At 37.1% G+C, this 144,179-nt stretch overlaps 3 protein-coding genes and 2 long non-coding RNA genes across 6 annotated transcripts; 1 reads left to right on the top strand and 4 right to left on the bottom strand.

Moving 5' to 3' along the window:
• Positions 1–32,473: 32,473 nt before the first annotated feature.
• LOC115305710 lies at positions 32,474–43,275 on the bottom strand. The gene is made up of 3 exons (XR_003914955.1): positions 43,157–43,275; positions 36,763–36,901; positions 32,474–32,644 (listed from the first exon to the last, which is right to left on the bottom strand). It is a non-coding gene; the product is annotated as an uncharacterized LOC115305710 (long non-coding RNA).
• Positions 43,276–43,887: 612 nt separating this feature from the next.
• CCER1 (coiled-coil glutamate rich protein 1) lies at positions 43,888–45,776 on the bottom strand. Its single transcript, XM_029954961.1, has one exon. It carries the CDS (start codon positions 45,309–45,311, stop codon positions 44,130–44,132), a length of 1,182 nt encoding a protein of 393 aa, XP_029810821.1. The 5' UTR covers positions 45,312–45,776; the 3' UTR covers positions 43,888–44,129.
• A 3,011-nt stretch (positions 45,777–48,787) lies between these two features.
• On the top strand, positions 48,788–86,750 carry LOC115304554. Of its 2 annotated transcripts, none has more exons than XR_003914496.1 (3): positions 48,788–48,875; positions 49,358–49,550; positions 86,690–86,750. It is a non-coding gene; the product is annotated as an uncharacterized LOC115304554 (long non-coding RNA). The 2 variants fall into 2 exon arrangements; XR_003914495.1 differs by lacking the exon at positions 86,690–86,750 and adding an exon at positions 70,573–70,637.
• On the bottom strand, positions 53,171–91,607 carry EPYC (epiphycan). The gene is made up of 7 exons (XM_029954771.1): positions 91,549–91,607; positions 88,714–88,891; positions 66,257–66,428; positions 61,388–61,546; positions 60,329–60,531; positions 58,906–59,001; positions 53,171–53,796 (listed from the first exon to the last, which is right to left on the bottom strand). Exons 2-7 carry the CDS (start codon positions 88,876–88,878, stop codon positions 53,626–53,628), a joined length of 966 nt encoding a protein of 321 aa, XP_029810631.1. The 5' UTR covers positions 88,879–88,891; positions 91,549–91,607; the 3' UTR covers positions 53,171–53,625.
• A 44,221-nt stretch (positions 91,608–135,828) lies between these two features.
• KERA (keratocan) lies at positions 135,829–143,089 on the bottom strand. Its single transcript, XM_029955330.1, has 3 exons — positions 143,012–143,089; positions 140,856–141,749; positions 135,829–136,744 (listed from the first exon to the last, which is right to left on the bottom strand). The coding sequence occupies exons 2-3, from the start codon at positions 141,739–141,741 to the stop codon at positions 136,578–136,580; spliced, it is 1,053 nt and encodes a 350-aa protein (XP_029811190.1). The 5' UTR covers positions 141,742–141,749; positions 143,012–143,089; the 3' UTR covers positions 135,829–136,577.
• Positions 143,090–144,179: the final 1,090 nt, after the last annotated feature.

The following is a 144,179-nucleotide window of genomic DNA, read 5'->3' as shown; positions in this document are numbered from 1 at the left end:
TTCTTCCAAAGCCTTTGGATGGAGTGTAGCTTTATGATATCAAGGTGTCAATAAGTATGGCTTCCAGGGCTGTGAAAAAAAATGTGTCTCTTGTTATAAGTCACCCAGTTTATGCAGAGTTGCTGCAGCTCTAGGGAACTCACATAATAGGTCAACTGAGTCTTCCTAATGATATCTGCTCTCTGCGCTCATGGTTTCCCATGTTTAGGATGCTCACCTTACTTCTTCTCCCACTAAAATGATAGTTAGCATTTTTAAGCACATACAACAGAAGACACACCGTTCTAAGACTTTCAAAATATTAAATTATTTTAAATCTTTCATCATCCTTATAGATGTAAAATACTTTTATGTCTACTTGTGAGTAGGCACACATCCCAGATGAGCTGAAATTGAACAGAACACGTCTTACCCTAGAATTCATGTTCCCAAAGCTTTCAATAACATCAAGACCAAAGCTCAAAATGTGAAATCTTTCCTGATCACCTAATTGGAAGAGGTTATTATGATTTCTTACAGTTATTTTGGTAAGCACCACTCATGAAATATACCATAGACTGTTTCACATATACTTTATTTATTCACTCAGCTAGATTATAAATTGTTTAAAAGAAGTGACTATATCATATAAATATACATCTCTAATTTTCTTCTAAAGAGGCTGGCACAGAGTTCCTCTAGTTTCAAAATAAATGAGTCATTGAATGAGTACAATTCTAGTAGAAGACAAATCAAGTGACCATGCTTAATACAAGTTTAAAAGGATGAAACTATTTGTCTGAGATTGTTTTAAAAAAAAGTAAATTTTTGGATTTCTGTCTCACCAATGCATTATTCTATCACTGTTGGATCTCTTCTTCCTTTATCTAACAAACTTAGAATACAGAAATGTATTTAAAGTATTTGGCTTTGGTAACCTTTATTTGCCATTTCCAAGTAAAAGAATTATAATATAATTAAATTTGATAAAACTGGGGAAATTTTCAAATCTTTAAAAAATAATGTAACAGATAAAGTGAATGTTAAATAATATAATTGGCTCTTTGGTTTTATTTTCAAATGTAAATATAAAAATATGTAAGAAAACCAATGCTTTGGAAACATCAAATCAAGATGCTAGTAAATTCAGTGATTCATTTATTCTCTGCAGGGATAGAGAGAATGACTCACCTTCTTCTTCCCTTTCTAGACTCAGTCATCCTTCTTGAACAATTTGTGTGAAAGCAGAATCCTCCCAAGAAAGACAATTTAAAGCGTCACTTAATGAATTCTAGAGAAGGGTTTTCTCAGCTCTGATGTTATAATCTATAAAATGTTGAAAGATGGTAATTTGTATGTTTCAGTTCTAACAGTTAATCAGTGCTTCATCAATGAAAAAATATCTAATATAAGCATGATGTTTCTTTTTTCTTTGTAGAAATAAACACAAAGGAAGTGTTTGAACAAGTATAATTTTTAAAATTATTAACAACAAAACATCATTAAGTATCAAATCTGAGTATGCATGTAAAGCATAAAGTTAACTGTTTTCCCCTAAGAGTTAGCTCCCCATCACTGAAGAAGAAATTGCTTGATGGAAGTGAGGGCATAAAACCAAGGAGGAATGAATGGAAGTCATCAAGAATGTGATCAAGGTCAGAGAATAGCACCATGCACCTGTATCAGGAATGCTTTAGCTCAAAATAACAAAACATGCATATAATAATATATGAATAAAGGCTTATTTGTTCACACATAATATGAAATCTTTTTTTAATTTTTTAATATATTTTTTAAAATTTATTTTTGAGAGACAAAGAGAGACAGCATGAACAGGGGAGGGTCAGAGAGAGAGGGAGACACAGAATCCGAAGCAAACTCCAGGCTCTGGGCTAGCTTCCAGCACAGAGCCTGGACCCTGGGCTCGAATCCACGAACTGTGAGATCATGACCTGAGCCAAAGCCGGAAGCCGGATGCTTAACCGACTAAGCCACACCGGCGCCCCAATATGAAATCTTAAAGTTGACAAATCATGATGGTTCCTTAGCCTAGCAATTTCAGAATCTCCATGATCACTTGGCTTTTTCTCAGGTTTCTCATTTAAGAACTTGAAGGTTTCCTTATTTGTCTAAAAACGTACAGTGCCAATAAACAAAAGTTATTTACTCAGAAAAACAGAAGGATTCTAAGAAGCCCCATTCAGTTTGCTCTTTTTGATATTCTCTTGGCCAGAGCTGTGTCACATGGTCACTTCCGTGAAGACCATGGAGGGCAGAAGATGTATCATCCAAACATCCAAAACAGTATCTGGTATAAAACTACAGTGGAAAGTGACAGTGATAGGTTTTACTGAGAATTTTTAAATTATAACCTGAGGATACCTTTTTCTTGGAAGATGGAACTAAGGTTAAACATGTCTCTGTATATTCACTTAAATAATTTAAAAGCATTCAAAGCTTCCTCAGTGCAATGATATTGTAACTGCACTCTGTGTCATTTAATTTCTCCATTTTAAAATGATTGTTCCTGGAATCATCCACATGACTGAGTCCTTTTCAACATTTAGCTGTGAATTCAAGTGTTACCTTCTTACAGTACTTCTCTGACCATATTACCTAGTAACATCCTTCCCGCTCTTCACACTTGTGTATATATTTTTTGCTTTTCTTTCTGAGTAGATAAAGCACAGTTCCTGTACTTAGAGCATCCTCACCCTCTAGCCTATAGTAAGTATTCAGTAAATGTTGATACAGTGCATAAATATATGTGTGTATATCTCTGCATACCATCTATGTTTATAGCTAGATGTATCAGTCATCTACATTTAGAGAGTTTTGCTAAAAAGTTAACAACAAGCTATAGAATTTCTATGTCATTGTAATGAACTCTCCTGTGACAACTTCCAACCAGTGCTTATCCAGACAGAGTGACTCTGGCATGAAGTTTTATTGCTAATTGGCTATTTTTGTCCCTGGGCCCTGAGAATCACCAGTGACACACCTGAGTTTAATTTTACAGAAATGACAATTTTAAATGTGATTATGAAGCAGTTCCTTCATAATAATGCATGCAACTTCTTACAAATATAATATTATGCCTTCTTTTAAACATATATTTTTCTTCTTGACAAGCGTACCAGTTAGCAATCAAAGCCCTTACCAATTAGTAATCGAAACATATTTCTATGAATTAGTTTTTTTTAACTTTTAATTAGAATACATGGAGAAATGAGCAATATACAAAAGAAACCATTTTAATGTGTATGATTTAATTAGAGTAACTGGTTTAAAGACGGCCAGCTTCTCTGTGAGCCTGGTAAAAGCAAAGACCCTTGAAACAAATCTTTGGTGTTGAGAAAAATTTCTTGAATGATTTCTTAATTATGATGCTATAAAGCAATTATGCAGCCATTTTTCCTGAAAAAAAATAAAGGAAAGTGTATGGGTACTTGACAAGGGTATATACATATTCATAGAGAACCATGGAAGATCAAGGGAGCCAAACACTGTGGGCCAAAATATGATCAGACTTTTCTTGATGTATGGAGACAACCCTGACCTCAGGAAGTGATGCCCAGTACAGATGCACAGACTTCTGATGCAGTCTTAATCACCTAGGTCTGAATTGTCTTAGGTGGGGTGGTATAATCCTAGAGGCATATCTTGGCAGGTAGCTCTGTTCCAGTAGGCAATGGGAATGAAATAGGTCTATCTGAGGCAATGATAAAAGATTGTCCAGTTCTTTGGCCAGATGCCTGGAGTAATGCTTTTGGAACAGTGACAGGTGCAAGGGACATATTATCATGACTCAGCAGAAGCTGAGATGGTCTTGCACCAAGGTGCATACTTGATGACAAATGTTACCATGGATCTGGAGTAGCCAGGACTAAATCTTTGATATGAACAGCAGTGTTTTAGTCCAGAGGCAAGAACAGAAGTCAAAGCATCGACAAAAGGAGTATCTCTTACACAACTGTGGCTTATGTTACTTCTAGGTATGATTGTGATCTGCTAACCTCAAGAAGATCTAAAGCTTATGCTGATGTGGGATAAATTAAGGCTAAAGTATGTGAGTCTAAACACTGGGAGTTGTAAATACCTTAGGAAAGTTCCCTGAATGGTAGATAACAAATCTGTTTCATACTATGTGCAATTACGTGAGGACTATTTTTATTTTTATGCATATGATCTTTAATTCAATCAATAGAAACAACTAGTTGCTACAAAGCAAAATGCCCTTTCAGCAATCATTTATTGAAAGTTCAGTAGCCGAGTAACTGCAGGGTTCTTGGAGCAGGGCAAGGTGCTGAAGATGTATTCTTTACTACTGCTCTCATTTTGCTCGGAGCATGAAGGTTTCTTGCCATTCCTCAAGCTCAAGGATGCTTCTGTCTTACAGTCTAGACCCTTCACCTGGAGCACTCTGCCTCAGGTAGATGGCTCACTGCTTCAACTCATTCAAGTCTTTGCTCATGTGTCACCCTGCAATGAGCTAAACCATCTTCATGAATTACCTCTTTAAATTTTTTTTAACATTTATTTATTTTTGAGAGAGAGAGATACAGGGTGTGAGTGGGAGAGGGTCAAACAGAGAGAGATACACAGAATCAGAAGCAGGCTCCAAGCTCTGAGCTGTCAGCACAGAGCTTGACATGGGGCTCTAATCCATGAACGGTGAGATCATGACCTGAGCTCAAGTTGGCTGCTTAACCGATTGAGCCACCCAGGCACCCCGTGAATTACCCCTTTTTAAAATTGCAATCTCCCCCTCACATACTCTGGTATTCCCTATACACTCCTCTGTTGTTTTATTTTCCTTCAAACTATGGATTCCCTGAGGTACTATTTAATTAATTTATTTATTGAATGATTATTCCCATTTTCACCAACAAGAATGCAGGCTCTCATAGAGCAAAATTTGTGTATGTTTTGTTTATTGATATATGGCCAACATCTGGCAGTAAATTGGGGAATGAATAAATGAATGAATGAAGTTAAGAATGGGGATAAATAACTGTAGCCTGAAGCTTAAATTAATAAGAGTCAGGAAGAAAATAAGCAATGCATCATTAGGTTATTGCAGAGTGACCGCAATGTGGCAGCGAGAGAAGGCTGAAGGGGAAGGAAACTTCTAAGGTTGACCACAGAAGAAGGAGTGTCAAGATTGAGTAGAATTTCACACATGTAAAAACAAGGGACTGAGGGAATAGCTAAGCAAAAGCAGATGAACATTTAGCTAGACATCTAGAATTTTAATGTGTCTAGAGTCAGGTGTATTGAATTGTGTAGTAGGAAGGGCTATAAAAGTACATGTGTTAGCCAGATTGCTTTTGGCTGTGAAGAATGAAATCATGAATGAAATATCCTTAAGAACACTGGCATAAGCAGTTACACACTTACTCTTTCTCAAAATTACACACCCCTAGTAGGGATGGATGGCTTCGATAGAGATAATTTAGCAGTTAAGTGAGATCACTGAGGACTCAGTTTTTCACTTCTTCACATCCTTCAGTCTTTCCACAGCTCCTTGGGCTGATTCAAAGGTGGCTGAGGCAATCACAAATCACACATTTTCACCTTTTCAACCATATCCAGAAAAAGAAGAGAGAATCTTATCTCTTTCTATGGGTCTGTCATAGGAATGATGAGCCTTCTTTAGATGACACTTAGAGTACTTCCCCCTCATATGTCACTGACCAAATTTGGACCACTTACTGAGTAGCCTATTTAATAAATGCTTAGGGAGCCCATCTAATGTTGCCAAACACTATTCTAGGTATTTTTAAATACTGCAGCATTAAACTAGATGAAACCCTTGCCCACATAGAGTTTGTATTCAAGTTGGGGAAATGAAAAGTACACAAATTATCAAAACATTTAATGCTGGATTATGACAAATTCTAGGGGAAAACATAGTAAAGGAGAAGGAAGAATATGTATATTTTAAAGATGGAATTTCAGGTTGAGAGGGCAGAGAAGGAGTATCTAAGAAAGTGACTTCTAGACAGATACCTGAGTGAACTGAAAGAGGGAGCCAAGTGAATATCTGAGGAAATCTGTTTCTGTACAGAGAGAAGAACAAATCCAAAGCTCTGAGCCAGAAATGAGCTTGGCATGTTCAAGAAACTCTGTGAAAGGCGAAATGGCTAGAACAGAATAAGAAAAATAGGTTATGTAAGGAGCTGAATTAGCAAGTTAGCAAGGAAGGCAGATCATGAAGGGTCTTAAAGGCCTTGGTAAAGTTGCTGGGTTTTGTTCTAAGGAAGGTATTGCATGATTTTGAAGAGAAGAGTGGTGTGATCTGATCTACATTTTGAAAAGGAGCACTGTGCCTGCAGAGAGAGAGTCAATTATAGGGACAAGTGCAGGAGTACAGATAAGATGCTAGGAAAGAAGTGCAGATAAAGAAACTGTGGCTTAGAGAAGGATGGTAGTGGTGAAGATCAGAAGTTATTGGATTCAGAATATACTGTGAAGGTGGTGGAAGGCTGAGTGAACTAACCCTGATTGTTCAAAATGATCTGGGAGGAATGCATATTGAGGAGTAGAGAGTAATGCCCAGTACAGAGCATATTAGCATCAGGAGTAGAGAGTAATGCCCAGTACAGAGCATATTAGCATCAGGAGTAGAGAGTAATGCCCAGTACAAAGCATATTAGCATTAGTTATGTGCATGTCAACAATATTGGTTGAGTAGCTAGGATACCCATAGTGGGTGGGTTGGTCTGAGAGGCAAACACCGAGATTTAGGTGCAGACTGATTATTAGGGCATCCCATGGGCTCTATACACAGGGAGATGGAGTTTCAGCACTGCCTATCTCAGACTTTTCCAAAGCTCTAACACACTGCAGTTTCTAAATTGATCTGCAATTCAATAACTAGCAGTCCTCAACATCATGGGACCACACCAACTCTGTGTGTGTGTGTGTGTGTGTGTGTGTGTGTGTGTGTGTGTGTGTGGTGTGTGTTTTAATGTACAATACATCACCCTGGTCTGGATTAATGATATGTAAGAACTTGTGTTAGTTGTGTATCAAACAATGTATGAGCTTTTGGCTGAGGCTCTGTCACCATCTGCATGGAGATAGGCTATTTTTTATTTACAGTCTTGGAGAGGAGAAATTTCAGAGGGTTCTTCTTGACCTTTCCCACAATGATAGCTCCTACCCCACAGGACTAAATCTTGCTGCGAGAGTTATCCCAATAAGTACATCTGTCCTAATTATAAATTCAAAAAGTGAGAAAATAACCACCCATGTGTTTGTGGACTCAGTGGACCTGCTGTGGGCTGGATCTTGGCCAGAACTCCGTTTATTTCCTGGCCCCATATGCCCACATTCAAACAGGAGGGTCATGACTGGTATGTTCAGAAGTCCTCTAAGTATACGAGCATTGCCCTTTCCTAGTCAGTGCACAGTCACTGACATAAAGAACCATAGTTACTTTTGGGAATAAATGGGGGGAAATCTTTACCATGTTCATTTGTCAAGTACTGCAAGATGTCTCCTTCTGGAAACTCTGCTTTCTTTCAGTCAGTATGATTGGGTCTGAAAATTGGTCTGGATACAGTAATTTGGGCATGTGTGAAAGATAGAAGAAACCCTCAAGTGTCTAAGCTCTAATTCATGGAACTTGTGAATGTGATATGATCAATGGCAAAAGGGACTTGACCAATGTAAGTTACGATGCTGGACCTTAAAATCTTGGACTACCTAGACAGCCGTAATCTAACCACACAAGACCTTTCAAGGAGAGAACATTCTCTAATAGAGTCACAGAGATGTGCATGAAGAAGGAAAGCAAGATGCAGAAAAAGAGAGTTTAAAAGATTACAAATATTATAATGATTCAATGAACTGCTGTTACTGGCTCTGAAGTGTAAGATTCCACATGTAGGAACCAGAGAATGGCCTTTAGGAGCTAAAAGTGACCCCCAACAGACAGCCCACAAACAAATGACAACCTCAGTCCCACAACCATGAAGAACTAGATTTGACCATCAACCTGAGTAAGCTTGGAAGCAGATTCATCCCTGGACTCTCCAGCAGCTAATGCAGTCCTATCAACAATATCTTGATTTGGGTCTGGTTAGATTCTAAGTAAAAGACCTAGCTGAGCCTTGCTGTACCCAGAATTCTGACCTATGGAAGTGTGGAATAACAAATTCATTTTATTTTAAACTGCTAAGCTTGTATTCATTTGTTACTTCTGCAATAAAAACATAATAAAGCAAGGGGTCATTACTTTTTCTGGGACAACTCTCTGCCTCCTGCTTATGTTATAAGTAGTACCACCTATTTTCCCATATTCTATTGACCATCCCCATAACTCTCTGGGGGACAGGCCCCATATCTGACCCTTTGATCTCATCACTCATTACTAAAATTGCATCCCCTGTGGCTTCTGATATTTAAGTGGTACCATCTGGTTTCTATGTTTGGGGTATTATCATTCCCATTTCTGAAAGTGAGCCTCGCTACATATCAAGTTTTCCAACAGTAATGACAGAACTACCATTAAATTTCTGCGTCATTCTGGCACTTGCTACGAAATTACTCTATATGATCATGGTAAAATGTCTATCCTCTGGGCATTGGTAGTCAGTCATCTGTAGGGTGTTTAAGCTGTGCATAGTATTCCCATTCTTCCATGTTCAGTTCTCTGAGCATTTTAACCCCTCCTTACACCATCTGTTATGGAAATTCTAACATTCAACTTCACTTAGTATGGCACTTTGTCATGTGTCCAGGAGCTATCCTAATAGGCAGTTTGTACCATCTCTCTGGGTTTTTCTCTATAATGTTAAATCCTATACCTTGGACAAATGTTTCTAAATCATAAACCCTTCCTTATCAAACTTTATTTTCCAGCTCTCTTGATCAAACACCCAAAAAATTTACTTCTCACATGTACTCTTCACCTTCTATATTTTGAAGCTTCTTCAGAATATACTCTTCTCTTTTGTCAGCCTCAAAATTTCCCTTTCTGGGCTAGTCTATTACCTAACACTAATAACAGACTTAATGGCTAGAAGGGAAGGTTGAATGCAACTAGAAGAATGGTGTGCAAAATCTGTTGAAGAAACTCTGCATTGTCTTCAAGAAAGTGGGAAGATCTAGCTGTTGATAAGGAGTGGTGGATCATTTTTATTGGCTCCAAGATACTAGACAAATTTAGGGATTCAATATTTAGTCAGGGCATCAACACAGATGCCCCTATCCCAATGTTATGATGCCATTATTTCTCAATTAGGGCCCTGACCTTCACAGCAGACCCGTACTGTTTGAAAGCTGAAACTTTCTTTTAGCTCAGTTATTCTAATGATTAAGTCTCTACGCTGGTTTTCAGTGTTCTTTTCCCTTCCCTCTACAGGAAATGAAAGCTTTTATGTATGCTACCAAAATGGCCCTCTGACTTTCATACTAGCTTTCAATTGGTGATTAATCATCTCAGCTTGTTATCATTTTCTAGAAAGTCAATTAAACTGAGAAAGAGCCACTCAATTTCACTGACCTTATAATTAACTGTTTTCCCCATATTTCTCAAACTATTGACAAAATGCATCAGCTAATGTGCTTACTCTCTTCTACTACTACACTAGTATACCATTCCAGTTCACACTGGTGGAAGTTTTAAAAGATGTCAGACTATAACTTTGTGCCAGAGGCTATCTGTGCCCACCAAATACTGGTGTCTGTTGCTAGCTGGGCAGCAAATGATCCAGTTACAAAACCCCTGGGTATCTCCTGCTTCCTTAAATGGCTCCAGATGCCAATTATAGGTTGAATTCCTCAGTCAGTAGAGTCTGAGATGAAATGTTTCATGCAGATCATGAAGCAATGTCTTGATATCAACTCCTGGGAAAGGGAGGGGAAAGAAGAGGGATTAGTGTGAGAGGAAAGTAAAAAAGCATTGCATGTCCAATAACAAGCTTGGGAGATTCTACAGGAAACTCTAAAACTAGACTGGCCTTTAGTTTGTCATGAGTTGACACAAATAACCAGATATTTATGCCTTTTATTAAATATACATTAATGAGGAACCCTTGTAGGGACATGACTTTAACCAAAGTGGCTTTCTAGAGCTGAGTTAGCCCCTGAGAGGGCTGACAGTTAAACACTCTCCTCTCTTCCTCCAGGACAAGTCTGTCAGGGAGGCATAAAGTATGCTGGACACAAAGCTCTGCTGGGGACACAAAGATAAAATATAAAAATTTCAGTTTTGAAGAGGAATACACACATCATTTTGTCACATGAGAATTATAATTATAAAAACCATGGTGTGGAGTTATCCTGAGCTAGGTATTGAGGAATGAAAAGAAATTGTCCAAAGACAACAGGAAAAATATTCCAAACAAAGGATCATCACGAAAAGCAGAGACATGGCAAAACTTCCTTTTTAGTGATGCCTCAGGCAGTTTAGGTTGTGGACAGTTATGTGGGCCTCAGCTTCACTACTCAGTAGGTGCTAGTCATCACTAAAGGCTTACCTTGTATTTTAAAGAGAACCAGTGAGCACAATCTAGAGGATAGATTAATTGAAATGCTTAAAATGACTTTGGATTAATATGATTTTCATGCTTAACAAAAAAGCCACGGTAGGTTTCTGAAAAGGTAACTGACTTGATCTCCTCCATAATTTGGTAACAACCACATATCATGGTGTCAAGTGTATCATGGGACAAGAAAGTGGATGTGAGAAATGAGAGAGCTATTAAAATAGTGTCAGGAGCATTCTTACCAAAAAATCTGTTGCTAAACAAGGAGATTCTATGCCTCAGATTTGCAGATAGTCCAAAGTTCATTTGCTTCTCTAAGCTTAAATTAATATATTTCAAATTACCATTCCTTTTTTAATTAACCCCTGACTTGAGACTTTGCTTATCACGTGGACTATTCTGTATCTCAGCATGAACTTTCTCATATTTTTAACATGGCATACTCTAGCAATTAGATCCCCATTTTTCATCCCATACCATTGATATACTATAGGGCAAATCTGGAGAAAATATAAAGGGCTAAATACACAACATATAGCTCTATCCAAGTATTCAGTGAAAGAGACCCTAAAAAACAGACATGATTACAATCAGGGACCAAGAAGAATAGAATTGTGTAGTAAATTGCAATGGTATTTTACTTTGAAATCTCCATTCATTGAGGAAGATTGAATCTTGTGGGCCTGACCCCTAGAATTACAGATATGGAGAAGTTATGACATACATGTGGGTACGAACTGTCAATGATTTCTCCTTAGTGGAGATCAAAGTGTCTTGAAGAGCACAAGTGACAAATAAAAAGAATGTCCAGGGACTATTCCATCCTGAGCTTAACTAGTATATTCAAAGCTAAGGAATTAGGTATGTAGTGTTAATCTTGAACTGCAGGAACAAGTGAGCTAATTTTTCTTCCTCCAGAAATAAGTTAGGTGAGATGAGAGTCAATAACACTTGACCAACTCAGGAAAGACCCAAGAAGACATATTGTTGATGGACTTCCCAAAACAACCTGGTCTTAAAGAGAAGATTCCCTAGATCTTAATTATCCCAATCACTAAAAAGATGTGATAATTATGTGATGTGTGACAGAAGTATAAATTGTCACTAGGATGGCAGATACTATAATATATAAATGCATCCAATGAAAATGGTGTTTCATATCTTACATTTACACAATGTTATATGTTAGATATATTTCAATTAAAACAATTTCTAATAAAAAAGAAAGAGAGAGAGGAAGACCATTTCAAGAGCCAGAAGCAAAGAGGAAAAGGAACTAAGAGATTCTCAGTTCTCTACTGAGAACTCTCTAAATCACCAGTTAAGGGGATCATCTTGGGATAAATGAATCAAATGCTCTATCTCCATGGTAAAAAGAGTCTTTCAGACTTCTATAGAAAGACGATTGGGTGAGGGTATTCATCATCAGAGTGCTGGGAATGCTGTGCTGTTGCCAGCAATGAGAAAGGGGGCTTCAAAAAGGTTTAGCTCTAATTATTGAGGGAAGGCCTTTGGCAGGATGCAAACGCTGATAAGGTGAATGCTATGAGGAACAAGAGGAACTTGGTACAGAATGACCCAAAAAGGATCAAATGAGTATTTAAAATATATCAAAAAGAAGCTGAATTCTTAAAATCAAAACTGGTTGAGAGTATATATCTTGCTATGTAAAGATACCCTTATACTTACTGTAAATGGAAATTTATAGGAAGCTCTAAGCACTTTTTTCTCCTGTATTCTCCTCCCTCAGGTTGTATCTGCTTCTCTACACCACATCGGCTTCCTCACTGTCTTAGGCTTCCTTGTAACTTCAGTTTGCACATCATGGCTTCTTTTAGGCTTTTTCTATATATCATAACTTTTCACCTTAAATTTCTACCAGTAATTTTATGGATTTCTTATTCCAAACTTAAGTTTATAGAAGCAGAAATTAGACAGGACTGAGTCATCTTTTCAAGTCAGGACACAGAGGCCACTGTTGCCTACTTAGCTTATAGTCAAGGGACCATTTGTTACGTACACATCAAGGAAAAAGGTTTTTTTAGAAGTGACTGTGGTCAGGGAGGGTGCTTCAGCCAATATCTAAATAGCACACTGGCTGAAGTTTTCATAGAGTGCACTCAGAATCCTTTGACAGTACACTCAGGCCATCCATAGCTTTTTTTTGTTCATGCATTGGGCATTGTAAGTAGAAAAGTCCATTGGCTAGATCTCAGGAATAAAGTGTTTCTCCAAATAAAAGAGAAGTTTATACTGCGTCTGGTTCCCTATTCCTGGACACCCTCTTCCTTGCACTTTTTAAAACCTTCTCTAGAATAATATATCTATTATTAGGAAGTCCCATGACCAACCACAGGCTACCAAACAATGGTCTTTAGAAGATTAAGCTTTCACTTCCCTCTGGTGGAGTGGAGGAGGCATTTTGTTGCTAATAATAACTGGAGTTCAAGTTTGAACATATAAACAGGATCTACCTTATTGTCCAAAAAGAACCATGAGACAAAAGAAAAGAAGAGTTTTTTAAATAAAGGAGTAAAAATGGAGTTTGTATGGGAAGCCAAAATAGTCTGCGAAGAAAGGAAAAGCATGGAGGGAAGCCTGAATGCTGAGAGCTCTAAGCTTGGAGAACACATAGGAGTTAAGCTGAGGCCCAGAAGTTTCCAGGGAATGAAGCATTGTCTGAATGACGGGAGCTGTGTGAGAACTAAGTCCTCATCAGAGGTTTGCCTTCATGGTTTTCACCTGATGGGAGTGCCATACACAGCATACCACTTTGAGCACGATCAGACTTCGAAGCACCCACACCCAAGTACATATGGTTTACAGCCAAACTCACTCCAACTCCACATTTTCCCATGGTATGCTCCCCCACTGTGTCCATTCAGCTCTAAAATAAAAAATCTGGAATGTAATTCAGTACTCAAAAGCTGATTTCATGAACTACAATGAACAGGGACCTCTAGACCCCAGGTTCACAGGTGAAAGGAACTTCTGCACAGTTTTTGGAATGATGCAATGAAAACACTGTGACATTCTAGCTAAGACATTGGAAAATGGATTCCTATGTTCTACTTCAATATTCTTCTTGGAGTGACTCAATGGAGAATTATTTGCCATCAAAATCACTGGACCTACGTAGACCTTGTTATATAGATGTAATGTAAATATGTGACTTATGCTTGTCCTTCACAGCAGAAAAGTATAGAACTGCAATAATTTTTGCAACTCATCTACAAATAGGCTATTAAGCTACTTAGCTGAGTAAGTATGGACTGACTCTTAAAACTAGAGAGTAAATGCATATTGAGGCATAACTTCAATCATTACAAAAATATTAACCCTACCTGAATCAATAAGGCTTGCCTGTCTACTATAGGGCTTTGTGGTATATTGAGTCTAATCTGAGTACACTGTATCAATGGAAGAATGTACACTAGTTTTTATGGTGGTGAGCCAAATGGTTGGTGCAAAAACATGACATCTTATTTACTAGGAGATTTCTAGCCTGTGAGCGTCAATCAAGTATTTATGAATAATATCCTAGAGACATGTTGTCAGGGGAAAATGAAGAATAGCGCTTTCACTGGGCATTATTGAAAATTGTCTAGAGTAGTCACCAAAAATGACTCTCAAAAACCTATTCCACTGTTTTAATGTTTATATTTTACATGGGCAGTGCAAGGGAAAGGCTCTGGGACCTTCACCCACTGTGAAATCAAACTTTGAAAAGAATTCCACTGAATATATGGATTGGCCACTGAAACAGACCATAACAGTCCCCAAAGAGATAAACACCTTATACTGTATGCAAGATGCAGGGAACATATAGTATTGATGTCAAATCAGAGTGTGATTGGCAAGCACAGAATAGATAAACCAAGAAATATTTCCCCAATTCTGTTGAAGAGTTGATGATAACATTCTGTGTTTTGAAGAGAATCATATGGGATCCATTGTTAACTCTCTGGCATAAATTTCTTTTTAGATACTAATTAGTAAAGAATGCAGCCCCTTATCACTGAGGTGAGGTAAGGAGGCCCTGCAGAAAGGAGAGAGAAAGTCCCTCTGACAGTGGTTTTTAAGGTCAGTGTACATCAGCATCACCTTGAGGCTCGTTAAAACACTGCTGGGGCCCCATTCCTGGACTTTCTGATTCAGTGAGGGTCAAGCCCCAGACTTTGCATTTCTGAGTGCCCGGGTAAGCGTGATGGTGCTAATTTGGGAAACGACATTTTGTAAACCACTGCCCTTGGCATCACGTTGGATTTACTAATTTTGAAAGCATTGGAAACAAGTATGTGGAGGTGATATACATCCAATTAGAAATTGAAAAGAAATGCTAATGACTGGTTCTTTCTCTACCCATTTCTAATCTAACAGGAAAGAAAAAAAACATACGGATATTTTTCTTATGTTCTAGTTCTTTACATGCATTATCTCATTTAATAAGCATAGCATTCCTGAGCAAACAGAATTCAGTAACCTTTATAGTATATAAATAAAATGTATAAAGCCCAAGCATTTTTGACAAAAGTCTGTTTTTGTGTCATTTTCTACTCAAGTAAACATTAATCTGATGTATAGAGGAATTGAAGAAAAAAAACCTTGAAGTGATTTTAAAGGGATGGATCTCTGCTGGGTAAAGGCTTGTCACGTGACTGAAATCTATCCAATCACAGCACCGTATTTTCTTGGCTGCAGAAATTGGGCTAACCTGCCTACTTTTCCTCCTGGAAATTTTCATGTGGAGGGAAGGGAAAATTTGTATCTTTCCGTTAGTATTGCAGGAGGCCATTTTGCCAAAGTGAGAGAGCACATTAATCAAGCAAAGAAGAGACAAGCAAAGCTAAGAACTGGACAGAAAACAGGATCCTGATGTGAGGCAGAAGAAAGCATCCTTAGAAGAAAAACGTGGTCCACAATGCCAGTATTTGAATTCCAAATTTTCCGCATACCTTGGGCAAGGTACTTGACTTCTTTGAACCTCAGGTTATTCATCTCTAAAATAGGTATCTCCTAGGGTTGTTGTGAAAACTGAATGAACTTATATATATAGAATATATATTTAAAAAATAGGGCACTGTCTGAACACGTAGTAAGTGCTGTATACATGTTGGGTGTTTTTAGCATTCCTTGGTCCCCTGTTCTACCCAGTTAAGGGGTAAATAGGTCAAAATAGCTTATACCCACTACTATCATAATTGACATGTACAACAGATGCCTATATTTCTCAAAATGAAATTTTAGTGCAATAATTATTGGGTGTATTAAATGGCAGACACCTTGAAAAAATATAATACGGTTAGAGTGGCCTTACAGTATATACATTTGTAGAGTTGTGCTTTATTTTCTTAAAAATAATAGCTACTGATCTCTATTTAGTAGTTTAAATATTACATGTTGATGTTATGGATTGGGAAAGTACATATCATGAGTAAAAATCTTGTTCAATCACATACTATATTCTAAACAAATATTAACTTCTTCTTTATAAAGTAGGGAGTTTAACCAGGTTGACTCTTATGTCGGTTTTAGTTATAAAAGTTCTCTAGAATTGCAAATCTTGTTTTTTAAGTTTATTTATTTATTTTCAGAGAGAGAGAATCCCAAGCAGACACCCCACTGTTAATGCAGAGCCCAACACAGGACTTTAACTCATGAAGGGTGAGATCTAGACCTGAGCTGAAATCAAGAGTAGGACACTTAACTGACTGAGCCACCCAGGAGCTCCTGCAAATCTTTAAAAACATAATTTTAGAATTATAGAATTTTATTACAAGATGACATGTAAGGTTTATTACCCTAACTATTTTAGATTAATCATAGATTTGAAATGACTTAGCATAATTTCTTCAAGATTGTCTGACAAACACAGATACTTGACTTAAAAAGTTGCCAGGAAAGGGGCGCCTGGGTGGCTCAGTCGATTAAGTACCCAATGCTTGGATTTGGCTCAGGTCATGATCTCATGGTTTGTGGTTTTGAGCCCTGCATCAGGCTCTGCACTGAGCATGGAAACTGCTTGGCATTCTCTCTCTCTCTCTCTCTCTCTCTCTCTCTCTCTCTCTCTCTCTCTCTCTCTCTGTCTCTATCTCTGCTCCACCTCCACTGGGGCTGTCTCTGTGTCTCTTAAAATAAACAAACTTTAAAAGCAAGTTGGTAGGAGAGAGTTAAAATGGAAGCACAGTCAAGTAAAAATAAAATGACTTTTATTTAAATTTTTTAGAGGGGCAGAGACTAGAGGAAATTGAAGGCAGAAGCTCAGGAATCCACATGTGACTGTTAAAAAGAGCATTGTAAGAACAATGTTCTAGAAGAAAGTAGAAAGATGTGGTTTACTATCCAGGTAGAATAGTTACCTTTATTTTTCTTCATAACATATTGTGCACTTTGCAAATACAAGATTAATTGACTGGCTATTGCAGCCTCAGTTACTAGAGACACAGGACATCCTATACTTCTGATTCATTTTTTTGCTATGAATTGCTTTCCAAGGAGCCTCTCTTGTTGTGCAGAGAGGTTTGGATACTCGAATCCAAGCAAATAGTATCCAGTGTTAATCATCAAACAAAAAGAAGAACTCAGAGAAACAACAGCTATTCTCAGGAGAAGAGCTACTCAAGGACTCTAAATTGAGATGATCTCCCATCCTTGGCCAATGAAGTGACAATATCAGAATAAGTTCTCAGGTGTCTTCCTCTTTGTAATATGACCCTTAAAATACCATATGTGTGGATGACTGAAATCATAATGAGTTAGTGCTGGTGTAAGACCCAGCTCTCAAAGCAGAGAAAATTAAAATATTTAAAGAAATCCTTCATGGACTTTGCAAGCAAAATATCTTGTCTGAAAAGACAATCAAACACAAGTTAGTTTTATTTAGAGGAATTTTCTCTTGTGAATCTGAAGAAGACTTTTAAACAAATACAAATATATGTCGATGCAAAGACATGGGGGGAAGGGGATGAAAAGAGCTGTGCCAAGATGCTCTGTGACTCCATTCTCTTTACTTCTTCATCCTTATTATCATTCCTATTGGCTACCACCACAGGATTATTTCCACTCTTATTGTGGTTCTAGTTCACTCCTTGCATCCTGTGAATAATTTAGCTCTAGGCTCCTGACCTCAGAAGGCCTTATTTGGCATCAAGATCATTCTTGCTTCTGAGGCCTATGTCTCAGGCTATGCTCAATAATGCATTGACTTTCTTTGGAGCTGAGTTCTGAAGCCTCATCTTTTCTGGTCGCTACCCTGTATTCCCTAGATTATATTTCAGATCCCTTTTCTTTGACTTACAGATTCTCACCAAGTCCATCAAGGTGGATCTGTTTTACCCTCCTGAACCTCCTTCCTCAGAATGGTGACCTAGAATACTTCATTCTCTTACTCTTAGACAGGAAAGTTCTCAAACTTTGTCTTCATTGCCTGCACTGGTTACAACCTTCTCTCCCACCATTCTAAAATGTGTTAGAATCTTCTGGTGTGGATTGTTTTTCAGCCCGAGCCTCTTTCTAGTTTCTTAGCATCTCAGGTCTTAGTGTTGACTGCTTATGACAAAAAAATGCATCTCTATAAAATAAATCTAAATGTCAACTATATGGATTGAAGGAACCACAAGATTGAAGACTTCCAGTAACTCTTCAGCAGACTTAGGTTAGGAAGTATGGAAAATTCACTGGGGAATTAATTATACATGAATAATCAGAGCACCAGACAGTGGTGAAGGCCAGCTAAAAATGGGAAGCAAGACTCTAATTGTTCAGTTCCCTGTGGTTCTATATCTTTCCTAAGGATTTCTCTGTGGGCTTGTTAGGGGAACTTAGGCAGTGGTTACTAGCAAGGAATTCTGACTTGGAATTGATATCAGTTGCTAAAAAGTTTCAGGAAGATAGAACTTTGATTGTGCTAGTACTGAAGTAATTGAGCCAAAAGTTTAGGAGAGAAAAAAGGTTACTGCTATAGAAATCTCTGTTATTGTAAGATTCTAAATGCTTTAATTATATTATGGCTTATTAGGTTACAGAACAGCTGAGTAGGAGTATTAAATTGAAAGTAACCTATAGTTCAAGAGAAAGGGTGCTGTGTTGGAGATCTCAGGAGAGATAGGACACCTTCTAATGGTTACTTCCAGCATGGTGAGCCACGAGATGGTAGTTTTGTGCAGGATAAGGAGTCTTAAGGAAATTGGCTGCTTCAGCAGGTGAAATTGATGTAATGAACAAGCTGAAGGAGAAACATGTAAGTGAGGAAATAGGGGCATGAGTGATTCTAAAAGAGTGATACCCAAGAATAAAATGGACTTGATCTGATGAATATATATTATTTAACATGATACTTTAAATGTCTGTCTTTAAAAGTACCTGTGTGGGGGCACCTGGGTGGTTCCATCAGATAATTATCTGACTTCGGCTCAGGTCATAATCTCACGGTTTGTGAGTTCAAGCCCCACATTGGGCTCTGTGCTGACAGCTCAGAGCCTAGAACCTGCTTCAGATTCTGTGTCTCTCTCTCTCTCTGCTCCACCCCGCAACTCTTATGCTGTTTCTGTATCTCAACGATAAATGCTAAAACTTTTTTTTTAAAGTCGCAGTGTGAAGTAAAGAAGAAGCTCACCCTGCCATAACTTTTAATTTGGCATTAGAGAAAAAACAAAGGTGTGGCAGAATAGGAGTATTTATCTATCTGTAATGCAGATAAAGGTAATAAAGGAAAAGGGTTCAAAAATTGTTTTGGGGGAAGTGAGATTTATTTATGTATTTTTATAATTTTACCCATTATGAATGGGAGAGAATAGGAATAAGATAGGATAAATCGGTGCCAAATAGATTCCTTAAGTAGCAAGGATATAGTTGGAGTTGCTTATCTATGTAACAGAAATGACGAAAGAACTGAGGTAGACAAAGGATATAAGACAAAAGCAATAGTTATGATGGGGTTGCCTGGAAACACTTTTACACAAAGCAGGGGATGAGAGCATTTGAATATTGATAAGAACAAAAGATGAAGTAGAATTTCCATTAAGGTCTGAAGTTTCGAATTAATGCAGAAATAAGACATACGTCAAAATTTCCTCAGTATTCAGCAATATTTTAATTACCTTGCTTTTTGGAAAGTTTATTTCCTCAAACCAACTTTATCTAATTTTGCCTAGTTTTGTAACAAAAAGAACAAAACTATCTTGGAAAATTTCTTGGAAAGTACAAGGTACAAATTGTCCCCAGTCATTCAACAATTTTAATACATATTTGCAGTATAATTTGCCTACAGTCTAAAACTCTTGCTTGGTAGCAAAGCCTGGAAAGACATATTGACTCTGCTGTGAGGTGGTAGATGCTGGATCTCATATAAATTTTTCAAAGGACAAAAGTGAAATGTAGTTTTAATGACCTGAAGCTCTGAAGATTTTTCCTGCCTGTGCTGTGTCTTCAGTAATACAGCACCCTTTTATTGGTTTAGAGAATTCAACTGATAGGCAGACAGCTGGCTTTTAGATCACACCCACTGAGTAATAATTAAAGTTGAGTCTGTGCTTCTGAAACTGGATATTGAGTATGTCCCAAAGGAATCAAACTAAGCACTGTTATTTTATAAATTCACATCCATAGAGCTATTTAAATTCAAACATAGCCTTATAGAAAATGTTTATAATCTGATTGCATTTATATATACATATATAATAAAGGATTGACAGATCATCCTTTATAATCTTTTCTGCAATAGGCATACATTAAAGTAGACCCTTGTTTGTAGCAAATCTTTGCTGAAGCCGCCATTCTTCATAACATACTTCATGTCTGAGCAGATCTAGGTTGTACGGAATGCAAAATACCCAGTTACACTTCAGTAGGTTTCATATACACCCAGGCAGTTTTCAATTAAATTAACTTTGATATTAACATAGATAGGGCTTCAAATTTACAAGTCTTAATATTTTAGTTAAAAGCAAGCAAACAGACCTAGACTTATTCCATGTTTGGTTGCTTGATTTTATGCAATTCTTCAAAAGATCAGTCCTGGCAGGCTTCCATGAGCACCAAGAATTAGCTGAAATTATCAGTCCAACGTCAGTCTGGGCTAGCTATTTGGACAACACGGGACCGAACCTTTGCTTGGGATATGGAAATCAGAAAAGCGTCTGAGGGTATTACATTTGATCTGGAACTTGTAGGCTAAATAAGAGTTTGCTAGTATTTGGGAGGGAGGTAGGCTTGTGGGGCAAAAATAGCAACACCAGAAATGTTTTACAGATCTGAACATACATTGCTGGGTCTGAAAAATGCCCAGAGCCTCAGAGGGAGCTTGGAGCCAAGGGTGATGGGAATGAGAACTCAGGGGGGTTTGACATTGTGATAAGAAAGGAGAGACCCTTTATATGAGAGTTACATATATAAGAAAGGAAGTATTTAAGCAGAGGAACAAAACACTATAGAAATGTTTTTAAGACCACTCTATCAGATGAATGGAGTACTGATGACCTGAAAGAAAGAAATACCAGTCAGAATCCTAGTCTAGCAGTCTGCATAAAAAACAAATAATAGGCACCTGGATTAAGGCAAAACAAGGAAAGAGTCTTTTCCACCACATCCACCCCCATTTTCTTCCTTTTCTCCTTTTGTTTGGGGGGAGGTGTTAGTTTTTCCTTCCTGATTTCTAAATCAGAGTTTCCACCCTTTTTCAGCCTATAACTGACCCGCAAAATTACACTGAGAAATCAGTGAGACAACACATTTAAACATATGTATATATGATATATATTTTATGTACACATTTCTACATGTGTGACTTATATTTTGATTGTTTTCACTTTATAGTGAAATAATTTTCACTTTATAGGATTTATGATTGTTTTTTAAGCAGATGCCTTTCAAATAATCAATCTTATTCCAATTTCTCTCATGACCTATACCCAATTTGCCAAGTATCTACTTTTGTAGATTCACTAATGTATCTGTTGGTATTTTAAAACTCAACTTGTATAAAATGGAATCTAGTCAGGTGCTTCTCCTGAATTTCCTATGTCCATGAACCTGTTCTGTTGGTAGGACTCAGTTTTCTAAGACTTAGCTTCCTATGTATGAAGGTGCTAGAAAACGTCTCATGTCTGCCCTCTTTTGGCTACCCTTTTAGCCATCTGTCCATGAACCTCAAAATCTCCTTAAGGGTGTACATCCAGAATGATTTAACTGTTTGCGTGCCTCCTCCAGCACTATCTCATAAGATAATACTTCCAAAGATGAAGTGTTCCTCCTATTTTTCCTTTGCTCAAACACCTTCAAATGCATTTGAGTGCATGCTGGAAGCCACTTCTGAAGTAAGGCGGGTTTGCAAGGTAGGGGCCTCCTGCTGTCAGATGGCAACCGACATCTACATCCACTCAATTTTTGCTTGAGTACCGACCCCCAAGGCACCTGGCTGACTGGTATCAGACCTTGTGAAGGAACATCTAGGAGTTTCTTCTTTTGTGATTGTAGGAGCAAACATTACATTTCCCAAGAACCTGCTTCTCTTCTCCTCAAGAAACAGGCTATTGACCCCTGCTCACAAAAGAACTAACTTTTGCCTTTGCTATGCTAAAAACATTGCCTGGTATTTGAATGCTAAAGCTTCCTTTCCCATGTGATAAGCATCTAGTCACCTACATCAATCACTATTGATAAAGACTATACATGAGTCTTCTGCCAATCTATGTCCTGGGAAATTTTTACATACCAAAGAATTTGTCATCAGGAATCATTGTCTAAGGCAATTGCCACTTCCATTTTGTACCCCATACATTTTTGCAATAAATAAAGCTGACTCTTTGGTCAGTGCAGAGATGCCTGCCTGGTGATCAGAAAGAAACTCGAGGCTCTCTCATTCCCTTTTGCCGACACCATCCATCCTTCAGGGGAGCCCTGGACCTGCTGGAGCTGGACTCTGGCAAGTGCAACCTTGCTTTTCTAGTCACATTTCTTGCTTCTTACCTTCACAGAGTTCACACTCAAAGCAAGTTAGATGCTTTCTCCTCTGAATGCCTCATGTTTACCTGGCTTTCATCTTGTCCTTTCCAAGGTTAGCTCAAACATCATCTCCCTATTGAAGTGTTTTTAGATACTTTTCTCACTACCAAGTAAGTTCTTGATCACCATTAAAACTCCATAACACTTTAATCCTTTCTCTTTATGTCTCCCTAATATTCATTACAGTAAACAATGGCCTTACCCTCAAAAAGTCACTAGATTGTATACCTCCTATGGACAGAGCCTATGTTGTCCATAATTGATCCTAGTACAAAGCCATGTATGAAGAAATAGTTGGCTAAGCATCAGATTGATTTGTTATATTGAACATGCCCTCAAAGCATGTATTTTCCTAGTCTGGGTGCAGCTGCTTCATTTTAGGTGAATGTGCAACATTTGCTCATTTTCGTCATCAACATCACAGCCATGATAGTCATCATCAGTAAAGACTCTCTGAATATCTACAAATACAATTCACGCCCACTTTGGTAGAACTGCGTATAGTTGGCACAGATTCCCTGCAGATACTTTTCACTCGACGACTTCATTGGCAGTGGTGCTCAAAGTCAAGCATGGCTTGGCAATAGTGACAGACAATGCACTTAAATCATGAAATGAGATGACTGCATCCCTTCCTATTGACGAAAAGTAGAAGTTTAGGCACCGCCACGATTTTGTTTGGAGAGAGTTCACGTCCTGTTAGTTTAGCCTTATTGATGGTGAAGCTTATCTAACATCCATATCTTCTCCAGGAAGCACAGCACATACACACCTTTCTTGCACTTTGGAGCACTAATGAACTATACAGACTACACGTTGGGCCCATTTTAAGTAGCAAAGTCACCAAAACACAAATACAGAAAAGCACATGGCACTAAGTAAAAGGATACTTGCTTAGAGTAGGAGAGCCAAAATAAGAAAGTAGAGGAATAATCTTGTTTGACCTCAGCTGAGAATGTTCAGGTTGGTTGACTTAACTTTTCACCAGTCTGCACAGGCTTGTGAATATCCACAAAGCACCTGAATGTTGATTCGGGGGTGACAGGTAAATTTTAGCATATAGGCAAATTCACAAACATGGAATCTGCAAATAATGAGAATCAGTGGTACTCATGGTGATTAACCATTAGCCAGCCAAAACAATTGTAAACTATTTTGTTAGTTCCTTAGCTTGAAATGATATTTATCAAGGTCTTATCATTCATATCATAGCTTGAATTCTATACTAGTGATAGAAGCTTTTTATAGTCTCCCCATACATTTACTATTTCAAGTCTCTTAAACTTGAAGTTATATAGTAAGTACCCTTTTCCTGAAATGCTGGGCTTCTATCTTCTTCATTATTTGATTCCCATTTCATCATTGCAGTTCAAGTTAGCATTACCTCCACCAGGAAGCCATTCCCTCTGAATGCTTGCATTTGTCTATTTCAGCACTTGAAATATTGAGAACCTCTTAATAAGGCCCATGTTTAACAATTCTGTGGCCATAATATCTATCTAGCACATGCCCAGCACATAGTAGGTGCCAAATTGAAATCAACCAGGAAGAGTATAGGGAGAATTGCCAGTTTTTTTGGGAGGCGAATTCAGCTTGAATTTGCAGAGAAAACAACTTTAAAAAACTAGGATTGGATTTAACAAGTTTAAATGAAAGATAGTATAGTGAGGACAAAAAAACCAAATTCAACTGATTTAAGAAAGACTTTGTGTGCTCAAGTACTGAGGGGGAAATGGCCTAAAACTCATCATATAACACAAATCGGATGATTCAGCAGCATAAAGCAATTATTTAAAAAGCTAACATTATGCTGGAGTGTATGAATAGGAGCATGACAAGCTTATCGTGAGTAGTAATCTTTCTCCCATATTTGGCAATAATCAAGCCTTGCCTGAAGTATTTATGAGAGTTGTAGAGAAATTGGAGCTCATTCAAGGAAAATCTACAAAAATGAAAATGAGACAATTATAAAAGATGAAAGGGACTCTGGGCCTCCGAAGAGGTCAGAGAACAGCCAGGAGGACCGTGAATTAGAACTTGTCATCGAGCCCAGTCCAGTATTTGGCACAAGGCTCAGTAAATAACTCATTGATTAATTAGAACACTGTATTTGAGGCGCAAAAGACAGATCGGTGGTCCTGCATTCGTAGAGTAGCCAAAACTGGATGCAATAGATTAACATTAGAGAAACAGATTAAAAGTTATTTGAAGGAGAATTTGATGGTGCTGAGGGATTAAATACTGGAATAAATTTTAGCAAGAAATCATGAAATATTTCTTCATATGTATCTGTTAGAATCATTTAGCGGGCAGGCCTGCAAAGCAGGTCTAACTAAGTCCTGTCTAGAAACAGAGGCCAGAAGTGCCTGGGTAGCTTAGTCAGTTAAGCTGAAGTCCGGCCTCAGCACAGGTCATGATCCTATGGTTTGTAGGTTCAAGCCCCGCATCGGGCTCTGTGCTGACAGCTAGCTCAGAGCCTGGAGCCTGTTTCAGATTCTGTATCGCCCTCTCTCTCTGACCCTCCCCTGCTTGCACTGTCTCTCAAAAATAAATTTAAAAAAAAGAAAGAAACAGAGGCCAGACTAATTGTCCATTTTAACCATCCTAACAGAATTATAATACTTATTGGTGTATTTCATTGTTTTTCTGATCAAGAAATCTGTGACTCTATTTTTATTTAATTTATTTAACCTGTGTCCATAATGACTGTTTTCATATTTCCCACTTTCACTCTCATGTACATTGTCCCAGGGATGATGAAGGTAAGTGTCTTCATTTATTTCTTTCTTCATATTTTCACCTGGTAATAGATTTGAATCAAGCTACAGAAAGAAATAACTCCTGATGTAGGAAGTTGGCCACATTTCTTTCAGAAATAGTAATAATAATAATTATTTTTATAGCATCTATTAAGAACTTAAATGTTCCATTTACTAGCCTTATATGGTTTCTTTCATGTAATATTAACAAAAAGTTTCTGAGAAAGGTGCCAGTATAATGTCTTTCATGGATGAAAAAAATTAATTGTTAAGTTAGTAATTCTAAGTCACAGGAATTAAGAGGCAGAGTGGGGGTTCACATGAAGGATCTTTCTGACTCCATAATACAGGTTTTGAAACATTATCCTAGTTTATTCATTCATTCATTCATTCATTCATTCACTTATTTATTGGAATGATATTTATTGCAGCACCTACTGTTTGGCATGATTTTTGTTGCTGCTGGGCATAGATTGGGTTCCCAAGGAAAGAACGTCTAAAATGGAGATCTGCTTGCAGGAAGTTTATTGGGGTGCCCTCTGAGGAACCACGTTCTGAAAAAACTGAAGGAAGAAGAACTGGGCAACGGGAGAAGATGGATCGTAAATGTATAGTTGTACAAAGGCCTCATCCTGTGTGCTGGGAGCTCTTGAGCTAGTGGCCCTTCAGGGTTGTCGCAGATTGTGGGACGGGGTCTGGCCCTCAGAGCCTCATCCACCGGTCACTGAGTGGGGGCTTCTCCAGGGAAGGCACTCACCTTGGTGAGGCACATCTGCTTCATCCAAGAGCAATTACAAGAAAGGAACTCAGGGGCGCCTGGGTGGCTCAGTCGGTTGAGTGTTGACTTCGACTCAGGTCATGATCTCATGGCTCATGAGTTTGATGCCGGCGTTGAGTTCTGTGCTGACAGCTCAGAGCCTGGAAACTTCTTTGAAGTGTGTCTCCCTCTCTCTCTCTGCCATTTCCCTGCTTGTGCTCTGTCTCTCTCTCAAAATAAACAAACATTAAAAGACAAAACTAAACAAAACAAAACCAAGAAAGGAACTCAGCTCAAGACACTCCCAAAAGGCATACAACAGTGACAACATATCTTCATGATGTTTATCCCTTAGTGGAGGAATGGGAGATGCCATCAAAATAATTTTTTTTCCCTGTGGCAGATGGTGATGTGTTGCAAGGAGAAAAATCAAGCAAGGGAGAGAACAAGTTTGGGAATGAAGCAATTTAGAGAAAGCTTTGTTAAGATGGTGACATTTGAGCAAAGATTTGAAAAAGATGAGGAAGAGACACAGGTGGTTGTCTAAGGACGGAGAATTTCTGTTGGAGAGAACCATCCCAGGCAAAAGCCCCATGAAGGAGCCTGACTGCAGTGTTTGAGGAACAGCAAGGTGAGGAAAGTGTGTGGAGCGTCCCGGAAGTTACCTAAGGTTTCTGAGCAGAGGTGTGAACGATCTGACAAATTTTAAATGGCTCCCTCTTATGTGTTAAGAACAGACTGTAAGGGCGACAAAGGCAAAAGTAGAATAGGAGTTAAGCTACTGCAGTGGCCTAGGCACCGATGGTGGCTTGTGTCAGGGAGAGAGTGGAGGTGGTGAGAAGTGATTGATTCTTGATAGGTGTGAAAGGTGGAGCCCAAGGAATTTGCCAGGTAGGGTTCCTGCAACTTACTTTTTGGCCTTAAACAAATTACTTACTTTCCTAGAGCGTTCCTATCCTGTCCTTAATATGTGGAATAATTGGTCTACTCTATGGAAGAGATTGTGAAGATTAAATGGAAAAATATATGCGATGTGCTTGGGTTGGTGCCTAACACCAAATGAATGACCAATAAACAGAATGAATGACCAATAAATACTGTGTCTCCCTTACCTTGCCTCCCACCCTTTATTCATACGTTGTTACTTTCATTACTTCATCTGGCCTTGAAAATATACTCTAGGGTAACAAGACAAGCATTATTAACTTTGGTTGGTAAATAAAGACATATGATGCCATTAATTTAAATGATTTATATCAAATGGCACCAAAAATTAATGAAAACATCGCTGGACTTAATTCTTGCTGCAATGTACTTTCAAGTGCAGAGTATGGCTTCTGACAAGCTGGTGTTTTTAAATCCTTTACAATATCTCATAAATCTCGCAAGAAGCAAAATTCACCCTACTTTTTGGTGGATTTTAGAAGTGTGTTCTTCAATTTTAAATTTTAAAGGTTTCTTTTAAAGAAACATATGTTATCCCAGCTGTCTCCGTCTAATAAAGCAGCCACTGACATAAGGGAAAAAATGTAACATTTCAGAAGCTCTCCAGATACACTGAATACTATGAATGCAGTGAAATCAGGTGAACCTGCCCGTACAGGAATTGTGGAAAGGTGAAACGCCCTGCAATGTGTGTAGAGTCCCAGACCTTTAACAGCAGTACGGTTCACAGCGTGCAGGTTATTAGCAAGTCAGACAAATCACAGGTTATTGAGGCGCCTGCGTGGCTCAGTGGGTGAAGTGTCCGACCCTTGACTTCAGCTCAGGTCATGGTCTCAGGGGTTGTGAGTTCAAACCCCAGGTCAGGCTCTGCACTGACAGAGTGGAGCCTGCTCAGAATTCTCTTTCTCTGTCCCTCCCGTAGTCTATTCTTTCTCTCTCTGAAAAATAAATAAACATTTAAAGAACTAAAGAAAGAAAGGGACGCTTGGGTGGCTCAGTTGGTTAGGCATCCGACTTCAGCTTGGATCATGATCTCCCAGTTCATGGGTTTGAGCCTCACATGGGGCTCCATGCTGACAGCTCAGAGCCTGGAGGCTGCTCTGGATTCTCTCTCTCTCTCTCTCTCTCTCTCTCTCTCTCTCTCTCTCTTTCTGTCCCTCCCCTGTCTGAGCCCTCTCTTTCGAAGGTAAATAAACATTGAAAAAAATTAAAAATTTTTAAGAAAAAAACCACAAGCTACTAAACAAACTGTCTGTTTCTGCTATTGCTGTATTTAAAACTCATGTGTTTAATAAGATGTTTTTATGTTTCAACAACATGTATCATGTCGCTCCTCTAACATATAATCTTTATGCAAATAATATACAAAGAAGCCAGTACATGTCCCTGCCTGTTTTACTTTCTCATGGCCAGAAATAGAAATGTTGTAACAGTTTATAGATACCATTGAAGAATTTTCTTAAAAGTTGTAATTTTCAAAATCAGAAAATAAAGGAATCCTTACAAAAAGAAAAACCTTTAGATTTGCTAGCGATTAATGCTATGCTTTCGAGTTGTATCAATAACTTGACTAAGACTATTTTTTCTACAATTGACTGACAAAGCTGATATATTACTCATTGTATGATTTATGTTTAAAAGTCAATTTGGTTTTGGACACAGATCTTTCTAATTTCATTTTGCTTGCAAGAGGACAATAATAATAGGACTGTGAGGGTCCAAAAGGGAGAGTGAGGGCTTCCTAAGCTGCCTTCCCTCTCCCCATGTCTTTCTTTTGGGTGAGATCCAAATAAAAATGAAAGAACTATCATGGGAACCTCAACTGAGCCACACGGAATGGCCTGGGAAGCTTGTTAAATATGCGGATTCCTATACCATTTGCAATCTCTCTCAGTCAGAATCTCTGAGGTGGGACCCAGAAACCGGATTTAGTAAGATCTCGGCATGAAATTTGCACCTACTGAAGTTTGGGAACCACACATTCCAACTTCAGAAATAACGTGAACAGGTTACCTCAGCCTTGCCAATCTTCAGTTTCCTTCTCTCTCAATTGAGGATGATTATATTCACCTCATAAGATCATTGTGAGGAGTAAATTAGATAAAACCAAGATGAAATATATGAAGTATGGAGTTCAGCGCTCTTTCTAATCATTGTTAGTGACCCTGAGTTCCTGGTTTTCTGGGCTGATTCAACAGGAAAAAACAAGGGATTTGAGGATATTTTCAAGAAAGCAGGTCAAGTAATAGATCATGAAATTTAGGCAGAGTACTTATTAAAACAAAGCCAGGAAGGATTTGGCAGAGTGAAGGAAAAATGAGTGTTGGTGGGTCTGAGAGTGTCAGCAAAATCAAAGAAACATGTGTAGTGAGCCTCCATGGGGAGCTGGCAGCATGGAGCATGGAGAAGAAAGGGCATGTTCTTTCCTTCTGTTTCTAGAATGGAAATTGTGTGTGTGTGTGTGTGTGTCTGAACATGTGTGTCTAAAACAATGTCTAAAACTATCAAAAGCACATGACATCAACTACAGAAGTAGTAAAACATGAGACACGGGACAATTTGATACGGGACATGTTAAAGCCCTCCAGCCAAAATCAAAACCTTATCTCTACTCCTTCCAAAGCAGCTGTTCCTCTTCCCTAAAAAGTTGTGCTTCTCTTGAAGAGTTTCTCTTTATGGGTTAGAGAACAAAATAAAAAAAAAGAGAGAGTTGCCATAGAAAAGGGAGTTAACATTTAAGATTTTACTGGCCTTGTGGCCCCTGATTATGGCAAGACTGAGCTATGACAACAAAGTGACGTGACATGGTGGACATGGACATGGAGGCCAGTAGGGTTGAGGCCAGGGCCCTGTGAAATAGCTATTATGGCATGGGTTTCCGGAAGACATAGGGAGATAGCAAGGTTTGGGGTGATGAGCAAGACTGGGCTGTGGAGGCAATAAAATGATGCCTGAAAGTCAGAGAATGAATGGGTGCCTGATTGATGAAAAGGAGGAGAAGCCAGGAAGGGCTTTGGTCATGTTCATCGTGTGCAGCTCTCTCACATTAGGCCAAGAGTCATGGATGATAAGTGGGCGGCCTGGCAGAGAAGGAGATCAGCCTCCCATCCTCATGCTGGTCCTCGTGACCTTGAGAGAATGAAATGCTCAGGAGGCTTCAAGGAAAGCCACACTCCTTGGAGGAGCTCCAGATGTAAGATAGAAGGCTCCACGTGAGAAAAGACTGAGATGCTGGGAAGGCTGCCCTGTTGGGGCAGGTGAGCTTCCGGAGTCTGCTCCTAGAGCCCTCAAATGGGGCCTTGCCCTCTAACAGCCTGTGGGCATTGCCTTGAAATTCTTATCAACCTTATCTCTGAATTCGTTTTGTAAATGAAATCTGATGGGGTGATGGAGAATATGTGTGAGCTTAGAACCTCAGCTCACCTCTTGCTCTGCCTCCCCACCGCCTCCCTGCCTCCCCGGACAAGGCCTCAGCCACCTGCTCCCCCCGCCCCCCTACTCCTACTGGTCACTGACTGTTGCTGCCCCCACTGAGGGACTAGGTATGGACTTGGGGATGGATAGAGAGTCAGGAATGCAAGTCCCCCACGGAAGGTGGCATGGCAGGGTCTGGGTTCCTGTGAGCCTCTACACCTCACCCAAGGGAACGTGACACTAAATATTTTCTTAGGGCACCTGGGTGGCTCAGTCCAACTCTTGATTTTGTCTCAGGCCATGATCTCACAGTTCCTGAGTTTGAGCCCCACATCAGGCTCTGTGCTGACTGCAGGGTACTTGCTTGGGATTCTGTATCTCCCTCTTTGTCTGCCCCTCTCCTGCTTGGTCTCTCTCTCTCTCTCTCTCTCTCTCTCTTTCTCTCTCTCTCAAATAAATAAATAAACATTAAAAAATAATTTAAAAAAATTGTGACTGGTTCAGAAAGAGCACAGAATAAAGGAAAAAGCGTTTTCCCTGGCTTTTCCACACAAGAAGCCCTATGTTCACGTTTTGCGCTTGAGCCCTACAATTTCCGTCACTGGCCCTGACTGGAGGTTTCCAGAGGTAAGAGGAAGATCACAGAAGGAGGGCAATGGAGGACAGGACTAGAGAGAGGGCACATCAGTGGGACTCTAGGGGAGGACAGATGGGTAACCAGACCGCAGGCGAGGATGGCCTTTGCCTTTTGGGCAGTGGCCAAGGAGAAGACTGTGAGAGAGATGGAGATCACCTTGTCAAAGATCCAGATGGAACGCTGGCAGAAGTGACAGTGTGAGCACCCTGATCTCCGGCGCTTACCTTTATTGCTCAGGGCCCCTGCTCAGGGCACCCGTTGGAAAGTTGGGAGGTTCTCATAAGTTGGTTCAATAAATCCTCTCCCAGAAGCTCCCTAGACAAAGCACTTCAAACTGAAACAGCTTCTCTTTCTGAATACAGCAGTATGTTCATGGTGTGCAGGGTCAGGTCCAGGCCAAGGAAAGGCACTGGGGACAGAATTTGAGTCTTACTGTAAACAGCTGGATGTAGCCAAAGCTTTCGGGGCTTACAAAGGAAAACCAAACGGCTTTGGGGCCTGGATTTTCAATTACCGATTTTAACCCCAATGAAAGACCTTAACTCTTTTGAGGTTTATCTGTAAAATAAAGATGGTGATCATTTTAGCTTTCTGATGACCCAGGTTTGTTAAAAGTGCCAAAATGTTATATCAAAAATATGAAATTGCCTTTTAAATAGCTACATAAATGTCAATTGGTACTTTAATTCTATATTCTATTTTTTTTAAAGAGGGATTACTAGATCCCTCAAATTACTCTGTGACAGCATTTAGGAGGGAGATACTGGGGTCATGCTTCTGGTCGTGAGCCCCCCGTGCCTGGAAGGTTGAGGACTTTGGATGGAGCTCTGAGATTTTTAAGTCCAAACAAAAGCAAAAGGGGAAGTTCCAAAGCAGAAGAAAGCCCGATTTTTATACACAAATGACAAGTGTGGCTGGGTGAAGGTCCCAAAAGACATGTATTAAATAAAGAAGGTGGGAAAGGAAAAAAAAAAAGTCCTATCTTTCTGAGTTTTAGAATACTTTTCACTCCATACATTTATCTACATTGGAGGCATCTAACTCTTTTTCTGCGTTATTGTCTCTTTCTTTTTTTGGTATTTTATGGAAAAGGCTAAAATGGAAGTGGGCTAAGTACTATTTACCCACTTTTCCTCATTCATCAATGGAATACCCACAATAGGGCAATTGTGGACACTGTGTTAAAAAACAAGTACCAATCTAAAGAGATCAATGAAACAGTTCATTAAATAATAATGTCGGGGTGTTAGAAAAGGAGTTATAGACAGTCCAGAGACTAAAATTTGCATAACATGTTTCCGTCACCTCTTAACAAATCAAAATCTAGCTTAATTCAAACATATGTTTTTGAAACATCTTTTCTCAAATATGTATTTAGAATTTTAAAGTAGATCATATCCATCTCTTCAATTTTGTTAGATTTTTGGAGACAGAATTTGAAATCTTACTGTGTCCACAAATTTTATTTTTTCATCTTGTGGATATTAAAAAATCATAGCTAAGGTAAAGTGTAAAATACGGAGTGCTGATACTGAGTTCTCTTAGGTGGGGGTGTTGGCATGGATTCTTTGAAAATATCGCCACCTAGAGGATATTATGAGTCAAAGCAACATCTGCAATGCACCACACGGATTGCAGAATAGAAGTATGACATCTGTAAGAAGAAAAACAGGTATTTCAGTGCATGACGTGGGCTATCTAGGAAACACATATTAAGCCTTGGGTATTCTAGTGTATTTTTGCATAATTTAATTAGTTTTTATGTCCATTTTTATTCCTAAGTAACATTAAAACTGCATATAGCTTTTATTTATGCATTAGGGCTTGACTTCTAATTTTTTCATCCATATCTGAAATATTTTTAGAAAACAGATATCCTGATATTTGACTACAGGGGTAAAATTTACATTTTGGGGAAATTCTTCAATTTAAAAATAATCAGTAATTTAATTAATATCCTGAAAATGTTTGAGAGGCCAACATACTAAAGAATTTCTATCTCAATTAAGTCTTAGAAATTAACAAACAAAATAATTTAAAATTATTTGTTTCTGAGCATTTATGACTAGGTCTCAAATCACAGCACATAGGACATGAGATAATTTAGTTGGTTGATTTGAATAGAAATGGGCTAATTTTCTTTGCTTCAATTTCTGATGTTTTTCAATCATGGCAATTTCTGAAAGCATATTTAACATGAAGTATGATTCATGCCGTAATCTTTACATGTTTGTTATTTGTTATATAACAAATATGGGACTTTGAAAGCAACAACAGATCTTTAATGTAGGTTTAAATGGATGATTTAGCAGCTATGAGAAATTTATATCCTGTTTAAAAAAGAGAAGCTGCTAACTTCAAAAGTTAACTCTCTTAAGAAGACCCTAAAAATGATTTTACTTTAAATTGTGTTCTGAAGATAACCATTTCTGGTTAATTGGATTCCTCTGAATTATCAACTTTCAATGTGTCAAGAATTATGGAGTAGGTAAGAATATAAAATAGGGAAACAACAACTTCATGGATTATTTGAAGAAGTTTTATTGTCCTGTGTTTACCCTTACTGGATCTGTTGCCTATTAACTCATCCATCTTCCCCAGTGAATGATAAGCCCCCTGGAGGCAGAGACTATTTTTTCTATGCAGTCATCCCTAGAGTGCCATTTTGTCAGTGTCTTTTCTGACTAATCGATACCCATATACCAATGGTTAAAGATCTTGAATGTAGCCCTTAGCTGTATCTATAGCACTTAGAATAGTCTCTGACATTTAGGAAGGACACAGAGCACAATGTGTGAGTGAATGAATGAATGGTGTCCCAAATTGGACCTACATTCTGTTTTAAGTGTATGTTTATTGACTGTACCTCTCTCCACCAACACACACAAAACCCTTAATTAAGTTAATTTGTAGAAGGTATATTAACATTTGTAAGGCGAAGGCAAACATAAATTATTCTTATCCTGTTTTAGATTATCACTAGCCTAACCATCTCTACAGGTAATCAATTAATAATAGCATACTAAAGGGAACTACTTTGTCATATGAAATTATAAATGTGTATAAATGTATACATATACATAATATCTTATTTACATATTATAGTATAGATATTATAGTATACATGTATATATAGTACATATTTGTATACATGCATATAAGTATAATTTTAGGAATAGGTAGTATAATGAAATGGAAATATTCTTAGGCACATTAAGATGAATCATAAATTAATCAACCTGGATAAGTAAATTTGACGTTTAATTATTGCTTAGTAAAACTATTTACCTTTCTTGGAAGCTCACATGTAACGTATCTGTCATATATTAAATTCAGCGAGCCCTGATTATCTTCTGTTTGCAAAATAGCTGTTCTGAGTCTAAACTTTACTGTTCTATAGTTTTTGTTTAAAATCGGCTAAAGAAAAGAAACAACCTAAATGCTGAAAAATTCTGCCTTCTAAAACACACTTGACCTCAAGGATTCTGGTAGCATTTGGGTCACTCTGTCTTGTGTATGTAGTCTAGACCAGTCTGCTTCCTCCCTCCAGCCTCTACCACCAATGCACTGCCACAAATCTGATGCTGTTCCTCGTCCACGGGTCCTCTTTTCCTCCAAGTCAACAACGTTGCTACACTGGACAAACTAACTCATGCTGATATATTCATTGGGCCTTCTTCATTGTCAACTCTCCTGAGAAACGCAGAATCTAATAGCTGATTTATAAATTTAAAAAAGTGTCTTAAAGGAGGAATGAGGCTTAAGGTAAGAAGGTTAAGCTGGAGAAAACATAAACATGCCATTGACCAGTGGAAATTATTTTGAAAAACGAATTTTAACGTACACCAAAATATAAACTCCCTATTTTTTGTCATATTTATGGCTGGGTCTGATGGTAACAAGCGACAGAGGAGCTGTAACATCTTACGTAGTATTATTCCTTGCTAAGTCCTTTTTTTTATGTTTTTTTATTTTTGAAAGAGAGACAGCATAAGCGAGACAGGGATGTGGGCAGAGAAAGAGAAGGAGACACAGAATCTGAAGCAGGCTCCTGGCTCTGAGCTGTCAGCACAATGCCTGACAGGAGCCCACAAACGGTGAGATCATGACCTGAGCCGAAAGAAGTCAGATGCTTAAGCTGCTGAGCGGCCCAGGCTCCCCAAGTCCTTTGTTCCTAGTAAGTTTCATCCACATTTCCTGTTTCGATTCTCGCCTTCTCTCATTCCTGATACTTTTCCTTATGGTGATACTTTCTCAGCTTTTACATTTGGACTCTTCATTATACCCAAAGCTTTCAACTGACCTGATCCTGGCTACCGTTTGTGTTTTTTATACCGTATTCTATATTTTTCCTTAACTGTGACTGCCATGTGGTAGCTCTTGGGTTCCTCCCCTGCCAGCAGCTAGCAATTTTCCATTTCCACCCACTTCCATTAGTGACAGCTGATTCCTAATTTAGAGAATGAAGAATTCTGCCATCAGAATGCGCTTTATACTTTCACCTTTGAAGAAAGGGGAAAGAGGCCAGAAAACAGCTCTAATGATGTGAAGATTCTAGCACAGTTTTGCACGCTGTTTTTTTCTTTTTAAAAACTTCTCCTCCCATAAATAATTTATCCCAGAACGTTTGGACATCAATTACTGAGACTCAGCGTTTTTCCAGGGCAGTATTACAATATGCAGTATGACTGCAGACGTTTGACTTTGAATATCCACTCTGAGTTATGTCCTTGACTAATCGGAGCTGAATTCAAGATTTCATCATGCTCCCTCCATTTCACAGAGTAGATTAATGATACAAGGAACCTGTGTGGCTTCCAACTTCAGTCACTTGTTAGCTTTGAGACCTTGACCAAGCTGTTCGATAGTTGTCAGCTTCAGCTCTCTCCCTGGGAGACTAAACCTGTAGGCAGGACACAGGTCCTGGCACAGGGTAAGGACTCGGCCAGTGTTAGTTGGCTAAATTTAAGTGTTTAAATTTCCAAACCAGGTACGTTAAATTGTAGAATGATAATGAACTTAAAATGTATTTTCAGGTGCTCGTGAAGAGGAGGATCTTCGCTAGGAACATTATCAAGTTTGTTCATATTCATGATTCTATGGCCTAGCAAGCCTGAGGCAAGAGTTTCCTGGTGATATAAAAGGACTTTGTGTTCAGTCCCTATAAAAACCTGTCTGTCCACAAGGACCTGCCTAGAGTATAACATAGAGTTCAGAGGCGAGAGATGTTCTGCAGGCTTCCTGCTGAAAGTGGTGTTAGGGGGCACCAGGGTGGCTCAGTTGATTAAGCATCTGACCTCAGCCTAAGTCATGATCTTGCAGTCCGTGAGTTAGGGTCCCGCGTCAGGCTCTGTGCTGACAGCTCAGAACCTGGAGCTTGCTTCAAATTTTGTGCCCCCTCCCTCTCTGCCCCCCACCCCCACTTGCACTCTCTGTCTCTCATAAATGAATAAATGTTTTAAAAAATTATAAAAAGAGTTTTAGTATACTCATCATGAACAGAGTCACTATGCTACCGTATGAGAGCTACCTAATCACTACAGCTCATTTTATAGGTTTAGTCTTATTTTTCAGAGTAAATGTTTGTAAAATATTAAAAACATTTATTGAGGGCTTTTTAGATATGAGAGTCTGTATTAAAAACAGAAAATCAGTGTCTTGCCCTGTGGGATTTTCTAGGCAGAGGAGAACCACAGAAAACTAGTTATAATCTTCAAAGGATAATGGAATTATCAGTGAATTTAGAGTGAAGGAAGAACAGCGCAAGAGTACCTTCTCTTTCCGGAGGTGCTCGGAGCAACCGATGAATGCATCGGTTGTATATGTGGAAACTGCTTCTCAGGCTAAGGCGGAGCCAAACCTTAGCACTGATTTATGCTCCCAGTAGTAGTGGTTAAGCAGCTGGAAAGAGCTGGAAATGGGACAGTAATAAAATATTAATTATCCTCTGGATGTCAGACAAACAAATAAGCAGGTCTGTGTCTTTCCCTAACAAGTTGCGCTCTAATGAGTGTCGTGATCATCAATAAATTAAATGATGCTCAAGTCCCAGGAGGTAATTGATGATCACAAGTCCTGCATTTAAAACTAGGGCAAAATAATGTAGCACTGTATGTCAGCAAAGTGGAATTAAAATAAAAACTTAAATATTTAAAAAATATACATAAAAGTAAAATAGATAAAACTAGGCCAACGGGCATATATTCTAATTTTTATTTCTCAGGATTAAAGTATGAAATATTATTTACTTTAGCAACTGGGAGTTAAAATTTAAGCATAGAAAAATAAATTCCAAATTTGTTCATTGTCTTCTCTGCTGTTGGTATTAAAGTCAAAACAAATATACTGTCAAAAATTCATTGCTGGTATTAATTAGGGGTATAAATCTCAAAAGGAAATAAAAATGGATTTGTTGTAGTAATATCTTTAGACCAACTTTTTATAAGTATAAATTTATAAGAATAAAAATAATAATGCATGGAAATCCAAGAGTCTTGTGGGTTTGTTTTCCTTCTTTCTTTAACAAAGTTTGATAATTTATCCTTACGGCTTAGTTTCATAGGTCAAAAAGATACTATTATTAAACAGCAAGATAGTTGGCAACACGTTCAAATAAATGATACAAATATCTTAATATGGTCTTTGGGCCAGAGCCTTTAAAATACTCTTTTGCTCTGTATTAATATAGCATATGTCCCCAAAACACGTATCTGTAAATACAGCAGGAACCCCACGATCATTAGTTCACAGCTAAATGTTTAACCTTTGCCACTAGGTGGCGCCTGTATCTTAATAGTTGTAGTGTACAGTCCGCGTATGAAGGCAAAATTGAGAGTATATAAGAGAAAGGAAGTTAGTTAAACTTTGTTTTGTATTTAAATATTTGTGCTGGTATACACTTTGAGGTGATGGGTTTATTCCAGGAAACAATGTGGAAATCACAATGTTTTTAAGAAGAGGAAAACATTATATATATTTTTAAAGAATAAGTAAAAGATGAACGTTGACATTGACTTTGGAAAATCCACCGGGGGTCGGAGGATGTCCTGACCTCAGCTTGTCATTTTATATCATCTCTAAGCTCAAGGGAATGTTATCACTGAAAGAAAGTTAAAACCAAAACATCCAATTATATATAGCAGCGTTATAGTTTTGCTTTTGGTAGTGCTATTAATAGTAAATGGCATATGAAGTCTGATTTAATAGTGATTTTTGTGAGAGCTGGTAAATTAAATTAACATCAGTAAAAAGTCTTGAATTACTAAAAGTGACATGCTAAAAATCTAAATGTGTTCATAGGGGAGAATGCTCACATAGTTTGTGATAATAGAAGTATCAACCATTACAAAAAGCTCAAATGCCACATGAAAACAACAGAAGTTGCTAATATTAATAGTTTCTCTTAAGATGTAACATAAGACAGAACCTTCAATACTATTATAATATTTTGAATGATATCCAGTATCTTACACACCTACAAAATTACCTACAATTCTTGTAAATAGTTTTCTAACATAAAAATTTGATTTTAACTATAGTGGAGAAGCAATACAATATCTAAAACTAAATTATCCCAACGAGGTGTTTTTCCCCCACCAAATGTGTATATTGAAACACACACGTATATATACACTTACTAATCAACAGTTTATAAGGTGGTCATCACATGACTTACATAGCTGTTAAACTAGTACTAAGAATTATAATCAAGACAGGAATATTAGTATCTCTTCCTTAGGTGCCATTATTATCAACCCCACTTTGAAGACAATATGATCTTTTGTACTCTCCTTGAAACTCAGGTCAAGGTTATTAAACAAAATTTGTTCCTACACAAGGTGTCTTAAATAAGACAATAGGGAGATATGTTCCAATAATACAGTGGGCCCATAACTTTAAACTCCAAACGAGCACTTGAGTCCTAAAACAACTGACTCCTTTGCATTTCCGGCCCTTCATCTGTATAAGGAAAATAAGGTATTAGTTCACAGCGTGGCCTTATGTTTCAATGTGATAATGCATCTTAAGAATCTTGCATATGTCTACATGTTTTTTGACATATTAAGATCTCTGTTCTGAATACTGTATGTGTTCCGCATAGGTGGCTTAAAGCAGGTATTTAATATTTATTGGAGTTTTCACTATCTTTAGGTGTAGCCTAAGACAGAAGCTTCTTCGTTAAGCATGACGATGCATGTATTTTCATTTTGAAAAGGTACATTGCCTGTATGAAAACGAGTCATCCTGACTTGGGTCGGTCATTCCTAGCACTAGCCATTAGGGTATTAATGTCAGCCATAAGAAGGAAAAAATATCACTGGCCTCATGTTAGGGGGAGATGATAAAAAACAGAAACTTCTATAGATTTAATTGATTTTCGTAGTCCTGCATTATAGTAAGTACAGCTCAGAGTATGATTACAATTATCCATGCGGAAACGAGGTAGTTAATGAATCATTTTGTTAATTATCTTGTGAGGTTATACAGTTGCTCTAATTACTAACAAGTGACTTTTAGACGCCACAGCATACGTCAATGGCCTCATCTGTGCATTTATTGAATACTTAGTACTATGACTAGTAGGTATTGGATCTCACTGTTCTGAGTGTTGGTATGTATTAGCCCATTTAACCTTCATAATCTTATTTAGTCTCATGATGCAGAGACTACAGATGAGAATGAGAAACCAAAATTTCAGTAGCATGCCTGAGGTCACACAAGCAGTAATAGAAGTTTTGAAGCTACAAACAGCAGTCTTGGTCGTTATATTCCCTTGGGGGCTCTGCAATGGCACAAACCTCTCAACCACAAAGCTTCTAGGTCTTCACTGTGCCTCCACATCATTCAAAGGTCTTGCTACAAAGCAGATTCTAACTCCATAGGTTTGGGGGGAGGCTGGACGTAGATATTTCTAGCAAGACCACAGGTGGCGCCAGTATGTGGCCCATGGACTACACTTTCAATATCAAGGCACCAAACTACTATATTTGCACACTATTTTACCAGGAGCCCAAATTGAATTTCTAGGGCAAATTGGTTCATGCTTAATTTAGTGGTAACAACTAAAATATTTAGTGTCTCAGCCCAGGAGATGACACTTCATAAACCTTGTTAATGAACCTAAACTGATCTCATGTTCCAAAACTGACATGATTTTTATGATTAGATGTAGTTTAACATAGAACAATTAATAGTGATGTAGTCTCTCCTGCACTTCTTAAATATTGGATTGCTTGGTCTTCACAGTAGGCTTGAGCAGTAATGGAGCATGACAAGTACCTTTGAGGAAATAGACCCAAGGAAAGTGGCTGCTGCCATGGGTCTCTTAGGCAGCAGTGACCACACCTAGAGGCCAGACACTTCTCTTCCATCAGCTGACCTTGCTGTCTGGCCATGTTCCTTTAACTGATTAGAAGTAAATAGATGCAAATACAAATAAAAAGTAAATGGATACAGAACAATGATAGTACTGAAGCAGGTAAAATGCAGCCACATTCTGATTTTGCTTTACATACACAGATAACCAAGGCCAAAGGAATTTGAAAACATTAATATCGAGTAATTTTCCATTGGTATTATGTTAATATAAGCCCAGCTAAAAATGAACAACATACCTGCATATATCATTTTATTATGCTGTTAAAATAAAAATTAAAGCTCTTTTCTTAGTCCTATTTACTCCCTCGCCCCAAACCTATGAGATGATTTTCATATTACTTTCTTCCCAGACTCTAGGTTTGGTGTAGCCAGCAAGAAACTGGTTCTTTCACCTCTTGTGTTAATTTTAATGGAACTAAATATGTTGGAATTACTTTTTTCATAAGCAGATGTTAAAAATTTTATGAAACCATACTCAGAATTCAGAGTTGATCTCTAAATGTCAAATGTATTTACCATCCTTAGAAGACTAATATTTCCACAGAAAAAAAATCCCTTTGAATTACTGTGGAGACAAAGTAATGAAGATAAATCAAGAAATGCTGTCAGTCACTAGGGAAAGGAAAAATACCAGAATCTCTATATTTAAAAACACTTGAGAATAGACAGCAAAGATTCTCATCAAAGCTAGGCCTTCTAAGCATATTTGTGATCTATAATGTTATTTTTCTTATCATTGACAAAGGAAAGAATACCTCTACTCTTGAGAGAATTAGCTAAGTGGCACCTCTTTATCGCTGTGTTCACGAATCAGGTTTGAAATGATTTCAAGAATAATAGACTTACTTTGGAAAATTGTGTTTTCTTCATGTGTACACTTAACTCTAAAACTAAAGACTAGGTTTATTCTTAGTTCTTACTGACACTACTAAGTCATCATCAAGTTGTACTGAACAAGCTGTGTAGAGGTTCCCCATGAGAACCGAGAACTACAGTGCTCCAAGCGTGCTAAGCAACACCCCCAGGACTCTGTCCTTCCATGGCAGTGGATGGGGAGAAGCCTGAGAGACGTAATAGTGGGGGTACCGGCAGGACTATCCTTCCCTCCCCCCAGCATGATTTAATTATTTCCTATTAGCCTTTAAGATTAGAAATGGGGCCGTCACAATATCTGGCTAATAAGAGTTCCAATAGAGAGTCATCAGTTACTAATCATTTTCTTCCTTCGTTAGTTTGCTGGTGTGTATTTCAGAAGATATAGGTTACACAGAAATTAATAGATGACATAGCTTCTGCCTACCTCTGTCACTTTTCATGGGGTGCTCCTGCAGGACATTCTTGTGTTTCTGTCCCCAGTTTCTTAAAGGCACCAAGCTCCTCCCAGCTCTCGGCCTTGACACTCATGGTTCCCTCGGCCCACAGTAAATGCCCCCTGGGAGCCCCTGGTGATATATATTTTGTAGTGATGCATTTCCTTGGCTTGCAGAGTGACTAATTTTTCTAACACCCAATTTAATGTGTCTTTTCTACTAAACTATAAGCAACATGAGAATACGAATTTTGCTTATTCACCATTGTATCCTTATCAGGATTTACAGTGTTCGGCCCCTAGGAGTTTTTGAATAAACGTTTGTGAAGCAGAAGAAATTCTCCAGGTTTACATCCTTTACAATGGCTGATGAAGAATGCCTTGTGCCTATGGAAGCAATTAATGTACTAAATTTTTTAATATAAGAGTAGAATTTTTTTGTAATAATAAACTGAGAATTATCCAGATATTAAGATGAAGAAATAAAACCTAAATTCTTACTGAGAACATATTTATGACCCAGTCCCTATGTGAATGTCTTGGACAAAGTATTTTATGAGCTTTGATTTGCAAGGATTTACGGATCAGTATCAGGAACAGGACTCTTGATTTCCCCCTACAAATACATATTAGAATAGCAACAGTAATATGGCTAGTTATTTTCAAACTACTTTTATAGGTTACTCAGAAATTGTATTTTGTGGAAAGTAATGATTTTGAGAGTATTATTTAATGTTTGGTTACTCATTGCTATAGTTTGGAGTGTTCAGTGTCATTTTACGATTCCTATAGTGTGTTGTTTCTTCTGTTTATCCTGTTGACCGCTGAAGTATTGCTTAATAGAGTCCTGATATTAATAATAAGAAGTGAAAAGCCGGGTACTTTCATGTAACGCTTTAATTATTTTATTTTTCAAGAGCTTAAGCTTATTATCCTCAATGTACAGACACTGGGATAAGAGTAAAACTCAACATCCAGGTAAGATATCACCATACCGTCTTCTCTTCACCAAATACTAAATTGTGGTTCAAACTATACTGAGAGGTTTAGTTTGTAAAAAAAAAATGTATTTTTTGAGAAAGAATTCAAATTCTTCATCTAGGGCTATTCTTGACTATGCTATGGATGGAATCTTTTATTAAGTTATTGGAATTAAAGTGCCCAGAAGGAGATGTATTATTACTTCCTAAAAGTGTTTGAATAAAAGCGATTACTTTGAATGATGTATTCTTCGCAGATAATTGCTTAGACACTAAAAAACTAGCTCGCACAGGCTTGCACTTACTCATCTTTGCTTTACTCTCCTTTGTAAGGTAGACAAATGGGGAAATAAAATATTCCACCCCCAATAGGCCAGGCAGCCTTTAAAAAAATCCATTGTGCAAAAACCATTTTTATGGTTCCTGTGAACTTATGACAAGGAATATATCCAGGAACAAGGCTTCAAAACCTAAGCTATGTTCCGTTGCTCCCAGTTACCTTGGATTTTAACTAGATGTACAAGTTGACTTCTGACCATGGGGAATCCTCTCCATGCATGGATTTATGGATTGCTGAGGCCATGGCAGATAACCAGTTCCACAGAAGCAACTCCATGTTCTCCTGAGGAAGATCCATAGAGCTGCAGAACAAGGAATATAAGTGAGCGATGCCACAAGACACTGCAAATGGGGGGGTCGTCAAAATACAGCCCTCAAAAATGAACTATGAACTCTGAAGGTGAGAATCTACAAGGAAAAATATTTTTGGAAATATAAACCTTTTTAAATGGTTGCAATATTATGTTAAGGGCACTGATAGAGGGCCTGGGTGGCTCAGTCGGTTAAGTGGCTGACTTCTGCTCAGGTCATGATCTCAGTTTGTGGGTTTGAGCCCCACTTTCGGCTCTGTGCTGGCAGCTCAGAGCCTGGAGCCTGCTTCGGATTCTGTGTCTCCCTCTCTCTGTGCCCTTCCCCTGGCTTGTGCTCTCTCTCAAAAATAAACATTGAAAAAAAAATTTTTTTTAAAAGAGCACTGATAGACATTCACTAGCAATGGCATGTGCTTCTTAAGCATGTAACAGCCCAAATATCTCTCAATTCCAAGCTCATTAAGTACAGTTGAATAAATTTTGTTAAAAAAAAAAACTTCAGCATTGCCAGAATTAAGAAAAAAACAAAACAAAAATCTCCAGTGTCTAGAGAGGAAACACCAAAAGAAACTATTCAAACTGAAGTAATAAAATATTTGGCCTTTAATCATTTCCAATTACGTTATATATGAAAGCTCCCCCTCCCCCACCCAGTCATACACAAACACACCAATTTTTAAAAGTTTTATAACCGTCAAAGAAGGGGTTTACACAGATATGTTTTATTGATGGAACTCACTTTTTAAGTTAGTTTTTAATAAGTTGCCAATGCATTTTAGCCTCACTGCAGTTCCATCCCATTCCAATCCCTTGCCTGGTGTCTTAACAGTTAATGTCGTCTAACATGAGGAGAGCTTCCTGCGGCATTTTGGGAATGATCTGCTCAGGGCTGAAGTAAGCACAATTTATAAAGTTCTCTCTCTCTTCCTCAGCCCCCACTAGGAATGATAAAGGCATTTCCAGAGGTAAATGATTCTCTTCCTCTCTCTGCTCCTCTTCCTCCACCCCCTCCTCCTCTTCCTCCACCCCCTCCTCCTCTTCCATTTCCTGCTCTTCCTCCTCTTCCCCGCCCCCCTCTTCCTCCTCCTCCTCCCCCTCCTTCTCCCCCTCCTTGTCCCCCTCCTCTTCCCCCTCCTCCTCGCTCTCCTCCTCCTTCCCGTATTCCATCTCATCGCACTCCTCCTCATTTTTCTCCTCGTCCTCCTCTTGCTCCCTCGGCTGTGCGGTCGGGGACTGGTCGGGAGTGAAGACCAGAGAGGGGTTCTGCACAAAGCCGTACAAAGCTTCGGGCAGCTCCGCGTCGTCCTCGCCGCCGCCGGGGGACGCGAGGTTCGCGGAGGCGCCCTCGGGGGAGGCCTGGGCCTGCTGCGCCCGCAGCGCCTCCTGCTGGCGCTCCAGCTTCTCTTGCTGCCGCATGTCCTCGTAGACCTGGTTCATGATGAACTGGGTGGTGTTCCGCGGCGCCCGCATGCCGGGCGCCCGCCACCCGTACAGGTTGACGGGCCGCAGCAGCCCGCTCAGATCCACGGGCGGGCTCCTCGGGAAGGAGCGGCGAGGGTGGCGGCGCAGGCCGCGGCCCCTGCGGCCCCAGCGCTTCTTCCTGCCCGGGGGCCCGGCCCAGCCGGGGATCCAGGGCCCGCGCCAGCAGGAGCAGCAGCAGCAGAGGCAGAGCGGGTGCAGCCAGTACGACCCGATCACTTGCACTTGGCCGGGAGGCTTCCAGAATCCTCCCGGAGGGGGGCGCCAGGGCCCTCCCCAGCAGCCCCAGTTAGAGTACATCTCCCATTGGGGCCATCGGGGTGGTTGGAACCAGGGGCCCGGGCCGTGCTGTTGCTTCGGTTGTTTCCTGGGGGCCTCATACTCAAACTTGCGGTGGCGCGGCTTGTTCACCGGAGCGCCCCTGCGCCTGCGGTGGCAGGAAGACCAGGCGCCTGACGGGGCCGAGGACGCACAGCCGCCGCCCAGGTTCAGAGGGTCCTCCCTTTTGTCGAGCATCTGGGTCATAGTGGAGGGAGCTCCGGGGGGGTCGAAACGGGAGCGTCCTGGAAGCCGTCAAGTTTGGCCACGAAGGTCTGAAGAGCCTCGTTAGTCTGGCAGCACCACGTGCCGGCTCCTGGGCTCACGCCTCGCTCTCTCCACGAGGACCCCTCTCTCTTCTCCCTCTTCTCCGCTTGCTTGTTGGCTCTTCCTTCGTAATGTCTCGTCCTTCGCACCCGAGTTGTCTCCTCTGGGTGGGCTGGGCAGGACTGGGGCTGGGTAAGGATGGTGGGGGAGGAGGGTGCTGGTGGGCGAGGCACAGCGAGGCCTGCTCCCGGGTCCCACGCACACCCGCCTCGGCAGAGGCGCGGGCTGGGAGCCGGGGAGGCCCGGGTTGCGCGGTACCTTTCTGCTCCCTCCCAACCCAGGGGCTTCACCGTCGCAGTCCTGGCGGGACTGGGGGCGCCCGGAGCAGAGGCAGCCTTTAAATACCGGCTGGAGCTGCCGCGTGCCCACCGCGTCCTTGGTTGCCCAGGGTGATAGCCAATTGGGGTCGAGGTGCTACTCGGAGCGGAGGAGGGGGATTCCGGGTGGAACCAGGTGCCACGTGAAGGTTCGCAGGAGGCTTGTGACGCAGGTTTTGAAGGAGGGTTTAGGGGTCCTAGGCTGGGGTCGTGCTCAAGTCAGATACCGGTTGGGGAGGTTTATTTGAGACTTTGGTTCCACCTGGGCGTGAGACCATACGGAAGAAGGACCTTTAGCTGTATCTCTTGAAAGTGGGGCGGAAGTGGGGGGCGGGGCAGGGAGGGGGCTTGTCCTTTGGAAAACCTAGGTCTTATACCTTTGGAAGATAATGAAATAAAGGGAAAATGCTTGGAGTCAGAAAAGTGGACCCCAGGCCTTACCTTATGGCCTGTGCACACTCTTCCAACACTTGGGGGTTGTAGTGCGTCATATGGGAAACACGACCACGAACGTGTAGTGCGTGTGTTTGCAGCAAGCATGGGCTCGTGGCACATAGTCCACACACCTTCCCTGTGAAGTAGGCGTTGTAATCACGCCTCACAGATTAGGAAATTGAGAGATTATTTTACCCAAAGTCATGGAGATGAAGAGCTCGGGGCTGGTATTTAAATCTACCAGCCAGCCACAGAACCCCAGTTCTTAACCACATGACTGGCCACAGAACCCAAATTCTTAACCACATGGCTCTCCTCAACTGCCCAATCACCTTAAAAAGGACTCTTGCGAGGAGTACGTGAAATCCTATGGGAAAGCATTTTGCTAATTGTTACGTAGCATGCAAATATCCGATTAAATAAATAGTACCAGGACGTGTATTCGTGAGAAAACAAATATGCCAGTTGTCTCTTCGTATGTCCTTTTCTCTATACCAGAATACCCACTCATTGGGAGCGTTTATAATGTTACATTCAAAATATGGGCTTTGATTTAAATTATATTGAATGTACTCTGAGTGATACTAAAATGGTGAACATATGTCATTATGCGTTCATCCAAATCCATAGAATGGACAATATCAAGACTAAACCCTAATGTGAACTGTGGACTTTGAGTGGTGATGATGTGTCAGTGTAGGCGGATCAGTTGAGAGTACCATTCTGGTGGAGATGTTGGTAATGGGGAAGCTCTCTATGAGAGGGGTGGGGGTCATATGGGAATTCTCTATATATTGGAAACCTTACTCTCAATTCTCATGTGAACCTACAACTACTAAAAAATTGAAATCTATTAAAAATGTGCTTCAATTTCAATTCACCGATGATTATCCTCTGTAAAGCTCCGGTTCTTATCCATACCAAAAGTATAGTTATAATACCTATTCCACAGGGCTGTGTTAAAGATTACATAACGCACTTCATTAAAACAGCTCATGCGGGTACCCCACGAGCACTCAGTAGCTGTTAACTATCATCATTGTCATCCTTAAACACGTTAGGAGAAAGAAGTTGATACAGTGTATGTAAAGATTAGTAACCCTGTGGGTGATGCCAAAATAGGCATCCCTGCCCTTGTGCCTTTTTCTGGCCCCACTTTTTAGAAACATCAAGGAAATGCTACGGGGCCTGATCCTAGAGAAAACCATCCCAGACTATATGCCTTGATTGCCTTCCTAGGGTGCCCTGACCAGTTGTGGAAAATGGAACATTGCCTGTTGGAAACCGGAGTCTATAAAGCCCCCAGTACATGACAAAGAAGGAAAATGTGGGAGCACCCTGAAGCCTACAGAGGTCACGAATGCTTTCTTGGTTGAAAATTGAGAGCAGCGTGGGGTTCTTGGATCAGGACTTCAGCCGTTGCTGTGGGACCCGCAGGCTCCACAGGCTTCATTCGATTTTGTTTGCTCTGTGGTTTGCTGGAGACTAGCCTGCATGACTCAAAGTGCAGAATGCTGACGCGTGCGGCCTCCAGTGTCCCTTTCTGGATGTAGACTCACAGATTTGGCAGTTACTCTCCCCGTACTCTGCTTAATTCAAATTGGAATGATAATACCCCAGATTTATTTTTCTGAGGACATATGTGGTATACGGTACTGGGTTTTAACTAGGAGGAACTTTAGAAATCGACCATGTTGCCATCGTTGGATTCTCATCAATTTCTTGTTTTAAAAAAGGTTAACTCAGATAATTAAGGACATTGTTTCTGTACAGTTGTTCCACGGTGACACATACATTTCATATTAATTCTCCTTATTAAAGAACATCAACGTGGTATCATTCTTGCCCCATTCCTCCTCTCAGGACAAACAGAAAATTAGGATTTATGAGTTTTAGTTTTATCAATAGATTGGCACTGTAATTCCCACTGTTCACGTTTTACCAATAGTAAATACCACCTGAGAACATTAAGCACAGCTTTCAGAAATGCAGTTGAGGAATTTTTAAAGACATCTTTTAAGGGCCCATATTCTTTAAATACTGCAATATGAGGTGTTCTAATTCATCATTAAAATATAACACACTTGCCATGGCTTAATATGTTGTCTTAGTTGTCGACTGCCGTGTAACAAAGTCTCACAAACGTACTGAGACAAAGTACATTTGTTACTTCAGGGTTTTCAGGTGTGAGCTGGGTCCTCTGCTCAGGATCTCACTAGGCACTTGGCTGGCTTGGTTCTCACCGGGACGCTCCATTTGGGAAAATGCTATTGGCAGAATTTGTTCCCTTGTGAATATGTAAATGAGGGCCCTGCCTTGGAGCTGTCTGTTGGCTGGAGGATGCTCTCAGGTTTGGAGGCCACCCACCAGTCCTAGGGGCCAACATCCATTCTGAGAGACCATTCTCCTGTCCTTGCCATGGGCTTCCTCAATGCAGCTACTCACTCCAATCATGGCAGAAATGCAGATCTCTCTGGTGCTTCGTAGCACAATGATTACACACGTACACGCGCATCATAGTGTGGGCTTGACACTGACGTTTATGACATCCATCATCTTTGTTCTCTTCTGTTGGTTACAAGCAAGAGTCCTACCCGCACTCAAGGGGAAAAGGTTACACAGAGGCATGGCTATCAAGAGATGGGAAGTTAATTGGAGGATTACCTTAAAGTTTGTTCATCGCATATACCAAGTAAAATTTAGTAAAATTTCTACTTCATAGTAGCTAATTATGACTGTATTTGAAAGATAATGACATTTTTCATTTTTGAAATTCCACTAAATGCCATAGGACAGCATAGGTTGTGCTATGCTTAATGTTATCCATGACATTACTGCTGTCTTGGTGGTGTTTTTTTGTGCATTTGTGTGAATTGAAAAACATGAATTCAAACACTTGATGGCAGTAGTAACTCATTCAAAATTCAGTCAGCGAAAGCCCCAGTGTACAAAACAAGTTACGAGAATACAGGCACTTTTTTTTGTATTTATCACGAACAGTATATTTAAACTATTCCAGTTTGCCAATACAAATTACTAGATGTTAGAGTTTTTCAATTGGCTTTTAGAAAGCAAACCTCAGTTAATTAAACATATATAAAATTCATTAGCAACAAGTTGGATATACCTAACACATTTGGTCAGTTAAATAAAATTCAACAATTATTTTTTTAGATCTGTCTTTGTAACCAATTAAGTTCTATGGGAAATGAGAAATGAAATGGAACACATTTTATACTCTGTCAAGAACTTGCCTTTTGCCACCCTGAAGATATCCATGCATACGAAGTCGAAACCACTAGGGTAGGCGCCATCTGCTGGTCATAGAGGTTTACTGCAAATTATTAAGACTCCAGCTTTTGAAAAAGTAAGATAAAAATTACTCATTGCTTTCTCTTAATAATTTGGGAAGATGGGGGAGATAGTTGGAAAATTGGTGAGGTGTGTTGTGCACCAGGGAATATCCCTGTGGTGCTTTTCCATTTATGACTCTTCATGTCATTTAAGTACCATATGAAGAGAAAGTTAACTTTGTAATGAGGTAACTACAAAGGCAGTTTCTGCAGATTTAAAGAGAAGTAAGGATGGGATTTTGTACTCATGATAGCTCTGTGTGTAGGTATTATTCTTTATCGCCCTCTGAAAATATTACTAACGTTGTATTTACTCAAGATTTTCAGAGACTTAACCCAACATAGTGTAATAATAACATCTGAAAAACGTGTAGTCAGTAATGATTAGTTAGGAATTATTAGCATGGATTGGAGTGTCTGGGTGGCTTTGCCAGTTAAGCATCTGATTTCAGCTGAGGTCATGATCTCACGGTTCATGGGTTCGAGCCCTGTGTCGGGCTCTGTGCTGACAGCTCAGACCCTGAAGCCTGCTTGAAATTCTGTGTCTCCCTCTCCCTCTGCTCCTCCCCCGCACACTTCTGTTTCTCTTTCTCAAAAATAAACATTAAAAATATTTTTTAAAAACTTATAAAAAGAGAATTATTAGCATAGAAATGTTTGTTTATGAATAATTTTAAAGTACACTGTATTGTGCAGCAACAGGATGAAGTGCTCCTTGAAAAATGACCTAATATTTGAGGATAAAAACAAAAGAAAACACGTGTAGCTATTGAATAAAGAAAAAGAGTTTACTAAAAAAAAGACGACATTTAATCAGGGGTCAGTTTTAATTAAAGCTTTCAATGAAGAATGTGGGTGTTGGAAATGGCCACTGCAATAGGATGCATTTAGAAGGCATACTGGTTGTCATCATATTTTCAGGGCTATGGTAGCACTTTGTCCTTCTGAAGTTCATGGTGAATGAAGTGTGCACAGTAGCCTTGGGAGTAGGAAGCCATAATGCCTGTGAACAGGTCAGTTGGTTGTACATGTCTGCATAATAATGCCCTTTTCATCCTGGTATTTTATTTCATTTCACATTTTGCTAGAGCTCCCCCACCCCCAGTTTTGTAATAATGGTATAGAGAGAAGGCTGTACGGACAGAGAGATTTCTAGGCCATTTGTGGGGAGATCTAAGATCATCAATATTTTGTAGGCGGAATCCCATTATGACTTATTCATGTACTCCTCCCTCCATAAAAAATAAAAATAAAAATTTTATTTTATGACTTGTTGGAATAAGGAAAAATATAATCCAGGATAGATTCATTACTTCATATTTATTATTATTATCATTATCTTGCTTTTTTTATATTAAAAGAAATGAAGACATTTTTATAGGTCCCTAAAATCATTATGTAATACCCTAAGCTGAGATTGTTGATTCATGTAGAATTTCTGACCATATAAACTGTGAGACAGTAAAATGTTAATTTTGTGCCGATTTTTTAAGGCAGTAATAGAAAACAAATATAGAGTTCCAATGTTAGAATTCTACTTTTAGTCTGATTCATAATCATGTATTGGAGTGTATCTAAAAAGTCAAAACAAAAACTCAATCAATTTCTAAATATCACTGGTTTATAATGATGGCTTGATGGTTATTCTTTTTTAAGCTTTACAACTTGGTGTATACAAATTATGATTCACAGGCTGCGTGATTAGTTTTCCCCATAGGTCTCAAGCAAATTAAGATATATTTTTAATTATTACGGAAATATTGGTATTTATACTTTTAAACTGAAACAAGGAAATGCTTATGCATCTACTGTGGAGAAACAAGAACAATTCTTTTCAACCGCCGCACGACAGAAATTCTGGATTTAGCTATCGTGTCTATAAATAATGGCATATGATGGACGATATGAAATAAAGAGAAAAATTTCAGAAAATATAGATGAAGAAATATATTTGCCTGAAAGAGATAGTTGAAAGTAAAAAAGTATATTTTTAAGTTTTTATTTTTTATTACAAAATTTTAATGTTTATTTTTGAGAGAGAGAGAGAGACAAGAGTGTGAGCAGGTGAGGGGCACGGAGAGAGGGAGACACAGACTCTGAAGCAGACTCCAGGTTCTAGGTTCTGGTCTGTCAGCTCAGAGCCCGACTGCAGGGTTTGAACTCAGGAACCATGAGATCATGACCTGAGCCGAAGTCAGATGCTTAACTCATTGAGCCACGCAGGTGCCCCAACATATGTTTTTAAATATTAAAGGTGTACTATTTCCACTTTTTTAACTTTAATATGTTAATTCAGAAATCATACAATGATGAAGAAGTTTGATATTAAAACATTTTAGTGAGGTTACAGAAAATCATGCACTCTCCCACTCTGTTGGTGAAAGTGTAAATGGGTATGACATCTTTGAAGGCCAATCTAATAATATTTATTAACATTTAAGATAATATGCTTTTGAACCCAGAATTCCACTTCTATGAATTTATCCACAGATGTGCTCTTAACATGTCCACAAAACTATTTTTGTTTACACAAGGCTAGTTTTTCCAATTTTAGTGTAAATAAAAGAACATAAAATGTACATTCATGTAATGAGCTGATACCTGCTTTTCAGAATCAGTAGGGGGACCTGGGTCGCTCAGCAGGTTGAGTGTCCAATTTCAGCTCAGGTCATGGTCTCAACAGTTAGTGAGTTGGAGCCCCATGTCGGGCTTTGTGCAGACAGCTCGGAGCCTGGAGCCTGCTTCGGATTCTATTTCTCTCTCTCTCACCTCTCTCTCTCTCTCTCTCTCTCTCTCTGCCCCTCCCTGCTCATACTCTGTGTCTCTCTGTCCCTCAAATATAAATAAAAATTTAAAAAATTTTTAGAATCAGTAGAGCTATATGGAAAAATCATCAAGAAATATTTTTAAGTTAAAGAAGCAAGGCTTAGAATACTGATTATCTCTTGTATTTAAAAATCCATGTTTACATGTATAAATGTATACATTATGGTGGTATACATGTGTGTATGTGGCACCTATATATGTCTATTTGTATAAAAAGGGGAAATTGCTTATGTACCAAGCTTTCAGAACTTTCACCAAAGTGTGCAAGAAGCTATTGCCTAGTTTTTTTCTTGGCAGTGGAACTTGAGGTTTGTAGCTGGAAGAAAAATCACCTTTTATCATACATTCTTTTGTTATCTTTCATGTTTTAACCATGTGCCTGCATTATGATCATAAATTTCAGAAAGATCAACTTTCTTTAGAAGGTATTCTTTAACTTCTTCCCAAATGTAGCTCTCATATAATTGTCTACATTTTCCATTTTATAAACTTTATTTTGTTCACAGGCACAGAGGTATGCCAATAGAATGATTTGATAGTTATCTAGTTGTGTTCGAGGGATGAGACCAGCCTAAGGTTTTCTTATTACACCACCATCTTATGAGATATACCAATAAATTGGAATTTAAGCAAGGTTCTAAAATGAGTTGGCAGATCTTTAAGTTGATAAAATATTATTATTCAAAAATGGAAGCCATGTGTGTTTTTGTTGTTGTTGTTGTTGTTGGATATGATTATTTGCATGTTGCATTATAATGAATATTTGCCCACAATGCCATTGTAGATTTCAAATATTTTTATTCTCTCGTTGATTATCTTTAATCAATTTGGAAACAGAAACATGCTTTAGTGAAAAAAAAAAGGAATAGAAAAGTTTAATTAAAAACATCTAAATCTTGACAATGCACCTAGAGTGCTCATCTCAAGTTTTTTCTTTATTATGTACTGAACTTGAAATTATATGGGTAGAAATCCTTAAAACCTGCAAGTTACATGTAATTTACAAGAATAGCTGCAAAATATATTTTTTTATCATTTAACTTCTCCCTTTCTGTACCTCATTTGGTTTTATCCCTGACTCATCTGGTGTTTGCTTAAATTACTAAATTGCCATCATATCTTAAAACTTTTAGTTGTATTTCATGAAATTATATCATTTTTAAGAACACAATTTGAAAGTATCAGGCTGAGTTTTTGTTTCCGAAGAGAGCAGTAAGAATTGTTCCATGGTAGTGGCACCATAATGCTAACCATTATCAGCAATTAGACGAGACTTCCAATAGGCAAACGAGGTAGGCACATGTACGCTTGAGGAGTTTTGCTAAGATTGATAGGGTTTCCATCCAATCTAATATCCTCTAGCGCCTTTCGGATGTAAGTCAAATTTTTAACATTGCAGAAGGTATCTTCATGCATCTCGAAAATGTTGTTATTCTAAAACAGATGATAATAAATTAAAAGACAAAATATAAAATATGCTTAGTATTGGTTAATAACATAGTCTATTATGCGTCACCCCCATTTTTATTCTGTTGTTCCTTCTCTTATCCAAAAATGCATGTTATGGGATCATAATACATTGAACACTTAGGCGGTGGGAATTAATTCATTGAAGCACAAAGTAGACATGTGCTTTGCTCTAATGGAGCTTACACTTTAGTAATAGAAATGTAAGATAAGGAAGTGAGAAAACAAATTTAAAGAAAATGTTATTTCTAAAAATGTTGAGTAGTGTGAAAAAGGATGGTCACTGTGGAAAGTTATCTTAAGAGATAGCAGTGGAGCTGAGAACAGAATAAAAACAACACAGGCATGGAAAGAGCCAAGATAGGATTATTGCAGAGACAACACCAATTTCAATATGAGTAATTACCATGGAATGTTCAAGAATGGGGAAAAAAGTCAACATGACGGAAGTAAATAAAATAAGGGAGAGAGTGAGCAAATATTAGGGAGATAAGCAGAGGCCAGAAATACATATTTAAAAATAGCTTTATTAGATGTATTTTGCATAGCATAAAATTCATTCACTTTAAGTATATGGTTGAGTGGGTTTTAAGGTAGTTGGGGACCCATACAAACATCACGATAATTTAACTTAGAACACTTTAAACATCCCCCCAAACACCAAATATATTAGCAATTACTCTCCCCACCCCCACCCCCCACCATTTCTATCTCTAGCTCCTAGTGACTTCTTATCTACTTTCTGTTTCCCTGGGTTTTCCTACTTTGGGTATTTTATGTAAATGGGATCATGTATCATCTTCTGTGACTGGGTTCTCTCATTTACCATTGTATTTTTAAGGTTTATATATTTTGTACCATGTATCAGCACTTGTTTGTTTTTTAGTGCCGATAATATTCCATTGTGTGTATATACCACATTTTTTGTCCATTCATCAGTTATAGAAATTCAGATGGTTTCCACTTTTGGCTTTTATGAATAATGCTTCTGTGAACATTTGCATACAAGTTTTGTGTTGACATATGTTTTCAGGTCTCCTGGATATATGAATGGGAATTGAACTGTGGGTCATATAGTAACTTTATGTTTAACATTTCAAGGAAGTTTGAACTGTTTTCCAAAGTAGTTGCACCATTTTAGAGTTCTACCAACAATGTATGAGTGTTCCAATTTTCTCTGCCTCCTAAACAACAGTTGTAATTATCTGTCTTTTTTATTTTAGCTGACCAAGTGGATGTGAAGTGATATCTCATTGTGGTTGAGTTCATTGCTAGTATATTGAATACAATTGATATTTTATATTGATTTTGTAACCTGCCACACAGGTGAACTCATTTATTAGTTTAGATGGTTTAGTGGATTATTTATGACTTTCTGTATAAAAGGTATGTAGATCAATTTGGAGATTATTTCCATCTTAATATTAAGTCTTCCAAACAATAAATATGGGCCATCTTTCCTTTATTTACATCTATATCTCCTCAGGTAAAATTACACATATTTCAGAGGTACGGCATAATGTTTTGATATATGTATACATTGTGAAGTGATTACTACAATCAAGCTAGTTAACATTTGCATCATCTCATATGGTTACCTTTGTTTAAGAACACACGATCTATTCTCAACAAACTTCAATTTCAAGTTTTCTTAACTATAGTCATCATGCTGTATTACATTATATCTCCAGAACTTAATTCATTTTGAATAACTAAAACTTTATATTCTTTGACTAACTTGTTCCCTTTTCCCTCAGTCCCCAAGCCCTGGAAACCACCATTCTACTCTCTTCTTTGAGTTAGACTTTTTTGGATTCCACATATGAGATCTTATGTGTCTTGCTGTGTCTGGCTTATTTCCCTTAGCATAATGTTCTTATCTATGTTGTTACAAATGGCATATTTTTTTTGAATTTTGTTCTTTTTCTAAAGTTTATTTATTTATTTTGAGAGAGAGAGAGAGAGAGAGCGAGCGAGCAAGTGGGAGGGGCAGAGAGAGAGAGAGGGAAAGAGAATCCCAAGCACTGAGTCCAATGCAGGGCCCAAAGTCTTGAACAGTGAGATCATGACTTGAGCCAAAATCAAGTCAGAGGCTTAACCAACTGAGCCACCTAGGGGTCTGGTGAATTTTTTTTCTTTTATAAAAAATCAATAATTACCCATGGTATATATATAACACAATTGCTTTAACCATTTGTCCACTGAGAGACACCTAGGTTACTTCCATATTTTGGCAATTGTTAATAATCCTGCAGTGAACTAAGAGAGTGCAGATACTTCTTTGAGATACTGATTTCGTTTCCCTTGTATATATACACCCAGAAATGGGATTGATCACTGGATCATATGGTAGTTCTGTTAAACTTTTTCAAGAACCTCCATACTGTTTTCTAGAATGGCTGTACCTCTTACATTTTTACCAACAGTAGACAAGGGTTCCCTTTTTTCCACATCCTTGTCAACACTTGTTATCTTTGGTCTTTTTGATAATAGCCATTCAATGAGGTGGCATCTCACTGTGGCTTTGATTTGCATTTCCCTTATGCTTAGTGATGTTGAGCATCTTTTCATATACCTGTTGGCTATTTGTATGTTTACTTTTAAGAAATGTTGGGGCGCCTGGGTGGCTCAGTCGGTTAAGCCTCTGACTTCGGCTCAGGTCAGATCTCACGTTAGTGGGTTTGAGCCCCATGTCAGGCTCTGTGCTGACAGCTAGCTCAGAGGCTGGAGCCTGCTTCCGGTTCTCTGTCTCCTTCTCTCTCTGACCCTCCCCCTCTCATGCTCTGTCTCCCTCTGTATCAAAAGTAAATAAAACATTAAAAAAAGAAATGTCTATTCAGGTACTTTGCCAATATTTTAATCGATATTCTGTTGAGTTTTTTGAGTTGTGTGTATATTTTGGGTACTGACCCCTTGTCAGAAGAATGGTCTGTAAATATCTTTTTCCATTCTGTGGGCTATTTTTCTTTCTCTATTGATTGTTTCCTTTGCTGTGCAGAAGTCTTTCAACAATATGTTATAGTACTCAGTCTATAAATCTTGTACTTTTTTTGCCAAAATTATTCATAGGTGCTTTGTTATTTTGTAATTAATATAAATAGAATTGTTCTCTTAATTTCATTTTCAAGGTCATTCATAGTATGGACATATACAATTAATATTTGTATATTGACATTTTACCTACTACATTGCTTAAGTCATTTAAAAATTTTTTTGGCTTAAATAATTTATTGAATTTTTAAACTCACTGTTAATTAAGGAAAATGTTGTTAAATATCCATATATTTGTCAATTTTTTAGATTTTTTGGTTATTGATTTCTATTTTAATTTCATTATAATAAGGCTTACTTTGCATGATTTCAATTCTTTTCAATTCATTGTGGCCAGTTTTATGGGCTAGTATATGACCTATCCTGGGAGATGTTCATTGAACAGTTGAGAACTGTGTAAATTTTGCTGGAGTTGGGTGGTGGAATGTTCTGTAGATGACTGTTAAGTCTGGTTGATTTATAGTGTTGCTAAGATCTTCTTGAACTAGTTCCTAGCTGATCTTATGACTAGTGGTCTACCCATTATTAAAAGTGAAGTATTGAAGATCCAAGTTCTTGTTGACTTGTCTATTTCTACCTTCAGTTCTATTTATGCTCCGCATGTTTTGAGGCATATTGTTTACCATCATTATTATGATAAGTAATAATGATTATTAACAATATATATGAGTATAAATTGTGTATTGTTAGGTGCATATATGTTGATAATCCTTATATCTTTCTGATGGATTGACTCTCTTTTCATTAGTAAGTATCCATGAGGAATACCAAACTTTTTGCCTATGTGTGTACTATTTTCTTTGATAGGTAATAAGAACCTGCTGTTAATAATAAAATTATGCCTCACATGTAAGAACTTTTCGTGTTCCAGTAGCTGTGGTGCAGTGAGGTTCAGATATTTTGTCCAATTTTTAGATAGTGTTGGAAGTAGAATTTCAGCCCAAGGAAACTGCTTTTGCCAGAGCCTTCATTCTTAATTACTATATATATATTTTGGCAAACATTCTGAAATGAACCAAAATTGGGGATTTTCATATAAGCATTGAAAACTGTAAATTAAAAACAGCTAGAGGTACCTGGGTGGCTCAGTTGGTTAAGCGTCTGACTTCGGCTCAGGTCAAGTTCTCGTGGTTTGTGGGTTTGAGCCCCCCGGCAGGCTCTGCACTGGTGGTGCAAAGCCTTCTTGGGATTCTCTCTCTCTCTTTCCCTCTCTCTCTCTCTCTGCCCCTTCCTCACTTGCATCTTCTCTCTCAAAAATAAATAAACTTAAAGAAAAGAGGTATATACTGGATGTTGAAGAGGTGGTCATGAGAAGAGAAATGTTTTAATGGGTGCACTTAGTGATGCCCTTTTAAACCTTAGAGCAGGGAATGTGAAGTCAATTACTTTTTATTTTTTAATGTCATAATGTATATACAAATCCATTGTGTTTGACTACAACATTAGAGACCCAGTTACTTTGTAGGGTCAATATGATTACAGACAACAGTAATACAATTTAATTCAGAATTAGAAAACACATTGGAAACACATTTTCTTAATTCAGAGAGATGAAAGTCTGTCCTCCCTCACCAGATAGGAATGCTCTAGGATTGAATTTAATTCAGTACATAAAACCTAAAATCAAAAGTTAAAATTGACATTTTTCCCTAAAAGCCAGAAATTAAATTAAATTTTCTTTCTGCCTTTTTCTTTTCCATTTCTAATTCTTACACATTTCTTCAGGAGAGGAAGGTTTCAATTTTTTAAAAAGTAATTTCAGGCGCCAGCTAGATGCACTAGGATTTGATAAAAACTGAAAATCTTTAGAGATTAAGGTTATCAGAAGTTAATCAGTATAGAAAGAGGCATGAATGTACAAAGACTTTTCATTCAGATACAGAAAGTGAAAAAAGGGAGAAAAAGAAGAGAAATGGTGACCAGGTGTCAATGGGTTATTATAAACAGTTTTTTTATTCCAACTTCCTTCTCTTTGCTTTTGTTTTCCATGGAGCTATTGAGCATACCTTCCTAGTAGAAGCCTACCTGGAGGTGAAGGGCCCGTAGGTTTTCTGGGAGTGGCAGAGGGATGTGGTCCAAATTGTTATCGGTGAGGTAGAGATGATGGAGATCATACATATCCTGTGAAGATTCCAAATGTAGAGACTTAGTGGAAATTAGTGGTGCCTCAGTTGTATTTTCCATTCCCTGTTCATGCAACTACTTGTAAAATAACACATGCTTGTCAACGTCTTGTTTTGCAAAGGTGAAGCAGATTAATTCTCTAGTTACTAGACAATACAAATGACTTTGTAAGAATTAACTGTCAGCAAATATTTCTGGATGAAAATGTAAAGTGTTTCTCAATCTCTAAGAAGAACCTTGCTTTGTGTACTCTCACTTTCTCAGTTTAAGCAAGGCAGTGTCTTCCCATGGAAGACCTTCTGCAATAGGGTTTTGAAGATTTGGAGGGCATAGGAAGAATGTCCTTTCTGTTATATGGATGGAGAAAAGAGGGTTTCTCTCCAACAAAATCCTGTTTTCTCTAGTACAAATACCAGGAAAAGGGCAGTCTAGCAAGATTAAAACAAACAAACAACATTTAGACAATAATAGGTCTACTCTAGGCAAATACTACACAAAAAACTTCAACTCACCACCACCCAAGCCAACAAAAGCTGAATGAGGAGACTGAACTTTGACCCTTGCAGACCACAATTAGGTGTCCTAACTCCTCTGCCTACCAGGATAATGTTACAGGAGAGTGAGCGAAGAAACAGAACTTTCGCCATGGCTTAGTGCCGATGGGTCCACGTAGCTCTCTGTCCTCTCCCTGGGAATATCAAGGTGTCTCTTCAAATAGTACTTTAAATTTGTCTAAATTTGCATAGATTTAGAAGAGCAGCTTGAAGAGAGTAAGAGCTGGTAAGAAAGCTGGTTGGTGAGTGTTCTTATCCTCGAACTCTTACTCTAAGCTAGCCAGTCTGGCCCCAGACTTGCTTCCTTCATTTGGAAAACAAAGTTTCTGAGGTTAGCAGAATCCTTTTTTACCATGCAATTTAGAAGACTTCTATCCTCAAGCCACCTCCCTCACCCTGCACAAGTACTTATGCTCTAATCCATGTGAAATATTTGTGTTGAGTGGAGTTCCTGGGAAATACACATTGTCTGGCTTACATCATTTCCTCGTGTTCCTTGTAGACTGGAGTTCCAGGTAGCCACCAACACCTTATTCCCATTCTGCTTTCTATTCTTGCTGTTCGACTAACCTCAGAACTTACCAGAACACAGTATTTCCCCAAAGCTTGGTACAGGGTGTTTTGTTGTTGTTGTTGATGTTGCTGTTTGTTTGCTTTTAGTAGTTAAAAGTCTCATCAAATTGAATCTCCTTATGGAACTAAAAAGGCTAGTCATTGACAACAAATGAGTAGAAAGATTAAAGTCTTCCTTATCCAAATTTAAAACTCACTTTAAATGCTTCTTGCTTTATTCCTTTCCTCCCCAGCCTATTGTTGCTAATATCAATAAATGTCAAAGTGTTTGGCAATTCTGGGAGCTGCCTTATTTTGTTGTCACGCAGGACAAGCTCTCGAAGTTGAGGTAGCTTTCTGAATGCCTCCTCATCAATCTCAGATATTAGATTGGATGTCAGATCAATTCTTCTTAAATCGTCTAGAAGGAAAAATGAAAGAAGTAGTTAAATACTGTTGAATATGTTGTGCTCATTCATAAATATATGAATATAAAATTTCCGACATATAAGTGGGAAATGTGAATTTAATTAACAATGGACAATTAATAAAATTATTATTTCTAATTACTTTATATACAATTTTAATTGTTTCCACTGAATACTATACATATTTTTGCACTTATAAGAAAGCATAACCTTAACAAAAGTATTGACACGTTATATTTAAAATAACTTGTGTTTTCCCTATATTCTTCATAAGCTTTGTCTAGGTTTTACTGTTATTTAAAAGGTTTTCCTCACTGATGCCAATTGCTGTATTCTCTAATAGTCATAGATACATTAGCATTAAAATACAAAGACATTAAAAAGAAATTTCCAATGATTAAAATACTTTATAAAGACAAGAACCAAAATTCTTCCAAGTTAGCAAAATTATAAAGTCAGAATGTAGGCTTATAAACACTAATAATAAAGAAACTGTGCTTTAATGGAAGTCTATTCAAAGAACCAAAATCCTAGTAAATATATGACCATGACATTTTACTCAATGTCATAACATGATAATGAGTTTTAACCTCTAAAATATACATACTTATGATTCTATTTCTTGAAAATAGCTCATTTGAAAATATCAACTATATAGTTTCATAATGACTTTAATTCATCATTTTTAATATAATTAAAACAAACTTTCAAATATTTAAATAAGAAGATATAGTCATTTACGGGCCAATTTTCATATTCAGGGTTCATTTTTAGTACCAACATTTTATAGTGTCAAAATTTTAGAAAAGGCCATAAAGAAGATAATGATATTAGTGCTATCATCCATACTTAGGCTTGCAAAATCATTTTTGTTGATCTTTTTAATTCTGTTGAAGCGGGAATAGAAATAAGCGGTGTTCTTGGGCAGCGGAGGAATAGCATCAAGTTCATGGTCATCGCAGTATACGGTGGTACTTATACATGTACAGAGAAGGCAGGTTGGAAAGTCTACAAGGTAGAGGCAAATAATTATATGTAAGTAAGTAACAAAAGCAATTTCTACGAAACAATATGATTAGATGTTTGTTAAATAAGATTAGGGCCTCATATAGACTATCCTGGTATATTTCATATTGTCTCAAATGGTTTTCTAAAATGGAAATTAAAATCAAATATACCAATTAAAGCTGCACCAATAATTGGTATATTCGGAGATGCAGTGTGTTTGTTGCTTTTATGCTTATTAGGAATTCTTTTTTCAAATGTAAATATTAGGACTGTGGTTTTCATAAAGTTAAAACATCACACATCATATTTTTATTAGGTCTTCCGTTTAATATTTAAACACCTCACTGAAACACAATCTGCTTCAAGAAAAATGATAGGCTAATGATCATTAATATTAATCCACTCAATATATATTTATTGAATCCTTTCTATATAAATGACACTATGCTAGCTGGTGAAATAGTGAGAAGCACAAGGAGACACTGTTCTATTTTATGATCTTCTATATAAGATAAATGTTAATCACACAAGTAAATAAAATGGTGACTGTGAAAAATGTCATGAAATATATGAGCATAAAAGGGGACTCTGACTTAGTCTGACAGTCATGGTTCTCTGAGGTGATAACTGAGTTGAGATCTGCAAAAATAGGAGTTGACCATGCAAGTGGGAGGAAAGAGGACCCAGAGAGGAAGCAGCCTGTGCAAAGGCCCTTCTCTTTGGAGGGACTAAAAGATGGCCCATGTGGCCATAGCACAGAGAACATTGAAATGTATGAGACAGACCATGCGGAAGCCTTATAGGCTGTGTTATTACAGGTTTTATTCATTATCCTAACAATGAGCAGGTTATTACATGATTAGATTTGCATATTAAGAAAACACTCTGCTGGGAAGGTGTTGTAGAAGACTGAAGGAGGGCAAGTGGACAGAGTGGAGATGAGTTGTGTCCAGATAAAAGATGACAGTTGCTTGGTTGGGGTCTTGGTGACATGTCTGAAAGGGAACAGACCCGAAAGATATTTGTGAGACTGGGTCATATCTCAACATACTGATCTTTTTTTTCTCTATGATGTGCTCACACACACACACACACACGCACGCACACCTCCTTCACTCTGTTTAGTGGTCATGTAGAGGACAGTGAGCTTCAAAGGAGGATAGAAATGCAATGACCAGAAGGAAAGGAACAAAATAGGACGGGGAGATATTATGGAGGCCAAAGGGAGAGAGAGAGTTTAAAGGGAAAGGGAATAGAAATCATCTAAGGCTGCTGAGATGTCAGGTAATTTAAACTGTGTCTTGGATTAGTTATTATGTGGTTCTATACTACTTCAGTGAGAGCTATGGAGTGATTGGGCTGCAAACCAGATTAACAGCCCACTGAGAAGGGAGTTGGGGGTGAGGAAGTAGTTACAGCAGATATAGACAATGCTACTGAGATGTTTAACTGTGAAGGAGGAAAGAGAGATGGTGATACTTATATGTAAATATATTTGCAGTGTGTAAATTGACTGAAGCAGGAAAAACAGGAAGACAGAAATCCAAAGTAGAATTTGAAGATCATCAAAAGGATCCTGAGAAGGCAGTAAAAAATGGACTTAAAGCCACAGTGGAAAGGATCACATCCTATATTTGAGAGGACAGGCAGGCCGTCTGTTGTAAAAGGAGGAGAGGGAGATAAGGTTCATGCATGTCCATGTAGGTAAAGGTTACATCTCAAAACAGATAGACCAAAGAGCTCATGACCAGAAGATTGCATTTTCTCTGTCAAGTAGGAGGCTCACCTCTCTGATGAGCTTGGAGAGTAAAGGGAGGAGGAGGAGAAGGGTGGTAAGATACTAGATGAATGGAGAATGTGAAACAGCCATGAGAGAAACTTGGAAGAAGATGGAAGAACTTCCTGTGATAGCTCAGTTCATCCTACTTTATCTGCGAATTTCCTGGTTTTAGCCTTGAAAATCCCCCATCGTGGGGCCCCTCACTCCCAGGCTAACCAGAATATTTGGTTGCCTTAGTGGAGAAATCCATTTGTGGTTTGTGATCAAGAGTTAGCAGTGTACCTACTAAGTCTTCCTACTGTCATCAAGTAGGGAAATCATTTACAATTACAGCTCCAAGAGTGAAACCTATTTTAGAAATGGAAACCTAGGAAAGAAAATTTAAGGAGAAGCTTGAAGTATTTAACACTTTCTAATTTTTCAACTCATTATAAATTAATATTTGCCACTTGTAATAAAATAAAGTCATTTGATTCTTCTGTATCTTCTTGGCCTTGCTAACTTAGCAATATTTGCTTAAGGTAATTTATATATATTCACACAAGTTGTAATTAATTCTAGTTTTCCTGCTCAAACCTAAGCCTATTGGGAAAATTATTTTTAGAAATGGGTATTCATAGTAAAACATATATGATTTTTTGATTATTAATGCTCTAAATATTTCTTTCCAAGCTATTTAGCGATGGTGAATGTATAAGATTTAAATTTAATTTTAAAGTTTAGAATTTCTGGCTATGCTTTTTGGAAATTAAAATGTGAATTAAAGTTTTGACTTCATTACTCACCCTCAGAGTACTTTAGAGATAACTTTTTTTCCTTAAAGACGTAGATTTTTATATGGTTTCAAAGCTGACATTATTGAGCCATAATTTCAAAAACTAAACACCATTTTCAAAAACTAAAGATTTTGAAAAGATTGGGCATATGTCCTTCTGCTGTTCCTGGCTTGGCTGAAAGACTTGAGTATAGGTAATGATGACAGATCAGTCAACTTTTGATGGATCTGAAATTACTTAAAAGTGAGCAATGTTGTAGATATATTTAATTTCCCTACTGAAAACTTTCTGGTGGATACTTACATTTCCTTCTATTATAAGTGTACCTCCATGTTTTTATTTGTGGAGCGTTCTACTAATCCAAGGAATGTTAACTATGTGGAAAGAATATAATGTATTCATTGGAGATATTGGCTTAAAATACAGGGTCTCTATTTGCATTTCAGCATAGCTATGTACCACCTCCATGATCTTGGACCACTTTTATACCATGCTGGAGTTTTAATTGTCCTATTTGTAAAGTGGAAATAATAATACCTCATACATAGTATCATTCTGACTCTTCAAAGAGTTAATATACATAAAATAGTGGTTGGCATCTCGGAAGCATTTTACAAAAGACAATCTTTTACATCACTTATTGGTGAATAGTTAAAAACTGGTAGATGCCCAGAGTAGATTGGTGGTTCCCAGGGCCTGGGGAGTTGTGGTTCAACACATGTAAAGTTTCACTTATGCAAAATAAGTCAGTTCTAGAGATCGGTACAACACAGTGCCCAAAGTTAACAAACCTGTATTGTACGCTGGAAACATTTGTTGAGAATCAAAAAATAAGCTCTTTTATCAATAAAGGAATAACGAGAATAAAATTTTTATGTTTACTATGGGTCAGAATTCATCCATTTAATTCTTACAACAATTCTAGGAAGATCTATTATTTGTTATCTCATATTTTGGATGAGGAGACTAAGGCAAAAAATAGCAAATGTCTTGCTCAAGTTTGTCTATCCAGCAAGTCCCAAAGCTGGGATTTGAATGCACTCCTGCTTTTGTTCTCTTAGTATGTTCTGTTACAGCCTTTTGTCATATTACCTATTATACATTATTACTTTGACATTTGTTTACATGTCTTCAAAGTATCCAAGAGAACAGTAGTCATTTTAAGATAAGTTTTATATCTCCAGAAGTTATAGCACAGAGAGACTCTAACTCTGTACTAATCAACCTTTGCAATGGGAACTCTACTCATTTTTCTACACCCCCTCACTAGGCTTATTCTCTGTGTGTGAAACTCTTCTGGTGTGAGTCCACTTGAGGGCTTCCACGTATATGACACAGACAAATTCTAGTAAGAAATATAGACAGATCATAGAACCACATTCAGTATCAGGAACTCCTAAAGGCTGTGGTTTAGATCACCCTCAGGCTGTACAAGATGGAGGCCAGGGCTGTGGAATGCCTTCCTCTCTGCTGCTCCCTAGGACTGCCTGAGAGAAGAAGCCTTTGTCCCAGTAAGTACAAGATAAGAATCAGAACAGGCTTTTTTAAAACTCAGTGTGTGATACTAACAGCTGTGTGATCTCTGACAAGTTCCTACCATTTCTGAGCCAGCTTCCTCATTAAAAATGAAAAGATTAATCCTAATACCTTTACACAGAGGTTGTGGTAGTCAAATGAGAGACTATGAAGTGCTGAGCCTTATGGCCCACAGACAGTAAGTTCCCATCATGTAAAATATTAGTACTATTGCCGTCAACCCAATCAATGGCCATTATCTCATCTCCCTGGACTGCTGTGGCCTCATCTGTCAGATGTAGATTCTCATCTTGCTAACATTGTGTTCCTTATTCTAGAAATGCTTTCCACCACAGCGTTTTGAGTAATGATGCTAGACAAATATTTTTGTCCCAGATATTTGATTATTTGATGATTTCTATCATGCCAAAGCTTATTTAATTATTAAATTAATTATAAAAACTGCTTTTTATGAATTATTAAAACTCCTTTATATTTGAATACAAAATACATGTGTATCTGCGGCCTCACATCTAGCCTATAGCAAAACTTTCTCTGTGAGTCATGTGGATTGCCTATGGCATTGGAGCTTGAGAGTATTGAGATGTGTTAATTCACATCAGCTTTGAGGGACCTGACCTTCATTGGTGTGTGGGCCCAGAACCCCAGTGAACTCAGGCTCCTGGGGGGAAGAGCCGTCGGTAAGTCTGGGAGTGGACTCCTCCTCCTCCTCTTCCTCAGCCTCCTCTGGCTGTGGGGGTGGGGTGAGGAGCTCTCTGTTCCCAGAAGGCATCACTGTGGCTATTTCAATCTGAAAAAGAAACAAAATTTCGTCAGGAAACCTTCTCCATCACCCTGTGTGGCAGGGACACAACTTTTAAATATATCCATTTTTGCCACAAGAGGTCACTGGTGTTCTGAAATTCAACAGTACAGGCGTGCTCGCCAGGGAAGGTACATGTGGTTCTAGTTATTGTTACTGTTGGTTTTAATTAATTTCGTTTCTCGAATCTTAGTAATAATTTCCAGTGCCCATGGTTTTTTAAGGGGTTTGATTATCTTGATCCTTCAAACATTCTTATATGATTATTTATTTTTTTAAACTTCATTTATTGTTTTCTAAATACACAGCATTGCAAGAATGCATTATTGTTGTGGAAAATTTGAATCAATCCAGAAGTATGCAGAATAACATCTCAAAGTCCCGGTTCACCCTGAATCCCTGACTCTACTCTTTTTGAAGATAATAACCACTAAGAAATTAATGTGTATGCTCCAATCCTTTTTCATCCTTGGTTTCCTAGATTCAAATATTCTGTTTGTTTACAATTTACACTTCCAACTGTTTTACTGCAAAGTATCCCTTCTAGTAAAATATAAAATATACATGGAGATATGAAAACTGTATGATTTTATCATGATGTGCAATTACTCATACACTTTCAAGTTTAATTTGAATAACAAGTATTGCCAACAATATTTGGGTTTGTTAAAATTGACCTTTGTGAGAGTTTTGACAATAAAGAGCATCCATCAAAATTGAAAACATACTCAAATATTTTTTCTGGAATTATATGTTAGATTATACTTGGTTTTATCTTCTTGCATGTTTTAGATAATGAGTTACTGCTTGTTAGAACACTATTTGCATTTAGAATAACCCCTTACTCTCAAATTCCTTCCTGAGTCTCAATGTCTATTCCTTAGTATTACTTAACAAATATCTACCTTCCTGACAATCTTATAAGCTCAAGCAGGAAATCTGCTCAAGACAGTTCTTGGCAACACACAGGACCCACTTTGGGGGCCTACTTTCCTCCTGGCATCCCCAGAAATCTCAGATTCTCCTTTGACCACCTGACATGGCTGCCTGATTCTTCTTATCTTTCGTCTTTATTTGCATTTATTAAGTAAGGAAAGAAAAACCCACAAATCACCTTTTAACTTATTTAATGTCAAATGGTATGCACAATATTACTTTCATGTATAAAATAAGTAAGTATATAATCAGGCCAGATGTTTTCTGGGTATTTTAGATAGATGTTTTAGGTAATCATTATTTAAAATAAGATACATTTATTATTTAATGTCAATTTTAATAAATTTGAAGACATGCCTTCACAAATGAAAATTAAAAGTACTCTTTTAAAGGAATACTGAACTGTTTTTTGTCAGTTCACACTTCTGATTTGTGTCTCTTTCTGTTTCTGGAGAGTCTGTCCATTTCAGCGCTTCCTCCCAGTTTTGGAATGATTCTGCCAGTTTTCTGCTGTCCAACCCCACTAGAGGATACACTCCGAATTACACATTTAACTTGGTAACTCAGGGCTGTAGCATGATAGGTGATCAACAAGTACAAGATAAAATAATATTTAAATTATTAAATGTTATTTAAAAATTACTTGTCCAAAGTATATATGATTCACAGCTTTATATTTAATTTTAGGGATTTTACTGATAAGAATTGTGAATGTGTTAATGCTCACTTTAATGCATTTTAAAGCATGAAATCAAACCAAAAGCAACTCATACTGTATTTGGTGCATTGGGAAGCCATACAATGAAGATATTATAACACTTGGCCAGAAATCTCCCCTTGAGAAGATTGGGCACACTTCCTTAAGCAGGGAGACATACGGTTTCCATCTGCAGGATCAGAATGAAGCAGATTTAGGAGTCGATCTGCAGAGACCAAAAGGAGGCTCCAGGAAGAGCGGAAATTGAGACAGATGTTTCATGGAATGGAGGCAGCCAAAAGGGAGAAACACATTCCAGACACGTCGCCTTGCATCTTTAGCTTTGTAGGAAAAATGTTTGCACATACTTTCTACAGATAATTGTTTTTCCACTGATTTGATGCGAAGCTGTAAGATCTCACTTGCCATCCAATATAATGAGGCAAAAGCAGCTTTTGTGTTTTGTTCATGCCTACTTGCTAATAAAATGTGAATGTTGAACAATTTTGAAGACCAAGGGAAAGGAATGCCTTTTGAGTTCAGCAAAATTACGGACCTATAAACTCAAAGGGCTGTTCCTGGTAAGTTCTTTGCATTGTAGGCACATTTATTCTCACTATTGAATAGAAATGATTTAAGCTTCTATCTTTTTTCCCTTTCTTTTAACAATTTTCATACTGTGATATGAAGTTGTGAGGCAATGCATGCAAAGAAATGAGGCCTGGGAGGCGTGGCCACCTGGCTCTCCATGTGGCTGACTTTTATGCTTAACCTGCAGAAACCTAAATTTGGGAATAAACACAAATGGCCAGAAAACATCCCTGCCCCTTTTTCTTTGGCTACAACTGGTAATACTCACATGCAAATAACTGAGCCTGTGATATAAGTCTTTATTCTTCCCAAATATTCCTCCATTAGTTTTTCTTTTACCTCCTTGTTTTACTCTGACCTGTTTTCTTTTATTGAATTGTTTTACTTTATTATGTTTACCTGAATTTTATAAGCACAATAAATGCAAAAGGTCACTACTGCATATGACCTTGAATTTAGCCATCGCTGTGCTTGCATATCTTCTTCTTTTTCTTCTTCTTTTTTTAGTTTATTAATTTATTTTAAGGGAGAGAGAGAGGCAGAAAGTGAGAGGAAGAGAGAGAGAATCCCAAGCAGGTTCCATAATGTGAGCACAGAGAACCTGCAGTGGGGCTTGAACCCACAAACCATGAGATCATGATCTTAGCTGAAATCAAGAGGTGGACGCTTGACCAGCTGAGCCACCCAGGCACCCCTATATCTTCTTGACATAATCCCAGCAAGGCACATCTCTGAGTTGGCTGGTTTGCAATAAGCTATTTATTTATTTTTATTTTTTATTATTGAGAGAGAGTGCACACAAGCAAGGGAGAAAGGCAGAGGGAGAGAGAGAGAAAGAGAGAGAGAGAGAGAGAGAGAGAGAGAGAGAGAGAGAGAGAGAATCTTAAGCAGGCTCCATGCTCAGCACAGAGCTGGACATGGGACTTGATCCCACGACCTGGAAGTATGAACTGAGCTGAAATTAAGAGTCAGATGCTCAACTAACTGAACCACTTAGGCACCCCTAGGCCATCCTCTTGTTTTATGGTGGACATAAACTATCTATATAAAAGAGTAAATCTGTACCAGAGATGACAAATGCATAGCCCACAGACAGTGATCTGGGTAGAGTGAAGTGTCAGCAGATGTCAGGTTAGAGTGATAATAGTGCCAAAAAGAGTCATCAGAACGGCCTTGGCCTCTGCACCTTTCACAGCCTTGACTCCATGTAAGCAATCTACCAGTCCAATGCAATCTCAAAGAAAAGGGGTCTGAAATAACCCTCAAATGTCTTAGATGAGGTCTCTGCTCCCTGGAGACCTAAGGACTCACAGTAGAAAATGATTCAGTTACATTTCTTGTACCAGATTATGTGTACTGAGACTTTTATCAGCAATATTTACCTCACTAGCAATAATACGGCAAAAGATTTCAGACCTTCACTCTCCGATAATCAAAAGAGGTATCCACAGAAAAATCTTCCATAAAACTATTCAGCATCATTTTAAGTTATAATATTAGGTTTTAAATACTTTTAATCAAATCTATTTATCTCATCAAAAAGCACATCTAAATGATCTATAGGACCATACTGTTACCGAGTCTACTTAATGTATTTGTCTTTTTAAAAAAATATTTTTTTAGGTTATTTATTTTTGAGACAGAGAGAGAGAGACTGAGCAGAGGAGGGCAGAGAGAGAGGGAGACACAAAATCTGAAAGAGGCTTCAGGCGCTGAGCTGTCAGCACAGATGCCGGTGAGGGGCTTGAACCTACGATTCAGGAGATCATGACCTGAGCTAAAGTCGGATGTTTAAGCGACTGAGCCACCCAGATGCCCCTAATGTATTTGTGTTCGTTTCTAAGTAAACATGTGAAAAAAAAGTAGGGTGTCCGAAACGAAAGCCATGCTTCTCTTCCCAATTGCCAGGGGCCTTGTGAGTGTGGACTTTTGCTGAACATGCTGCTTATACTTGTTTCGGATGATCACGAGCCATTTGCTTCTGCTAAGCATGTGTTTCGAGTAATAAAACATAATGTGTATGTGTTTTTTTAAAATATTTTGATGTCTTTTGATCTCAGCACTTTTAGTGAAGCTAAGTTTCCAAAGAGGAGCTGAATGAATGTCATCTATGTGTGATGGAAAGAATGCTATGAAAGAATTCTGGACTCAGAACCGATTCCTACCTTCATGAGTGAATGGAAAGATCACTGAATGAGTGAATTTGTGAATGATCGAGTTTTGCCAGTCTTTATGGTTATCTAATCAACCAGAATGAATGTCTATGCCAAACATTACACTTAAGTCATGATCATTATATCCATTTTCCCTGTCAGTATTATTTTCTAAACATCTCTCAATACCATTATTTTGTGTGTGTCTACCAGCATCACCATAATCTAAGTCACTACCTGTCTTGCCAGGAATACAGTAATAGTCTACTTACAGGAAGTTGGCATCTCTTTCCTTAGATATTCGCTCTGTAATGAGAATAAGCTCTTTAAAAGACAGAACTGATGATCTCTGCTTAAAATCTTTAAGTGGCTTTTTATTGTTCTTAATAACCACGGGAACAGTGGCCTTGCAGAAGCATGGTAACATTGGTTAAAAGGAAGGATTCTGGCTGGGTGAACTTGACTCTGGCCTACCTGTGAGACTTTGGGTGAGTTACATTGCCTCTTAAACCTCAGTTTCTCTATCTTAAAATCCCGGTACCTACAGTATATAGTACAGCTGTGTTAGGATGAAAATGTTACTACACATAGTAAGTGCCATGCAAATTTATTATTATTATTTGCTCTTTTTATCTTTGCTGTTTTTATTTTCTGTTTGTTATTATTAAAATACATTCAAAACTCTTTGCCTTACAAGGTCTTGCATGGCTTGGCACTTCTATTGTTGCCTTCTTCCATTTTATATCAAACTCTGTTCTTCTTCTGCACTGCCCATCTGTAATTTCTTATGCTCCTTTTTCTAGAAGACATTCACACGTACTAGTTGTTCTGCTTGGTATTCCCTCTATCCCTTAACTTCTTTTTCCTCAATATTATTTAATTTTATTCTTTAACAGCTTTATTGACACTATAGTAAATCTTGAAAGACAAAGAAAGCGAAAGCATGTATACACTGAGATCCTTGTTGACTTATTGATATTCCCTAAAGAAGGAAGATGTAATTGTTCCTATTGGAATACACATACACAAAAATGCATATTTTAGCATAAATACTGATAGGGTCAGGGATAGGGTCACAGTGAGGTCTCCATTCCAAGAAATTGAAGATATAAAACTGCCCTTAAAAATGCACAAGAAGAATAGACAGTTCCACTCAAGCCTTTGGGAGCAGCTTCCTGACTCTCGACTTATTAGTGATAATGGTATACCTGAAGAAAAAGCAAAATGAAGAGAGTGGCACCCTAAAAAAATCAAGTTCAGGAAAGAATGATCTGTTATTGTGTCCAGCTTTGTTTGGAGGAGAGAAATATCAAATTTGTTGACCATAAGCAATAGTTGCTAAAGAGATCATCTCTGGTATGGAGAAGTTTTACTGCATCTCACTCATCATTTGCTACATTAAAATAATCCGTATGGATTGAACATTCACTATAGATGAGATGCTGTCATGTTCTCATTGATTCACATGTAATTATCAGAACAGCTCTTTGTATAAGATGCAGTAATTGTGCACATCCAATAGATTTGTAACAGAATGGAAGGCGGGAGGACTAAATAAATTGTCTCGGTCACACAATTTCTACACAGTAAGACCAGGATCTTAATCTAAGTAGTCCTGCCACAAGACTGCTTGATTTACTTAATTTTGAATCTGTACTCAGCCAAATACGTTTCTCCTAAATAACCTTGTTTATTAGGTACCTTCATTCTGAGAAAGAAGGGACCTGGATCAGGGAAGTGAGCCTTATCATCACTGGGGAATGACTTCACATTATACATTCACAAATGGACTGTCTTGTACAAATTTTAAGCCTCATATAATTCTTGCTTGACATCATTCATCAGCCTACAATCTGATTTGACCATCACTGATTATGTTAGTCAGTTGCTGATCCTGAAGGCGAAAAACCATATGAAGGCCACATTGCCCTGTGAGAGCACTTGACAGTCATTCAATCTCCCCTGAAATTGACAAGTATGAAAAATATCATATGACATCAATATAAGTGGATTGTAAAATTCAAGCAGGGTTTATTATAATTCTAACTTTTGTGAGAAATAAGTATTATGTCAGAATGAAACTTTAGTCTGGCTAAACTTGATGGCTAAGACAATTCCATGCATTCACCACAGTTTCATTTTCCTCCTGGGCATTTAGCTAAAGTACATTTTCCACTTTCCTTGAATCTAGATTGGGTCACGTTGCTCATTTTACCCAATTGAATGGGAAAGGAAGTAATGCACTGCATCTGGTCCAAATTAAGGAAGAACAAGTATACTTTTTCAATCTGTCAACAGAGGATACTAGTGTGACCTTGAAGTCCCAAAGTGAAGATGGCGAAGCTCTAGCATGAAAGGAGTTTGAATCCCTGAATAACTACTTGGAGGACAGTAAGCCTGGTGACCTTCATCCGACAGTCATGTCAGCAAGATACAAATTTTTATAGTATAAAACCACTGGGATTTTGGAGTTGTTTGTTAGAGCTGCTAATGTAACTTGCCTTAGTGTAGATCTCTTAAGTTTTTTGTGTTCTTATTCATATCCTAAACATACTGAGGGAACAATTTTTAATATTGTTATGGGTTGACTTACCTGGCACATATCATTGACATTAGAAAGCATCGATGCATATTATTTTTCTTTTTCATCACTCAATCCTGATTTCTTTTTTACAAACAATTGTTCTTTGTTCTTGCTTATTTAGTGGAGTACTTAATGAAATAATATACTATCATGTTTGAGTGAATTCACAATTATTTCAATTTACTTATTTTTTAAAGCTCCAGTATTTTATTAACTAGATTAGGTCAGAGTTAATAAATATATATAATGAATAAATGTCTACCAGTCCAATATCAAAATTAGCTAATGGTTTTCTATTTACTTTGAAAAAGCAGAAAATCATATTTGATATTGACTTGCTAGGATGTATTTATGAAAACAGGTAAATTATTTCATGCTTTTTAAATAATTGTCCTAATAGATGGTGATTCATCATAAATTTATTACTCTGAATAGTAATATTTCTTTGTATTTAATGCAATGTTTCAGTGAAAATTTTAATGCAAGAGAGATGAGAGCTGATGATTTGAAGGTTTCATTTAATAATATCATCTCTAATCTATGTTTCTTCTGGGACCACAGCTTTTTGCTGTTCCTGTGTTTATTTACTCATTTCCTTTCCTTATTGTCAGAAAGTGGCAATATTCCATTTTTAGGCTCCAGAAAAAAATTTCTACATTAGTTTTATCTCAGTTTATTAAGGATTGCATTTACCACCATTCTATTAGGTCCCAAAAACTTAATAGATTTTCAATATCTTAGTTCTCACAAAATGTATCATCTAGTTCTAATTGAATGTCTCCAAATAATATTGGAAGAGAACTTTGGCAAAGGCTTTAGAAACATTATCTAATAATAAAGTCAGTTCACATTCCCTTTCCCCTTACCTCCCTTGTTCCCCAAGTAAGGATGCCAGAACAATTTAGTGTAGGCTGAAATCAGTAATCTCATGAGTTTAGAGGGGGGAGAGAGAGTCAATCATAGTAATTGAAAACAAAGAAGTTGGACTGAAAACCAAAAGATTTGGAACCTTATAAGCTCTAGTGGGGTTTTTTGGAGTAATTTAGTATTTTTAAAAGTTTTGATCTTTCCTAGCCTAACACGAAGCAAATTGTTCCTTCTAACACAGACTTTATTGATTCACAAAGTATAATAAGCCATCCTTTTACTATGTAGAGCTTACCTGCATAAAACTGCTATTCATTCATGGCAATGATGATGATGATGATGATGTATATATTATCAGAAGGTAATAATAGACATTTTGAATGGGAAAACATGTGCACCAGGGAGGACCAGCTAGCTAGTAGCCAACTACCCTTAAAAGAGATAATTATTATGTTAATTTTTTCTACTGTTTAGTTTCAGTAGTAAATCCTTAAAAAATTTAACAAATTCAGAAACTTTTTATCTTTTAGAGGCCAAATTTGTTTAAACAAATGAAAAAAAACTAAACTAAACCAGAACACTAACCTGAATCCTCTTACTGCCACCAATATATCCTCTATAGCCTCTGTGTCTCACTTGGGAACCTAATTATGATCAGAAGATCATTGTTGACCACAGCACCTGAGCAAAGGATACAGGTAAATCAGCTCTTTAACAGCATAAGGCAGAGGAAGAGCTGTTTTTCAAGAGATCAAAATCTTTAAATTTGTTGATGGCCATAAGTTTTTGCTATTAGTTTCATGATTGAATCATCCTGCCAATAGAAGGCTGCTAAGTAGTAGTTAATTGGCCACAAAAATATTTAATTTTATGATCTTCTTTTCTTCTCAGTAACATAATGTACTGATCCTTTTCAATCTCTTTTATCCTATATTATAGATTCAGTATAGTTTCAGTAGGAGGACTTTTTCAATTTTAAATGTCATGGATTTTATTTCTTCATATTTAATACTTAATCAAAGTTTTTGATATCATAATTCCAAAGATAACTTAATATCATAACATATGAGAATATTTGATCAAGCCTTAATATCTTATACACACACACACACACACACACACACACACACACATATATATATATTCTCTTTGTTCTTCTTCTCATGTTAAGAAATGGAGTGTACCCAGACTTTAGCTTCTACTACAAAGCTTTCATCATCAAGCCAGTATGGTATTGGCACAAGAAACAGACACACAGACCAATGGAACAGAATAGAGAACCCAGAACTGAACCCACAAATGTATGGCCAATTAATCTCTGACTTAGCAGGAAAGAGTATCCAATGGAAAAAAAACAGCCTCTTCAACAGGTGGTGCTGGGAGAGCTGGATAGCAACATGCAGAAGAATGAAACTAGACCACTGTCTTACACCATACACAAAAATAAACTCAAAATGGATTAAGAACCTGAATGTGAGACAGGAAACCATTAAAACCCTAGAGGAGAAAGAAGGAAACAGCTTCCTTGACCTCAGCCACAGCAATTTCCTACTCAACACATCCCCAAAGGCAAGGGAATCAAGAGCAAAAATGAACTATTGGGACCTCATCAAGATAAAAAGCTTCTGCATGGCAAAGGAAACAATCAAGAAAGCTATTAGGCAACCAATGGAATGGGAAAATATAGTTGTAAGGTGGCATATTGGATAAAGGGCTAGTATCCAAAATCTACAAGGAACTCACCAAACTCCACACCTGAAAAATGAATAATCCAGTGAAGAAATGGGCAGAAGACATGAATAGAAACTTCTGAAAAGATGGCCAACAGGCACATGAAATGATACTCAGCATCACTCATCTTCAGCAAAATACAAATCAAAACTGCACTGATACCACCTCATGCCAGTCAGAATGGCTAAAATGAACAAATCAAGAGACTATACATGCTGGCGAGGATTTGGAGAAAAAGGCACTCTCCTACACTGTTGGTGGGAATGTAAACTGGCACAGCCACAATGGAAAACAGTGTGGAGGTTCCTCAAAAAACTATCAATAGAACTCCCCTAAGACCCAGTAAGAGTACTATTGGGGATATACCCACAGGATACAGAAGAGCTGATGCATAGGGGCACATGTACCCCAATGTTAATAGCAGCACTTTCAACAATACCCAAATCATGGAAAGAGCCTAAATGTCCATCACCTGATGAATGGATCAAGAAGATGTGGTTTACATATACAATTGAGTATTACATGGCAATGAGAAAGAATGAAATATGGCCATTTGTAGCAAAGTAGATGGACGTCAAGGGTGTCATGCTAAGTAAAGTACGTCAGGCAGAGAAGGACAGATATCATATGTTTTCACTCATAGGTCAAACAGGAGAAACCTAACAGGGGACCATGGGAAGGGGAAGGGGGGGAAGAGTTAGGGAGAGTGAGGGAGGCAAATCATGAGAGACTCTTGAATAGTGAAAACAAACTGAGGGATGAAGAGGGAGGGGGAAAGGGAAGGGAAGTGATGGCCATGGAGGGGGGCGCTTGTTGGGGAAGAGCACTGGGTGTTCTATGGAAACCAACTTGATAATAAACTATTAAAAAATGGAGTGTATAATATACATTTGCATCCATGTCATTTAGCTCTTTAAACCCCACATTGAATGTGACCAGAGAGACCAGCATGATGTCACTGTAATTATCCTTTATCTCACTTATTTGCATCTCATATTGGCTGAGATGACATCAAAAGCTAGTAATTGTATAATCTGATGAGTGACAACATTACCAAGTACTAATTCTTGAACTATTTCCATGCCTGTGAGTGTGTGTACCTTAACAAACATAGGGGGAGTCTCTCTATTCCTAGCAAACTCAAGACAAGTTTGACCAGAACTTGTCCTAGGAGTATTAAAACATATGAATATATGGAGTTGGGGAAGAGATAGTGAAAATTAGGCACATTAAGAGAGCCAGGCAGAACAATAATAGGTCACTGTCAATCTCAGGTTAGAAATTTGTATGATGGAAAAGCATGGTCAGGGTAGGATTACCCAACTCAGAAATAAAAACTTCCCAAATATTTTTTGAACAATGTGATTTCTGGAAGACTTATAATTTACTATTAAAAAAAAATCTGTCCCTAAATTAGATGCCACAAGACAGCATCTACAGGAGTATATTAGAAAAACACAATGGAGTATTACATGGCAATGAGAAAGAATGAAATCTGGCCATTTGTAGGAAAGTGGATGGACCTTGAGGGTGTCATGCTAAGCGAAATAAGTCAGGCAGAGAAGGACAGATACCATATGTTTGCACTCAGAGGTCTAACAGGAGAACAGGAGAAACCTAATGGAGGACCAGGGGGAGGGGAAGGGGGAAAGAGAGTTGGGGAGAGAGAGGGACACAAAACCTGAGAGACTACTGAATACTGAAAACAAACTGAGGGTTGAAGGGGAAGGGGAAGAGGGAAAGAGAGTTGATGAGAGAGAGAGAGATGCAAAACCTGAGAGACTATTGAATGCTCAAAATGAACTGAGGGTGGAAGGGGGAGGGGGAGGGGGAAGGGAGGTGGTGGTGATGGAGGAGAGCACTTGTGGGGAAGAGCACTGGGTGTTGTATGGAAACCAATTTGACAATAAACTATTTTTTAAAAAAGTTTTGACTGGGAAGAACTGAGAAGGCATACACTGTATGGGCACCAAAAATATATATTAAATTTTTTTTTTAAAAACCCAACACCTGACTCAGACTTACTAGCTCCAGGAAGTCAAACACTGGATCTGGGCCTATCTTGAGGGATTCTGATTTCAGTAGTCCGAGATGTGGCCTAGGTGTTAGGATTTCTAAAAGCTCTAGCAGAGATTCAAATATGTGGCCCAAGTTGAGAACCCCCACACCAAAGGGGAAACATACTGAATAAGATGTAGGAGACAGAAGTACTAATTAAGTCTTGGACGTTTGAAAGTTTAGTAAATTCTTGATAAGAATGTCATAGAAGGATTGTTTTTTTTACTAGGCTCCCAGGGGCCAGAGGCTTCACAAACATCCTTGGCAGTTCCAGTTCAAGAATCTGCTGAGGTTTATTCTCCAGCTGAAAAAAAAAAAAAACCCATGGGGAAGAAGGGAAAGGTCTCTGGGAGGGAAATTTCTTGAATTCCATTGCAGGAAGCCAGGGATAAGCCACTGGCATAGTTTTCAGGCTGGAGAATCCCACTGGCTGAAAATTCTTGCCCACAAGATAATCTGTCACCTGAGTGAATACACAATGCAGAATCAGATGCCAGAAACCCAAGGTTTAGCAGAAAATTAGACATTCAAAGTCTTCGAGTTTGCAAAAAGAGGAGGAAACTTCCCCTGACCTGGTGACTGGGCCGGCCGCCATTGTATGTTTAGAAAGATGCTGGAAAACAAGAATATCTCAAACGCTACTCTGAGAAAAGAGCCATTACGGTAGGGGATGTTTCCTAGTTCAGTGCTGCTCACACCACAGGTGCACCAGAATGACAGAGGAGTTAAATCGCTGATTTCTGGCCCTCTCTCCAGTTTCTGATTCATTAGGTCTGGGTTGGGACCTGAGAATTTGCATTCCTGACCAGCTCCCAGGCGATGCTGATACTGCCAGTTCAGCAACTACATTTTGAGAACAGATACTCGGAGTCTGGTAAAATTGTGCCGTAATCTAACTCCTGATGGAAGATTTCACCAAGTGTTTGAGCTCAAAATTTGCAAACTAGGGGCAATAAACACAAGTTGGCCAACATCTGGAGGAGGCTAAACCATGATTTTTTTTTTCCATCTCCTGATTTTTCTTAGGTAGCTCCAGGTCTCTTCTTGAGTATCTGCCAACACTATGTACTGGTCTGGGGGAATACACTTTTGGTTGGACTAAGTATTTTTGGAGACTCGGGATTAACCTGTTCTTTAAATTTGATGGGAGTTAGGGTCATTTTTGTGATAACACTGCATGAACACTACTGCTTCATTCTTTTAAAATATCAATGTCGTGGGGCACCTGGGTGGTTCAGTCAGTTAAGTGTCCGGCTTCAGCTCAGGTCATGATCTCATGATTTGTGGGTTCGAGCCCCACGTGGGGCTCTGTGCTGACAGCTAGCTGAGAGCCTGGAGCCTCCTTCTGAATCTGAATCTCCCTCTCTCTCTGACTCTCCCCTGCTCGCACTGTCTTTCTCTGTCTCTCAAAAATAAATTAAAAAACATAAAAAAATTTTTAAATATCAAGGTTGTGGGAAACTGTAATGAAGTAATAACAAAGTATGTGCCTCTGAAGGAACTACACCTGTATGTGGAAGAATTCAGTGTGCTGTTACTGAAAGAGTCCAGCCTGACCCAGGCAAGATGAAGATGAAGCAAAACGAATTAGGAAAAGAAAGTTTGGGACTGTATATTCTTTGGATTTTTAAATCAAAGTCAAGCTATTCTTATTTTGTACTGTAATCTCTTCAGATTTAAACAAGTTCAGACTTTAATTTGCAAGAGATGGATGTTAACCTGTAGTCTTTTATTTTTCCACAAACACTTTATAGAGGTAGGGGTAATATATACAGATAAGTGTTATCTTTATGTTTCTAGAATTGTATTTTTTAATGTTTATTTATTTTTTGAGAAAGAGAGAAAGAGAGAGAGAGAGAGAGAGAGAGAGAGAGAGTCTGAAGCAGACTCCAGGTTCTGAGCTGTCAGCACAGAGCCTGACATGGTGCTCAAACACAGGAACTGTGAGATCATGACCCAAGCTGAAGTCAGAGGCTTAACTGACTGAGCCACCCAGGCACCCCTGGAATTGTTTCATTGGAGTATATTTACTCAGCACTTACTTTCATTTCAGAGTCTTTCCTAAACTCTGTTACTAATGTGGCTTGATATAATTTTACACAGAACATATAACGGAGAGTGAGATTTCAATCTCAGGTACAGGAAGGCCTTTGAGATAAATTCATTGATATTCTTGGATTCATTTCAGGGCTTCTGGGATCAAAATCTACATTCTGCCAGAGGATGCCTAGAAGTGTTAACTGTCATAAGAATAGGTCTCATGGAGGTGCAAATGTGAATGTCTCAAAAATAGGATGCTTTCTGTTGAAGGGAAGAGCTATATTGAATTTAATAGATAAGCCTAATGGCTTGAAGGCCGCCATCCTGGGAGGTGGGTACATCTTCTGTTGGCTCTTTCACTCACTCTTCCTGAAGAAAAATGACTAGGCTAATTGGTGGGTGGGAGAAGATAGGACGGAATGGCTCACCCTCCCTTTTGGGGAGAATTGTCTGCCTGTCAAGAACAAGCACTGCTTTGTCCCTCCATGCTCTACAATTTACTGGATCAGGTGCTAATCTGAAGGCTGCGGTTAACCACAGTTTTGGGTTAATACCCAAAGCTAGTGGCTTCTTCCATTATTCTGTGGTTTAATAATTTAAATGCCCAGGCAAAGTCAGATTGGGAAACAAATGTCCCCAACTATATATTCACTTTGATTAAGATCCTCACTCTGCCAGTCAACTTCTAACCATTAAGCCCAGGCCCTTAGCAGATAATATTTAAATTACAGATCTGCCTCTCATTTAAAAAAAATGAAATCTAGAATGTTATTTGGATTTTCATATTAGCACATAATAAGGTTTTTGTTAAACAGAACGGAATTTTAAATTTATCTTTTTCCCAAATTGTCCCACACAGTTGATAACAAATCTTGAAGCTATCCCTTGTTGTTGGCATCATGTCAACAATTTGCTTCCAAAGATGTTAAAAAGCTCTCATATATTTAGTCTGGGTTACTAACGATGTATTCTTAAGGATTTCATAGACTGGCATGTAGATATCTTAAGTGTGATGGAATCCTTCTCTAAACATGAGCCTGGTGTGCAAATTGATTTAGCTGATCCATATTAATTATCTAAAAGAATGTGACCATGAGCATTGGCAATGAAAGCTGTACCTTATTTTCTATTTTATCTTGAAAATAAGTGAAGAAGAAATGTGTTTGGCAAAGATTGCTCAATCCCCACATTTCTCACAAAGCGCTTTCCGTTCACCGGGATTGTCTTACCTCTTGCTCCCTTAAATACTTTGACAGCTTGATGCTTAGATATTGTGTTAATTACAATCACTTGAAAATTCTTACTTTTCCAATTCCCAATAGTCAAATTACTTAATTTCAGAGGAAGGAAACCTCAATATTGGACACAGCTAAAAGAAGTAAAGATTAAAGAGAAGAAGGAAAATAATAAAGGGTTTAATGCCAAAGTTTCTCTGGTTTGGCATTACAACAATCTGGTTTAAATTTTACTCTGAGGCTTACTAGCTGAATAACCTTGGGCAAAATTCTGATCTTCAATTGTTAATAATAATAATAATAATAGAATAACTTATAATTTCAAACATAACTTATGTTTGTGGTCTCATAAATAATGTATAATACAAATACAAATAAGTCACTGGCAAAGACTATCAGTGTTCTTTTGTTTCCTGATGAACCTATATGATTGTATATCTTTGTGGTTTCATTTTCTTAAAGTTTTCAAGTAGTTTTAAAATAAGATTCAAATAGTTTAACACTGTTTTTAAAAAGAGCGTGTGGAAAGTCAATCAGACAACCATATTAAAAACTCATCAGCAAAATTCTTCCCTCCCTTCCTCCAGAGTGACTTTGGTGGGGAGGGAGGGTGAAGAGGGAGATAAGCTTTTATTTTTTGCCAAATTCTGAAAAGAACATTTAATTCAGGCTGAGTCTGAGCTATTTCTTCCAACAAAAAGTGTTTTATATGCAAACCATAAACTTGAAACTTTAAAATATAATGCATAAACTGGCCAAAGTGCAACATTATTTCAAATATAAAGACAAACGTATTCCATGCCTTTATCACCAGAGGAAACAAAGTGTAGCAATATTACTAATTAATCACTTTTTGTTCAGAAAATACAAAGATGGTTTTTGAAATAAGCTGTTAGCGTTACCAAAGCTATACCAATGTATTACATTTAGATAACCTAATTAAACATACTTTTATATATCTTTACCTAAAGTGAACATTGATTCTATGAGTAGCCCAAAGTTAATGTAATTCTACTTAAGCAATTTCTAGTCCTTTTTTTTTTACATTTTTTAAATGATTTTATTCATTTTTGAGAGACAGAGATAGCACGAGCAGGGGAGAGTCAGAGAGAGAGGGAGACCCAGAATCTAAAGCAGGCTTCAGGATCTGAGCTAGCTGTCAGCACAGAGCCCAATGTGGGGCTCAAACCCACGAACCGTGAGATCATGACCTGAGCCGAAGCCGGATGCTTAACCGACTGAGCCACCCAGGCGCCCCAGCAATTTTTAGTTTTACAGGGCATCAACATTTGTTCTAAAATTATTTTCTATGGCACCTTATTACCATAAGGACAACTGAAAAACCATTGTTCAACTATTACTGGGTACAACTACTTTCACTGAGTTCTTGTCCATTTCACAACTCCATTAAATTTAATTTTCATTCCTTTGATGAATCTTATAGCTTCTTCCTCTCTGAAAGCTATTTTTAAAGCTTAATTCATTTCTTTCAATGGCGATTTTCTTTGAGATGATTTTAAGTAATTTTGCTACTTATTCTCTTGATGAAAGAGAAAACAATGCCCTAATTTTAAGATCAATGGAGAGCAATAGCAAGGAAAGCATCTCTCATTCAAAAAAATCCCTATTGATCAATTATTACTGATATCCATTTATTAGTTATTGCCATTTGGTTGTGAATGTGTACCCCATCGGATTCCAGAAAGTGTATGAGGAACTTTTAAAAGCATGTATGCTAATGTTTCAAACAATCTACAGGAAGAAGTTAGGATGATGGGAAATAAAAGTGGGGAAGTAATATAAAATGAAGAAAGAATGAGGGAAATTCAGGGCCCAAATTCCTAAGCCAAATGACAAGCACAATTAGTTACAAGACATAGAGCCTAGAAAATAAGCACATTCCTGAAAATTTGCAACCCATTTGGGTACTGAGGCCAAGAGAAATGTCTACTTCACATCCTCCTGAAGAGCACTGTCTGGCGTCATTGTAAGTGCCTCTCATACTGGCCCTCATGTAATACAACCAAGTGCTACACAGGGCTCTGAGACACAACATTCATCGTGTTTATTAAAGATGCATGGGCACCGCAGGTAAAATTAAGGGAAAGTAATAATATAAGATTAAAGTAAGTCAGTGTAGAGGAGGGTAACTCTGGATGGAGCCAAGGAAAGTTTACTGCAGGAATGGAAGTTCATATCCTCTACAATTATCAACACTGCCACGGGTACTTTTCTGGGCAAAGGAAATAACTCATGGACAGGCCAGTGTTTTTATTAGACCTATGAGAAATGAAAAATCAATAACCCCAAAAGTATACCATGAAAACAGAAACACCAAATACCTATCTTAATCAAAAACAGTCTCCATTTAAATCATTTAAAGAATACCAAATTTTACTATGTTCTTACAAAAACTTTAAGACAAATTGCAAAATGTTTCCTTGGATTCTAACCCACCCAATATTTATTATTTTATGTATCTATCTATATCTGTATCTATATCTATATCATCTATAACTAGATTGGATGGATGGATGGATGGATGGATGGATAGATACATCAATCAATCGATAGATAGAAATAGATAGAGAGATAGCTATAGGCTATTCCCTATAACATAGATATACTGTGTTGGAGGATGCCTATCTACAATTAATTTTTGAAGTAGTTAGTCTTAAGCCATTATTTCTTACAGTGCTTGGGTAAGTCAACTGTCTCTAAAGGTTACTTCTAGTTTACATTATTCATCAACAGAACAATGCTTTCAGCAGTGTTGGAGCACCAGCATTCAGTTCTACTAAAACAAATATCTAGTTAAAAGGACAATTTGGAAAATGGTAGAAAATGGAAGGAAGATAATATAATTTTTTATTAACCTGCTTGAAATTATTTTGTTGTACGAGAAGATAATATCAGTATAATTATATGTCATTAACAACTATAATCTTAGTCATGTTACTTAACTGCTCTTTTCCTTAGCATTCCCATTTATTCAATGAAAATAACAATATTGCTTCCTAGTTTTGTTGTCAGTAATGAAATCATGCATATGACAAGCCTAGAAAAGTACTCAGCAAATAAGGAGTGCTCACTCAAGGTGAACATCAGAAAGCAAAAGTTCTTTTCATGTGCCTGTAGGCCATCTATGTTTTCACTCATAGGTCTAACAGGAGAAATCTAATGGAGGACCAGGGGGACGGGGAGGGGGAAAGAAAGTTGGGGAGAGAGAGAGACTCAAAACCCGAGAGACTAGTGAATACTGAAAAGGAATCAAGGGTTGAAGGGGAAGGGGGAGGGGGAGGGGGAAAGAAGGTGGTGGTAATCGAGGAGGGCACTTGTGGGGAAGAGCACTGGGTATTATATGGAAACCAATTTGACAATAAACTATTAAAATAAAATAAAGTAATTTAAAAAGGAAGCACAAGTTCTTATTTTTGTCTTATAGCTTGTAACCAATTCCCACTTGTACCATTAAATTAAAATAAAAGCTAAGTAAAAGACTGCACAAAATATATGTTATACCAGAAACTTTATCCAGGATCTACTGGGTAACACGGAGCATTATGATGGAATTTCTGAGCCTAACATCTGCTTCTAACATAGAATCCGGAAGATCCTGGATATTTTAAATCATTAGAAATCACCTAAGTCAGCCGTCTGGAATACTATTATTGCATGCCATTTTTAAAACTAGAAATTATTTCATGATCATTTCTTTTTTTTGTTTTTAATTTTTTAATATTTATTTTTGAGAGAGAGACAGAGTGTGAGCAGGGGAGGGGCAGAGAGAGAGGAAGACCAGAAACTGAAGCAGGCTCCAGGCTCTGAGCTGTCAGCACACAGCCCGACAGGAGGCTTGAACCCATGAACCCTGATTTCATGACCTCAGCTGAAGTCGGACACTTAACCAACTGAGCCACTCAGGTGCCCCAGTGACCCTTTCACTCACCAAGGAGGTAATGAATATACTCCCACTAGGAAAAATCGACAAAGCTCTATTGAGATTCGAACTCTGGGGTTGGATGATTGGTTTGGCTCATTGCTAGATAAATCACTGGATTCACAAATACAAGTCTTGCAGCACAATTCAAATTTGATTCTCAGAAAAAAAATTACATTATGACATATTGTATTAGTTTTCTATGGCTGCAAGGCAAATTGTTATACATTTAGCAGTTTAAATCTATACCCATTTTTTAACTAACAGTTTCTGTGGGTCAGAAGTCCAGAGAGGGCCAGACTGGGTTCTCTGCTCGGGGTCTTACAAAGCCAAATTCAAGCTAATGGCCAGGACTGTGATCTCATGTGTGCCTCTAGGTTCCTTATATCTATAGAACCGTGGTTTCCATATGCTCTCTGGCAGCTTCTCTCAAAATTTAGAGACTTCCTGCACTCCTTGCTATGTGGACCCATCCATCTTTAAAGCCAGCAGCAAATAGTTTCCTATTCCCTTGAATTTATCTCATGCTTTAAAATTTGTCCCTGACCTTAATATACTGCTTTAAAGGGCTAATTAGTAAAGATCAAGCCAACCAATAGAATCTTTTTTTTTCCTAAATTTCACTTGTGCCATATAAAATAACCTAATTATAAGAGTGGTATCCCAATATGGTTATGGTGTTGAGAATCATAGAGGACATGGACACACCAGCGCATGGGTCATTTAGGGGACATTGAGATTTCTGCCTACCTCATATGTCTAAGGCCTTAAGGATAAAGCATTCAAAGTCTAGAGGGCCTATTATATTGGCTCAAGAATCCACGTCTTAAAATTTATAAGAAATAAACTGGCATATATTTTAGAAACATTGCTCAGTTATTCTATAAATTTACAATTTTAAAATATAAAGTTGCCTTTTCTGTAGACGAAATAAATTCTAGACTAAGACAGGCAGAACCATGCTCTTGGGATTGAAGACATAAAACAAAAGAACTTTATCCTATCATTCTCCATGTGCTTTATTTACCATGATTTTTTTCTTCAACTGTACCTTATATGGCATGTTACCAGTGTTCACTCACCAAGTTTCATATAGGAATAAGAACATGTAGAACAACTGTTCTTAATTGATAAAGATGAGATAAATAAACTTATCAGGAGTTGTAAGTATCTGAATTTCTAAGACAAAAGTCAAGAAATTCATATCCTGAGTAACTATATTCTAGGATCCATGCAGGCATTACTGGATCGATTGGCTTTATTTCACATCTTCTCATAAGGAATTGAATATTAGTTCGTTGTTTCTAAAGCAATTTACATTATTAAATTGTTAAGATCTGAGCTGAAGTTCTGAGTTTATTCCTCACTTCATTTTATTTATTTTATTACATTATTTTTGTATTTTGTTTTTTCATAGGTGGTAGGTGAGTGGATTGGTGATTGGTGAGTGATTGGTGAATTGATTTTTGCTACTGGACCAACTTGGTAAAGTTAAAAAAAATGCATAGTTTGTTTTCAAATGTGTTATGTTTTCATTATTGCACAGGCTTGTGTACATGTATATATGTATATCACCTATCTATAAACTGGTTTTCTTCATCACAAAAGATTATTGAATCAGGGATGACTTACATATTTTAGTCAGCAACAAGAGATTATTTTGTGGTTTTCTGGATAGAGAGTTGTTAAGGATACTGAATTTGGCTATGCCAATGTGAAAATTAAGGATATTTCAATGAGGTAAGGGGCTACAATGCCACGTATTTGGTACCTTGCAAGAAGGTCTCCCAGAATAAGCAAATACTGAGGAAAGGTTATAAATGAAATCATCTTTATAGAGATACATTTATCAGCTTAAGCTTCTTGATGGCACAAAGTACTTTAGAATCTCTTGAGAATGTGCAGCAAAAAGGGATTCTGACATCAAGCAATGGCTTTAAAGAGGTCTACAGATAAAGCTCATCTCCTTCAAAATTTTATCTAGGGCAGCCTTGAGCAGTTCCTAGAACCCACTCCGTAGGCCTACTCAAACCAGAGGATTCACTGATGGTTCATAACAAACCTCTTTGATCCTATGAGATATCTTTTGGAAAAATGACAAGTACCTTTAAAACTAAAATATTTAGCTTGGTAGATAACTGCAGATGCATATTGAGTCTTTTTCTTTAAATATTTATGCAAGATGGGAAAAGGAGCAGAGCTGAGAGTTAAGCACTGGAAAAGTTTCTCCTTATATTCTACACTGATGCATTAGATTGGAGATCTAGAGATCACATACAGCAAGACTACCATTAACGACTATAAACCCCGCAGAAAATTCCCTTAACATAGCAGAAGTCATACAGCAAAATGAATCAAACAGTATATAAAGACTGGGGAAACAGAGTCACGATCAAAAGTGCAGAAGAAAAGTGGTCTTCTGTCAAGTCTAAAACTTTTCTACAAAGAAGGAAAGAGGGAGACAGAGAAGAAGTGGGGTGGGGAGAGAGTGAAGGCAAAACAGAGGAAGATGAAAAGGAAAATATGGCTGGGAAGAAGATATGAAAACCATCGTACTGCAAAAATCTGGCTCTTGAATTTCATAAGGCAACATAAACAATAATGAGGATGCTTATCCTCTTAATAAAGATATAGTTAAGCTCCATACATCTTAAATATATGCTTTTGTCTAAATATTTTACTTCCCTAGTTATCAAAAGTAATTACGCTAAGAAGACTTACACTTGAATGACTGTCCAAAATATGTTATGATCCTGTAAGGGGTGATGTAACTTCCCTTTGGGTTGATTTATGCTTAATTAGTTTTTGTCAATGTTGTACATTAATTACCCTCCAACATTTCAAGGTCTATTTGTGTTTTGATTCAAAAAGTTAGTCTGTATCCTTTAGTTATGTAAAACTCTAACATTTAATTAGAAACGTCATATCAGATTTATGTAATGGGCTGTAACCTTGCCAATGCCTACATTAGCTGAGAGATAGTCATTTAGGAAAGCACATTCACTCTTGGAACACGGTGGAGTTCCAAATTACCGCCCTTTCTTTGCATTCTCATTTTCTTCTAATTTACTTTCCTCTTTTTCTTATGGCCCAAACTTCCCCAGCTTCCTCATCATTGCATGCACCGTATTTCCACTCTTCCTTACTGATGGCTTTCTCCTCTAATGTTCTCTGTTCTAACTCGATACAAACTCCTTTCTATTATTGTTTTAATTTTGTGAGAAGATATAAAGGAAATGAAGTGAACCATGAGAAATCAAGAGTGTCCCAATGTTAACTTCCAACAGATTGAACAGATTCTGGAGAAAAGGTTCATATAAAATCATTAAGATACAACATCTCTATTAATAAATACACAAAAGTTTATTTGAAGCGAACAAATCTCAATAACTCCCCATACTTATGCTTTTAAAAATCTTAAGAGAGGGAGGAATCAGTTACCTCAGCTTGACCAATAGGTATGTTTTCATAGTTGTATAAATTATCCAGGTCATCCAAAGTGGCCTCGTAAGTTTCTGAGTCATAGTTGATGGTGTCCAGAGTTGGAGCAGTCACAGCGGCATCAAAGATGACAAGTCCCAGAACAAGTCTCGCTAACATTTTCATGTTTCAAGCTTTCCTAGTCAAAAAATACTATAATGTATAAATGTTTAATTGATAATAACTTATGAATAGTTTCCACTACACTGGAAAGATAAATTCACAGTTTTACACTGTGAAACTCAAGCTGATAGCTTTCTTTACATGGGTCATTTATAAACACAATGCATGAAATTTTACAGATTCTGGTAACTATTGATAGCAGATGTTCAAATTAACTCACAAACCTGTCCACATTTTTAGAGTAGATATAGTCATGACTGTGAAATTAAGTTTCTTTCATAGAGGAACACAGGGAAAATGGGATGCAGACATATTGTGACACACTTGTTCACAAAAGCCTTGCATTAGAATTTTACCTTTTACTAAACATTAAGTTTCTTTCATCAACTCTGGGATGTAGGAAGGAGGAGGAGATGGGGGAGGGGGGCTGATACTGTTATTCCATTTTACAGATGAGGAATCTGAGAGTCAACTAGTGATCTAACTAGGACTCATAACTGTTTCTTGCATGGACCTCAAGTATATTGTAGTATAGAGGTGGAATTTAAGGAAAGATATTAGCTTATGGGCAAGTAATAAATTGTATCATGTATCTTGAATGTATCATAGATAAGCTGCTATATTACAATTGCCACTTCAGATAGCTGTGAAATTAGGGGATTAACTAGTTGGTACCTAACCTTCTAATTTCTGTTAAGTCTAATTACACGAAATAGAAGTGGGGGTTTTGATTTTTTACTTTGCTTTTCTGTTTGGAGTGTCATTGTAACTACTGTATTATAAATGATGGAAAATAATTGCATATGTTAAAAAAATAAATTGTGTAAAAAATAAATAAATAAATAAATAAACCTATGGCTTTTCCCAGACAAAATAAGGAAGGTCTTATTTTCTTCTTTTTGACTATCTTGTTGCCTCTGGGTATCATTAATGTATACATAACTTAATATGTGTATAATTTAACATTTCATGCAATAGTTTACTAAACTTATTCTTAACCAAATGGAACAGAAAAGAAAATTATTTTTCCTTAGTCCTTAGTGTTTTATCTCAATTCTTAATAGCTATTTAGGGTTTAAATTCAGAATCAGTCAAAATACCTGCCTAAAGGACACTATATGGCAGGATCTCCTTAGAGGAGGATTTCCATACACATAAGATTAAAACATTTTTGTTTTGTAATTCTTTGTTAAGCACAATTCTTATTTTCCATAATAACATGGTGGGGGGATTCAATCAAGATCTTATCATTTTATTGTTTTAGTTCTGTATGTACTCCTTTGAATACGTTTTAGTTTAGAAAAAAACCCTCTCATGTTTAATTTTAAACATCTAAATTGGGCCTATCAAAGATATTACCTGGTGATCATTTATTGAGGAGGCAAAGCATCTGTAAAACTTTCCTTTTTTATCAAGCACGTCTAGTTCTAGAGGTTTTGTATTTTGGATTCACTGCTTAGGTTTACTTCAAGAACAGAGCATACGGTGTCTGTACCTATGCACACGTATAAAAGGGAATTCATGATAAATATTACTTTTAAACTTGAATGCACTGGCAGACAAACTGACCTTCAGTTCCTTGAAAGAAAGTCTTTATGAAGCAGGTTTAGGCAGAGGCATATGAAATTCCTCTGAGAATAAGAAGCAGTACAAGGGGCTCCTTTTTATTCCCTCTATGATTTCTTCAAGTAATTTTTTTATTCATACTGGATAAACCAAGCCTCTATGTCCCTTGCCTTTGCACGGGTCTTTGCAGGATTGCAGATTCTGAGCTGTTGTACACAATCACCACCAAAGTCCTACTTCATCAAACAGTGTGATTTACAAATTTTCCACAAACCATTCATCCATATTCGAGTGGGAAGCATTAACAGTGGACCCACTAACCTAGAGAAAAATCTTTTCGTTTTACATTTCCTTCTACATTTCTGGAAACTTTCATTGTTTAAAGTAATTATGCATTTCCCCATGATTTTTTCTCACTTCAAACTATAAATTTGATTGTGTGTCTACATTCTTGGACTTTACTTTCTTTGGGCATGTCCCCCCCCCAAATTATCAGCAATGACAATTTTTGCAAACCCCAGAAATACGAAGAACACCTATTTATGCTTAGTTTTAAAAGCACATTTCTTCCTTCAAGTAACTATATTAGTATTTAATGGTGTATCTTTGAATTTGTTGTTCACTTTTACCATTTCATGGTATTTTGAAATTATGCTTATATAAAAGTTTAAAATATATAGCTTATAAAGCCATTCTAAATGCATCATTGCCATATAGTCATCAATATATTTTAAACAGCTGAAATTTCCCTTTTTTCTTCTTTTGCATATTATTTCAATCAATACTAATCAATAGTGCATGTCTATAATAGCAAGACACATGGGCTATGTCAGGGCACTTGATTTAAGGAATATATTGGAAGCCACTATAATTTTATTGGCATCTATCTTATTAAGATCAACCATTTTACTGTGTGTTATTAACTCCTGAGCTAATTAAAAATTTGAGTTTTCCAAGAATAATATAAATATTAACAAACTTAAACCTAAACCATTGAATCAAAGTTCACCATGAAATATTAAAGCAAGTTGAATTATTTTTCAAAAAGTTATTAAAGTAGAAAAAAAAAGTCTCTCACCCAAGAAGAAAGCAATTGTGAAAACTTACCTTTGGCTCCTACTTGGTGAAATGGCACAAAGTGACTGAGGACGCCGAGCCAGTAGTGCGTGCCCCTGACCAATGGTTGTGAATTCTGGTCTGTGGGAGGTGGAATTTATAACACTCAATTTGCTGTTTGGAAAAACTAACCTTGAGAAATGCTTCTGAGTCTTTAAACACCCCAAATTACTTTACAGTCACTCAAAAATAAGCCATAGAATACAAATGACATAGTGTATAGAGCTCCTGAAATATGTTAAAGGAGTTTTAATTGCCAACATGTCGCCTTAAACATTTTAAATGCAAAAGGTTGGTTTTAATATATTTAATCTATAACAAGTTCACCAATTAAAAAAAGTTAATGTATACAGTGATCCTAGAGATGAATATTTTAGAAATGTTCTAATAAGAAATAATTTTCCTTGCAAGTCTAGAATTGCTTTCTTCACATTTCATTAATGTTAAATGAAATTCAGTAAATGTTGCAAAAGGCTTACCTGTTTCATGCTGGATAAGTAAAAAAAAATCCACTTTTTAAAATTGCTTGGAACGTCCTGAGACCAAAGAAACAATAAACCCTTTGCATGCTCATAAAAAAAGATTATGTCCTGAAACAATGCATAAATATGATCTGCGTCTTTTGGGCAAAAAACGTCTCCTTTTCCTCTCTTATCTATCAGAACCAAACAAATCAAATTACATAAAAACTTTTTTCCCACAGAATGCAAGATTTGTTGTAGGCTCCTGGTACCTGACGTGGTTTGTGATACTGAGCCTTCTTACAGGTATGGAGACAAAGTACATTTGTGTTCAATCTCCGTTCTCCATTTCCATGCACCCCACAAAAGTTCTAGAGGAAGATGTAGTCTGGCATGCTTTACATAAACCCGGGAGTCTGATTCTACCCTGTGCATCAGGAATCCTTTTTCCCTTGACCAGAAGTGAATAGCTGTATTGAATTTTGAAAGCATGTGAGGACAAACGGATGGAGGACAAAGTCTGTCTTCAACACTCTCCTCTTTCTGCCTTCACTACTGTTCTTCCTCCCTGCGCCTTCTTTGGGGTTCAGGGCACAGTGGATCATTATCCTCATCATGCACACCTGCTTCCACATGATTTGTTCTCAGGGTGTGTTATTTTTCTTGGGGCCCATTTTATCTGTAATGGAAGCAGTAATACTGGATAAAGTGCAGAATCTCCAAGACCTCTCCAACAGCAGAGAGGCCATCCTGGGGGAGTAGGGACTCCTTCCCTTCATCCTTCAGTTTCACGTTATATGGAGGCTACTTTCAGAAGCATTTCTACGAAGAGGCCTGAAGCAGAGTTTCTATACAGTGCTGTCCCACACTGCGTGTTAGATGAGTTTACATATTGTTAACTCTCCCAACACATTCTCAATCATAGTAGTTCACCATTCCTAGGTGGCTGACACTCAAACATTTAATTATCTGGGTTCACATGTGACACAAAGAGAAAACCAAGTTGGGCCAAGTTCCCTGATGTTACTGAGCTCAAGTGAGGGATAGGGGTGAAGGTAAAAAGCAACATCTCTGTTTCTTAGATTCTAAGGTTTACCTGTCACTAATTTTTAGGTTCTTCTAGGTGCTTTTGGATAAAAATAGATGAGTATAATATCCATGAAAATACCGAATATTTTTTCTTCTTCCTGCACTATTTCATCTGATACTCTGCACACATTATCAGGTGACAAAGGTGGCATCTATGAGTCCTTTGTTTTCTGGAAGTCTCTGACTGAACCCAAAGACTCTAATTTCAGAACTAACACTTTCACACTGTCCTTTGGTGACCTTTTCATTTAAGTGATGCTTCCTTGGGCTTCAGAACACTGTCCACTAACGCAATTGTTTCGTGAGAAGGTAGTAACTAAATCGTCTTAATATAAGATTGAAAGCATAAATAATCATTCCTGAGTATTTTCTTTTTCCAAATAAACAAATGTTTCTCTTTTCCTTTTAAAAAAGGGCAATTTTTAAATCATTTGTCTTGGTATTATTTGGACTCTCTCCAATATTTCAAAATCTATTTTGAACTACGGGAGCTCAAATTTGTAAAAATTCCATGAGGACCTAATCTCTGTTTAATAGTGAGAAGGATTAATTACCAGTTCCAGTATTTCTTATCCTTGGTAAATATCTTTTAGTTTCATGATAATTTTCTTAATAGAGCCTGAGCTTGGTTATCAGAAACCCTCAGGGGATCAGTTATTAAGACTAGTTGCATTATCTAGTAACTCAGGCTTTCTGGCTTTATCTCTTTAAGCCCCCAAACATTTTATAAATTCTTTTGACTATAACTCTTAACAAAATTAATTAAACATCATCCTGCTTGCTCAAATGGAATTAATTTTAAACAGAATGGACTTCTCTTAATGATTCTCATTGCTCTGCAGCAGTAGTGAACAGAAAACAATGCTGAGGACAGCATACTTCTGCCTGTCCTTGTCCTTTGCTCTAGAAGACCACATCAGTAAGAGCTATGTGAGGGTGTAGGCATCCCACCCACCCCACTGATTATAAGGAATAAAATCATTACCTAAAGTGATTAGCTACCTTCCTGAGAATTCCTATATTGCTACTCATTAGTAGAAGTCCTAGAGTTTAAGACACATCCCACACACACTGTGCTGCCCATATCCCCTAATCTGATCTCATCAACTCCTCCAGAATCTTCCAAGGCTGACCTGCAATCTGCAAACTCTCCTTTGTTTTCTGTTTCTTTTGGAGAATTTCCCATTGCTTCTTTTATCTTAAAGGAATCTAAACATCATAAAACCCATATATGAAAGGTCTAGAGCCAATATCTTCCTCAATGGGGAAAAACTGAGAGCATTTCCCTTCCCCCTAAAGTCTGGAACATGACAGGGATGTCCACTCTCACCACTGTTTTTCAACATAGTGCTGGTAGTCCTGGCCTCAGCAACGAGACAACACAAAGAAATAAAAGGCATATAAATTGGCAAAGAAGCAGTCAAACTTTAGCTCTTCACAGATGACATACAAGATACTGTATGAGGAAAAAAATGAGAGTCCACCAACATGTTGGATCTACCCCTGAAAGACTCCACCCCAAAACCGCTAGAACTGATAACATGAATTCAGCAGTCACAGCATATAAAATCAATGTACAAAAGTCATTTGCATTTTTATACACCAATAATGAAGGAGCAGAAAGAGAAATCAAGGACTCAATCACATTTATTACTGCACCAAAAACATAAGATACCTAGGAATAAACCTAATCAAAGAGGTAAAAGGTCTGTACACTGAAAACTACGGAAAGTTTATGAAAGAAACTGAAGAAGACACAAATCAATGGAAAATCATTCCATGCTTATGGATTGGAAGAAAACATATTGTTAAAATATCAATATTACTCAAAGCAATCTGTATAGTCAATGAATCCCTCTCCAAATAACACCAACATTCTTCATAGAGCTACAACAAACAATTCTAAAATTTGTATGGAACCACAAAAGACCCTGAATAGCCAAAGTAATGTTGAAAAAAATCCCAAAGCTGGAAAGCATCACAATTCCGAACTTCAAGTTGTATTACAAAGCTGTAATCATCAAGACAGGGTGGTAATGGCACAGAAACAGACACAGAGATCAATGGAACAGAATAGAGAACCCAGAAATATCCACAAAAGTATGGCCAACTAATCCTCGACAAAGCAGGAAAAGAGTATCCAAAGGAAAAAACACAGTATCTTTAGCAAATGGTGCTGGGAAAATTGGACAGTGACATGCACAAGAATAAACCTGGACCACTTTCTTACACCATACACAAAAATAAATTCAAAATGGATCAAAGACCTAAATGCGAGACAGAAAACGAAACAAAATCCTACAGGAGAAAACAAGCAGCAACCTTTTTGTTTATTTCCAGCCATAGCAACTTCTTACTAAACGTGTCTCGAGCGGCAAGGGAACCAAAAGCAAAAATGAACTATTAGGACCTCATCAAGATAAAAAAACTTCTGCACAGAGAAAAAAAACAATCAACAAAAACTAAAAGGCAACCAACAGAATGGAAGATATTTGCAAATGACATATTGGATAAACTGTTTTATTCAAAATCTATAAAGAACTTGATAGTTCTTATAGAACTTAATAAACTCAACACTCAAAAAAAAAATCCAGTGAAGAAATGGGCAGAAGACATGAATAGACACTTTTCCAAAGAAGACATTTAGTTGGCTATCAGCCTTCTGAAAAGATGCTCAACATTACTCATCATCAGAGAAATAAAAACCAAAGCCACAATGAGATACCACCTCACACTTGTCAGAATAGATAAAATTAACAACTCAGCAAACAGCAGATGTTAGTGAGGATGCAGAGAAAAAGGAAATCTTTTGCATGGTTGATGGGAATGCAATCTGGTGAAGCCACTCTGGAAAGCAGTTTGAAAGTACCTCAAAAAATTAAAAATAGAAATACTCTCTACCTTATGATCCAGCAACTGTACTGCTGGGTATTTATCCAAAGGATACAAAAATTCTGATTTGAAGGAGCACATGCACCCCAATGTTTATAGCAGCACTATCAACAATAGCCAAATTATGGAAATGATAGCCAAATGTTTATCAACTGATGACTAGGTAAAGAATAGGTGGTGTATATATACAATGGAATAGTACTTAAAAATCAAAAAGAATGACATCTTGCCATTTGCTACAATGGGGATTAAACTAGAGTGTATTTTACTAAGCAAAATAAACCAGTCAGAGAAAGACAAATATCACGTGATTTCACTCATATGTGAAATTTAAAAAACAGAAGAGAGAAACATAGGGGTAAGGAAGGAAAAGTAAAATAACAGAGAGGGAAGCAAACTGTAAAAGACTCTTAACTATAGGAACAAACTAAGGATTGCTGGAGGAGAGGTGGCTGGAAGATGGGTTAAATGGTGATGGGCATTAAGGGGGGCACATGTTGGGATGAGCACTGGGTGTTGTATGTCAGTGATTAATCACTGTGTTCTACTTCTGAAACCTATAAAACACTGTATGCTAATGAACTTGAATTTAAATAAGCAAATTTAATAACAACAACAACAATAATAATGATAATAATAGAATTTGGCTGCCTCCTGACAAAGTTTTCTGCTGCTGCCCCTTAAAGTGGTTTTTTTTTTTTTTTCGTAATTCTTACCTAACCCTAAGGTCATGTAAAACTCACATAACACAAAGGTTGAGGGATTTTTCTTGCTTTACATTTTCTTTTTTGAATGATTTTTCCTCTTTATTCTTGCAAAAATCTTGCCCATTCTGGAACTCATGGCATCTTGGCTTAACCATCTGTAACCTCTGTAACCTCTCCCTTGTCATCAACCGCTTGATCTCCTAGCCAAACCTCTTGTTGATGACTTCAACTCCTGGCTTGCTCACACGCTCTATTCATGTCTGGTCATCATTTTCCGTGATGCCAACCTCCATGTACCTGATGATGGTGGCGTGGTAGCTGCTTTATCTCCTCAGGCACCTGCGGTAAAGTTATCACATTCCTACCCAGCCACTCACCATCACTATCATGTCTTTTAGCTCATTATCACCAGGGTTTACCTATTAATTGGGGTACTATTATTATTTTTCTTTTCTGCCTACTGAGGCCTTATTCCATAGCTTCCATCACTTTTCCACAATTAATTAAATCTCCCATCTTTTCTTCTCTCCTTATCTTTAGACTGGATGCACCATTAGCATATGTATACCTTTTCAAGTACTTTTTGCTCTCTTTTTTTCCCTTTTTCTTTCCATCATACATTCCTGGAAAAACCTCATTTTTAGTTGAATACAACTCCCAACTCTCTTCTTTCTTGCATCTGAGTTGTTGTACATTACCAGTGAATATCACATACAAAGATTGACATCACTTTAAATTCTTTAAATCTTCAACTATACTATGTTTCTGATGATAATGATGCTCTTTCTCACAATCTAAGATGACTACTTTATAACATTTTCTTTGTTCTCAGACCTCTTGTATTACTTTTAGAATGAGTGATAGTCAAAGTCATTGGAATAACAATTAACTTTTGCCATCAAATCCACCTGCACATATAAGCATCCCCTGTTTTCCCCTTCTGTGACAGAGCAAGGCATTCAAAGTAAATCTCACAAATGATGCCCAGGATCTTATTCCCTTTCTTCTTTTTAAGGTCTGTGTTTCTCTAATTATCTCTTCCCTCTCAGTATCTCCCTTCCCACAAGGTTAGTTCTATGTACAGACACATATGTTCTGAGCAAAGTTCAGGCTGGGATTTCCTATAACACAAGTGAATGAAATAAATGTCAAAATATGATGGTTATATAGCAGTATCTTTGAGAACACATGTGTAAGTCTAAGGAAATTTAGAATCAACTTATTTTAAAACACTGCAGAGTCCAAAATTGTATCTGTAGATTTGATTCACTCTATAAATCATTCAATTTTGACTTCCGAAATTATGCATCAATTTTCTAAAATAAATTTTCATCTTACTATGGTTTTATTTTCCTGCCTGGCCTCCTCCCCATCCTTTTAGACCCTCTTCCTTTGCATCATACTCTCATGTCTCACTGCCAACTTTTTTTCACAGCACTTGTCACAATATATTATTATATTTTTTGTTGTTTTATATGGATATATATATATATATATGTATATATATATCCCCGAGGTGAATATAAACACCACAATGGATAAAATTTATTGGTCACATTCACAATTGTATCCTTAGTGTCGAAAATTGTCCTTGGCCCACAATCCTTGCTGAGTGTTATTTGAATGAATCAATTAATGATTACTGCCTGCATCAAATGCACAGTAATTCAAACTAATACATAATTACTTAATAAACTATTATGATTTGCTTGGGCTAGTCTAAAATATATACTATAAGATTACTTGCATTTATGATAGTAGTTTTTGGCCTTTCTTTTTCTATCTTTCTTTTTTTCTTTTCTTTTTTTTAATTACATCTTTCTGTTTGGATAACTGCCAGGCTCTCTCTTAACACTTTTCAAGCCACTGCCCATGGGCCTCAGGCAGCAAGGTTTCATGTTTATTTGCTGCTAATACTTTCTTGTGTCACATACAAAGACATACGGTATGGACTTTTGATGAGAATTTGAGAGTGTTTCCATACCAGTAAGGAATCATTCTGAATAGAGGTATAGAAAAGCAAAACTCAAACTGACTTAGGAAACAAGGAATTCATTGACCCAAGAAACTGAGTACATTTCTCTGTTTTCCGAGAACTAGCTTTTGGTTAACTCCATTCTTAGTGGGCTGCCTAGCAAAGGAGGTGACAATTTCTGCTCCATATCTTACATCTTTTGGGTTAAAATCCAGGAGAAAAGAGGAGAATTCTTTAGTAACCTAAGAAAATATTACCTTTAGTGCTATTGATTCTGATCAAATCAATGCACATTACTTAAAAAAATGTATTTGAGAGAATTTGGTGTCTATACAGCTGATCCCTTACCTCATTTGAGGCTCAGCTCAAATGTTATGTCTACCGTCACTCCTTTCCCAACTACCCTGTCTAAAAGAGAACCAACCTTCTTCATAATGCTTCTATTTGGCATTACTGCACAAATGATTGGTTTCTTTATTTTCTTTGCCAGACTGTTATCTTCACAAAACCACAATATATTGGTCTTGTTTATCGCTGCATATGGACTAGAGTCCACAGTCACACAATAGACATTCAATAAATATTTGTTGAATAAGTTAATGAACCAACTTAGACCTCTGGCCAAATGTTTACCCTTGAGTCTGCAATGAACTGAGAAAGGAGTGGTTCCCAGCAGGGACTAGTAAAGGAAGAGCAAATGAATCATGAGAGGAGACAGTCTTTGAACATTAATGCCTGGACTTTCTGAAACCTATTTTGTATGATCTGTGGGTTTTCTGATAAATTTATTATTTTTTTGTGTCTTCTGAGTGAACTGATGTAAGGTATCAACAAATCATTGACAAACAAGATGTAATAGTAGTACCATTAAATCTCTGCTTCATGTATAGCTTACAGTATACTATGTTTTCTATATCATTTTCACATTGCTCATGCCTAATCAGTAATACTTAAAATAACAATTATAGACACTGTTAATGCTTTTTTTAAATCATAATTTGAACTTTGAATTATTACATTTTTTTACTTTTTTACATTGCATCTTTTTTAAGAAGCTTATTATTTTGTTAAAAATTATATATATTTGTCATTATAAAAATTCAAGGACATTTTGAGAAAAAGGAAAGGCAACCATTCAAATGCTCACCATCCAAAATGTTGTTATCTCTGTGTGTCTACAGATAACAATGCTTTTAGCTACATTTGTTTCCAGATTGGTTTTTCCCGAAAAACGTTTTGTATGTGCCAAATTCCCTGAGGCCTTGCATGTTTGAAAATGTCTGTGAACTTTTTCCTCTGAGGACAAATTGTTTGGTAGGATATTCTTAGGTCACATTTTTCTTGGGACATTGAGACATTGCTTCATTGTCTTCTGGCTCTAAAGGTTGCAGTGGAAAAGTCTGTAGCCAGCCTAATTATTTTCCACTGTTTAGGCCATTTTCTTTTCTCCTCTGGAGGCTCATAAGATGTTTTCTACACCTTGAGCCTTGGTAACATCACCAAATGATGTCTTGACATTTATGGTTCCATATCAATCTTTCCAAGAGAAGAAAGTGAATTTTTAACTTGCAGATTAGTTGCTATTCTTAATTTTTAGCACAAATCTCTTTTAGCTTACCTTTAAATTTTGATTTCTGTTTAGTTCATTGGAATCATTTTTCTCAAATAACAAATACATCATATTGAGACTCATTTTGTTTTTTTCTGTCATCGTCTCTTTTCACTCTAGTCAATGTATTATTTTTCTCTTTCCTTATTTATGTCCTTAAACTGGCCACTCTTCTACTGTTTTTAGTAAATATTTTGAAATACGCCCAAAGGAAAATTAACAAAGGCCTGTTGTTCATGGGAAGTTACTCTACCAGAGCCCTCTCTGACTTAATGGAAAAGCAATCAGCCAACACCAGCTCCTGTTAGCCTTTGTCTCACATAAAGGGAGAGAAAGGGAAAAAGCACTAAGGCATACTTCCCAGGGATTAACGTATACTAAAAACCTGAGCTTTAACTATAAAAATATATAATGCTTACCCAGCATCTTACTAGCACATCAACAGGGCTTCAACTTAAAAACAACAGCTAGGAACTGAGAAATTTTCAAGACATGGAATCTACTTAAGAAGGAGTTCTTAGGGGAAACCCCTAGGCAAGGGGGTGGGTGGGTATGTGTGGGGGGAATCTCAAACAAGAAAACTAAAGAAAACTAAAGTTTCTGGCATCTACAGCCATGGCAAACATTAAGCACCACCCAACTCTTGGCCAGAATAACATAAAACTTCACACTAAAAGCCTAATTAACCTGATGCCTCTTATCCAATACTTCATGCCCAGCTTTCATCCAAAAATTACAAAGCATGCTAAAAGACAAGAAAAACATGGTCCAGAGAGAAAACGTAAGTATCAGAACCCAACTCATAGATTTTTGAAATGACCAGACAGTGAATCTTAAACAAATATGATTACTCTGCTAAGAACTCTGCTGGGAAAAGTGGACAACTGACAAGGCTAGATGGATAATGTAGCGCGTGGACTAGTAAAATGAATGATGGCAGCGCTATAAAGAATGGGAGGAAAGGGTTGCGAGCACTCTGTTTATAGCAGTTTTATTCATACTCGCCAAAACCTGGAGCAGTCAAGATATACTTCAAAGGTGAACGGATGCACTGTGATGTACCCATACAAGGGAATCGCATTCAAATATTTTTAAAAATGCATTATCAAACTATAGAAAGATTTGGATTAAAATTGAAGATAGATTGTTAAGTCAAAGAAGCCAGTCTTTAAAGTCAACATACTGTATGATTCCAACCATATGGCATTCTAGAAAAGGTAAAACTAAAGAGACAGTAGAAAGATGGGTGGTTGCCAAGTGTTTAGAGGGACGTGGGTAGGGGTTAACAGGTAAAGCACAGGGAATTTGGGTACAGGAAAACTATTCTGTATGATACTTTAATGATTGATACATGACATTATGCATTTGTCAAAACCCATAGAACTATAGAGCACAAATAGCGATCCTTCATGTCAACTATGGACTTTAGTTAATAACAGTACATTGGTGTGCCTGGGTAGCCCAGTCTTTTAAGTGACCGACTTTGGCTTGGATCATGATTTCACAGCTCCTTATCATAACTCCTGAGTTTGAGCCCGAAATCAGGCTCTGTGATGACAGCTCAGAACCTGGAGCCTGCTTTGAATTCTGTGTCTTTGTCTCTCTCTGTCCCTCCCCTGGTCATGCTCTGTCTCTGTCTCTCAAAAATAAGTAACCATTACAAATTTTAAAAAGAAGAGTGTATTAATATTGGTTTATTAATGGTAAGAAATGTCCCATACTAAGGAAAGATATTAATTATAAGGGGAAAGTATACAGGACATGGGAAGGGATAACTTGGGAAGCCCTGTATCATCTCCTCAATTTGCTTGCAAATCTAAAACCATTTATGAAAAATTCAATTTTAAAAAAATTCAGTCTTTTCATTTCACACACACACACAAAGACTAATGTGCCCTATTTTTGGTGTACATACTGTGGACGAACTTAAGGGTTATTGCAGGTTTTGTTTTGGACCACTGCAATAAGGCAAGTCGAATGAATTTTTTTGTTTCCCAGTGCATGTAAAATTATGTTTACACTACCCTGTAAAGCAAGAAAGAAAGAAAAAGAAAATGCAATAGCTGCAAAGCTCAATGAAGTGAAGGGCAATAAAATGAGGTGTGCCTGTGTACCCAGGCGCTGTACGAGGGGTGTACAACTTTATGGAATTCTCCCTATGTAGTGAGAACCTAAACTAAATATACAGTATTATACTGGATTAAATACAGACCGTATTTTAGAATGTGGTAAATATTATTATGGCTACTACCACTCCCATGGTTCCTACCTTTAAGTATGGATGGACCCCTGCATTAATCTGTGGGGGTAATCCACACACAGTGCACATTTTATATATATATCATATATATGAGAATTTCGTCTCCTTTAGCAAACATTTTCTTCTAAAGGAAAACATTTGAAATCAAAAGAGGCTTTTATCAGAGCAAGAACTGTAGCACACGGTACTTTTATGGTGTTATTACCACAGAATATTGCCTTACTTCTAACTTTATGTCTACACATGGATATAAATGCCAACAGTCTTAACACTTTGCTCTCTAGTTTTCCAACTCTGCTATTTGTTGGCTCTCTTACAGTTAACATCTAGTCTTCTCTTGGCTGAAGTCACTTTAAGTTGTCTAACTTGGTTAAATCCATCATTCCAAACCAAATAAGTTAATTCATGTACTTGTTTACAAGATGATACAGTTTTCGTGTTGGCCTTCACAGCTTGTGTCAATGAATTGGCTTTTGGCTCTGAACTTGACTCTCATCCCAGAACATCAAACAACTTTTACTCTTCTATGCTTTACACATTAATTTTACTCTGATGTTTGCAGCTTGAGATGCATTCAATATAGCTAATAAAAGTTGATGCTATTTTTCTCTCCTTATAGTTTTCCTCAGTTATAAACATATTTTAGAGTTTAGTTTTTAAATATATAATTGCTAAAGACATTAACAAAATGATAAATGATAAAAGGAAAACGTATACCTAAGAAGGAGAGTAAAAATGAAATTTAAGGGGTGTCTTGGTGGCTTAATCTGTTGAGCATCCAACTTCAGCTCAGGTAGTGATCTCATAGTTTGTGGGTTCCAGCCCCGGGTCAGGCTCTGTGCTGACAGCTCAGAGCCTGAAGTCTGCTTCAGATTGTGTCTCCTTCTCTCTCTCTCTGGCTGTCTCCTGCTGGTGTTCTCTCTATCTCTCAAAAATAAATAAATAAGAAAAGAAGATAAAATGGAATTGTAATCAGTTTATTAATAATTGGTGACATATTTGTGAAAGCAACTAAACAGTATTTTGATACTATCAATCCCAAACCTAAAAATTTAGTTCTATCTAATCTCTTCCATTACTTTTTAAAGCTTTTATGTTAGTTCCAGAGTTAACATACAGTGTTATAGTAGTTTCAGGTACACTATATAGAGATTCAACACTTCCATACATCATCCAGTGCTCATCACAAGTGCACTTCTTAATCCCCATCTCTTGTTTAACACATCTCCACACCGACTTCCCCTCTAGTAATCATTGGTCTGTTCTCTACACTTAAGTCTATTTCTTAGTTTCTCTATTTTCCCCTTTGCTCCTTTGTTTCTTTTTCTTTTTTAATTTTTATTTTAGAGAGAGAGAGAGAGAGAGAGAGAGCGTAAGCAGGGAAGAGGGGTGAGGGAGAGAGAGAGAGACTCTTAAGAGGCTCCACACTCAGCATTGAGCCCAATGCAGGGTTCCCCAACCCTGGGATCATGGTCTGAGCTGAAATCAGGAGTCAGATGCTCAACTGACTAGGCCACCAAGATGCCTCTGCTTTGTTTCTTAAGTTCCACATATGAGTGAGATCATACAGTATTTGTCTTTCTCGGATTGATCTACTTAGCTTAGCATTATACTCTCTAGTTCTATCCATGCCATTGCAAATGGCAAGATTTCATTCTTTCTATGGCTGAGTAATAGTCCATTGTATATACATACGACATCTTTTTATCTATCAGTTGATGGACACTTGGGCTGCTTCCATATGTTGGTTATTGTAAATAATTCTGCTATAAAAATGGGGGTGCATGTATCCCTTTGAACTAGTGTTTTTGTATTATTTGGGTAAATACCCAGTAGTGTGATTGCTGGATCATAGGATAGTTCTATTGTTAACTTTTTGAGGAACCATTTTCCCAGCAACAGTGCACAAGTGTTGCTTTTTCTCCACATCCTTGCCAACATCCCTTGTTTCCTGAGTTTTTCTAGTTAAGCCATTCTGACAGTTGTGAGGTGATGTCACGTTGCAGTTTTATTTTTGTATTTCCTAGTCTTTTTATCGTTATTTAAAATACTAAGTAAATGCCTCTAGGAATCAAAAATGCTTCTCTTTTATCAGGGAAATATATAGACAATCAGTTTCTTTAAAATTGCCTATAATATATCATTTTATAGTGTTGTCATTTTTAAAAATCCTGTGATAACATTGTTGATATCTACAACAAAGAAATGACACTTTCTTGTGCTTGGAATTAAATAAAACGTCATCAATGGAGCTGAAATATGCTTTTCTGTTGAAATATGCTTTGCAACTTCATCCTGTCATGTTCCATGCTCACCAAAGATTCAGTGACATTAATCTTTTGCTGCCTCCAATATACCAAGTTCTTTCTACTTCAACTTCTTCACCTCTATCGTTTCCTTTTGTCTCATGAGTAGTTTTCTCCCTCTCTCAAAACACCCCTGTCAATCATTGATGTCTCAGAGAGGCCTTCTTGGTTCCTCCAAACCACAATTCCTCTGGTTATTATTATAGAATCTTCCTTTAATTTTCCATATTTATTCCTACTGAATATTTTGTGTTTATTTATTACCACCTTTAATTCCCACAAAGTGAAGTTCCATAGGGGCAAAAGTCATGTTTTATTTTCCTCTCTTTTGATATCTAGTGTTTAGCTCTGTCTCTGGAACAAAAGAGGACTCCAATCAATGTATGGATAAAGAAAACAGAGTTTCAAAATTTATATTGTGTGGCCATTCAGTTTCATTGAGTCAAATTACTTAGAAATAGGTCAGACTCAAGTAAAATAAAAGAAGACGAACCTGGATGACTATTTCCTCATATGGTTAAAATGTCTATTGGTGGAAACAGTCATTGGTATGGTGATTATTCAGTACGTGTGCCACTTACTGACCACTCGGTTGTATGATCTACTGTTCTAGCCACTCAATGTGTGATTGCTGTTGAGTTTTCCTAACTTTCCTCTTACTCAACATTTCATGAAAGTCTGCTCTTCCTTCAGGCAAGAAGTCTTTATTCCGTCCTGATACACCAGTCACTCATAGGTAGTAAGGGATACAAATTAATAAACCTGACAAACTTCAGAGCTGAAGAGGGCAACAGAAGGGGCCTCTTGAGAATATTCTACCAATTTTTCACTCTGCTTGGGCATATTTATAGACCATGTACGAGTCCATACACATGCACATCCAAGACTAGAGGGAAATACACCAAGATATTGATCATGTTTCTCTATATGTATTAAAATGACAAATATAATATTTTCTTTTTTCAGGTATGCAAGATTGTTTCATTTTTATTTACTTTTTATTAATGTATAGTTGACATACAGTATCATATTCATTTCAGGTATACAATGCAGTGATTTTACAATTCTATACATTACAAAGTGGTCATCCTGCTAAAACTATCTATGATCTGTCACAGACAAAGGTGTGCAATATTATTAACTGTATTTCCTATGTTGTACATCTCATCCTTGTGACTTATTTATTTTGTAACTGGACGTTTGTACCTTTTTCTTTATTTTGTATATAATTTTTTAGTTTTTGAAATTATTATCTCTCAAGTTAAGAAGTGTTATCTCATTAACCCTCACCATCTCTGGGTAAAATGTCTTTTGAACTATGCTATCTGAAAACACCAAAGCTCTTTAAGTCAGCTTTTGTCATTATAATTTATTAGTGCATTCTTATCAACATTAAGGTAAAACAGCTAGCAATTATGAAGTATTTTATCAATATTATTTATCATTATATCAATAGCAAATGTGATCTTTTACCCTTTTGTTTGATTTACTCTGTAATTGTAACTCTCATTTACTAGCAAGTATTGTGAGATTTAAGAAATAAAAATATAGCAACAATGAAACTTGAATTTCAAATGAATGACACTTTTTTATGTCTCATATAATATTTGGAACATTTTTATACTAAAAACTTGCTCATTGTTTGCCTAAAATTTGAATTAGCTGAGTGCTGTGTATCTCATAGTCAACTCTAGTTAGTTTATAGAGTTTGAGAAGTAAAAAGGAAGAATGGATCTCTTCAAATTCCTACAAGTCATTGCAAAGATTCCTCATTGGGCCTCAGAATCTGCAGAATGACAGGAAACTTAAAGGTAATGAAGGAAAGTAAAATGTGTGATACTTAAATACCTCTCATGGGGTGTTCAGATGAAGTTTCATTGAAGGCAACTGAATCTACCCTACTCAAGAATTTGGGAGTATGTGTGTGGAGCTGTGGGCCAGTGGGAATGCACCAGGGCAGGTTTATTTATCCTTTAAAATCTAAGGTGATAACCTTGAAGTTCCCTGAAATCTTAAAGGCATATGTAGTTTCAAAGCAGAGCTAGGATTTTTGAAAGTATGCATGAGAATTTTCTTTGGTTTACAATGGTCAGCACATAAGAAGATGTCATGCATAGGAGCTTTATAGCAGTCTATTTTAAGCAAGTTCTTGACCAATACCTTACCTGAAGCATTAGCTACGCACATAACGTAAGCTAGGGCAGGTGTCGGTACCCTCAGTATTAGTCAGGGTTCTCCAGGGAGACAGAACCAATAAACTATGTGCATATATTCCATAAAGATTTAGCTCACACAATTGTGGGGGTTGGCAAGGCCAAAATTCTTAGGACTAACCATCAAGCTGGAAATTCAGGTGGCCGTTAATGTTGTAGCCTTGAGTCTGAAATGTGTATGGCAGGACGGTAAACAAAGCCCATGCTAGATTTCTGTATTCAGTCTTGAGGCTGAATTTCTTCTTCCCTTGGAAATCTGTTTTTCCTCTAAGGACCTTTAACTGATTGGATAAGCCCCACTCATAGAATCTGAGACAGGCTGTAAGCTCTAAGCTGTCAGCACAGAGCCAGATGCTGAGCTTGAACCCACAGATCGTGAGATCATGACCTGAGCAGAAGTAAGATGCTTAACTGACTGAGTCACCCAGGTGCCTCTTCCTAGTAGATTTTCTTAAGGGACCTTCACATACAAAGTATTTTAAGACATAAATATATTAATTACAATTTTATTTTAAAAACAATGTTTATTTACTTTTGAGAGAGAGTGCATGTGCATGCACACAGGCAGGGAGGCGCAGAAAGAGAGACAGAGACAAAAAGAGAAAGAGAATCCCAAGCAGGCTTCATGCTGCCAGGAGGGAGCCCAATGCAGAGCTTGAACTCACGAACAATGAGATCATAACCTGAACCGAAGTTTGACGTTTAACCCACTGAGCCACCCAGGCGCCCCCAATTCTATTTTCAACCAGTCCTCTTCCTGACATATTAAGGCAGAATTCTTTGGTAAGCCTTTTAGATAATCCCAGTCCTCATCCCAAAATGTGACTATTTAGATTAATAATTGATAGCTTGTAGGGAAAGAGAAGTGTGGAATAAAGTGTGTGAGAAGTGTCAGATGCACTTTCTTAGCAGAAATGTCTGAATGCAGGTCTCATCAGGAGAAAGAATTTGTGCCTGAAGGGAAAATGTGGAAAAAAAAAATTAGAAACATTCAAAATCCAACTCAACTCTGCTGACCTTTCTCAAATCTGCCACTTCTTGAAAGGAAACCAAACTTGATGAAAGCAAACACAATAGGGGCCCCTTCCAACTGCATATCTTTTTTTGGTCAACAATGTGAGGCTGCCTCAGAAGCCCAAGTGAGTTCACATCCTCCATGGCATGGCTGGGGTGGGGGGGATGGGGGGTGGCACTGGGTAAGCAAGGAGCAGGACAGAGACTCATCAGAGATCTTTGGAGAGAGAAACCATGGGAAGAGGCTGTCTGGACAGGTAGCAGATTGAAGTCAGTGCAATTTGAATGGTTAAGAAAAGTCACCTGATTTCTAGCCCCAGGCTGGCAGGGCCTAGTAATTACTGTCTTGTTTAAACATATGAATCAATGTAGTGTTTTCCAAACTTCCATTAATACCAGGCCGCTTCGATGAGTTTTGTCATATCCTTATAAACTCATTCCATTACTTAGTATTCTTATTAAATCAAACGCAACTTGATTCCTTTAAACACAGTATCATGATTTCTGTGAAATTTCAGAATGTCACAGAAGTTTTACAGAAATCATGAGTGTTTTTGTTTTTATCATGTGTATCACATTAAAAATAAATTTTAAAACTACCTGAGTAAAATTGCTGAGATCTGTGTCTCATACAACCACTTGGAAGTATATCATGCTTTCAAGAAAAATTAGTTTTATGTGGGTGAAAATATAGATTTTAAGCAAATATTTCCTAAACTCCTACTGTCTCAGCAAATATTTGTCAATTATAATGTCAGGAGCTGTTCCACACACTGCAGATGCGGAAATAGTTGAGGCAGATGCTTTCAGTGAACTCACTTCTAAGTGGCGGTGCCAGACAAATCAGAAGGAAAAATTACATTCGAAATAATGATGCATGTTAGGATTCCTGTGTGGCTGTTGCCTGAGCCTCTGGCTCTTGATTTTGGCTCAGGTCATGATCCCAGGATTGCAGGATTGAACCCCATGTTTGGCTCCACGCTGAGCACAGAGCCTGCCTAAGATTCTTTCTCTCTTTCCTCTCTCTCCCTCTGCCCCTCTCATGCACTCTCTCTCTCTCTCTAAAATAATAAAAAAATAAATAAATACCTACATACACATGTTACAAAGACAACAAAATAGGTTAAGAGGAACAAAATTACTTAGAGGGTGAACTTTTATTTTTATTTATTTTTATTTTATTTACTTTTTAATGTTTATCTTTGAGATAGAGAGAGACAGAGAATGAGTAGAGAAAGGGCAGCGAGTGAGACACAGAATCTGAAACAGGCTCCAGGCTCTGAGCTGTCAGCACAGAGCCCAGTGCAGGGCATGAACTCAAACCAGGAGATCATGACCTGAGCCGAAGTTGGACACTTAATTGATGAACCACCCAGGTGCCCCCAGAGGGTGCATTTTTATTTATTTTTTTTTATGACTGAGTATAATCAGTGTCCCCTTCTTTTCCAGCAACAAGGAGGATAGGAAACAAATACATAAAGTTCATTGTATAATAAATAAAAATAAATGCATAAAATCCGGGAGGTTATAGTAAGTAATGCTGAACTATTAAATAAGAGAGAGGATTGTCCAAATAATGAAGACCAATGGAGGATAGAGAAAGGATCTTTGTGGTTGCAGAACTCAATTCCAAGGCCATAAACACTGCTTTGCAATAAGAGATTCAAAAGCAAGTTCCTTGTTTGAAAAAATGGCAATAGTGTGCCTGGGCTGATGGGAGAGCTTCCTTGAGCCCGGCTCTGTTTTGAGGGAAAAATTACACAGAAAACCTCCCTGGAGTTCAGTCCAAGGAGAGGAGAGAGGTCTTTCATGCCATTGGGAACTGCCTGCCAGTTGCTAACCTCAATATTCTGGGGATAAGTAAAAGCTAATAAACTTCTCACACACATCAACATAGGGCATAGAAGTATTTCTCACCATCCTGAAATATACCACTAGCCCGTCCTTCAGGAAAACCTCATCCAAGTTATTTGGCCAGAAAAAATCATCTTATTCAAACACGAATTGTCAAAATGGAACCAGCTACAATGTAAAATCTAAACAAAGAAAACTCCAGTAAGCATATTGTAATCCCTAAAAATATACCTAAAAGAGACATACAACTAACAAGTAAATATGTGTAGAATATTAGTAGAATTTTAATAGAAAAATAATAAAAACAAAAAACAGAAAAGGGGTTACTACACTTGCTGTGGTGAGCATTTCATAGGGCATATTCACTTTAACTCATTGTGTTGTATATCTGAAACTAATATAATATTGTACATAAACTATACTTAAATTAAAACAACAACAACAGTAGGACACCTGGGTGGCTCAGTTGGTTGAGCATCTGACTTCAGCTCAGGTCAAAATCTTATGGTTTGTCCATAAGAGACTCTTAAATACTGAGAATAAACTGAGGGTTGATGGGAGTGGGGGAGAGAGGACAATGGGTGATGGGCATGGAGGAGGGCACTTGGGATGAGCACTGGGTGTTAAATGGAAACCAACTTGACAGTAAACTATTAAAAAAGAAGAAAAGAAAAGAAAAGAAAAACAAATTAAAAAAAATCTTATGGTTTGTAAGTTTGAGCCCGGAGTCAAGCTCTATGCTGACAGCTCAGAGCCTGGAGCTGCTTCAGATTCTGTGTTTCCCTCTCTCTGCACTTTTCCCACTCACACTCTCTCAATCTCTCTTTCTCTCTCTTTCAAAAATATAATTATTAAAAATTTTTTAAAAATAACAAAACAACAACAAGAAAGAACAATAGCACCAAGAAGAAAAGTTAATAATGTGACAGGATAGAAGTGTTAGCTAATGCTATGGCAGTAATCATATTATGATATGTAAATGTATCAAATCAACTTGTTGTACACATTAAACTTACATGGTGTTATATGTGAATTATATTTCAATAAAAGTCCTTTTTTTAAAAAAGCTGAAAAATGGAACAGAAAATAAAAGAGTATGAACAAAAAGCAAATAGAAAAATGATGCAGATGAGAAAGGAAATAGAAGAGCCAGTTCAGCAGGAAGGCCTACTGAAAAGGCTGCTGAGGCACTGTCAACACTAGCCAAATCATGGAAAGAGCCTAAATGTCCATCACCTGATGAGTGGATCAAGAAGATGTGGTATATATACACAATGGAGTATTACATGTCAATGAGAAAGAATGAAATCTGGCCATTTGTGGCAAAGTGGATGGACCTCAAGGGTGTCATGCTAAGTGAAATAAGTCAGGTGGTGAAGGACAGATATCATATATTTGCACTCATAGCTCTAACAGGAGAAACCTAATGGAGGACCATGGGGAGAGGAAGGGGGAAAGAGAGTTGGGGGGAAAGAGGGATGCAAAACCTGAGAGACTATTGAATACTGAAAGCAAACCGAGGGTTGAAGGGGGAGGGAAAGAAGGAAGGGAGGTGGTGGTGATGGAGGAGGGCACTTGTGGGGAAGAGCACTGGGTGTTACATGGAAACCAATTTGACAATAAACTATTAAAATAAAGAATTGGAAAAAAATAAAAGTTTGTTTTAAGAACCCCGCCCCCCAAAAAAGAAAGGCTGCTGAGGCATCAGGTGAAGAGACAACTTCTGAAGGCAGGACGGCATGTCCTCCCACTGGCTGTGGTGGGTTCTAGAATCAGTTACTTTGAAGTCTTGATCCCCATCTTCCTGAAGACCACTTCCATTTTTACCTAGTATCATAATCCTCATGCTGTACATGCAAATAAATGTGCTTTGCGTTATGAAAATAAGTAAACAAATTATTTAAAAGAGATCAATCATTGCCAATAGATGTAGCTCTTTAGACACTTTCTGCCTTTTGCAGTTACTGTTCTGGTACAGTTCACTTTGTGGGGGTGTGGGCGTGGGTTTAAAGGCACAGATAGCACTTCAGAACTAAAAAGTAAGATACTGGACATATTAAGGAATCACTCATTGTTTTATGTATTTAATCATCATGGTCAAGTACTGTTCTGGCTTTTAGTCACAACAAGTACTTCAAACCAAGACTTGTCCTCTAACACATCATTGAAGTTACGAAGCTTAAACCACAGATGGTTAAGATTTTTGTAAAATGGGTGGCTCAGTCGGTTAAGCCTCCAACTTTGGCTCAGGTCAGATCTCACATTCGTGGGTTCGAGCCCCGCATCAGGCTCTGTGCTGACAGCCAGCTCAGAGCCTGGAGCCTGCTTCCGGTTCTGTGGCTCCTCCTTTCTCTGCCCCTCCCCCTCTCATGCTCTGTCTCTCTTTGTATAAAAAATTAAAAAAAAAATTTAAAAAAAAAGATTTTTGTAAATAATAATCACAGAACAGGACACAGAGCTGGAATAATGGATTTTGGGATATAAAATATTTCCCTACCATCACTATTTATATTGTTCTTTGAATCTTCATTAAAATCAAATCTATGTCCCTGTTCATACAGTTAATGAAATCATTCATGCAGCATAGGTTATTTGTGAAATGAGTCTTTGCTCTTTCATAGAGGGTTTTTTTTAATTATTAAAAACAAATGCACCTCTTAAGTAAAATTCCCTGTTCTGCAAAACATTCCTTCGAAAAATGCTTATGGTTTCCAATTAAAAACAAACAAACAAACAAGCAAACAAACAAACCTCTCAAGAATTTGGCAACTTAAAATATCAGTTATTTATTCTCCTGGATCTGAGCTTGCCAAGGCATCTCGGCCTCAGTTTGTTGTTACTGGCGAGGTGTGAAGGGATGCAAAGAAGGGCAGAGAATTGGGCTTATTTCCAGAATATGCTACTGTGGAGGGCTGCCAGAGGAGCTGCCTGAAGACAAGATATATGCCTTGACCAAACATCCATCACCCACAGGGCAGAACCGCATTATCACTCCCAAAATTAGGGCCGGAGACAGCCAGTCTGGGATTTCTTATCAGGCCCCCAGGTGCTGGGCTGAAACTGCAGTTTTGGTTCCTCCCCTACCCTAAACCATTTGTTATAATCACTTGACCCTGTTTCCTTAGCAACTGACCTACATCAACCACCTTGTTTCTGGCCTTGTACCCTTTATAAGATGTGTGTGTTCTCTCAATAAATGAGGCTTGATCAGAGATTTTTGTCTTGCCTCCCTTCTCTGTGCTCCCTGCCCTACTCCATTCTCACCCCCTCCCTCAGGACCTGCTTTGACTGACCTGCGGGCCGGGTCATGCTACAAACACAGCAAATGTGCCACTTGGCCTTCTCTATCTGCAGAATACACTCTATGTGTTGTTTCCTTCATTGTGTTTATGAAAATGAGTTGTATGCCAAGCTATCAGGTATGACCCAACATGTTTCTAAGGACTAAAGGCAGTGGGATGTGATCTCTGACCAAAGGAAGAAGCTACAAATTGGTAACAAGACAATCACTAAGGCAGGAAGGAAGTCACCAATGAAGGAAGACATTAGGATGAATCAGTGAATTCTACACCTGAAACTGACATTATGCTGTATGTTAACTAGTTAGATTTTAAATTAAAACCTGAAGGGAAAAAAATTCACTTCTAAATAATCCATAGATCAAAAAAAGAAATCACAATGAAAATGAGGAAATATTTTCAACTCAATGACAACAAAAATACTGCATTTCACAATGCATCTACGTTATTTCATAGGAGGAAATTTGTGGCCTAAAGAAAAGATAGAATTTGAATGGTTTAAATATTCATTTTAAGAATTTAGATAACAAGACAGAAACTTAAGCAAAAGAAATAAAATAATGGAGAAGTGAATTTAAAATAATAACATAGAAAACAAAAGTAATAGAGAAAGCCAAACTTTGTTATTTGACAAAGCTCTCAAAGTTGATAAATCTCTTATGAATCTAATCTAGGCAAAAAGAGAGAAGTATAATATAAGGAATAAAAAGAAAAAATTACAATCCCATTGACTTTGAAAAAACTAAATAAGGCTATTTTGAGAAAATTTCTGTCAATAAATTTCATTCACATCTTTTGTCATTGAACTTAATAATTTTCTATATGTGGTTACACTTCTATAAATATGTTTTAAAAACAATGAAGCATCAAATTAATAAAGTACTAATAACCAACATTTACTGAAAGCTGGTTTTGTGCCAACAATAGTTCTAAGTGATTGGCATACATTATTATCTCATTTAATTCTCATGGCAAATCTATAAAGTGGGTATTTTTCTTATTTTTATTTTAAAAATGAAAAAATAACTCAGAAGATTTAAGTGACTTGCCTTAATTCACCCACCTAAGCAGAGATACAAGTGCTCAAAGAAAAAACATAGCAAGACACAGAGAGGCTAAAACAAATCATCAGAGCTCAGAAAAACATATACAAATAAAATAAAATAAACAATACATAAATGAAGACACATTGAAAGCAAAGTAGAAACTCTAACGAGAATGCAGGGAAGAATAAGAAAAATACGAATATGAATGCGTTACAAAACCAAGGAAAATTATTCATTCCTTAAAAAGCCTGTTATGGGGTGCCTGGGTGGCTCAGTCGGTTGGGCCTCCGACTTTGGCTCAGGTCAGATCTCACGTGCGTGGGTTGGAGCCCGCGTCAGGCTCTGTGCTGACAGCTAGCTCAGAGCCTGGAGCCTGCTTCCGGTTCTGTGTCTCCTCCTTTCTCTGCCCCTCCCCCTCTCATGCTCTGTCTCTCTCTGTATCAAAAATAAATAAAACATTAAAAAACAAGCATGTTATGAAGGATAAATGCAGCAACGAAGTTATATCAGTTAAGGATTACGTTATACTCCATGTAAGACATTTCTTTTCCTCCAACTACAGTTATAAAACTGCTCTCCACCTCAAACCTTCTGTCCATTAAATACAAGCATAAAGAAGGGAGAGCAAGGAAAACATTGTCGATGGTGCCTATCTCAGGAATCCATACATGCTCCAAAATCTCCTGTAATCTTCGTTGTAGGCAGTTCACTGGGCAGACTTGTCAAATGGGTAAATACTGTGGTGTGGAAACCTGGAAAATGTATAGTGTGTGAGTGTGTGTGTGTGTGTGTGTGTGTGTGTGTGTGTGTGTGTGTGACAGAGAGAGAGAAAGGAAGGGAGAGAAAGGGATAAAAACATTACTATAGCAAAGAAAATTGCTACTCTATTAACACAGAAGGAAAGAGTGGATATTAGGTAGGGAACAGACATTGCCACAGGGGTTACCTTAGTAACTGAATTTAGTAACAAGGATGTCCCTGGGGACAATGGCAAACAAGTCAAAACAAAACAGAACAAAACAAAACAAAAGAACAGTTTCTGGGCTGTAGATCAGAAGGTAAATGTCAGTAACTGGAAGTAAAGGGGAATGAGAAAGCTGAAAAAGGGTGTGAGGACAAACTTTATAAAATTTGATTCTTTTTTAAAAAAATTTTTTTTAACATTTATTTATTTTTGAGAGACAGAGAGAGACAAATCATGAGCAGGGGAGGGGCAGAGAGAGAGGGACACACGGAATTGGAAGCAGGTTCCAGGCTCTGAGCCTGATGCGGGGCTTGAACCCACAAACTGTGAGATCATGACCTGGGCCGAAGTCGAGCACTCAACCAACTAAGCCACCCAGGAGCCCCATGAAATTTGATTCTTAAGAAAAGAGTAGCTAAAGATCTAAAGAGATAAATTTACTTATCACAAATTCCCAAATATGTACATTCACATACATATATTCCCAAATAAGAAAATGAGTATGAATATTTATATATATATATAGGCATTCATGACTCGAATGTTCTCATGTTGCAATGACTTGCAAGTTCTCATATTCCTCAACCTGTAAAATTAGAGGAAAGTCTCATAAAAGGCAGTAAAGTAGAAGACCCTGGTTTAAGCTGAAAACTAATTTACCATAAATGTTTCATTGGAGGACTCCAAACCCCACAGTGGCCACTGGCCTACCTGTAGACTCCAAAGAAAGTGGTCTATTCTGGAATCCCTTTTATTGGCTCATTTGCGGAGGCTTAGATGAGTACTTTGAAAATATTAAACTTAAGAGCCCAGTTGATGAATTTGGCACTTCTGTTGTTTTAAAAGACTTGTACTGAATGAAGCAAAGTTGAAAATACCATGGCAAAAATTTGTAGTGACAGTTTAATCTTTCTATGGCTCTTTCTCAGTGAAAGAAAGGGTTGTGGAGTATTTCAAACATGTGAAGTTGGGTTGGAACGTAGGGTGAACTTTTTTTGAACATTATGGAAAAATTGTGTTTACACAAGTGTTTATGAAAAGTAGACAAGTCTAACCATATCTCTTATTATGAGGAATGCAGAGTAATTTTTAGTGGAAGAAAGAGAATTTCCTTTTAATTTGACTGGGAATACTTCAGAATGATTGAATACTGAATTTGGAATTTACATTTCAAAGTTAAGCCTTTTCCTAGCGTGAGAGATAGAAAGGAAAGGAATATTCATTCTGTTTTGTGTTTAGTTTGTTGAATGAACATAACTTTTCATACTTTTTTGGTATTCAAATCATGCATGCCCCATTTTTTTATTGAAAATACTTAAAGACCTGAAGCATGTTGTGCCCCATTGGAATCTTATTTTATATTAAAACCAGACAATTTTATATGACATTTCTCCTTATTTTTATATGCAATATTTCTAGACTTTCACTGAGGCTTAGTACAAATAATAATATACACACTATTCTTTGTTCCACCCATTTCCATGTCATTTTTGCATAAATGTTAACTTTGATTTCAATAAAGATTTATAGCTTCTGGAATTGCTTAATTTTATTGAATGAATCATAGTCAATCAAGGGTTTCCATTAGTTCTTTTATAAGAGATAACTTGTGGTTAAAACTCTCTTTGTCTCCTTAGCCCACCAAAATAATAAACTTAATCAGATACAGTGTATACCAGGATATTTACAAATATGCCAAATTTTATAATATTTGTCACTGTGATTAGAGTTAAGAGATAGACATGTAGACATAGCAGGTGAAAAATAAGAGAATAAGGATTATTTTGGTGTCTATAAAAGTAAGGTAACCAGCTGACTTTCTTCATCTGAAATCATGGTTATTTAACTATTATTAAATGTGACAATTGTGGTGTCTTCCAAACCCACAAACACCTCTAAGAAAAAAGAATTACACACAGAGCTTTTATTATAGGACTTATCTATACACCTGACGTTGTACAGTGAGATACCACTCTACAAGACCCTATGACGGCACATTGACCCAATGTGGCATCCAAGAAAAGTGCATCCTTGCCAGGCTAGGAGAGTGCTCAGTGGAAACTGCCCTGAGTGACAGCACAACGGTTGTCAGAACTCTGAACTAAGAACCTTTCTTTGTGTTTATACCCCTTCTCTCTCTCTCAAAATAGATAAACATTTTTAAAAAGCTTAAAATAATGTGTTTTAATCAGTCCCTTTCTATTTCTTCCAGGAAGAGAGTTATCGTACTTTTTGGAAACCTATGGGATGTGATTCAGGAGGGGCTGACACCATTCCTGTCTCCACGGCCACTAACACAAAGACTGGTTCAGAGATGGGCACATGATATCAGGTATGTTAATTAGAGTCAATCAGAGTGCTCCTTGTGGATATTCTGTTAGAGCCATTGGATACACACTCATTTCCAACCATAGCACTAAATGATAGGACATAATCTAGGACTAGTGGTGTTAATATGGCTATCCCATGGAACCAGCTGGTCTGAGATGGAGCCAAAGCGATGAAAAGAGATAGCAAAAGGGTCAGAGCAATATTATTTGAGCCCCTGAATTAACCACTGCTAAGTCCAATGAAAAATCTTTATTTATTGGTTCTATACACCAATAAATTATGTTTTATGTTAATGGCAATTTGCTTTGGATTTCTATTAATTGTAACTAAAAATAGCTCAATCAATGCAATATTTATGCATAGGCAAAAAGAATCTGAAGCTTACAAGAGAGAAGCATGAGGAATCATAAGGAAATCAAAATTACGAAGGAGCAAAAGCCATGAGGAAACAGATTGGTTTGAGGAAAAGAATGAAAAGCAGATGTTTGGAAGTTGGTAAAAATGCATTGAAGGCTAGTCACTACTGAATCACCTAAAAGCTCCTCACAATCCAGCTCCAGCCTTTGTAATACTGGGTACTGCTATGGTTTCCATTATTCCCCAGACCTGGTTGCATACCTAAGTGTCATACTTTCTTATGTCCTTTTGTACCCATATCCCTACAATAAGCCCCCCATTATTTGGTGATAACTTGAAAATACTGTTTTACTTACATCCACAAGGGACTGATTAAAACACATTATTTTAAGCTTTTTAAAAATGTTTATCTATTTTGAGAGAGAGAGAGATTGAGCACAGGGCATTGGCAGAGAGAGAGGGGGAGACAGAATCCTAAGCAGGCTCTGTGCTGTCAGCACGGAGCCTAATGAGGGGCTTCAACACACAAACCATGAGTTCATGACCTGAGCTGAAATCAAGAGGCAGATGCTTAAGGACTGAGCGAACCAAGCACCCCAACAAATTATTTTAAGACTTTTAAGAAAGAATCACATTTTCTATATTTCTTTTTTACCATCACAGATTGGTGACAGTTATGGAAATATTTGAAATAGGAAAATTGCTATTTTCAGTTGAAAGACTTTAGTTGATGGCAGTGTATAAACAAAATAAATTATTAATGTTAAAATTCTGGATCTTAGCAATTTAATTCTTATCAATATTTGTTTATATACACTTTTTAGTTTGGATGCTTGCAGATGAAAAATGAAAAGATGAAAAATCCGTAATATGATAAGGTAATATTATATAATCCACAACTCAGTATCCAGACCCAGGGCATACACCAGACTCTTTGTGGTATATGACTCAAAAATATAATAAAAAATTTAGTATGTCTGCCAGTAAATTTCACAAAGTATACAAAACACAAGGTATAAAAGATGAATTTTAAAAAATGAAAAAGAAAATCTAATGTGCCAAATATCTAGTTAAAAAAATGTAACCATTATTAAAACTTCCTTACAAACTCTTATTCCTGTGATAGTAGAGTAGCTTGTATATGACCAACCGTTGTGCAGATAAAGATTAGAAATGCTACACAAAATATTTTAAGAAATAGAGAGTGACCAAAGCAGATAGAAACTGGATGGAGTTGATGCATGAAAGCAGGGAACTGTTCTAGCTCAGGGGAAGACACGCTCAAGGTGATGTACAAAATGAAATTTACTGGGTGAAGGAGAGAAAGGAGAGAGATTTCATAAAGGAGGAATGACAGAGGGGAGAACCCCAAATCTGTATATACATTCTACCTAAATTCTGTTCTTTTTTTAATTTTTAGAGGGGAGGGGAGGGACGGAGTGGGGGAGGGAGAGAGAGAGAGAGAGAGAGGCTCTTAAGCAGGCTACACACTCAGCATGGAGCCCAGCTTGAGGCTCGACAGGAGGCTCAATCCATGACCCTGGGATCATGACCCAAACTGAAATTAAGAGTCTGGACATGCAACCAACTGAATCACTCAGGCACCCCACCCTAAATCCTTTTCTGACCATTGAACTGCATGTGCTCAATGGAGACTTCAGAGTTCTCCATGAAGAGCAATACACAGAAGAATGAGATAAATGAGAGGTTTCAACGGATGCCCATTTCCAGGAAGCCATAGTTTCGATTTTGAGTCAAGCCACTTTAAGTGCCTACCAGAACAAACATCAGTGATCTTCAGAAACAGATAACAGAATTCAATCTGTACAATGTGTCATCCATGCTATCCACTGTACAATAAAAAAATTGGTAGACAATGAGAGGAAATGAAACATTGTGGCCCACAGTCAAGAGAAAAGCAATGTACAGAAGTCAATCATAAAATAATCTGATTATTAAAAGGATAATATAAAGATTTTAAATAAAAAAATTAACTTCCAGTAAAATATGGTCAAAATTAATAGGTAGATAAGGGATCTGGGCAGAGAGATGGAAATTCTAGAAAATAGCCCAATGTAAATTCTATGAGCTAGACTATATGTGATATTTTTTAAAAGTCCTCATATATGGTATACTAAGTGGTTACTAAGTTCAAGGACAGATCAACAGGAAACATACAGTTTTAACAGAGAACAGAGAGAAGAGAGTTTGAAAATAAGTCAATACATTCTCAGTGATCTGTGAGATTATATTAAGAGGTCTAGGATGCATGTAATTAGATTCCATGAAGGAGATGAGAGGAAGAATGGGGAATAAAAAAATATTTGAAAGATATATTAGTTTTCTCAGGCCACCATAACACAATAGCACAGATGCAGTGGCTAAAACAATAAAAGATTATTTTCTTACAGTTCTGAGGGTAAGCCTGCCCACTCTCAGGGCACCATCTGGGTTGGTTTCTTAAGCCCTCTCTTCCTGGCTTGTAGATGGCAGACATTTCTTTGTGTCCCCACATGACCTCTTGTCTTTGGGCATGTGGTGAGAGAGAAAGAGGGTCAGGGAGAGGTCTGCTGTGAGTGAGAGAGAAGGGCAGGGAGGGAGAGAGTTGGTGTCTCTTCTTCTCATAAGGACCAGTTAGGCCTCATCTCTTATGATCTTATTTAACCTTATACAACCTTATTTAACCTATTTCCTCCCTATAGGCCCTACCTCCAAATACAGATCCACTGGGGGCAAGAACTCCGACATGCAAATTTTGAGGGGATAGAATTCAGTTTATAATAGAGAAATGATTACCCCACATTTCCCAAAGGTGGTAACAAACATCTGTGACACATTCAAGATTCTCAGAAAACTCCAAACAAGATAGACATAAAGAAAAAAAAAGTCATTTCATCATGAATAAACTCGAAAATCAGACATAAAGAGAGCATCTTAAAAGGAATCAGGGCGAAATGGTGCATAACGTATAGGACATCAACAATACAAAAAACAGCTGGCATCAAAAACAATGGACATATGACAATGAAGTCATATTTTTAAAGTGCTGAAAGTATGTCTACCATGATGTTTATATTCAGAAAAATTTTTTCAAAAATAAAAGTTAACTGAAGATTTGTCAATAATGAAAAATAAGAGTATTTGCATCCAACAGAATGGATAAACTCCTATGTAACAAATGTAATGCAATATATATGATACTAGCAGCACAAGGTGAGGATCAAATGAAACTATACTCTTTGGAATATGAATCTAGAGTTTAGACAGATTACACTTTCATTTCTTCCATGGCTTTGACATTGCTTATGCAACTACACTGCCTTTCTTTCTACCCTGGACATTTACACCCACCATTCAAGATTCAAGTTCAAGTGATTCTATCTGAGGCATCTTGAAAATGTGCAGAATAAAAGAGTGCTCTGGGCTTCATGAATAGCAATTATAGCATTCCTCCATTTTATGGGAATGGTCTTCTGTGATCATCCCCTGCTAGCAATCACTGTATTTTAGTGTTCTTTATATCTGCCTTAGCTCATACCAATGTATCTCCTGCTGGTAGACATTTGAATAAAGAAATTACAAATGAATGAAGCCACAACCAAATGAAAGGATGTATTTTTGAATAAAAGGGAACTGGCAGAAGAAAAGAATTTCTAGGGAGAAAAAGTTTGAGCATACTAAATTTGTGGTGCTAAAGAAGCAGTCAAGTTAAACATGTTACAAAAGCTGTGAAAAGTGGATTTGGACTCTATAAGGGAAAGGCAGGGTTTGAGATGAAACTCCTATCTCATTGTGGAAAAATAAAATAAAAAAAGGAAAATCCCAGAAATCTCTCAAGATGTAAATTTTTGTTCACTTATCACATGACTACTAACCTCTAGCAGTCTAAGACTTATCAAAAAATGATGTTTTTTAACCCATAAAAAGGATTTGACTATATAAACAATGGTTAATGGAAAAATGTTATAATATGTTGCAGAAGGCTTATTGGCTAACCAGACATACACCGACTCCTTATTTTCACATCCTACTGTTTAAAATGGAACTTTCTCTCTGCGTAAGTTCTTTATCTTCTGTTTTTATGATTAACATCTGGCATCAATAACATGGTAGTTTAGGAAACAATTTTAATCATGAGGGTTTTTTTTCCTGAGGATTTGGTTTGTTTGGGATTCTAAGTTTATTGCTTACACATGTGTCATTCTCTTTAAAATTCAAAATTAAACATTGACTAATTTCTTTCCAAATCTTGAAGTAATAGTGCTCATACTAAATGGACCATCATGAAAGTTTGTGAAAGTTATGTCCAATTGCTTTAGCAGATAATGTGATTTCTCCTGTGGAAGAATTTTGTTGTAGCCATGTTAATTAATTCACTTTACAGATGGCTTTCTGACATTGGAAAGGCATTCTGTATTCTATTTAATGAAAAACAATAAATGTATTTAAAATTTTGAAGACCTGACCCAAAATGGGTAAAGTTATTATAAACATCATAAAATGTATTTAATCACAAACCCTTGGGACCTAGAACTGGAAAATCTGTTGGTTTCATCAATATTTCAAGTTCATCGTTTCTCCAATCATGCCCTCAGGCCCAGACAGAAAGATTATTCTGTTTTGTTATCAGCTAAGGACAAAGGCAGGATGGGATAAAACTCAGTGTTTTTTCCATTTTATCAAATTGTGCATTGTTTCTACCACCAGGACAAATTAGTAATGCTGCACACGCACATATTTTTAACATGACATTTTTTCAAACTATACATACATCTCCACAGTTCGTCATGATGTGGTCATGTTCAGTTGCCTATGTTACAGAGATGAAAAAAAACGGATGGATAAGATTGGGAGTAGTTCTATAAAAACCCCAACCTTTTCACTCCTCACGTGGACCATTCCAAGGGTCTCCTCAAGCCTCCCAGAGCCTCCATACTGTCTGATCCTCAGGTGCCCACCACAGTCACTGTCCATGAACACATCCTTTATTGGCTCTCCTACTTCACTCCCCCTCCAATTTTTTTCTGGGATGACTTCCACTTACTATTTACACCCAAATCCTGGTCTCAAAAACTACTTTAGGAATAACAGTAATGAGGACAGGGGGGAACCTAGGTATAAGGGTTTAACCCTTCCTTTTGGGAAATAGAAAATGGGGCCCGGCAGTGGCAGGGCCGACTGCTGTAGGGACTCTTACTAGTCTCATTTAATGAATGAGAAAATTGAAGTCTAGGCATTTTGCATTGCTTGAACTCCTGCAAGAACTCAGTGGTGTGACTGACAGTCACAGTCTGTTATTTATGTGACAACAGCCATACAGGATGTGAGAGCATGTTCTCTGTGGCTGAAGTACATACATCAGAAGTGCAAGCAGACTGAACTTCTTTTGCCTTTGTTGATTCTACAACCCCTTTTCTCTGCTTCCCAGACTGAGAAATGATATCTTTGATTTTTCATAAACTTTCAAGTTTACTGATCTGTTTATGTAGTTGAAACTCCTAATATTTACAGTTCATTGTATATTAGATACTGTATATTTATAATGTTATCAACATATATTTAGCAACTTTTGATGATTCAAAAGTCATTTTTATTTCTTTTAAATGCATTTTTCTTCTTCATCTCAGCCATAGCCTTAGACAGTGGGGTGATTGTTTATAGGCTGATCCTACTAGGACCTAAGGCTTGGGCTCTAATTCCTGTTTTTAGAAAAAGTCTCCTATAGAAATAGCATAACAATTTTGACACATTATCTTCTACTCAAATTAGACTGATTCAACTCTGCTATCCTTGGCATGCTGACTTTTAAAAAAACTTTTACCTATGATGTTGCTTGCATTTCACACTTTCCTAGACAACGTGCATAGCCTGATAAACGTTGTTAAAAGAATGGTGAGTGAGGGCTAACTTTCTACTTAGAAAATAATACTAGTAATATCTGAATCTTTGTTACTTAACAAGGATACTGCTAGATATCACATTACCAGAAATCAATACCATTGCCTCTAGCAAAAAGAAAAAACATGACAAGGAGAGGAGAAAGAAAAAGCAACAACCTAAAAAGAAAGGAACTCCAGATCAGTGCTTTTGTGCAAGAGTTTTATGTTCTTGGACTCACAAAACTTTTGATGGATGACATTGTGTAATATGCACCATCTGGAATTAAAATGCTTATCATTTAGTAAAGAAGATAAAGAAAGAACATTTGGATGTCTTTACAATGCGTTCATAGAACAAACTATCTTCTGACTGCAACAAAAGATACATATAAACCCTTTTTTGGCCATCTTTTATTTTTCCTTATGTGCATGAAATATGAGATACTAAATGTAAAACTAGTTTCCTTGTGAACTTTTCCTTTAGGTTTGCCAGTAAAGAGATGATATAATTATTTCCAGATTTGCATGGGTTTGATTCTGTGTGTGTGTGTGTGTGTGTGTATGCATGTGTGTGTGTGAACATGCTAAATTAGCTATCATTTTGGAATATTTATTCTCATTTACCACTGTGCACAATTTAAATTTAGTAGAATTACAACATACTTTTGGCATGAAATCCCTGAACTAATTATGTGGATTTAATTGCAAAGTAGATTGGTATGTATTTATTTCACATCTGTAAAGATCATTTATATGGATGTCAGCTTGTTTTATTTTCTTGTGAACATGTACAAATTCACCACTCTATTTTAGAAGGATATCTTTGAATATTAATTCATTGCCCTCGGGCTCCTTAGTCACAGCTGTTTCTTTTATAAACACAGAAGATTTGATGTGGCAATTCTCATTTTATTCTGTTGACATCTTTCCCCAAACATTTGGAATTATGACTTAGGACCAAAAGATTCTGTCAGCTAACTTTGAGATTGTTGAACTATCTTGGCCATTTAGAATTGTTGAGAACTTAGACTGAGCATGCATTCTTTGTAAAGTTTATTTGCTTAGATTTTAAGAGTAGAAACTTTCATGTCAAATGAACGAAATGAGCTGACTTTAGACAACACTTCACAATTTCTATCACACATTTTATAGGTTACATTGAAAGTTTTGTGTATTTTGTAGGGCTGATAGCTGGGATTGAATTTAGAATCGATTTGTGTGTTTTCCTTTTTTCTGGACTTCCTGGCATTTAAGCATTTTAGAAGAACCAATTAGATCAATCTTCTAACTACAGTGACTATAACAATCAGACTTTCCTCTAAGCACTAAAAACACCCAGGCAAACACAGCTCGTGTATTAGTGGATAGTAATGGTTAGTCTGACAAAATGTGGGGGAAACACTCACTCGATCTATTATTGTGTACCTTTCCCAGTGACTACATAAAATACTTACAACAGTTAAGAAAAGAGAAAAGATTACATTTTCAGATAATTACTATTACAGATGGAATTATGTCCCCCAAAGTTTAGATGTTGAAGCCCTAAATTCCAGTACCTCAGAATGGACTGTATTCGGAGATAAGATCTTTAAGGAGGTGATTAAGCCAAATAAACTTCTTAGGATGAGTCCTTACCCAATCTGACCTATAAGAAGAGGAATATTTTTAACTTTTTTTTTTTTTTACATTTACTTATTGAGAGACAGAGAGAGACAGAGCACAAGTGGGGGAGGGGCAGAGAGAGATGGAGACACAGAATCTGAAGCAGGCTCCAGGCTCTGAGTTGTCAGCTCAGAGGCCAAGATAGGGCTTGAACTCACAGACTGTGAGATCATGACCTGAGCCGAAGTCGGTGTTTAACCAGCTGAGCACCCAGGCGCCCTAAGGAGAGAAATTTTGAATACGTTGTGCACAGAGAAAAACCATATGAGGAGAGAGAAAAAGCTGCCCTCTGCAAGCCAAAGACAGACCTCAGGAGAAACCAAGCCTACCAACACCTTGATCTTGGAAGTCCAGCCTCTAGAACTGTGGGAAAATAAATCTTTGTTGCCTAAGCTACTAAGGCTCTGGTATTTTTTGATGCTGGCCCTAGCAAATACACACACAAACACAGAAATACATAGATTTTAATGTTTTATTTATTTTTAATGTTTATTTATTTATTTTTAAAGTTTATTTATTTATTTTTGAGAGAGAAAGGGCACAAACAAAGGAAGGGCAGAGAGAGGGAGACACAGAATCCAAAACAGGCTCCAGGTTCTGAGCTATCAACACAGAGCCCAATGCGGGGCTCAAACTCATGGATCGGTGAGATCATGACCGGAGCGAAAGTCAGAGGCTTAACCCACTGAGCTACCCAGGTACCCCTAGGTTTTAATGTTTTAAAAAGAAGCACATTTAACCATAAATTTAGTAAGAGTAATAATCAAGTGTATGTAAATTGGAAAGGAAAAGGGGAGGCAACTACAGAGCAGTCTTAATGTTTATCTGAATAATAACATCTTGTGACGAAAGGGAAGAGGAATCTTGCTAATCTTAGGCATGCAGGGAGTGTAAATGTAGGGAGAGGAGGACCAGAGAGCTTGCTGGACTGCCACCAGTGGCATGTGTGAGCAAAGTTGTGTTTATGGACCAAATAGAGTGATGTGATTTTACTAAAAGCACAAACCATACTCACTGAGGGCTCTGACCTCCTACAGTGAAATGAGTACCTACCTCTACATTTGCAGGTCAAAAGGAGGTCAATGGTCATGTAGAGTTAGCCACCTGAGCCATGTGTCCCCGGGGTCCATGTGTAGTTCCCTTCCTTTCCTACCCTACCTTCTTTACAACGCTACATGTATCTTCACCATTAGTTTCCCACTTCTTCTTCTTCTTCTTTTAATCCCAGTAGAGTTAACATACAGTTTATATTAGTTTCAAGTATATAATATAGTGATTCAACAATTCTGTATGCTACTCAGTGACCATTAAGATAAGTCCACTCTTTATCCCCTTCTCCTATTTCACCCATCCCCCCCATCCACTTCCCTGTGGTAGACTTCAGTGTGTTCTTTATAGTTAAGTGTCTGTTTTTTGGTTTGTCTCAATTTTTCTTTGTTTTGTTTCTTAAATTCTATATATGAGTGAAATCATATGGTATTTGTCCTTCTCTGATGAACTTTCACTTTGCATGATACTCCCTAGATCCATTCATATTGTTGCAAACAATGAAAAAGTTCATTCTGTTTCGGGCTGAGTAATGTTCTATTGAATTTATACACCGTATCTTCATTATCAATTCATCTATTAATGGACATTTAGGCCACTTCTATAATTTGGCTACTGTAAATGATGCTGCAGTAAAGATAGGGGTGCATGTATATTTTCAAATTAGTGTTTTGATATGCTTTAGGTAAATACACAATAGTGGAATCACTGGATCATATGGTAATTCTATTTTTAATATTTGAGGAACCTCCATACTGTTTTCCACAGTGGCTGCACTGGTTGCATTTCCACCAAAAATGCACAAGGGTTCCTTTTTCTCTCTATTCTTGACAACACTTGTTGCAACTTGTGTTTTTTATGTTAGCCATTCTGACCGGTGTAAAGTGATATCTCACTGTACTTTTAATTTGTAACTCCCCTCTTCCTTAGACTTTCCCACACAGTTCTCCTTGCTGCTTCTAACATTTACCTCGTCTCTGGACCCACACCCGTATTTCAGGGGAAAGGTTTCAAACAACTACATGACATCGAATCTTTAATGGGGTAGCGGTGAAAAGAGATGATGCCATTGAAGCATATTTGTCTCACAGTCCTCTCAAAATCTCATTGAAATCATTATGGAGGGGCGCCTGGGTGGCTCAGTTGGTTAAGAGACCAACTTCGGCTTGGGTCATGATCTCAGATCTGTGAGTTTGAGCTCTGTGTCAGACTCTATGAGGACAGCTCAGAGCCTGGAGCCTGCTTTGAATTCTGTGCCTCCTTCTCTCTCTCTGCCCTTCCCCTGCTCGAACTCTGTCTCTCTCTCTGTCTCAAAACTAAACATTCAAAAAGAAAACCATTATGCAGAGTTCTAAAAAGGGCTAAATACATTACAGCAAAGAAATTGAAAACAAAGTCAACCTCTCATGGTACATTTTCACCATCTCTTTGGATAATAGCAGAAACAAGATGTAGTAACTAGTGATTCAGAAATCAAACTTATAAGTTCAATATTTGCTAAGGGATGAATACAGAAAAGGAGAAGCCTATCTCCTATTGCAAATTAGGAATATATATATAATATATATGTTTATAATTATATTATAATTAATATTATAATATATAATTATAATATATTATATATAATATATATAATTTGTATATATAATGTATATATACGTATATAGATGTACTCATTTATGAGTATATATATAATTTGTATACATATGCATATGTATTTGTATGCATATATGTATGTATATGAGTGTATAGATATATTATACTCTAGATTGTCTTTTTTAAAAACTTTTTTAGAGTCAGTTTATAAGAATGTACAAAAAACATAGTTATTATTTACAAGTGTACAACTTTGACATGAAAATAAAGGTGCAGCTGACAAGAGATGATGGCCAAGTAAAGGGAAGGGTTAGGATGTTAATAGTTTCATCTCACATGGGGAAAAGCTGGGATCGTCTCCTAGAGTTGTTGAAACTGGAAATAGAAGCATAAGTTATTTATTCAAGTTTATTACCTAAGTTAAGATATCTAAATAATAAGATAGCTACCGAATATAGGAAGAAGGATGTAGGTAGATATAGTATGCTAAATGGTCATCTATAACAGAGTTAGTATAAATTGCTTAGAGTTACTAAATGGAGGATAAAATCGTGTCATTAACAATATGATGATAACTTGAAAAAATAAAGCCAGTAAATACAAAATGTGTTGTGTCTAGACGATAGGACCAGAGTAGGAAGGGTGAGGCAGGAAATCACTGTTTTCATTGGAAGTTTTTCTTAGCTGTGTGACTTTTAGCAAGCTTATGCATCATTTAGATAGAAGTTACAAATTAAATTGCAAATATTATACTGGTTATGTAACACTGTTTTCTTGGACTTCATCAGTTTATATCACTGAAAAGATATGCGAAATGTGAATGAATTATTAAGGTTTGATTGTTATGTTGTCATAGCAAATAGCACAGATTTCACTGGCTTAGTATCTAGAGAGAAGTTACTTTCTCTCAAATGCTATCTGTCCCCATTCCAATCAAGAGGGCAGCTCTGCTCCATTTTACCCCCCAGGGAGGTACACAGATTTCTGACAGCGCAAACCCACGACCATCCAGAACCTGGAACACGGGGACTTCTTCCTCCTCACATTAGTGGGATGGAAAAAGTAAGTTGCACCTCAGCAATGAAATCCTTTGGCCTGGAAATGATACCTGTTCCTTCCACTCATTGCACTGGGGCCAGAAATTGCCTCATGAATTCTCTGCTTTCTTTCCGGGAGATGAGAAAGTTTTATCCTTCAGAGTGCCCAAAAAGTGAGTAAAATGGTATTGGTGAATCCTGGACCTCTTATCAAAATAAGGAAATTTGCATTCAGAGATTTTAAATAGGTTTAATATTATCACTAGTATTTTAGAGCCTCTCTAAGTCACTAAGATATTATGAGTACAAAAAATGAATTATTGGGGTGTCCAGGTGACTCAGTCCTACTCTTGATTTTGGCTCACATCAAGATTTCATGGTCTGCGGGACGCAGCCTTGTGTCAGGCTCAGTGCTGATAGTGCTGAGCGTGCTTGGAATCCTCTCTCTCTCCTTCTCTTCTGCCTTTCCTGCACACGTGTGTGCTCTCTCATTTTTAAAAAAGAATTGATTATCAACTCCTTTTACTGCCTCTAGATTTTTAAAAATTAAAAAAATAAAATAAAATGGAAAGAATACCTATATACCAAGTCCCGAGACTACATCATTAACGTTTTACTATTTTTACTTTATCACATATTCCTTCCAGATAAATTGCTGTCTAAAACTTCTTTATCTCATCATTGTTCAAGAACCTCAAATAGTAATAATACCAATAATAATGATAAGATTTTACTTATTGAGCACCTAGTATATTCCAGGCATCCTACATACACTACTTCCTATTTCTCAGAGGACTATCCTGTAAAGTACATATTCTTCTCTGCCTAGTAAAATAAAAAATCAAAGAATTTGAGTAGTTTTCTCAGTTTCCCTTAGCAGAACTACAATTCAAATTTATGTGTATCTTTATTTTACATCCTCAATGTTCTTGCAACTATATCTTACCCATCCTCAGTTTTAATTTTTTAACTTTTTTTAATGTGTTTTTAAAATTTATTTTAGAGAGAAAGAGACAAACAGAGAGACAGAGACACAGAGCACAAGTGGGAGAGAGACAGAGGGAGAGGGAGACACAGAATCTGAACAGACTCCAGGCCCTGAGCTGTCAGCCCAGAGTCCGATGCAGGGCTGGACCTCACAAACTGTGAGATCATGACCTGAGCCAAAGCTGGACGCTTAACTGACTGAGCCACCCAGGCGCCCCTCACCCTTGATTTTAAAACGTCAGTAACTGTTAAGTCATCCCAAACACTTTCTGCCCCTTGTGATTATGATCTAAATTGCTAATCATATGTAGAAAATGTTGCATCTTTATTTCCATATATCTAAAGGTAATTTTTCTACTTCTCAACCTGGATAGTGTTTCCAGTCTATATTCCCACTAACCAACAGCTTTGTCTCTATTCTTACTAACCAATAGCTTTGTTTTGTCACTTTTAACACAAGCAGGAAGCCAGCAAATGGAATATGTGGCAGGCTCTTGCCCTGTTGGAAATGAACCCTGGCACCATAACATACACTATGGATAGTTTTTCAGATGGGTTTTGTAAAAGCCATTCCAGTCATTTGACTGTTCTGATCTTTTTCCAGGACAATTTTAACTTGTTTTCAGAAACCTTTGAGAACTCAGACAATGAGTCTCTTTCTACACTTGAATTTTGTTTATTCAGCTGAATGTCACAAAGAAAGCGATATTTTTCCAAAGGTAGAACAACAAAATAAAACTTCAAGATAATAATCCTGTGATTTTTGCAAATGATGTGCTATATTTTCTTAAATTCTCTACTATGCTTATATATCATTTTCCTTCTCTTCCTTGTACAGAAATATTCTATTGTTCAGATCATTATTTTTCTTCCAGATTATGTACGCTGTAATTCCCCTCAATCTTATACTTTATTCCATGGAAGCTTGTCTTTTTTCCCCTCAACTGAGTTTGAGATATGTCTCAGATGCATAAAGTACAGAAATTTTCTACAGCTTTTTGTAAATAAGACATTTCCCTGTTTTTCTAAATCATAAATTTTCTTTAATATATGCAATACTTCAGAAATTGTGAAAAATATCATTCCATAAGGCACAGTAATTTTTAAAGTAGTATTTTAATAATCAATTGCTATAGGCTTATATGCATTATTCTAGAATAATGTTGTTAACTGTTTTTCAACCATAGTGGCCTACTTCATCACGAGAGGTGGTATGACATAGTGGTCAGAGCAGGAGCTCTGAAGATAGACTCTGAGGATTTAAATCCTGGGTCTGCCGTTCAGCAGTGACATAATACTAAACAAGACACTTAAAGGGTTTGTATTTTATTATTATTTTGTCATTTGGTGTGGACTCTTCTTTCCAGGGTGCTAAAATAAACTCTAAGCCCTTGAATCTGAAATTCTTACAATGGGGTAGATCTTTTTTCTCTTTGACCATGCTGACAGTCACTTCTTTGTTTGGCAGTCCCTTCCCGTGCCCAGAATCTTCTCATTTTTCAGCACTGGGCTACTTTAGACAACACAACCTGTAGTCCTCAGGTTCAGATCATTCTTTTCCTTCCAGATTATGTACGCTGTAATCCGCTCAAGCTTAGACCTTGTTCCATGGAGGCGTAAGTAAGTCTTTTTTCCCTCAGTTGATCCATTCCCCTCCTGATTTCATTTCTGGCACTATCCAGTTCGCCTGGTTCACTGATCACTGATCAAGTGGTCCCATCACTACCACTTGACTATTTAGACCTCCACGGCACCAAAACTTACACTTAGATCAATTTCGCCATCCATTTTTCTCAGTTCCTTATTTACAAAATGGTCTGGAGAAAACATGTGCAATTTTGTGCACCAGACTCCTTGCTAATAACAACATTCCAACCTACCCGTTATTGGCTACTTTCCATGTGTCAGATGATAAGAACGACACATTTGCTCCTTCTCTTACCCTCACAGTAACTGGGTAAGAGAGCTGATATTGTTCTCCATTTTGCAAGTGAGGATTCAATCCTTATAATGTTCAAACACTTTCCAAAGATCAAGGAATTGGTAAAGTAAATGCCCCAAGCTGGATTTGAAACTTGATCTTTTCTCTCTAAAGCACAAGTCCTTAACCACTGTACCATGTACTTACCAATATATATGGATCCAAATGCACTATTTTATTATATACTCTCCACTTGTCTCTTTTTTTTTTTATTACTTCTTGTCTTCTTTTAGACAATAAAAACTCATTGTCACTCTGTGACAGGGAAACATTGCTTACCAATATATTGTGGTTAACTTTGAAAAAACTCATTCTTCATATATGACATATAATCCTAACTCTAACCAAAAAAATTACATTCCTCCTGGCCAATGCATGGTTTCTGGAACACTTTACATTTTAAATATCTTAGTGTCTCCATCCATCTCTCTGTTTATCAATACACACATACATCTACATTTAATCATTTTGGGGAGTGGGGACTCATTGGATTCTTTGACTCCAAATTTATCAGAGATGTCACCTGGGAACTGTCTTCCACCATGCATTGTTCTGTCTGTTTATTTATTTATTTATTTATTTATTTATCTTATTTTTTTAAGAGAATTTAAACAAAGCAAATAAAACAATTTATTACAGCATTCTTTCCACCAAGAGCCCATATTTTTTTTCCTTATCATTGTAATTGGCAAATATACTACCTACAATCATTGGATACTCCCTTTTTTTGCCCTTTTTTACTTGCTTGTGAGTGAAGTTCATCATATTTACATGGTCAGATCATAGAATTGTTTTGTTCTCTTCTCTTTTGTTTAACTTAGGGCCACAAAATGAGATATTGAGTATTTTTTAAGATCCCATAACTTCAAAAATGGCTTGAACTCATCTCCTAGTCTTTTTCTTGATTTTTAAATTTTTTTGAAAGTAGTCACAATGTACACATTAAGAAAGAGAGCAGCAGATCATTTTTAAATTTCAGAGACTTTATAGTAACTTTATGCATGTGGTTTTTTTTAAGTATTCCTGATAGAAAGCTCCTTCTATTTCTCACAGCATCATTGGTCAATACTTGGAAGTATGCCTGCATTCTCTCAGTCTTCCTTTGTAAACATATGAATATTTAATGCAGAATTCTTCTAACAATGTTGGAACGATTAACAAAATCTAGAAAATTTCACCTATATATTTTGCACCTGTCCACACTCCTTGTTTTAACCTTAGTTCTCATTCAACAGTTTATATGACATGTCAAACTAATTGCATTTATTTATTTACTTATTTATTTAAATGTTTATGCACTTTTGAGAGAGAGAGTGTGTGTGAGTGGGGCAGGGGCAGAGAGAGAGGAAAACACAGATTCAGAAGCAGGCTCCAGGCTCTGAGCTGTCAGCACAGAGACAACGCGAGGCTCAAACTCACTAACTGTGCGATCATGACCTGAGCCGAAGTCAGACGGTCAACTGACTGAGCTACAGACACACCCCCAAGCTAACTGCATTTAAAATAAAGCTCATAATTTTCTAAGCATGTTCCTCTGAGAAAATGCACTGCCATGAATTCAGTTTTGCAAGCAGAAACCTTCCCACCCTCTTGTTCTCTCTCCCATCTATCCAATCAACCACCAAATCCTGAGAGTTTTATCTCCTAATGCTCTCACATTCATGCATGTCTGTCCATTTCCACCAACACCATCAGTGTCCTTATATTCTAAGGTACCTCCATTTTTCAAATTTGTGCTGTAAGACTAAAAGCCTACCTGATCTACTCCCATATGGTCTTAATCCCCTCCAAACTGTTTTACTCACTACGGAAAGAAGCTTAAACATATATGTATGTATGTCTATATCTACATAGATATATATATTGCATACAATGATAATAAACATTTATTTTGCACTGACCTTATGTTCAGTCCTCTTCAAAACAATTTACATATCCTAACACATTTAATTCTAATTGAATAAGGGAGGTGCTATTACTTGTCCCCATTTCATAAATGAGGAGAGCCTAATGCACAGATAATTTATAGATTCTCACTAAGACCACATAAGAGGAAAGCTGGTGTTTGAATTCAGTAATTTTAGCTTCAGTGTTAATATTCTTTACCACTACATAATACTAACCTTCAATGAATACAATTCCTTTTGACTTAAAACACTTCAGGTAACTTCTAAATTGTTTCTGGAAACTACAGTGTCTATATTCTGCCTGAACAGGTTTAAAAAAAAAAGTATTCCCATCAGCGTTGATTACTTTTCATCCTTTCTTTATATGTTTCCTTAATCATTACTTCTTTAAGGAATCTTTATATCCAATCAATATTAATAATTCCTTTGTACCATATACTGTCTGTTAATAGCATTTATTATAGGTAACATTTTACATATTTTTTGTGATTTATTCACCTAATTGATGAACTATCCACTATAGTATAAACTATTATATTCCCAGTGCGTAGGATAGTCTGGAATATATATGTGGTTATTCTATATTTTATAAGATAAAGAATAAAAAAGACAGGGAGGAAGGAAGGAAGAAAGGGAAGAAGGGAGGTAGGAGGGAGGGAAGAAGGAAAGAAAGGAGGCAAGAAGGAAGGGAGGAAAAAAGGGTATTCTTAGAGTTGAAAACGTCATAGAGGAACATTTTACAACCTTGCTTCCAGATCAGGAATTTCTTTTCTAGCCGTTGTCTTGAACCATTAACTCATTCTCGGTTTCAGCAGTTCCAGTGGTGGGTAACTCCATCTCAAGAAAAGTTGCTTTTATTGTTGGATGACTCTGAGCAATGATTAGAAATTTTTTCCTTAGCTAGAGCTAAAATATAAATCCATACACATTTCACCCATATGCTCTACTCTTCATCTCCTGGAATTTCATCCCTTTTTCCCATGGCAAGTTTTCAAATAATTAAAGTTCTTATATTTCTTTCAATATATTATTTTCCTGCAGTCTAGTGATATTTGATACTTGTATTTTCATGATGTAAATGTAATAATTTTATTCATGTGTTTTGAAGTCACAAAAATATTCTTAGTGTAAATTAATTTCATTTTTTGCCTTCAGTCAGCATTTTAAAAACTCTGTTCAAGGTAAATTAATTGGTTCTTCCTTCCCAACCACATATAAAATTTTACATTTTACAAAATAAGTACGCAAAACTGTATGTTATGCTCTTTTCTTGAGAATTCACCTTATAGCATGACATTTTAAGTTTCTGAGAAGTATTGGAGTAAGTAGCATGTTAGATTTTCCACAAATGTATATGATCATTTTTCTAGGGAAATATATAAAGTTATATAGAATATTTCAGAATATTGTTTGGAAAATATCTAGTCATGTGTTATCTCTATGGAATATTTATTATTTATAGATATGATATGCTTTACAAAACTAGAAGTCTAAAGTAAATGATACTTTGTTACTAATTATATTCTGGGTTATTCTTTTTAACTTATGAGAAGTAAATGCATTATGTTAAGTGATTTTAGTATAATTTTTTCTTATATTTACCTTAAGAAAAGGAAAAACAAAGATAGGGGAAATATATTTACATATATTAATGGTAGAAAATGGAAATTATTGTTATGGAAACACTTTTTATTAAAATATGTTGTTAATAAAACTTGTAAATAATGCCCTTGAAATAAATATTTTGCTACCATTTTGTTAGAAAGCATTCACTCTTTTTATTTAAAAAATCCAAAACCACTGGCAACAAAAGAGCTGAACAATTTGCAATTCAAGTGGATTTCAAATGTTAAAATACTAAGATTCCTTCAGAAATGTATTATAAGAAATTTAAAACTTAAGACTTGTTTAATAGAAAGAGTACACTGTACTATATCTAAGAATAGCAGCTATAAAAATAGTGAACTGAAAATTGCTATAACTCTGTTATTTGATTTTAAATGACTAAAATTCTCCTTTTGGTGAGTATTTAATACATTTTATATCCATTCTTGAGCTAAATATCAAGCTTATACCTACAAATACTATATGGCAATCTGAAATTAATTGTGATAAAAAATCTTATTTTTTTCAGTTTTTTACAGACCTTCTTACCTCCTGTTAGATTACTGTGTTTCTACAATCACTATAGTATCTGCATACACAATTTTGAACAAGCACACAAGTACAGCTTTTATATTGCATAATAGTACCATTGAATTATTTGATATTAGTAAGCTGTGAAAGAGACAAGAAAGAATATCTTTGAGTTGATAAGTTGACAAACTGTCTTAACTCTGCGTCTGTTTTACTGAGTAAAGAAAAGCTAACTGTGCTATATATCATCAGTGAAAGCATCTTTGAATAGAAATATAAACCGCACAAACAAAAATGGTGGCAGAGAGCACCATTGGAATGTGACTTTTGTCTTAAAGTTATGAACGTTAACCAAATTTCATTTCAGAAAGATTAGCTCATGAAACCAATTTTAGATTGTTAAAGATGCATTTAAATAATGACAGCCTGAAGGAGCTTGAAGCAGGTCATTAAATCCATTGGGATTGGTGGTTTGATTTCATTTCCATCCAGACGGAGGTAGCGTAGGTGAGGTCCATAACCAAAGGAATCTTGCTCAGCAGGCAGTATGGTAGGACATATTACAGAGACGTTCACATCTGTGGAGACGAAGATGGCATGAATGAATGAACTGGAACAGAAGTGACCTAGGGTGGAAAGACCAAGAAGCCTAGGGACCTGATCAACTAAAGTGCCAGATACAAACCATTTTTGTGTAGGTTGGAGGTTGTGCATTTGTTTTATAAAAGTAACCCTTAAAAATATATATACAAGTATATATAACTATAGTTATAACTACATATATATACTATATATATGCAATGTGCAACATATATATATAACTATAGAAAACTATAGTTATAACTATATATGTAACTATATATATATGTTGCACATTTTTAAGGGTTATTTTTATAAAACAGGTGCCAACCTATATATATATATATATATATATATATATATATATATACACACACACATACACACACACATATATATACACATATATATAGTTATCTCCATATTCAATTATGCCTTCTTTGTGCAGGGCAGTAGGAAGGACATATTGTTAAAATGTGATGGAAATAAAAGCATATAAGATGTATAATTTGTTTCTAAGCTTCCAGGTGAGATAAGGTATGCTTAGAACTACTATAAAATAAAATAGGTAGTATTTAAGGCATTAGAAGTGGAGACAAATTTTCATAAAAAGAACTGATAGGTGTAAGTGTAGATGGAGAGATAAATGGATGTGTAGATGGAAAATCAATTTATTATTAGAGAAAGTGCTCAAAAGCTACCATAAATGCAAAACTTGCAATTAATCTTGTATGATGAGTTTTTAAAAAGTACATTTAATGTAAGTTTACATATGTTGTACTTAGAGAAAAGAATCCTGAATCTTTATATTTGTGTATTTAATTAGAAAGGATACATTTGCCAAGAACTGAATTGCAAAGAACTCCAGCCAGGAAACATCCCATGAGCCTTTTCAGATGGTTAGGATGTGAGAAATCATGCACCTGCCTTGGATCAGAGCCCTTGGCATCAATGATCAGATTGAAATTTGAGAGTATTCAGGAGAGAAGTCCTGTTAAATTAACAAAATTCAGACAAGTGTGCCCATTAGCTGATTTCAACCATGAATCTGCATACTGCTTTCAAGTCTCGTTTGAAACTATTTTGAGGAAAGGGTCTTATCTTAGAAGATGAGATCCACCTAACTTTGGCAATGGCCCTTCTTTGAGCTTATGCTGAAAGCCAGGTTGCTTAGCTCTAATCTTACTCGATTTTGTGAGTTCAACTTGCTAAAAAATAATAACTCATATTTGTTAGCAATTTGTGTATGTGAAGTTAGTTTTTCACATGCATCATCACCTTAACATCACACAGGCTTTGTCAGGCAACACAATGATTCTCCCTCCCTGGGCATTGCAAGACTAAGTCGTTCAGACAGGTAAGGTATTGCACACAAGGTATTTCAGCAAGTAAATGACAGAGCTGAGTACTTTTTCAACTACATAGGGTCTCTTGCCTGTTTCCCTTTTAATGTGCCATTAATCTTATTACCCTTATCCCCCCAAAATTAATGCATGTCTGAATAAATATAATGTGAGAATCAAGAGTTCTAAATGTAGTTATATTTTCATAAATTAATTATGGTTTTTCTCAGAGTACACCAAGAAGTAACTTATTTGAATAGATAACATTTTTGCCAAACTTAAAGGCTCTTAAATTATTAAGAAGAAATAAACATTTCCATCATTTTCATATGAAAAGGTCACTGTACCATAAATTCTAAGAACTCTTCATATAAAAGGTATGTTTCTTGGAAACCACTTTGTTAACAACTACAGTAGATTATGCAGCCAGAAGAAATAAGTACTTTAGCAGTTATTATAACACAGTGTGATATAATGCATATAATGGTGAGCCAATAATTCTAGCCAGGGAAATTCTTATTTTACACTTATTTTCTGGGAATATAGAAATAACCATGTCTGATATCTACATTAAGAAACAAATAAATCAATTTCTCTTTGTTGATGTTTCTGCTGTTAAAATTATTCTTACTTGTGTTGGTAGAAGTTTTTCTGAAGTCCTCTAATCTGGAAATTGAAGAAAAATGTGCTGGGACTATACTGAGGAGGCCTGAGCTCAGGTCCTAGGTGTTACATTTACTCTTTGTCCTTGGGCAAATATCCTCACTTAGTTGACCCTCAGTTTCTTTCTTTAGAAACTCTTGATGCTACCAAACAAGATTCTTGTGAGGATTAATTTATTATTCTCAACATGTGGTCCTTGGGCCAGCAGCATCAGTATTTCTTGAGAACTAAGTTATTAGGCCCCATCTTAGACCTAGTGAATCAGAAAATGTGAAGGTGGGGCCACCAAGATATATTTTATAAGCCTTCCAGATGATCCTGATATATGCTAAGGTATGAGAACAACTGAAGAATAAAAATATATGAGAAAACATTGTAAAACTTTTAAAAATGTGGGAGGAGGGAGAACAAAACTCTACCCTTCTTGGTACAAGTTTGTGTAAATATGAACATGCCTGGCTTACGTGTGCAACTTTGGGTTGAATTTTGTGATTTTTACTCCTTTTGTGATTTTACTCCTTTTTGTGATTTTACTTTTCTTCAAATTCTCATGGGAATCCCTAATTCACAAACAGAGATCTATGTGGAATCCCTGTAAATTCACTTCCCACATCCAATGTCCAAGGGACTTTTGTGGCCAGTTAAGGGATGCACATGTAGAAGCCCAGAACTTTCATTAGAAAAAAATGCATATATTAGCTTCTATTAGGTCAATATGGCCATTGTACTACCTGCTTGAGTTAAACAGATTTCAGCGATTAATATTTTTTTCTGTTGCGTCTTTTGCTTTTGACGACAGGATTAAACAATGTGTCTCATCACCAAGGAAAACAGTGGCAGCAGCCTCTTTATTAATTCCTAGATTATATGCTCAAGTACACTGTTAGAAAAACTCAAAGAGAAAAAGAAAAAGAAAATAAAAAAGGAAAGAGAAGAAAAGAAAAGAGAAGAAAACTTTGAATAACCAAGCAGTTCCCAGTGGAAAAATAGTCTATTCTTATAAATAGGATGTTTGTGTGATTATTTGCTGAAAGGAAGCTAGTGAATAATAACCAAGTGGTACAACCTTTTGTCAATTATCTCTGTTACTTTCCTACAAACGGACTGATTCACACTTTAAGAATGTATTTCCTAAGGTTGTTCAGGAGAAGTCTTCTCATGGGCTTGTACCAGGATTGAGGAGGCATGGATGGTGCCAGGCTGGTTGCAGTACCCCAGTGGTTGGACTGTGACATTGTACACTTCTGCACCAGGGTCATCATGGTCTCAGGCATGAGAAACGTCAGGTTTGCATTTAGTGTCTCCACAGATTCTCTTTTCTTGATGGCACCTCTGTCTCCAAGACACTCTCACTCACCCCTATCTCCCTTATCAAAAGCCATTTTCAAGAAAGGAGCAATCTTTCTACCTTGTTGATTGCCATTAGTCCTAAGGAGTTAACCAACTCTCAAGAGCACTTATTTCTGTTTCAACTGAACAAGGTGTTAAACTGCAGTGTTAATTCCTATTGCTTGGTTCCCAGAGCAGCATTCTCAGCCTTACTTGTGAGAAATTAGATCTCAAGTCTCAGCCAGGCTTACTCACTCAGAAACTGTGGGGTAGAGCCATGAACCTGTACAGTTTACAGTCTGAGAGACATTGTAACATAAAGCAGAGTCTTAATTAGGATGGTTTCGCACCTGTAGTGTTTAGGACCTAGGTGCCTTTCTGATACCTCCTAAATCATATTCCTCCTATTACTATTCATGAGGTCATTTGTACGTGGTACACTTTTCCTAAATAAATCTAAAGAATGAAGCAAAAATATTGGAATATCCCAGGAATAAAAGAAGATACATTCAATTTCTCCAATGAATAATCACCCTTTGTAGAATACTAAGGTCCACTTTTCAATTTACAATTTGAAGATTTGAACTTCTTTGTTCATTAAGATTGTGTGTGAACAGACAAAACCAAAATACTGAACATTTTAAAAAAGTCTGAGGGCATAATAGGCAGGGGGCAGGGGGGAAGCCCAACACAGTTGCTAGTCTTAAAGAAAATATAGAATAAGTTTAATGACCATGAGCAATTTAATCCATGACATACCCTGATGATTACTTACTTTTAATTTTGTTATGGTCAAGGTGAAGGTGCTGCAGGTGAGCACTGATTCGAGGGACCTTGGTGAGTTGATTGTGAGACAGCTGAAGATCTAGTATTGAGGACACATCAAAACCACTTGAAGGGAGCCCTGCGTCTGATAATTTGTTGTGGTTTAGTCGTAGGAAGGCCACTTTTGGAATCACATTAAAATAATTTTCTGGTATCCCTTCAATGGAATTGTTATCCAAAAACAATTGCATTGTATTGGCTGGTAATCTCGGTGGCATATTCCTTAGAGCATTCTTGGCCATATTTAGCTGCATTAAGTTCTTGAGTCCCTTAAAGGTGTCTCTTTGAAAGGCATTGTCTAGTAGTTTGTTGTGCTGCAGGTCAAGGAGAGTCAGGTTCTCCAGATTGCTGAAGGTCCCCTGAGGGATTCTGGACACCTTGTTTCTAGCCAATTGCAATTGTTCTAAACTTCTTGGCAATGGGGAAGGTACCTCCTCTAGCTCATTATCTTCCAGAAATAAGAAAAGTAGCTTCTTTAGTTGACTCAGGGCTCCTTTTTCAATTCCATAGTTGGTTATTTTGTTCTTGTTTAGATTTATCCATCTCAGCTGGGTGGCATTCTCGAATGGCTTCTCAGGGATGGTTTCTATCATGTTGTTCTCAAGATAAAGATACCAGATCCTTGAAGGAATAGGAGGGATTTCTTTGAGACCTCGATTTTCACAGTATAAAGCAGTAGGGAAACTAGGAGGACAGAAACATTCCCTGGGACAGTCAAAGTCATGCATAGCCCAGTCCTCGGGGTCACCCACGTCATAGACCTGTCTCACACTTCGAGTCCACACAGTATCTGTTATGAATAACACCCAGATGATGAAACAGATTGTGGTTGCCATTATAGTACCTAGGATGGGGGACACGACTGTTAGATGTTTGAATATTTTCACCTGTAGAAAACTGTGTGCTTCAAAAAAACCAGTAAACATTACTTCTTTAGGGGAAAGGTAAACACATTTGAATAATTTACACATATATAAATCAATTAATACACATTTATTGAGTAGGCACCATATGCAGAGAATTTTGCAAACACTGAAACTCAGTAACTTTTTAGCTTCCCAGTTTTAACCCAATCACAATGAAAACCAAAAAATGGAAAGCAAATTTCAGGAACTCTAAGTGCTTTTCCATTTCAAGCTATTTAATACAAGAAAGTTAACTGAAACCCGCAGTTGAATACAAAAGTACAAAAAGTGATCTTTTAATAACTCAGATGGAGAGTCTGTGTTGTTTCTAAGAAGTAAGCATATGCTTTTACTTTTACTCCTAAATGAGAAGAACATCTGGATGAGATTTCCCAGGATCTTTGGCCCTTGAACCAAAGAAATAGAGAGATCAAAGAACATTTTAGCAGCTGGTTGTCAAGGAAGGTTCTAAGATATGAAGAAAAATGTGTGATTAATCTCTTGCTCTGTTGCTCAACTTCTCCGGTAAGTTTTATATTGGGGTTTTGGGGAAGACTTCTAATATTAGAAGTACAAATGTAAGTTGTTCAACCAAGGAATTTGTATCACAATGAGGCATATATTCAACTATGGCATTACAGTGGTTAATAAGAAAAAACAAAACAATGAACGTGTTTAAGTTCAGATAGAGCCCCATATTTTCAAGATGGCTGCTATCTTGAATAAGTTAACACTAATTGGTATATGACCAGCTAAAAGATATAAACCCTCCCCATTGGATATCAACAAGGTAAAACAAACTGTTCTAACAAGAAAAATAATATATATTTTTATATATATATATAACAGTAACATTCCAACCAATGCACATTCAATATTCAATTGCTTGCTAGTAAGAACAGCATACATTTTACCATTCCTTAGGAAAAACTAAAATAAGCGTTATTTATGAAATGCTGATCTTTCAATTGTGCTACTAAATTGAGGAAAATGACAAGTGCAGAGCTGGTTCCATGTGCTGTCACATTTTTTTACAATCGCAGAATTCTGCTCTAAGTCATCTTCTAGTAAAAACACATTAAAACATTATTTTCTTCAGAATAGGAATTATCTTTAGTTATTAAGCCATAACTCTGCCTCTGATGAAGCAGAACTTTGAATCCGTAACTTTAAGCTTTTAAAAAGTGCAAAAATAGTTTACCTTGCTGTCCAGGAATATACCGTGGAGTCCTGGGTCTGAGTCTGAAGTTTGCTAAAACTTAATTAAGGGGGAAAAAACTCTATGACTAAAACAATTTATTTTTAGTTTATGCTGTCAAGCCTCTTATCAGAAAAAATAAAACCTGCTCTGACCAGTCACTGTGAACACCTTTTGATCTATTGTTTCTACTTTGACAGGGCTGCAGATTGCTTACCTCAGCCTTCTTGGGTCTTCTTTCCTTTCTATTGGTCACTCACTGCTCATTCACAGTAATGGATTTACCCAGGCTCCACTCTCGTGTTTTTATGAATCCTCCCTCAAATATATGCACCAGTGGCTCCAACTTTAACCCTTCCAACAACAACAGCACCTCGGTACCTAGGCAGCTCAGCACAGGAAATTCAGACTTTACTGTCCAGAACCTATAACAAAAATTCAGGGCAACTGTCACTCAGGACTCACAGTTGCAGAGATATTGCAACATGCTGGTGTCTAGACCTGTGTTGCCAGCAGGCGACTGAAGGCAGTTTTTATTTCAAATATAACAAAAAAAGATTTTAAAGCAGTTTTTCTCTAGAAAATCTTTTTTAAAAAAAATGAATACAAAGAAATAAATGCTGATGTTCTCTGTTTCTATGGAAAGGTTTTATTCATTTCTCATATAAAACAGATGTTGGAATTCTGGTTAGATATATTGCGTTTGAGGGAAAGATGGAAAATATATTGGAAAAATGTAAAAAGGAAATCTGAGAAGCTATACCTAATGTTGGCACTACACATAGTGTTATGCTCTGTTTTATAGAAATAAATTCTGTATCTCTGTTTCCCATTGGGACCTTTATTCCAAGTAATTATTAAAATGATATTTTTTTCTCATTAGAACAGATGTTTTGTATTTAGTCCATTACAAGACATTCTGTTGCACTGCTTTTTTTCTTCTTTAACACATAGATCTAAGATAATGTCTTCTAGTTCTTTTATTTGAGAGAATTGCTGTGCCATTGGAAGAAAGACACAAATAAAAATAAGTTCAGACATTATTCTGGTGATGGATTGTAAACATTTTATTTTATTTTTTTCAAAATTTATCTTATTCTGAGGTCAGGATGTTTAATTTATGTGATTCAGTCAGTACCGACAGAGCACGGTGAAGAGGAGAGGGTCCTGG

The sequence above is a fragment of the Suricata suricatta genome, chromosome 10 (genome assembly GCF_006229205.1).
Source record: "Suricata suricatta isolate VVHF042 chromosome 10, meerkat_22Aug2017_6uvM2_HiC, whole genome shotgun sequence".
NCBI lineage: Eukaryota > Metazoa > Chordata > Mammalia > Carnivora > Herpestidae > Suricata > Suricata suricatta.
Note: the sequence above shows the minus strand (reverse complement) of the source record. Positions and strands in the feature narration are given on the sequence as shown.

Bases quoted from the DNA above. Each gene is read 5' to 3' on its own strand.
- EPYC (XM_029954771.1), bottom strand. From the start codon at position 88,878: ATGAAAATGTTAGCGAGACTTGTTCTGGGACTTGTCATCTTTGATGCC. The intron at 60,532-61,387 runs GTATGGATGATA...TTTTCCTTCTAG, and splicing joins AAATGATTTTGCAAGCCTAA to ACGATTTAAGAAGAATTGAT. The intron at 59,002-60,328 runs GTGAGTTTTAAA...GAATCTTCACAG, and splicing joins TAAAGCAAGAAGCATTTAAA to GATATGTATGATCTCCATCA.
- CCER1 (XM_029954961.1), bottom strand. From the start codon at position 45,311: ATGACCCAGATGCTCGACAAAAGGGAGGACCCTCTGAACCTGGGCGGC.
- KERA (XM_029955330.1), bottom strand. From the start codon at position 141,741: ATGGCAACCACAATCTGTTTCATCATCTGGGTGTTATTCATAACAGAT. The intron at 136,745-140,855 runs GTAAGTAATCAT...TCGTCTCCACAG, and splicing joins TGACCATAACAAAATTAAAA to ATGTGAACGTCTCTGTAATA.